Below are 144,179 nucleotides of genomic sequence, written 5' to 3'. Positions count from 1 at the left end.
TGCCTCTGTGTGAAATTGCACTAACCATTGACCAGTATATACAGAAATTTTCAACCACAGTTTCATCTTCCCAATGTTTATCTTTTGAGACTGCTGCTCTCACTGAGACCTCCTACCTAGTCTGGCTAACCTGATTCCTTATTCGGGTCTATGCAATAAACCCACGTCCTTGATTCAGACACATAAAATAAGTGCACTTCACACCTGAATTGCTCTTGGTGTGGTGATATATTATTTATGATTCATGAAAGCTTACCTGAGGGTTCAGAATGCAAAGTTAGCCACCAGTCATAGGACCAGGCAGTGGTGATACACACATTTAATTCCAACAGCACTGCTAGTTAGCCAAAGAAGCCAGGTAGTGGTTGTGCAAACCTTTAATCCCAGGACTCAGAAGGCAGAGGTAGATGGATTTCTGTTAGTTCAAAATCACCCTGGACTACATGAAATTGATCTAGTCTAAAAGAGAAACAAGTCACACAAAGGAGATCTGAGCACTTGAGATAACATACCTTTCATCCCAGCACTAATACAGGAACAGATATTCAGTCTGGGGCACTTTGGTCTTCAGTCATTTTGAGGGTTGGATTGCTTTGGCCTGGGTAGGGGAAGATCTACTGGCTGGCTCTTTGATTGTCTGACCATGAGCTTGAAATCCAATATCTATCTCTGGGTTTTTATTTTTTGTGTTAAATGTTGGTTCATTTTCATCAGAGCACATTGTCCATCTGATCCCAGCGTTTCTATACATGTGAGTCTGTATGTCTGTCTGTCCTTCATTTTTTTATCACCCAGTCAGGAAAGTGGGTGCCAGACACTCAAATGGAAGGCATCACGGCTTTGGAAGTGTGAATAATAATGTCCCTCATAGCCTCATAGGTTTTGTATTTGATTTTTTGGTTCCCAGTTGGTGGACTGTTTAAGAAGGATTAGGAGGCTCAATGGGCGTGGTGAGCTTTGAGGTTTCAAAGAAACCTGGCCTCTCTGCCTGCTTCCTGAAAATCAGATTTTATACTCTTAGCTACAGCTCTAGTAGCATGTCTGGACTAACCCTCTTGAACTGTATGCAAACCCTCAGTTAAGTGACTTTTGTATTCAAATACCTTTAGTCTGCCTATCATGAGATGACTGCTGACCTCATCTAATCAAATACTTAAGCATTTCCTTTTAAAAGCACTCCACAGGACTGTTTATTCTTCACATTCCTCAGTAGTGAATCCTTTAATTCATCTTCCATATTAATGGCAAAGTGATGGTTACTTTGCCATGTTTGAAAGTCCCATTTCCTGCTGAAAAAATGTTCAAACTTCCTGTCATAGATTTCTACCTAGACTGTGTAGATTTGTTTCTTACCTCCTCCAGCCATGTAATCTCCTTCCTTGTTTTAGCTATGCATCTATATGTTATACTAATATTCTCCAAATTAGGACAAAAGCCAGATTAAATTCCTTAGCCTTCATTCTCCCCCCTTCTCTGCTTGATTCTCCTAAAATGAGATGTACTCCTCCAATATCTGCTCACCTAGCCCCATTAACATGTGTTGGATAGGATATAGGTAGAATATAATTTGTTTATCATATTCTATGTATATATGCTTTATATATGCTTGAGACAATTCCATTTTGTTTTAAGCCTAAATCTTTTCTTTAGACTAAAAGGGGAAGTATAGGGAGAGATATTATGTATCTGTTTGAGTGTGGTCACAGGTAAGTAGAATATACAGGGGGTAAAAAAGCTGGGAGGAAGGAGATGCTCACTCTTTGGATTCCAGTTGTGTCTGTTCCAAAGAGCGGTGGACCTTTGGTTCTCGGCTTTCTTGGTTTCCCTCATAAGAGATTTCTCTTTCAATAAAATATCATAGGACATACCTATATTGTATAGCTTAATATTTCCACGATAAATGTGTAAAGTTGTAAACTTTCCATCTTCCTGGTTAAACTGTGAATTTTATTGGAGGAATGAATCTCTTCTTTCTTTCAAGCTGCCACTAGTGGAAACAGTTCTTCCAGGTGTTGTGTATGCACAGAGACAGGGCTGCGTGTTGTGAAGCCAAGGGTCAGCTACTTCCAGCTAAGAAGGAAGTTTTATGTGGGTGTTTTTCTTCTTAATCTACCTCACAAAGACAGAGGCAGAGGCAGGCAGATCTCTATGAGTTTGAGGCCAGTCAGGACTACAGAACGGGTTCCAGAAGAGGCTCTAAAGCTACAGAGAAACCCTGTCTTGAAAAAAAAACAGGAAGAAAGAGAGAAAGAAAGGAAGAAAGAAAGAAAGAAAGAGAGAAAGAAAGAAAGAAAAGGAATACAAAGCTGGGAAGAAAAAAATTCAGCCTTGGAAGATCATAGTTCCTACAGCATAAAAGCACATAAGCTCACAGAGAATGTCTTCAAATAATGAGAATTTCACTGTGAGAAGCACAACTGTTACCTGAGTGACAAAGTGTTTACTGAAAATCCAGGGTGACTATGGATTTCATATTTCAGCATAGTATTCTTGTTTTTTTTCAAAGGAGGTTGATTTCTCTGTGATTTTATTTTTGAAATTATACTACTATTATAATATTTTTTCAAGTTCCTTCCTCCTCCTAACCCTCTCATCCTTTCATATACCCTTACTCAGTCTCCTTCAAATTCATAATTTCCTTTTTGACTAATTGTTATTGCATTCACAAAACACAAACACACACACATACACACACACACACACACACACACAGGTATATTCCTGCATAATTCCTCAGCCTGTATAATGCTAGTTGTCAATGTGTTTTCAGAGTTGACTCTGTGGTACTAGGTGATCAACCAACTTATTGTTGCCAGGGAAACCACGTCTCCTATTTTTAGCTTTCTTCAGTTACCCATATCTCTTTGTGTAGTTTCAAGGTCTTGTGGGTTTTCTCCCATCCATTTTGGCATGTTCATTAGTGTTGTCCTTGTTCAGCTGCTCATGTTTGAACTGCCATGTTGGTGAGACTTCATGGGTGTAATTTGTGACCTTATGAAGAGACACAATCTCACAGCAGCTCCCTGTTCTTCTGGCTCTTAGAATTTTCCCACCCCTTCTTCCCCTATGTTCTCTGAGCTGCAGGCACAGAAGTGTTTTATAGTTGTATCTGTTGGGACTGGGCTCCACAACTCAGAAGTTTTATGGCTTGTGATTTTCTCTAATGATCTGTCTGATGCAAAGAGAAATTCCCTTGGTGAAGAAAACACATCTCTGTGGGAATAAGAACAACTATTATAGACTGTTGTTAGGATAATGCTGGTTCAGTAAACATTTGCAGATTCTCCTCTAAGAACCACGACATCTCTAGCCCCGAATTGTTAGCAGGTTTCCAGTTCCATACATGGTCTCCCTCTTGTAGAGTATGTCATAAGTTCAATTAGAAACTTGGTGGTTACCATTAAGGTATGAATGTCATTACTGTACCCTTATGGTTGTTGTGCTATGCTCATAGGCATCATAGCTGGGTATGAGGGACCCTTGGTTTTATCCCTCCTTTGGAGCCCTGCTTGTTGTCTCTGGTACCATGAATACTAGACCTCATAGAAGGGATTTGTACTTCAGTTCCTGCCCAGAGGTCTCTGGGCCCTGTTTCTGTAATGCTTTATGTCTTCAGCACCAGGGACTTACCTTTCATTTGGGGCCTTTATTAAACTAAGAGTAGAGCATGTGCCTAAATATAAACTGAAAACATTGAAAATAGTTTGCATAGAAGGTTAAAAACATTTCACTCAGGAGGCAGAGGCAAACAGATCTCCATAACTTTGAGGTCAACCTGGTCTTCAAAGCAAGTTTCAGGACAGTCATATCTGTTATATGAAGAAAAAAGGAAATCTAGGAATAAATCATGGTACAGGGAAGTTACACTGTTCTGAGACTAACCTATAATGATTTGCTTAATTTTTGGATATTATTTGAGTGACTGTTATTACATTAACATTATTTAAAAACAAATTATTTTGTGACCCTGGTAGCATAAGACTATAATACTAAATACTTGGTGAACTGACACAGAATTATCTCAAATTCAAAGTCTGTCTGGGTTATACAGTAAGATTAAGGCAAACTTGAACAATGTAATGATCAATATACAGACTGAACAGTTTATATTTAGGAATATAAATTTATGCATGTATAGCCATTATTGAAACAAAAGACCATTGATTTGAAGGAGAGTGGGAGCAAAGGGAAGAGGAAATATAATTAAATTATCATTTCAAAAAATGCAAGAAGGGATAGGAATGTTGTTTAGCATTAGGTCAATTGCTTAGAGTGAATTTGGCCTTGAGTTTGATCCCCAGTATAGAAATCAAATCAAGAAGTTCTTTAAATTGATAATGAAATGACACAAGAAGTTAAAGGCCTGGGAACATATTAGATGTGTTTTAAGGTACATATTACAAAACAAATTGAAATTCATATACCCATCCACCCATCAACTATCTGTATCTGAATTTTTTTAAGGTTTGCTCATTCCTTATCCTAAACAGACAAGCTCAACATAATAAATAAATAAATCTCTGTCAGGATATGGGCATTGTGTGTTCTAAGGTGCATTTGTTCAGAGAACACTCCCAGCCTGGTGCTTGTATAAAGTATCACTGATAAACACCAAGAATTGAACTGTGTCCTCCAAAATTTGTGAACTGAAGCTTGAGTTTCTTTCTTTTATTCTTTCTTTCTTTTTCTTTGTTGGTATGTTTTTTTGAGACAATGTTTCTCTGTGTAGCAACCCTTCATGTTCTGGAACTCTCTTTGTAGCTCAGGCTAGTCTTCACCTCACAGCAATCTGTCTGCCATTGCCTCCTGAGTACTAGGATTAAAGGTGCATGCTGCTACACCTGACTGAATTTATATTTTCATAGCTCTTAGAAATGAGACTTTTGGGTGGTAGGAAGGATTAGCCAGCTGAGACAGCAGAGTTTATAACTTGTGACAATACCTTTGTGAGTGAAGGGAATGAAAATACAAGCTCTCCCCACTCCCTCCTCTTTCCTCTCCAAGTGAGGACACAACAGTATATCTGTGGAGTCTACAAACAAGACAAAAGCACTCACAAGGGAGCTGAAGTCTCTCACAACTTGATGTTGAACTTTATGGCTCTAGAATTACATGAAAAGAATCCTTACTGCTTAAGGTATCCACTCTGTTTTATTTTGTCATGGCAGTACAGGCTAATACAAAGAGAGATTGTTAGTTGAAGTATGGTTTCAGATAGCTCCAAACCCACAGTGTGACAAAGTGGCTGATGACAAGAGCACACATTGTTTGTCTCCAGGATCAGGCAGCTGGCATGCTCCCTCTTGGTGCATGGGGAAGTATGTGATCTCTCCTAACTTTGTTGCTCTCAGCCACACTCCACACTGTTAGCCTGGCAACCCCATCACTCCTCAGCCTCCTTCAGCCCAAGATGATCTTGCGTGTCTCTCAGTGTGTCAGCCTCCTTCCTATACAGACTCTGGCCATTTAATTTAGGGCTCTTCCTAATAAAATAGAACCCAATTCTAACTTAATTGAATCTACAAATTTATATTTCTAAATAAGACCAAATTCTCAGATTCTGGGTGTACATGAAATTTGGTTGAATACAAGTTAATCTATTGCTACTCATAATTGTGTTTCAAATTTCAGTAAAAATAACATACATATAAGAATTATAGTTGTGGGTTTTCTAAGGAATAAAAGATGATACTCATATTTGTTTTATGTCACATCTTTAACTTCTTTTTTGTCATTTAGTTGAATTTGCATTTCACTATTTTCTGCTCATTCAGAAGTGTGTGGCTTAAACATGGCAAAGGACAAGGTCTCCATTAGGAGGACCCTTTAGGGACTGCTTATATGCTCGTTCTCATGTATTTGATGGTCAAATACAGTCATGAACTAAAATAAATAAAAACATTAATTTTTTCCTAGTAAGTATAATTATGTGAACATCAGTCAAAATGTCCTGAAGATGAGGAATGTTGCTATAAATATAAAGGACATTTATAAAAAAAATAAAATGGTCAGTTCATCAGAATGGTATACGTTAAATGTACATGTATTAAACAAAAGAATCTCATATCAGTTAACAAACAAGATACATAAAATCCCCAATCATTTGAGTTTTAATATGTGACATGCAGTAACAGATGCACATCAATACAAAATCTTAACATACAGACAATATGACTAGCAATACCAATGCATTTTCCTCAAATATCGGAATATTCTAGCTAACACTGTAGTACATTCTTTTATTAAGTACACCAAGTAAGACATATCTACCAGAATAAGCAGTGGGTAGAGGACATCATGGGAACATGGTCCACTGAAGAAACTGTGCTACACACACATGGCCTTACAGAGACTGAAGCAGCAAGCATGGGGCCTGCATGGCTCTGTTCTAGGTCCTCTGTATAAATGCTATGCAAAGTGGGTGGTTCTCTGACTCCTTTGCTTGCTCTTGAGACTCCTTTCCTCCTATTGGGTCACCTTTTCCAGTTTTGATATGAGGGCCTTTATTGTATACTGTTTTGTCCTTTTTAGCTATCATTTCTCGGTGACCTGCTCTTTTCTGAAGAGAGAACAGAGGATGAATGTATATGGGGAACTTGAGAGGTATGTGCGTGCATAGGAGGGGACTGGGAAGAGTAGAGGGAGGAGAAACTGTGTTTAGGGTGTATTATATGACAGAAGAATATATTTTCAAAAGAAATTGTTCCCACTGAATTTATAACAATAAAACAAACATTTTATTTCTTCAACCATGGCAGAATTATATTAGAGGTTAGTGCAATTATACATCACTTCTAAATCTTTTGGTTAGAGGAATATCTCATGACAACTTTAAAAATGGCAACAGACATCTTATTAAATACAGTGAATTTGAGAGAAGTAAAGGAAAAAAACTACAAAGTTCAAGAAATTTAATCTCAAGAACAATTTAATCTTTAAAAATTTTATTTTACATGGGACTCTTTAAATTTTTATTATATATTGTGTTGATCAGTGATTGTCAAGACAAAGGATCAAAAGAGCTATACAATCAGTGATATTATTCCTCCCAGATAACCTATGTTTATTCATGTCATTTCCCTGTAGTAGTTTTTATGGTTCTATTTTAAAGATCCTCTACCATCTCAGTCTTACTGACATGTGAGTGGGATTGCCAACATTCCTGACAAAGAAAAATAAATACTTCTTCAAATATGTTAGTGACATTGTTTCCTGACCATTTTACTCAGTTCCAATGTAATTGGGGTCATCCTGAAGGCAGGATAAGCTCAGATTCTGTCAATATATGACCTTTAAAATAGCCAGACTGCTCTATGCTCCTGGCTGTTGAACAACCTAGATCTTTGTTGTGGTGTTGCTATTGTTGAAATTCAATCAGGAGAAGAGGTGCCATTCCTTGTTGAAAACTTTTTGGGGAAAAACAAGTCTCCTACTGCAGACATGGTGTTTCAAGAATCAGACAAAATATATTTCATGAAAAATCTATTTTGAGCTCGACATTCATTTGAAAAGCTAAAACTGGCATCCGGATAAAAAAAGGAAGGGATGAAACATCAAACTGAAAATATCTTCCTATATTGTGACATTTTAGCAAATGTAAATGAAACCACCTTTAAGGCTGTCGCAAGTAAAGAAACCTAACTGGGGTCCTGATGACTGAAGGGGTGTTAAAGAGTCTCTCATCAGCAGACCACAAAGAGTAAAGCAGAAGCTATCAGTTATGTGCAGATGTGATCAAGATCTGACTTCAGCACTACCCTGAATCCTGATGGAGACAAAACTGCAGATGTTTAACCTATTACAGGAACCAACTGCAAATTCTGTTTTGATTCCCTACTTTATAAGGTTTGATTTTTTTTACAAAGACACATGAATTGCACTTTGAAGAACTTCCCCCAGCCTCAGTCACTTTAAACATTTAACTGCTTATGATTAGATGCAGGGTTTCTGGATAAAGTGACATGTAATTTACTCCCTGGGTGTGGGCAGTGAAACCGGCAGAGGAAAGGCATGTTTAAGCATCTTGCAGGTGGTGGCAGGAGATTTATTGTTGTGCAGTAATGGAACTCAAGATGTGAGATAAAGACCCAGGCAATGATGTAAGAACAAACCTACTTTAAATCTGCTTAAGTCCTGGCAACCCCTAAGAACCTAGAGATTCTGAAATGTGTTCCTCAGAGTGGAACACATTTGAAGACATGAAGACAACACTTCTGCCCAGTCATCTATTCTAAGTTACAGAATGAAATTTTAGTTAATTATTTATGTTTTCAAGTGGAACTGTTTTCTTTTAATGACCCTTGTTGATGGAATTCTTTGTGGGTGACTTCTAGGTCTTATATTTCTAAGAGCAGCCAACTATGAAAACATGAAAAGATGAACCATTTAAATGTACCCAATTTCCAGTACAATTTTGTTTTCAGGAAGTATCTCAGGAATGTGTTCCATTCAGATGTGGCTCTGTCCCTGTCCCTAAGTGGACATCAGCAGTTGATCACATTGATGCTATCTCCTGCCAGTACAGACTTTCTCTACTCTGCCCATTTTGGTTCCCACAAAGGACAGCTTTTATTTCCCCCTAGGGAGCCAGCACAGGCTGGCACTTCAATACCTTTATGCCAACAAGGCAATACTAGATAGATTCCATAGAATGAAAACCCAGAATAAAAGTAGAGAAATGAGAAAATAGGTAAGTTCCTTGAAGATTACCCTAATAGGTTGATTTCTTAGAGATGAAAAGATGAATCATGCCTCTTTCTGTGTGGTTATGACAGAGCCTGATATTGAAAAAAGATAAAAAAAATCATGGACACACCATACTGGCATGAAAACAGGCTTAACAGATAGACTCAAGAACAGTTCTAGAAAATGAATTAACACCTATTGCACTTTCCAAGGGAAAGAGACTGCTGAGACAAAAAATATCAGTATTATATACATATATTCCCCTACTATGAAGACAAGATCACTCTAATTTAATGACTTTAAAGCAAAACAAACCAAAACCAAAATGATTCTTGGTTTCACAGCATATTTAACCATTGCTATAAGCATGTAACGAAGCAGGGAGTGAACACAGGTTACCTTCAAAAGTTGGTTTAATTTTCTCTGTATAGTCCTAGTTCCTAGATCAATGCCTGGGACATCAACATTGCTCAGCCACCAAACAAGAGCAAAGTACTTATGCTGAATAGTAGATACAGAAAAGATGAAGCTATTTATGTAGTCTAACATTCTCTTTCTTAAGTACTGTGCAATCTTTTAAAAGGAATTGTCATGTACTTTTCATGCCAGAGTGGAAAACTACAGAGGAAATGAAAACAGTCTTTAGTACGAGATAGTTCCAACTTTTGCCACGATGTGACCAGCCGAAAAACTCACAATACCTTGAAGAGATGCTATCTGCCACAGGGATTACCACAATACTTGTAGGATCAAAGAAAATTCCACAGTTTACCCTGGTGATTAGCTGTAATTAAATAAAGTAAGTCTTTTTAAACTTCATTAGCAGCAAGGCTCTTGCTACAGCAGAGTGGGCACAAATCATCCATTCTTAATTAAAAGATAATCCACAGGATGGCCATAATCTTCTAAAAATACACCATTTCCCCCTGAAAGATTTTCTCATCAAATAAGGATAAATAACAGTTTCTGTGAGTGTAAATCGTGAAGGAAGGGATGCTCTTCAGGGTTGCTTGAGTGAGTGCATAGTGTGGCTGAGAGCGTCACTTTGGCACACTATTATCTAAAATGGTAGAATACCTCACTTCAACAAAGTCTGACATAAATCTTTGAAAACAAAGACGTTGCATATGTATGAGCTGAAATAGATATGACAGTGTTGGCGCATTAATATTCCTGTCACTAGGGGGTTTGAAACTTTTAAGGTAAAGATGGGAATGAATTCAGTCTGTAGCTGGTGAAATAGGCTAACAAATAGTAGGACAATTAAGTGTCAGTGGCGATAAGATACATGCACAAGAAAAGGTTCCCTGCTTCCTGCTATTGGAAGGACATGGCTATAGAATCATCTCAGGGGATGCCAAGAATAATTAATTTATCTTAGAGTTGGAATGCCTGTTCTAAGCATACTAATAATATTTCATAGAGACCAATCCCAATAAGTAGAAGAGAGGGCTGTTTTTTTTTCCCTTGTAGCCTCTGTGGTGTCTCATCAGTAACAGATGTTTCCTCTTATTTCACAACAACCCTCGTTAAAAGTAACTGGGGGGCCTAATTGAATAGTTCTCCACATAGCCAAATCTGTGCAGAAAGTAGTTCTATTATTGCATGTTCCACAATTGTTTCTTTTCCCGTCTTTTGCTTCTAGATATAAATTCTCCTGAAAATATTTTTTACATATTTTCTAGAAGTAAACACAAACACATACACAACACACACACAAAACTTTCACTTTCTACACATCTATACAGACTTACTCTGTGTTGCAAAGAACCTACTTAGAAATACCACCAATCCTGACATAGCCTTATAAATAATCACACCACCACTTGCTAAGAAAGATGTCATAACCATTGAATTAGATTATATTCTTCATGTGAGTGGACTTCTTTTAAAATAATAGAACATTTATTTGGAGATGTGTTGATCCCATGAATAAGTCATAAACGACTGCTTTACAGCCTTTACCAAAAAGTGTTGTGGGCACACTGCACCCTGGGTAGCTTGGTCTGACCTGACAGTAGGGTGAAAATAAAAAGTCTTCAGACTTCTCTCTCTCTTTTTCTGTTCCCACATACTTTAAATTAGTTTTATTTTCAAAACTAATGCAGAAACTTTAAAATTAAATAGAGAAACCCCAACCTTTGCCTTCTCTGGAGAACACATATTAAAAGGCCATTAATTTTGTCATTTTACAAAGTGAACTTTGTTTTTATTAGATTGTACCCCATTTAGAGATAGGTATTTTTTTCAGTTAAACAAACCTCAGAGTTTTCAGTAAACTGTAATACATTAATAAGTATAACAATAGGTAGGAGGCTAACAGAAATTATTATTATTATTATTATTATTATTATTATTGATTTTTCCAGACAGGGTTTCTCTGTATTGCTTTCGAGATTGTCCTGGAACTCACTCTGTAGACCAGGCTGGCCTCGAACTCACGCAGATCTGCCTACCTTTGCTTCCCGAGTGCTGTGATTAAAGGCAGATGCCATCAGTGCCCAACAGAAAATATTATTTTATTAACATTTAATTTCACTTATACATGTATATGTATTCTTCAGTGTCTTATTGCTGAACAATACCTTTGTTTTGAGAATGAATGCTGTTCCTCTGTACATATGCTTGTTATCTTTGGTATATGTTCATATACTTTACAGAAATAAATTCTTTACATAAAAATGAGTAGAGAATCTCTGTGTCAAATTGAATTTATAAATCTTGTCATTCCAGCCAGACAGTGGTGGCATACACCTTTAATCCCAGCACTCAGGAGGCAGAGGCAGGCAGATCTCTGTGAGTGGGAGACCACCATAGTCCAGATTGTTCCAGGATAGCCTCCAAAATGATACAGAGAAACCTTGTCTTGAACTCCCCCCAAAATATCTTGTCAGTCCATTACATTCTTGACTTAGAATTCTTTTGTTCCCTTTTTTAATAACATTAAATAAGAAATCAGCTTGTTTTACATGTCAATCCCAGTTCCCTCTCCTCCCATCCTCCTCTGTTGCCCCCGCCGACACCCATCCCCTGCCCTTTCTGCTCTCCAGGGAGGGTGAGGCCTTCCATGGGGGAATCTTCAAAGTCTGTCACATCATTTGGAGCAGGCCCTCGGACCTCCCCCATGTGTCTAGGCTAAGAGAATATCCCTCTCTGTGGAATGGGCTCCCAAAGTCTATCCATATACTAGGGATAAATACTAAACCACTGCCAGATGTCCCATAGGTTGCTCAGGCCTCTTAACTGACATGTTCAAGGGTTTCTCAGTCAGTCCTATGCTGGTTTCCCAACTATCAGTCTGGGGTCCATGAGCTCTCCCATGTTCAGGTCAACTGTTTCTCTGGGTTTCTCCACCCTGGCCTTTGCTCATCACTCCTCCCTCTCTGCAACTGGATTCCAGAAGTTCAGCTCAGTGCTTAGCTGTGGGTGTCTGCTTCTGCTTCCATTAGCCATTGGATGAAGGCTCTATAATGTCATGTAAGTAAGTCATTGATCTCACTATCGGGGAAGGTCATTTAAGGTAGTCCCTCCACTATTGCTTAGATTGTTATTTGGGGTCATCCATATAGATCTCTGGATGTTTCTCTAGTGCCAGGTTTCTCTTTAAACCTATAATGGCTTCCTCTATTACGGTATCTCTTTTCTTGTTCTCCTCTATTCATTCCCCAGGTTCTCTTTTATCAGAGATAGGAAATACCTAATGCAGGCAATCTCAAGTAAACATGATGGCAAACAGGAACATGCAATTATATGTTATAATATGGCAGCACATCTCACTTACAGATTTTTGCTTATTACATATCATAGAATGTGCTTATATCAGTATTTTAAAAAACAATTTAATATATGACCATAGTTTTGTTGCATTTATCTCATTTATTATACTAATAACATTTGCCATTTCATGCATGTGTCAGCATTATGTTTGAAAGAGGGGAAATAGAGCCTGGGGATAAACCAAGTATGAAGAAGGCCTCTGTGACTTTCCACATATGACTCTGTTTTATAAAGAAAGAAATGTTCTAATGACATGAGTGGGCTACAAGGCACTTGAATACAATTGGCATCTGTAACACGGAGTCAAATGTTGATAAGAAAACACATTAAATTAAATAATACTGACATAAAAACAACAAAATAGAGAAAGTTTGAGTCGTATTGTTCTATGCTTTCATTTCATACACTGTCAATGTATTATCTTGATCTTGGAGAACATATCAGTGAAAGATTTGTACAAGGGTGTCCAACAGTTTCATTTAAGTCCTGAAATATTCACTTTGTTTTATTGTTATAATTTTATGTCACAAATTTATGTGTAGACAGTCAATTTTCAAGCCATCTTACAAGTAGATATCATTAAAATGATACAATTCAATTAAAGCCAGATTAAAACCAGGATGAATAAAAAATAAGATATACAAATAAGTATAACATAATTTTTCTTGAAAAGTCTTCCTTTTTATTTTGTAAGAGTAAATTTACTACTAGTTTAAGATATTGTATATGTGAAGCAACATGCTGCTAATATTGATACTGATAAAAATTCAACTGGAAGCAAGGCCACTTAGACTTTTTAAATGTTCTCTTTTATGTTGATTTACAGCTGAAAATGATGAATTACAGCCTTTTCTTCTGCTGGCATGTCTAGGATAGTTTGAATGTTTTTGAAATGGCTGAAAGATTTTTCTACCCACCACCCAAGATAAAATGTTTCCAAGAGGGGAAGAAAAAAAAACATTCATTATTTTGCTGTGGTCATTTTTTTTGTCTCATACAATACTTGGCAGTATAGTGCTATATTGTTTAAAATAGTTCAGTCATATTAAAGTGTATTAAATTTACATTAGAAAGTATTTGATAAGAAACAAACAAGATATTTACTGCATTATTTTACTGCAGGAATACTGTAAGTTCTAATACCTATGTTTGATAATCAAGCAGTCTCCGAAGTGGCCACAGAAAAAAAACAGTATTCAAGCCATGTCTACAAATCAGATATAATTAAAAACAGGAATAAAGAGATCAGTATTTCCTCAACTTCATTCATACACAGAACTTTTTTGATTTATAATATCATTGTTTTCGACAAGCTCTTTCGTCCTGTCAGTTCAGATGCTTTTTGATTCACCTATGTATCTAAAATTTGTGGTTTCAACCACAAAACACACCATGTTGAATGAATGCCTCACTCTTTAGGAAATAATTTCCATTTCTTTTCTGAGTTGAAAAAATTGTTGCATGTGGAAGTATCATGATGAACCCTCTCATAATTAAAGCTAGTATGCCCTAATAAATATGGTCATGGGCTTCATTTAAATGCAGTTAAAACAATGAGAATAGTTATTTAAACGAAATTCATATCATAAATATCTACAAAGAAATGTGACTTTGAGAACAGCAGTGAAAAAGTTGCCCCAAAACATTGCTGCCATTGAACCATCCAGGCTTCAGCATTTCATTTAACAAAACAAGCCCTCCATCTTCTGCTACTATTTCATGCAAAATTAAAAAGAAAAATCCTTTCTTATCTTTCCATTGCTTATTTTACTTCCTCATAAAACAGTTATGTTTCATAAAGCAGTTGTGGTTACATTAAGATGTATGCCTGCTTCTCTTCAGAAGACAGATGAGGGAGCTTCAGCTGCCACTGAAGTTGTCGTCTTCGTAACAAAATGTAATGCTGCATATATAAAAATGCAAAGTGTAATGTAGAGTCAAATGTCTCTCAGCACAAGAGTTGTTCGTTTTAGCACCCATTTTGTTGGTATTTATCAACTTACTAATTATAGGCAAATTGCTTCCAACACGAAAACTGTGATGATTAGCAGTTTTTTCTGCTAACTCTGGTCTACTGTAGTTCCGGTAAAAGAATGTCAATAATCTAAATTCCTTTCTTTTTCCTGGCTTAGAATACATAAAAATAAATTCATCAGGCTAGCATTTCTCAACTTTTCTGAAATGTGGTTTGGAAGGCTGGGACTGGGTATCAGGCAGGGATGGCTGTCATAATCAAGAAGGTCTACCTGTCACCTCCTGTAAACTGGAAAATCTTGAAGATACACTGGAGGTTGATCTGCCACCAAATGGAATTAGATAATTCTGATTTTGCTAACAGAGTAACTGCACTTAAGCACTGGAAGAGAAGTCCATCAGTTGATAGAACCGAGCATAAAATCTCTTTATTAAAGCGGGGAACAAGCAGGTGAAGGACTAGCTTATATACCATCGCTGATGGCTCTAAATATCAAACATATATCGTCTTAAACCTCTATGTAACCATGAAGCAGAACAGCATGATAGTGCTTGGTCAGATGTAAAATAGTTTGTAATCTTCAGTCCTCCATCACAATCCTTTAAAGGGAGCTCAGATGAAAATGAGAGCAATATGCCAATCTTGAAAACGTTTTCATTGCATGCAATACAATAAAAAGCTTGGAGTTTTCTACCACCATTTCTAATTTCACCCATTTGTTTCTCATTACAATAAGTAAACAAGATTAAATGGAAAATCTTACAGTTTACAGAGCACATTACACAGCAGAAATGTCTGCAGCAAATACTGACTCAGTGTCTTAACCAACTTACATGGCACTGTGTGAGTATATCTTCCTGCTATGAAGTTTCTACATTTCTAAAGTTATATTGGCAGGTTCCAGTCAGCAATGATGTCTGAAATGGCCTTCTTTTGCCAATACATTGCTTTTAGTCTAATTGCTTATTTGCAGTCTCAGCAAGCAGAGAGAAGAATTTTATCCTCTTTGCCTTGTCTCTGAATACTAACTAGCTGGCCCAGCCAAGGCTCTCTAAAGAGAGAAACTGCATGAGACACACACTGCATTTGACACAGTCAAGAGGTAAAAGAGAGAACAAAACAAAAGTCTATTCAGAACTGAATTCTCTGATATCCCCCTCCCCCAACCCCTTTAAAAATAAAGTGTGTGGGGGGAGGCATAAGTCCATGCCTGGATGCCAGAAGTTGTCACTTAATAAAGGACAGTGAATGACAGGTGACTGTCAGCCTAGTTTTTAGTCTCCAGGTTTTCAGTTTTTGGCATTGTTGAACAAGGGAAGTGTATACATGACAAGGAAATATGTCATCATTTCTTTCTAAATGCATGGACCGGTTCCCTGTCAGAGAATCAACTGAATATTTCCATATAGGCACATGGATTTATCTCCAGAACTAAGTGCTTTTCTGCAGAAATTCTCAAAATATTGGTTGCAACATTTTTTTTTAAATGCTGGAGTTTTATGAAGTGTTTACTCCCCACTTCCCTTTTAAAACCAGGAACTATGATGTGATTTATAAAACTTCTTTTGCATGTTGGATAAGAAGAGCAAAATAAATAGCCAGTGATTTTTCTGTTTGATTTGATTTTTCAAAAAGGCTCCTCTCAAACTATTTTCCCCAAGACCTCTTTATCCTTTCTTTATCCCTTTATCTTTTTAGAAAGTCTTAATCTTCCTGTCTTTGTTGTTTTCATGTCTGATCAGTTTGTTTTCAAGTTGCCTTTATACCATATTTGCTAGAACTGAAACTTGTCTTAAGGCACTTTAGTTATAAATCTCTACAAACACACAAACATCACAGAGAAATGTGAAGCATTTTGAAGTAGGGAAGGTTTGCTAGTCATTTCCATAATGTACATTGTTATTTGCATGACTACAGGTACAGAGAGATAATAAATTTTAAATGATGGAGCAATTTGTAATTAAAATAAGTTTGGCCTCTTCTCAGATTCCTGGCACTCTCATCTGTTGACCATCTGTAGTGGAAGGACAGATTCTATTCTAAGTTTCATTGGGCTGGGTAGGAGAAACAGCTCCTAACAACCCCGAGTTTCCATGTCTTGCTGTGGTAGGCACAGAGACAGGTCACTACAGCCAAGCTGCTGCTGCCAAGTGTGAACATCTTGATCTGAACATGGCAAATGCTTGCACAGAAGCCATGAGGTAGAGCTTTACTGCTCCTCCTACTCAAGCAAGTAGTACCTACTAGACATGGATATCCTTGAGAAATATGGATTAAGGAGAAGGAATCAACTCAAGCAAAATAAGAAAGACAAGAAGGAGGTTTATATAATGATACTCTGGTCACATCTCTTTTCTCTTCCACTTCAACAAGGACAAACACCAAAAAATTCTTTAAATGATCAATTAGGAAGAATGCTGCATGTTTCATTATTTAACATTGTCAAAATGTTGCTTCATTTCTAGCTTGGAAATTAGAAAGTACTTGATAGAAAACATTGTCATATACCAGCTTAATTCAGCCTTCAAGAAATTACTTTGTACATGTTTTGACATACTGATCATAAGAAAACCTCTTTGGTTTCATATAAAACTTATTTTGGCATGGAAAAGTAAATGCTCTAGCTAGTGTCTATTTTTTGTTTATCTGTACACAGGACATTAAGTGGCAAGATCTGAGTGTCTGTTCTAGAAACTCATGCAGAAATGATCATAGCTAAAGCACAAAAAATGTTTTCATATTTTATTAGCAGCACCAATTAACTCTACACTTAGTTTTGATGGTCCTCATAAAAATTCTTGGGGAAAACAATAATTATATTGAAAGGCTCATTCATTTTAAAGTTGGGCGCACAGAACTACTTTAAAATTCAAGAATAAAATCTAGTACATTTCATAATTTATTGTACATGAAAGTTATGAAGGACAGTGCTATGAGAAAAAGATGCAATTGGAGAGAATCCTGATTAACTTTCAGGAAATGAAATAAAATCTGTTCAAATACACAAACATTTCTTCCTGGGAGTGGTGTTTAAGTGACCAAAATTTACAGTTTATTCTTTAACATTTGCATGAATTATTTTCTTTGTAATAATAGAATGAATCGTACTAAAAAGGATTATCTATAAAATATATATGTATAAGTAACTCTGTGTTTGTGTGTGTATGTGTGTGTACATGTCTATATGTGCATATACGTGTGTGTGTGATAGTGAAAAAATAAGATTTATATTGGCAATAATAAATGCTTCATATGGGAGATTTCTCAAAATAAAGATATGCAATTCTGCATTTCATTTATATTTAATAAGATACTCACTATACAGTTGAAGGAATTCCAATTATTTTGAAAAATAATGACCTATGGGTCAGTCATAGCTTGACAACTTCTAGTGAGAGTTCAAGGAAAATCTCAAGGTCTAAAGAGTATAAAAATCTAAATAAATAACCATCATCGGGAAATGACAGGTTTATATATTTTCTGTGGAAGATGATTATTTTTTGAGCTAGTTATATCTACAAAGACTGATAATATCTTTCTACATCACAAAAGAACAAGGTATCAGGAGCCTGTATGTAATACTCAGCCCATTCTTGTTCTTAAATAGTAGGTGGGAAATGATTTTCTTCTGAAAGGCAATTAAGCCCAGACACATTAGTAACTATGTATCAGCCAACATTTGTCCTGTAGGTTGTATTAATTCAGTGCCAGAGCTGAGATTTGGAGCAAACTGTTCCTGTGACCCAGATAGTCAGGGAGGAAACATGGCTGACTGGGGCTGACCCCTCTCACCCGACGGAACAGAAGTAGGAATTGAGTAGGGAGAGCACAAAAACCTCCTAGAGAAGGAATAAGATGACCAGAGACACAAGAGTGAGGAAAATATAGCGAACCATAGATAGATGGATGGACAGATAAATATATGATAGCTATGAATACTGGATGAAGAACCTCATGATAGAATGTGAAATATTTCAACACTATTTTAGAAAAGTCTATGCTTCCCTTTGGCATTTAAATTTAATGAGAGGTTTTATCTTATAACAAGTAGTGAGGAATAGGGAAAGATTTGAAAACCTCACAATTTAAAATTTATCAGATTTGTGACTGAAAGTGAAAATTCAGATAATGCACACATGCAGCAGCTAAAATGACTCTCACATACCCTGCTTCCCACTGAGCATCAATTTTCAAAGGACGTGAAGTATAACAATGATGTCCACAATGCTAGCTGAATATAAACTGACATTTATTTCCTGAAAAAAATGAAAAGGTGGTCAACAAACCACAAAAAACATGTGTAATATTTTAGTTCTAACGCTTTGAGTTCATCCAAAATACACTGATAACACAGAGAAGCAAAATGGAGTATATATAGTTCATTTACATGTGAGCTATATAGATTGACCAAATAAAGCTTGCTATATCAAGAAAGCCACTGTCAGAATGGCTAAAATCAAAAACACCAATGACAATTTATGCTGGAGAGGATGTGGTGAAAGGGGAACACTCCTCCATTGCTGGTGGGAGTGCCAACTGGTTCAGCCACTTTGGAAATCAGTATGGAGATTCCTCAGAAAAATGGGAATAAACCTACCACAAGACCCAGCAACTCCACTCTTAGGCATATGTCCAAAAGATGCCCATTCATACAACAAAGATGTCTGTTCCACTATGTTCATAGCAGCTTTATTTGTAATAGCCAGAACTTGGAAGCAACCTAGATGTCCCTCACCCAAAGAGTGGATAGAGAAAATGTGGTACATCTACACAATGGAGTACTATTCAGCAGAAAAAAATAATGGAATCATGAGATTCGCAGGCAAATGGATGACACTAGAAGAAACCATCCTGAGTGAGGTAACCCAGTCACAAAAAGAGAAACATGGCATGTACTCTCTCATATATGGATTTTAGACATAGATCTGGGGAGTTCCAGCCTACAATCCTATGGCCAGAGAGTCTGGGAAACAGAAACTTCATTTAGCGGCTGGTTAAGTACTGAGCTGAACTCAAGAAAGCCAGTAACTCAAGAAAGCCAGTAACAGAGAGGGAGGACTGATGATCAAAGGGATTAAGACTGGGCTGGTTTAACCCCCAGAAACAGCTGACCAGACAAAGGTTAACTCTTGAATCCCAGGCATCAGCCTGGGAATCCAGCATGGGACTGATCAATACCCCCTGAATTTGGGTGTCAGTGAGGAGGCCTAGGGAACCTATTGAGCCTTGGGCAGCAGAGCAGTACCCATCCCAAGTATACACACGGACTTTGGACTCCCATAGAACAATGTGAGGTACACTCTCACCCTGAACTATTAGGGAAGGGTCTAGGCCCTGCCCTATATGAAATGACAGACTATGGACACCCCCATGGAGGGCCTCACCCTCCCGGGGGGAATGAGGGGATAATGGGGGGGTTGGGGGGAGGGGAGGGAATGGGAGAGGGACCTGGAACTGACTTGTGAAGCAACCTCGTTTCTAATCTAAATTTAAACTGGAAAAAAGGAAGTTATTTGAATGCATGTTAAACATTAATGTAATTTTTGAAAGGTTATCTCTGATTTTTTTTTACCAAAATAAATCTGGCGAATAAAAAAAATAAAATATAAAAAAAAAGCAGAGTGAAATGGGAGAACTACAAGCTTGCTGCAGTTGCAGAATTTTAAGCAATTTATTTAAGATTCTCTGGGAATAAATCTAAAATATTCATATAAAAAAAAAGAAAGAAAGCCACTGTTGGCCAAGCGGTGGTGGCGCACACCTTTAATCCCAGCACTCGGGAGGCAGAGGCAGGCGGATCTCTGTGAGTTCGAGGCCAGGCTGGACCGACAGCCTCCAAAACAATACAGAGAAACCCTGTCTGGAAAAAACAAAACAAAACAAACAAACAAAAAAAGAAAGCCACTGTTGCCTAATTCCAACCATGAAGAAATAAGGACCATTCAGGAAGAAAGAAGAGTGCGTGGCTTACTAAGCCATAATCTTTGGCTCATACATGTGCAATACATCTGGATAGTAGATATTTAATATTGACAAGACAGTTAAACTAGTTATTAAGGTTTGTACATGTGATTTTGCATATTTTTAAAAATGCTAATATGTTGAAAACTTTGTAACCATATAGTAAATCCAATGATTGAGAAATGACTTATCATGGGGACTATGAAATTAGAAACGTACTAATCCAGTGATGGATTCATATTTGGTGTCAGTGTATGGAGGTGATGGCTACTTGTGAAAGTGGGGAGTAGTTAGGTGAACTAAATCACTAAGGACATGTGTTTGCTTTTCAGATTACAATTTAGTTATAACAATTCCTCCTTTCCTTTCTTCCTTCCAAACCCTCTCATATACCTCTTTCCACTCTTGCAAATTCATGGCCTTTTTTGGTGATAATATACACAATTTGTATACACATACTCCTAATATAACCATGTTGAGTCCATATAATGCTAGTTGTATGTATTTTCAAGGTTGACCTTTTGGCATAGGTCAACTAACTAGTGTGCTATTCCTTGGGGAGGATACCTATTTTTGGTCTATATTTTGTATAGTTTTTCTCCATACTGCCATACCTCCTGACTGCCACGAATGAAAACATCTTCTCCACATGCTCTTGTCACCACAGTGTGACTTCAGGGAAAGGATCAGCTGACAATGGACTAGAATTTACAATCAGAGAGACCAAACAAGCATTCCTCTACTTAAATGGTTTCACTCAGTGTTACAAAGTAACTAAGAGTGATCAAAGCTCATGTATATCCTCCTTGAACACGCCAATCAGGAAGTCTGTTCAGTCATGCCGCATTCAATTATTTGTCACCCACATTTCTTCAGTGAGAATGTTCACTTTGGTTGTGGTTTAGGAATTCTACATATAAGTACTATATCAATGATAGAAAAGAATTAGACATAATGTATATACATTTTTAATGTGATTTCTTTTCTGCTGGCTGCCCTAGTCCCGCTGCTGTCTCTGACCCCAAATAAAATGAGACATTATATCAATTATGAGGCTGTTGGCCTTTTGCTATGGTTTCTTAATGGCTATCTCTGACTTAATTATTAACCCATGATTACTAATATATATTTTTATAAAGTCTTATCTTACTGAGAATGCCAGACTTGTGCCCGCTTCTTCTGGGATCACATGGTGACTCCGTACTCTTGAGTACATATCCCAGAATCCTCCTCGACTCCTAGTCCCACCTATCTTCCTTCCCTATTGGCCAACAGTGCTTTATTTGTCAATTAATCAGACAAATGTATACACAGAAGGACTTCCCCCATCATGCCTTCAATCCTGGCACTTGGGAGGGAAGCTCAAGTATGGGACAAACACAAGTTCAAGTCTAGTAAGGACAGGGCTGCATAATAAGTCAGCAAATCTTCTCCAACTCACACACAGAGCAAGATATCCTATAGAAATCATCTTTGCTTTATCAATGTCCTGTAGAAAACCAACAAAAATAAAACAAAACAAAGTAACTCCAGCAAAAATCTATAAGAAAGAAATGGTGTTGTGCATGAAGATGATTTTCAGAGAAGTATGTAATTACAATTGTAAAATTAAGTTTCCCCTCACTTATAGGTTACATTTTTTGAAACGAATGCCTTTACACTTATTGCAAGTGTTAAAGTGAGAATCAATTGAAGCTAGAAATTCTCACAATTTTCATGGAGTGCTACCCTTGAAGGTTTCAACGTCTGCTCACTAGAATTTTAACTGCGTTATTTAAATCTAGCATTATTTTGTCTTTTCTACCTGTAAACAATGAATGACTGACACCAAAATTTCCTTGAGAAGGTGCTGCCTCCTTACCACACAGATTTGGGACAGTGGTGAAGAATCTTTTGTCAACACACTACATGTGTGTTCCCTTCCCTTTGAAAGGGTTTGTGTTTCCAGAAACAGACACCTGACTATGTTGCCTTACATCTTCTCACAGTGCCTAGGACAAGACACTGCCCAAATGTCTGTGGCATTTATAATGTTCTGGGTTGATTGGCTTTATCTCAACACATGGTAATTTCATTTATTTGTCAGCCTCTTTTCCCTGCCTAGAAGGTGTTCATACTGAAACACCACATTCCTCTCCTTCTTAGGTATCACAGTCACCAGTGTCCCCTCCTTATTAGTTGAAAGCATCACTTCCTGATCATCTAAATCCTTTGAAATGTTTATATGCATCACTTTGGATATTACTTGTGCCCTCTCGAGAGCTGTTCTTTCTTCCACAATGCATCCTTTTGTATCATTTGTGTTTTTTATTTCTTGCTCATAGTACAGATATACTTTGGCTAACAGAAGGAAAAGAGAACTTATTGTGAGGGCATCACGGGAAGTGGGAACCAGTATTAAGAAGAAGCTGGTACACTTGTTTTTAGATCATGATCTTATAAAATTCGGAACAGAGAACATGTGTAAAGTTGGAATCACAGTAATGTTACAGCACTAAAGTAGGACAATCAGAGAATCACCATGGTAATGGCTATTCTTGAGTCACTCACGTCCCTCCCACTGTCTTAGAAGCAGGGACCAAATGGCAGATTTAAGTCACATACAATATGTAGGAGATGATGTAGAGGATTAGGAGGAGAGTGTAAGAGAAAGAGAGTCAGAGAGAAAGAGAGAGGGTATTCTATGTATTTATGAAATGGAAAGGATAGTTCTTCTATTACTTTTTTGCTAAAATGATCCAGTGCCACAGACATGCAGAAGAACAGGTGATAGCTGAAGTGAAAGTGTGTGAAAAGATATCAAAGTGGACTACACACTTCCCTCCTTCATGATCCCAAACCCAGAAAGCAGCATTCACTCTAATGGCTGCCTACAGATATTTGAATCCTTGTGTGCTGAGACTATATGGGCTCTACTGTCACAGTTTGATAGGGAACACAGACTACGCTCTGGATACAGCACAGAGTGAAAGGTAGTCAGCTAAGGGTAGCAATTGTCCATAGCCATTTACCAGATTAGCACTCCTCCACTAGTGCTGTATGAGAGCCTGCCTTTGCCTTTTCCCAATTCTCCCTTTCTTAATCATCTAGATTGCCAATAGTCCCTCAGCAGATAGCAAAAGCCCTGTGTTCAACATGTCTCCATTTTAATACGGTAAGCATCATTGGTTATCTTGAGCGAATATTTGTATCAGATGGGCTAAGATATATATTAGTACCACTTTATAATTACACAGTATATGTCTCTCCAGCTGCTGTTTGGAAAAATTAAACAAAATGAATTTACGATGACAAAACTAACAATAATGTGCCAAATGCAGGAAGTCTGGTGGAAGTAGAGTTCCTTACCAGACCCATAACAAAAGGAATATTTTAAATGGTCTGAGTTTACTTAGTTATTTCCTCATTTCAGAGTTAAGCTAAATAAATATAAAGATGACAGTGCCATGAAGCATGTTTTCCTGCCCTCTTACATGACTATACCTGCTGACAAGATGCCCATTCGTGTTGAAGGCCAGCAGTCACCTGTGGCAGATGTACTTTATTGTGGTAAATATTCAGATGCTGGAAATGGTTCTGCTTGCAGATCCTTTATGTTTTAAATAAGGAGCAGAAATATGAAGGAGCTTCTCTGCTGGGAACCCTATTTCATATTTGAGTGCAATTAACCAGCTGATCAACAGGCCTTTGTTTTCCGTTTGAATGGCCAATGGCCATTCATTTGGGATACTATTTTGTCAAATGAGCAACAATAACAATAAAGTTTATGTATCTTGGCTCCTCTCTGGTTAGAAGTCCTAACTAAATTTCTGTGCTGGAATCAAGAACCTGAATTGAGCATAGAAAATAATTACCTTTCAGAATCTACCTGATGGCCATGACATGGAAGATTATCTTGGTGTGAACTGCAGATAAGGACTAGTGCTTCCTTTTTATTTTATGCCTTTTTATTTTAGTAAAATCAGGAAACATTTATAAGCCTTTGCATTCTGGATTCTACCCAGGTACCTAGATCAAAAGTGAGGGAAACACACTATGTATCAAAGGAGGCTCTGTTTTACAAATCTTGCAGAAATTTTCACTTTGCATGCATCGATTACTTATAATAGTGAAGATATTTGTCATCACTTAATATTTGACCCAAACTATAAAGATTACTTTTTCTTTTATTTACCCTCTTATCTATTTATTTACCAGTGTTTCTTTTAAAAGCAATTCTGAATAATAAGATTGTAAGTGATATTTTTGGTTGATTATAGAAGTTTGATAAATAAATATGACATTATTTCACTGGCTTTTTCCTGCCCAGAGTGATGAGTGATCATAAAAGCCACCTACACCCTCTTACTTAGTTTCCCATGAAAAAAATGATCAAAATGAACTGTGGAGTATGTCACCATGAATCAGGTTTCCTCCATTATGCTCACAACTTTGGCAAAAGAATTCCTACCAGATAACTCATAGTAAATTTGAGAAACAACAAAAATTCCATTAACTGCTACACATTTTATCTGACAGTACTGCATCCATGCAGGAAAGCAGATCAATGTAGCTTTTTATTCATTTTCCCAGAAGGAATTTACTGAGCACTAGGTTATTTTATTTATCTTGGGGTATACCTAAAACAATGTGGTTTAACTCCTCAATAATTTTAATTAAGTATAACAAATGCTGACGGTAGTAATTATAATAGATGTTCCTGGAGTTTTTCTTGTTCTGCCAGGACCTGCTGCCCTTGAACCACAAATAAGCACACAAAGACTTATATTAATTATAAAACTGTTGGCCGATTGACTAGGGTTTCACATTGACTGTCTCTGTCTTAAATATCAATCCATTTCTGTTAATCCATGTGTTTTCTCATGGTCTTGGCTTACAGCAGAATACAGGTACCTTTTTCTTCTTTGGTGGCTACATGGTGTCCCTTTGCTGTTCCTCTCTGCCTACCTTTCCCACACTTCATTTCCTAGTCCTGCCTATCTTTCTGCCTCTATTGGCCAAACAGTGTTTTATTTATCAACCAATAAGAGAAACATATATACAGAAGGATGTCCCCTATCAGATAGACATGTTAATGGCTTTGGTTTGTTTGATGGAAGGCAGGGGTATGGCTCAGATCTGGTTCTGGACTAGCTTGAGTGATGTAGCAAGACTGTTTTACCCCTTCGCCCAATCAAAACTAGTGCACATGGAGAGCACAATATGTTTAACTTCATTTTATTGATAACTTAGCATTTTTCTACAGCCAAGTAATTGGAATATATTTTATTTATGTTGAAATCATGACAATGAAGAAAAATGCTGTAGTCATGATTTCCAGTAATAATTGCTTTTATAGTACTAAGAATTCTTGATTTTTCATGTTTATCATTACTGCAGTTTACTTGATAACTAAATTTGATAAACAGTTACTTCCAACTGAGGTTTATCTGTTGACTTTATACAGTAGTGTAGGGGTTGTCCTTGCTAATGTCTCAGTGTACATGAGAAATATAAAACAGATCCTGATTTGGGATCCTCCTTGCTCTATTTTCAGTCTCTTGCTGTTACGTATACTATGACCCAAACCAACTTAATAGTGGAAAGGTTTATTTGGCTTAAGCATCCAGGTGGTAGTTTGCCATTAGAAGAACTCAGGGAAGAAACTCAAGCAAGCACTTGAAGGTAGAAGCCATGGAGGAACTTTGCTTGCCGACTTGCTTACTCAGGGGCTCATAGTAACCCAAGTTTCTTATATAGCTCAGGAGCCTCTGTCTAGGGACCATGACACCCACTACAACTCAATTCAATTAATGATCAAGACAACCCTCTCTGCAACTAGTCTCATAGGACAATCTGATGCAGGCAACACCTCAGTCAAGGCTTTACTCTCAGATGACTGGAGTCTCTGCCCTATTATAAGTAAAAATAAGCTAGGACACTACTCTAATACTGTTACTAACTCATTCTTGGTCAATACATTTTAAAATAAAATTAGTTATAATATGGAAAGATGTGCTGTTGCTAAGACAAAAACATAATTTATACTTAAGGACTTCTTGAGACATTTAGGAGAAATACACAGCAAACAAAACTCCTGCTTCTGGTATGCATCTTTGGGGCTTTAAAACCTGCATACTTCCACCCCAAATTTCAAAGTCTTTATAGGGATTGAGAAAGGAAGTCACTGCTGTTCATATTAGGCAGTGTTAGTCCAGACCATTGGATTTCTTTCATATGATTACATGACACTGGGCTAAAATATTGTCGATATATACATTTTTGGTGAATATCAGTCACTGGACACTGAGTTAAGTGTTAATGATAGCCCATCTCTGAGTTTTGAACTTGAGACAAGAATGAAAAATAAATGGTCCATGCTTTTCTCATGCCTCCTCTTACCTATAATATCACACTGTAGCAAAGGTAAGAGAAGGCATTCTTTATCCTATATGACCCTGTAAGCTGCTCCTAAGTGCAGTTTTTCTACTGCTTTGACAGATTCTGTATTATATACTAAGAGACTTTGGCGTAAAAGAATGCACGCTTATGTTCTCTAAGGGATTCTCCAGGCATTATTCTAGAATGACAATCCTTTTGATTGATCTATAACTAATATGCTACATAATTTCTAGGGTTAGTCTTTGGTCTGCTCACCAAGCAGGAGGTATTCTCCAGTAAACCCCATATTTTTCTTAATGTCTTCAAACAATCCTTTCTGTGGAAGGCAGATGCTCAACCCTGAAAGGCATTACTGCATAAAAACATAATGATTTGTGTGGTGTGTGAAATGTATTTGTTTAGGAAGGTACATTCTTATTAACAGATAACAGAAGACTGAATTTTCAAACCTGAATACAAAGAGAAGGTGTCTGGATACCTATTTAGTATACTGATCAGACAAGAAAAAATAATTATGTATTTTCTCCACAATATTCTAAGTCTATAATGCTGTGTTGTGTTTTAGAAACTCATGACTATTGGTACATTTTAAGTAGAGTAATCTCATGTAAAGAGAGGCTACAATATAGAACCCCTCAAAAGTAGTGTTGGAATCTGGAGAGATGGCTTAGTTGGTATAACATTTGCCATTCAGTCATGATGACCTGAGTTAGAGCTCCCATCACCCATATTAAAAACCATATATGACATTGAATGCCAATAGGAGACAGAGAAAGAATGAACTCTGTGGCTTGCTGATCACTGAGTCTACAAGTAATGGCAAGTTACAAATTTAGCCAAAGATCCTATCTCAAAATGTAAGGCATAGAGCAATTGAAGAAGGCATCAGATGTTAATCTCTGGCTTCACACACAAATGTTATTCCCATATATTTACCTGTAAACACATGTGAACACAAAATAAACACACACATACACACACATGTTTTCCCTTATATTCATATAAAAGACAAACAAGAATACAATAGGGAATTTTTATATTCATCAGTGTTGGATCATTTGTGATAAGGGTCACAGCACTGGCAGTTCTCCACTAGATGACCTGTAACCCAGAAGGGCATCTCTTGACAGATAAACACACTCCCTAGTAATTTTCAATTTCCTGGGCGAGTAAAGAAACTGCAGTGCTTTACCATTTTATTTACAGTGAATATAAACTAGGAGTTCAGGTAAACAAATGAAATTTGTAGTGGAGCCATTGAAACCTGTTCCAGGTCTCATTATTTATACATACATATTTAATTATGTATCCATAGTATAATGAAATAAACAGACTGAAATGAAAACGTTTGGTCAAAGTTGATCCTTTAAGACAGAACATTTTATGTAGCTTGCATAATTTAATGAATTTTTGAAAAGAATATAGATGTAATGTACCATTTTATCATGATTTTGATTCAGTATAGACTACATCTAATACACTCCTCACAGATACATCTTCAGTGGTAAATATAAAGAATAACCTAGCAATTGTGTTCGATTATGAAACGTCAAGGAACAATGTTATTGTGTGCGGCATGTTATGTATTAAGATAGCATTTGTGGTTAAATATCTAGAAAGATGTTTAAAAGGAGGCCTGGTACCTTTATCAATGCTTTCTGACGAGTCAAAGTTGTCCTTAGGTATGGAACATGAATCAATCCTACAAGCATACATACTAAACTACAAAGAAGACTTGATTTAACATTTAAATATTCCTTGATTGCCACAGCTGCTGAGCTCTGTGCTAGGATTTGAACATATTCAAAACTTTTCAGGATTTATAAATTAACATTATTAATCTTGTTCCTGTGTCAGTTTTCTATATAAGGTACAACTTGCTTATTCAGTAATTGTGACTGTTAATTAATGTTTCATATTACTACCACTGATAAATTTACAGTTCCATATTTCCTAATCTTATATGCTTTTCACCAAAATTGCTAGACACAATTAAAATTATACCACAAAGGAAAAGTGGAGTCACATACATTACTCAAAGTACTAGGCCTATACATTTTCTACATATATTTTTTTCAAGACTCATAGTTAATCCACAAATACAGTGATCATGTAGGATAAAGGAATTTAAAATAGTCACACTAAACCTCAGAATAATAATATATTATTATTATATTATATTATCAATTATTAATTATATTAATCAATTAAAAATCTTAATAAACCCCAAAAATGTTTTACTTTTTTCTATTACAAAATTTTTGGAAGAAAGTATAGATATATTTATGATTTCAGTTGACTAAGTTTTATATGTCTTATTGAGAAATCAAATGACTAAAATCAAGCCCTAGATAAAATAAGTGATTTAGCCTAATGCATTTCCCAGCATAATATAAATAATGATTTTAGGCATCCAGCTGTCCCATTCATTCTTTAGCATATTAAAATGACTATTTTACTCATTTCAATTATTATGTCAACTTCCACAACGTCTATTCCAGGGTCTTCATAACAACAAAGAAAAATTCTCTAACATGCTTGATTCTTAAATTGTGTTTGCTTCCAAAGAATTATTATATGTCTAACTTATGTGCTTTGAGGAATATCAATTAAGTCCAAATTATTTTATGACAGATTTTTTTCATTTTTACATTCAGGATAAGTGGAGTGGAAAAAAATGGAAATCAAATGAGAAAGAACAAAATCAAGTTTGAGATTAACCTTCTAATTGTTTATCTTTCAATTAAGCATGGGTATACCACCTATAGGCAGTCCTTATTTGCAGATGCCTATCAAAATCAGCTATTTTCTTTTCCTGATAGTACACAATTCACTCTTTTTATATAGCACATGTGTATAACATGAGTGGGCTGTTATCTCTGGCATCTGGTACTGACAAGGAATCAGTGTGTGTGGCCAGCTTTCTAACAGTCCATTGATTTCACTGAATTTTCTGAATTTTAGAAAGAAACCAATCAATTCTTTATTCACCATGGCAAAGCAATTCTTAATTTTTGTCAGTTCCTTCTCTGCAGTCATCTTAAGAAGAAAACATATTCTGTCATTGCATTGGAGGATCACTGACTCCCATAACACCAAGAACATTTTAAAGCTTTATTCTGTCTGTTATTTAAAATGAAAACTGCTCTCCCTACAGACACTGGCCCTCTGCCATTTGCCTCCAGAACATTTCATAGTTCACTGTCAGGACTGCAGCTTTTTCTAGAAGAACATATGGGAGTTTTTCAGACATTTTCTGTAACATTAAAGTGCAGAACATATACCTATTTACATTTACTTACCAATAAACATATTTTCTAGAATTCTAAAAATACTACAGCTTCCTTAGAACTCTCTGGGAAGTGGTTGAAGACTAATGACAGAAGCAGCTTATAATTTGGAAGTAGAAAGGATGGTATTTAATTGGAAAAGTGTTTATTACCAGTAGAATGTTATCTCTATTTCAGTGATACTATTTTATCTGACTGAAATGGATTTCCTCCTTTTGCTTCAGTGATTTCAAAAAGTCACTATAAAAAAAATTGAAAGTGAGGAGAAAAATTCTCCTGCACTCTGTGATGTTGATAAATAAGTCAGGGGCATGTAGTAGGAGCTAGCACAAACTTGTGGATAATTGTGGCATTAAAATTGCATCTTGTCGACCTGGGAATACCTTACTTGAATTGCTGTGTAAACACTCTTCTCACTGAAACACCTGTTTGGTCTGATTGTCAACATTTTTGGTCATATAACTCAAACAGATGAATTTAAAACAAGCAATTAAAATTAGAGTGTGAGTCCATCCTGAAGAGTGGGGCAACAGTAAAGGTGGGTTTTGTTTTCTGTCTGTTTGTTCTTGCAGGAGCGCTAACCTATGGTGGTACAAGGGAAATGGGGAGTGAAACTGAAACAACAGAGAAACTTTCATTTTCTAAATTGGACCACTGTTGGTTCAGCCTAGGAAATCTTCTGCGTATAGAAGTCTAGCATCATTCAAGAGTCTGAGGAGACGAAGACTTACACAGAAGGAAAGGAACAGTGCTGGACAGAGAAAGGGGAGAATGGTGTTAGAAATAGACAATGCATCAAGTCAGAGAATGCGCCCTTTGTAGAAAACCAAGGAAAAGTCTCTACAGGCCCACACTTGACAGCATTTGGTTCCTACCCATGCTAAAAATATCTTATCTGGGCGTAATCTTGATGAGAAAAGGGGACTCCTAGGAAGGATTCCAACAGACAAAAATGTGTATGATCAACAAGATTGTGTCTTCCTAGGCCACATAGATCATGTGGTTGGGCCTTCTCTCCCACAGTCCAAGAACAGGTAACTGAAGCAAAAGAGGAGACTAGTTTTCCCTCTCATACAATTTGGAAGAAAAAAGCATTTGAGAAGGTCTCAAAGGTATTTGCTTTCTCTTCTAATAGACTCCAATGTAATTATTTATGTGTGATATATTTTGCAGAAAGACTTTCTTTCAGATTAGTGTTTTCCATCTCATATTTAATGAAAGAGCATATAAACATCTCTATTAAACCCAGCATAAATCCAACCTAAAATGTCATTCAGGAGGACAGGTACATGTTGCAGACTTTTGACATAATTGCCAATGTTATCTCCACAATTTCTACATTCATTTTTATTTACCTACAAACATAATTTAAAGCAGAATTTAAGTATTTGGTGAGGACTCCTGGAAGCATTTTCCAGGTACAGGTAATGAAATATTTCCATTCCAGATTTAGACCATTGAACCCTGTTTGTTTACCTCCTGTGTTCACATTGTTGCACACTAAACAAACATTTATGAGTCTTCACATGTTTACAAAATACCACTGAACGAATTCTAAATCCTTCCAATCACCCAGCTCAGGAAGGTGATTTAAGATCCCTTATTGTAGCACTCAACCCCCATGCAAGCAAATGCTCCTCAGAGTGTGTGCTTCTCTGGGTGACTGGCTTTGCTCTAGTCAAGCTTATAATAACAAACCAGTATCTTCAAAATTGTTGTAAAATTCATTTGTCCCTTTCCCTTAATCCTTGATACAGTGAAGTCTTATCTAGGAAATGATCCTCTTTGTTTAATAATTTTATATCTAGAAGTAATGGCTTTGATGATATCAAATTATTTATCAGCCCTCTTTTCATCATTAGCCCTTTGTGTTCAGCGTGTTTATACAAATTCTAAATTGAAGGGTACGTTATGAGTCACTGGAATTTATTCTTAAATTTATGTAAATGATGATTTTTTTGTATATCTAGTTAAAGTACACGGTAGTTACAAGATATTCACAAATGAGTTTTTTTAGTGTGTGTGTGTGTGTGCGTGTGTGTAAATGATATAAAGGGAGGTTTTTCTCCTACTTGCAAATTCCTGAGTAAATGTTCTGGGTCTTAATATTTATTATAATTGTTTGGCCTATGGTTTGGGCATATTACTGACTAGCTTTCATGATTAAATTAGCCTATTTTTATTAATCTGTTTATATAATATACATTCAAGCAATACAGGCAGCAGCAGTTCCTTACCCAAATGTCTAGTCTTGTCATATTGAAAGAAAACTCCATGAGGAGCTTCTTGGAGGTCTATCATCCTCTTGATGTAATTGGTGTTGCCAGGAGCATCTGTGTCTCACTGTTGGGCAAAGTCTAAGTTCTTAAGACATTTTAAATGCCATATTCTGTTGGTCTTTTAAGTGTTTGAAGATTATCTATCCATCTGAAATATATCTCTGTATATCTGGGAAACCTAACATGACTGTAAGTTTGAGAATAACAGATGGCTATTAATTTGTATTTCTTAACTATACATTGCATTTTGAAATTATCTTAAATTTGTATCTATAAACCAAAATCCATACCAAGGTAAAGTATTTTGTTTTGGATTAGAGTAGGCCTAATAATCCACCTTTTTCACCATTTTTATGTCACACTCCCTTTTTTCTTTAGAAAGGGATTGACTATGACCAATAACAATTTTTAATCAAAACCCCTAAACAAATAAAACATCCATAATAGATAGTTTAGGAAAGTTGGCTTAGTTTCCTAGGCTAATTCCCACTGGTTAGGGGCACTGGTAATCTTTGGGGGATCCTTAGAAAATTTAGGGTGTGGTCAAGTCCTGACTGGAGTATTCTGTGAGGCTGGATATCCACATCCAGTTGCCTTGAAGCTGTTCTGGATGTAGAACACAGAGAAAACTGCAACTAAGTTTTTCTTAGACATAGGGTCATCTGGGCCATCTGTTCCTATCAGAGATTTTTCAGGAGATCTTCCTCTGATAAACCTGATTTTTTTCTTATTCTAGAATTAATCCGCAGCCTTTCATTTCCTATGAAAATAAAAGAATCTATTTTCCAAAGCAGAATATTTTTAGATCCAAATTTTAAAGTCAGATACATTTAAAAAATATATGTTGGTTTAGCTTAGCAGCCCCCATACTCAACTTCCTTTCTGTTGTTAGTACATTATTAGGCGAAAAGTTCAAAGGAAACACAACAGTACACAATATCCAGCTTCTGTGTGTTTTCCATCTTTACATAGTTGATCATAATTTTTTATATTTCTGCTTCATGGGTCTCAGTTTATTATTCTTAAATTATTCTTTTTATCTATGATTCTGTCTATTCTCTGTCCTCTCTCTCCCAAGCCTATGCATATTTATCAAACTGTGACATGTTTAGAAGCTTTTTTGTCTGAATCTGTCCTTATTGTATATCTGTAATTATCTTTTGACCAGGAGAGTTTTAAAATGTTAAGCAGGCATGGTAGAACCATCAGAGGTAGTTTTCGTGTCTGGGTCTGCCTCTGCTCTGTGTGATCTTCCAACATGGTGCAGGTGTGTTTACCTCCAACTCTGGAATCCATGTTTACCTTCCCAAACTCTGGGAAGCTGTAGGTCCATGCTGCTTCTCACAAACCCCATTTAAGTGCTCCTGTAGCAGAACCTTCCCCCAAAGAGCTGGTTTTTAAATCAGGAACCAGTAAGATGGCTCTGAAAGGAATGTTGCATCTGCTCACAGCAAGCAGACAGAGACTATATAAAAAAAGGCGGCTACTAAAAAGCTGCTGTTGATTCCCGTTTTTGTTGGTCTAGAAGCCCTCTTTTTTTAAAAGCATTCTTAGGCTTTATGTGGATATTTGTGTCCCACAATGGATGCCATATATAAAAGGAGGTGTCTCTCCAACTCATCAGTTCCTGAATAAACAGGCTTAGCATTAGTTATAATTATTTGGCCAATGACTCAGGCATATTACTGACTAGCTCTCACAAATAAATTAACCCATTTCTATTAATTTGCATATTGCCATGAGACTTGTGGATTGTTCTTGTTACCTCACATCTTTCATCTCCTCGACTCTGCCTTTCTTCTCTTCATATCACTGTTTGGATTTCCAATCAACATATGTGTTGCCTTGCCACAGATCAAAACAGCTTTATTCATCAACCAATGAAAGCAACACATATTTACAGCATACAGCCACATTTTGTCAGTATGTGTGTGTGTGTGAGTGTGTGAGTGTGTGTGTGTCTGTGACTGTGTGTGTGTGTGTCTTAATAGGCTCTGAGACTTCCACATGATATGCCAGCATTTCCACAAATCAAGTTTTATTTTGTTTTGTTTGTTTTTAAAATTTGTTTTGAGACAGGTTTTTCTCTATCTTTGTGAGACTGGGTCTTGACCTAGTAATTTTCCTATCACATCCATTTGAGTAGTTAATGTAACAATGAACACCCAAGGTACACAGTTACTTTTATGAAACTTGACTGTTGTAACATAGATGATATTTTCTATCCTTCTGTGATTTGTGGAGTTAGAATCACTTCTAGGTTGGTACCATTTGTTTTAGTTAGGTGCACATATATGCACACTAAGCTATAGGAGGAGATGACCTGGAGTTCTGTATCATCAAGAAGCTCATTTTCTTACTACTGTGAAAATATTATGACTTCCAAGGTCATTGGTGGAGATTAAACAAAGACCAAGCATGTATGCTTCATGTTATTTTACTTAGATATCATCACTAGCTATAATTCTTCTGTCTTTAAACAATAGCTAATAATTTAACAGGACACTACTATCACTTGTTATGAATTCTGACCACAGCACAACAAAGCTCTATGTTAATATTATGACTTTAGCATTTTCTTCACTTAGAAATGAATCTCTCTTTTCAGAACTGCACACTAAATGTCAGCTTAAATTGAAACATCTGGTCAGAGTGGCAAGTAGGGGAGTTCCATATCTACCTTTCATCTACATCTTTGTCATAATATTTTAGCAAGTGCAGTTGTAATTTTTATTGTTTAGTTGGTAGGAGCTTTGAAAATAAATTAATCCTCAGTATTTCATAAGGCATTTGACTTCTATACTAAAAATCACATGGAGGATATTTTCAATGGCTCAAGTAGCTTCCTCTTTGACATGCTTAGGAGAGACCCCAACTTTGACTTTTTATGCTTTCAAAGGCACTATGAATCATTCTGCCAAATTCCTGCCCTTCATGTGAGTGATATATTTTATTTACACTCTAAGGAAAAATCCATGCATGGCTATTATTAATCACTCATACCTTTAAGAATGATCTTACCATTTAGCTATTCATCAAGATTGCTATCCTTCCTGTTAGAAAGAGACACATCATAACTGATGTACAATCAAACTGTAGATGGGCCTAAATACATAGCTATTTCCAGAATAGATGTCTCTTCATGTTAGAATTATGAGTACCCATGTGCACATGCATGTATGTACACACACAGACACAAACACACACACATGCACACACACACACACACACACACACACACACACTCACAAAGCCCCTGTAGGTTACATCCATTCTGGGAGTTTTCTTTAAAGTATCAAAATGCTAAGGCAACGTCAGCTTTATAGGTAATATATCAGTATGTTTCTGAAAAGCAGCCTACAGCTTCAAAAAGATATTCTAACCCCTGACAAGGCCAGCAAGACACTAGATGTTTGGAATGAGCAAAGATTAATAAAATACAGTATTAGTTAATCTAGTAAAATGACATGGAAAAGAGGACATGGTTTGGATTTTATTACATAAAAGTTGTTTTCGAGTATGTATAACTTGTTTAGCCAGTAAGTGTACATCACTAAAGTAATGTATCAGGAGAGAGACTTTTAAAATGAAATAAACAGCACTTTAAAACTGTGACACAGTGAAAACTTCAGCAAATTCTTACAGCTTTAATCCTTGGAATCCTAAGGATTCTAAATTCATTCTCTTCATCAGGGTGTTTATCTCCCTCTGTATTCACTAGAAAACAACCGGTAGAGGAAAATGTTGGCAGAAATAAAGCTGCTTACAATTTTTGGTGCATCTCAACAAAGTATGGTGAAAGGAAAACTACTGTATTCATAAGAGTTACTTTTTAAAAAATTTTTCATTGATGGCATTAAAAGTCTTCTAAATAGGAAACTGATTCTTTTAAGTTTTATTAATATATTTTTAAAATTAGAAACAAGCTTGCTTCAATGTCAATCTAAGCTCACACTACCTCTCCTCCTCCCCCATCACCACATCCCCAAGTCCCCACCCCATCACCCCTCTGCTGCCCTGGGGGGTGACAACTTCCATGGGGGATCTCCAAAGACTCTCATATCATTTCGGGCAGGGCCTAAGCCCTCCCCCATATGTCCTGGCTGAGAGTGCATCCCTCCATATGGAACAAGTGCCCAAAGACCATTTGTATGGCAGGGATAAACACTGATCTACCCAAGTCCCCATAGATTGTTGAGGCCTCCTCAGTTACATCCAAGCTCAGGGTGTCTGAATCAGTCCCATGCTGGCCTCTCAGTCCAGTCTGGGATCCATGAGCTCCCCATTGTTCAGGTCAGCTGCTTCCGTGGGTTTCACCAGCCGGGTCTTGACTATTTTGCTCATCAATCCTCTCTCTCTGCAAATGGGTTTCAGGAGTTCAATTCAGGGTTTAGTTGTGGGTGTCAGTTGTTGCTCCCATCAGCCACTGGATGAAGGATTTAGGATGGCATTTAAGGTAGTCATTAATCTCATTATCCATTTGGAGAGGGCATTTAAGATAGCCTCTCCACTATTCCTTAGATGTCAGTTGATGTCATCCTTGTATATCTCTAAAAATCTCACTAGTGCCAGATCTCTCCTTAAACCTATAATGACTCCCCCTATTATGATATCTCTTATCCTGCTCTCCTCTATTCTTCCCCCAACTCAACCTTCCTGCTCTCCCATATCCTCCTCTCCCCTCATATTCTCCCCCTCTCTTTCTCCAAGCTCCCTCTCTCCTCCACTCCCCTCATGCTCCCAATCCCCTCAGGAGATCCTGTCCCTTCCCCCTTCTCAGAGATAGCATGCATATCTTTCTTAGGGTTCTCCCAGTTTCCCAGACTCTCTGGCATTGGGATTGTGGGCTGGCAATCCCTTGCTCCATGTCTAAAATACATATATGAGGGAGTACATGCCATGCTTGTATTTTTGTGGCTGGGTCATCTCACTCAGGATGGTTTCTTCTAGTGCCATCCATTTGTCTGCAAATTTCAAGTTTCCATTTTTTCTCAATGAGTAGTACCACATTGTGTAAGTGTACCACATTTTCTCCATTCATTCTTCAGTTGAGGGACATCTAGGTTGCTTCTAGGTTCTGGATATTAAAAATAATGCGGTTATGAACATAGCTGAACAGAAGTCCTTATTGCATGAATGTGCATCGTTTGGGTCTATGCCTAAGAGTGGGATTGCTGGATTTTGTGGTAAACTTTTTTCCAGGAAACTGATTCTTTTAGTGATCGTTTTCTTACTCGTTTGTTTGCTTTGTGGAAGATGATCTATGTTTAAGACATAAGACTGAATTGTAATTTACGTGTTTATGTGCAATGCAATGATAGGCAGCTCTAAGAGAGAAGTGATTTTAGGTGACAGGGATATCAACACACATACATACACAGACACACACACACACACACATCTCTCTTAAGCATAGCATGGCATTCTGTTGAGTGCAGCCTTCCTGCCAGCCTGGTTCCTGAGCCCCATCAGTCCCAAATAAACACACAGGAGGATATATTAATTCTGCAGCTGTTGGACATTTGCTTGGTTTCTTACTGGCTATCTCTGACTTAAGTATTTACCCCATAATTGTTTTTTCTTTTTTCTTTTTTTTGGTTTTATGAGACAGGGTTTCTCTGTATTGTTTTGGAGGCGGTTGGTCCAGCCTGGCCTCAAACTCACAGAGATCCGCCTACCTCTGCCTCCCAAGTGCTGTGATTAAAGGCATGTGCCACCACCGCCCGGCTACCTCATAATTGTTAATCTAAGTATTTCTCTTACCGTAGAAAAGGGTCCGGACTTCTTACTTCTATGGAGGCTACATGATGTCTCTCTGTGTCTCCCTTTCCCTGAATCCTCCTCTACTCCTAGTGCCACCTATCTTGCTTCCCTATTGGTCAACAGTGCTTTATTGACATAACAGAACTTCCCCCATCATCTTCTCTTTTCTGTCTAAATAAAAAGAAAGGTTTCAACTTTAATATAGTCAAATTATATATAACAGAACAGTTATCAAGTAAGAACATAGTTACAATATTTTTTCCATTAACGTTTAGTAAGATTTAAAGAAAGTATCATCTATCCCATCTTAATGAGTCTAAAGTCTCATATGTAGCTTATCTTTTATCATAACTAAGGAAAACTACAACTATCTGTCTTCAACTCCATCAAAGACCACAGAAGGTTAATATATAAACACTAGAATAGACAGAGACTTCCTGCTTCCTGGACAGTCACCCAAAGTTCCTCTGTAACGTTGGGGCATCCATCTTCAGCCTATAAGGCCACAATGTGTCCAGTCTGTCATTCATTTATCTGTGTCCTGCATAAAGTCTTGTAGATTCTTACATGAGTCAGGAACCCTTAAGGACTGTTTGAGTTGAGCAGTCACATTCCCGTGGGTCCTCCATATCCAGTTTATACAGCAACATGATGGTTGTGTGGCAGGAGCAGTCTAGGCAAGAACAGTTTCTTGCCCAAATGGCTAATCTTGACATGTTGAAAGCAAACTCCATAATGAGTTTCTTCAGTGCCCATCTTCCTCTCAGATGTAATTGGTGCTGCCAGGAGCAGACATTTCTTATTGTCAAGAAAAACCCTAAACCATTTTTAAATGCCATTTTCTGAAGGTCTTTAAAAGGTTTCAAGAATAACTATCTCAAATATATCTCTGTAATCTAGAAAATCTAAGTTACCTAACTATAAGTTCTGACTATTATAAGTATCTATCTAAGCCGGGCGGTGATGGCGCACGCCTTTAATCCCAGCACTCAGGAGGCAGAGGCAGGCGGATCTCTGTGAGTTCGAGGCCGGGCTGGACCGATAGCCTTCTAAACAATACAGAGAAACCCTGTCTTGTAAAAACCAAAAAAAAAAGTATCTATCTATAGTCTGTATTTAATTATGCATTACATTTTAAAAGAACACTATAAACACAATACTTAAACAAGAGGAGAAATACACATATCACAAAATTGACCTTGAGTTTGTATCCATAAATGAAAAACCATACCAATACAAAGCATTAATTTCCATACCACAATACCCCCTTTTACCATTAAAAAGAGATTGGCTATGATCATTAACCAATTATAAGCAATCTCATTCAAATGAAAATAAATATTTATAAACAATATGGGAATTTGGACGTCGCTCATTCCAAACAGCTTCCTGCTGAATGGGGGCGCTGTTCATACCATGGGGATCATGACAAAACTCAGAAACCTTGTCCTTGTTTTTTGTAGTCCTTAAGGCTGAATCATCTCAGCTGTTTCAGATGCTGAATCACCTGGTCCACTGCTTCCGGGGGGTCTTTGTTCATCAAACCATATTAGTCTGGAAGGAATCCACAGCTTTCCATTTTCTGTGGAAACACAAACGAAAACTCTTTTCCCAAGTAACCGGTCCTTACGTTTAAAGTTAGAAGTCAACGCACTTTTGAAATATATAAGTTGGATTAATTCAGCAGCATTTATAATCAAGTATATTTTAGCAGTTGACCTTCCTTAGCCATTGAACAACTGAAAAACACAACAGTATATAGTATCCAGACTTTCTGTGTATTTTCCATCTTTACCTGGCTTATATTACTCTATTTTTGACTTTTATTTATTTTTTATCTATCTATCTATCTACTTATTTATTCCTCTGAGACAGGATTTCTCTGGAAATCTTCCTGCCCTCTCCTCTGGAGCAAATCCTACCGGCATGTGCCACCACAGCTGGCTTCTCTGTTTATTTACCACCATGTCGTTTCTTTTTCTCTCTCAATCCTATGTATATTTTTAAACACACTGTAAACCTTTAGAGGTTTTTCTTCATCTGAATCTGACTTTACTGTAAATCTTTATGTTTTTCTGGCCACATGTCTTATCTGCTAAAAACCATGGCTGTTTAAACTGAAGTTTTTCCAAAATGGCAGGCATAAGTTTGACTCCAGCCCATCGCCCCAGTCTATGGTGACATCCAGAAAAATCTGCCATCTTGGAGATGTGGTCACTTCTACTTCCAGCTGTATGTATACACCTTTCAATTGTTAGCAGAGTCTCATAAAAGAACCTTGCTGGTTTATTTATTTATTTATTTATTTTGCTTATGTTGAGTCAGATAGAGTCCCTTAAGTAAGCTGCTTGAATCTCTGCTTGTCTCTGGCAAAACAGAGCCCACCTGAGAAAAATGCTGCTACCAAGAAGCTGTGCTTCTCTCCCTTCTTTTGTTTTTAAAATTTCTTTTAAGTTCTTGTCATTCTATGTAGAAATTCAATCCCACTCCTGACGACCATATGTAAAGTCTTTCTGTCAGCCTGGTTCCAGAGCCACATCAGTCACAAATGAACACACAGGAGGCTATATTAATTCTGAAGCTGTTGGCCATTTGCTTGATTTCTAACTGGCTATCGCTGACTTAAGTATTTACCCCATAATTGTTAATCTAATTATTTTTCTTACCGGAAAAAAGGGTAGGGACCTCTTACTTCTATGGCAGCTACATGATTTCTCTATGTGTCTCTCTTTCCCTGAATCCTTCTCAACTCCTGGTGCCACCTATCTTGCTTCCCTATTGGCCAACAGTGCTTTATTGACATACACAGGCATTCCCCATCAACATTCCATGATTTTCATGCTACATTGAGGAAATGCTTGCAGTGTGCCTGGCATTGGGTGGGATGTTGTGATCCTGAGGGAGGGTGAAATAAAAATGATCACACTGGAAACAAAGTTAATTGGTGGAGCAGACTGCCCTGCTGCCTCTCAAAATACAGAGTGGCAGTTTTCCAAGGATACAGGTGTATTTAACATGATGGTTGTGTGGCAGGAGCTGTCTTTGGGCTGAGACTGGGTTAGATGTCTTTCCTGATGTATCTGACAGTTGGGGGGTGGTAACTTATGATAGTGGTTTTCTTGATAAACATAAATCTGCCTTGCCAGATTCCCTAGGAATGCTGATTTTAGGGTTCTGATTACCCTATTAGAGTCCAGCCTGGCTTACGTCCAGCCCATCATTTTAGGACAATGTATTCAGCACTGCCATTTTTGAGGCATGCTTTGGGCCTAACAGCAATGAACAGAGATGTGGCAAATTAGAGTTCCATTTTCATGAGTATAAGACTAGTTGATGAGGGATTTGTGAAAATAGTATCATTATGATATGCCATTTGACACAGATAATTCCATAGAAACAATTTCATTCAGATTCATACTTGTATATTTTGAACACATCAGGGGAAGTATTTTTAAAACACCTTCCCAGGAACTATGTAATTGGGTGATATACAGTGGACAGCTTGTTTTTCCTTTTCTGCATTTTTGTATTTATCTAGTTTGGTTATAGGCTTCAGTTTACCCTCCCTTCTCTCCTCTCATTCACTCCTGCCATCTTCTCTCAGCCCTTACCTTAGTCCATCCCTCTTTTGTTTCTTTTCAGAAAGAGGCAGGCCTCCCATGGGCATCAACAAAGTATGGCACTTATAGTTGCAATAAGATTAAGCACCTCACATTGTATTTAGGCTGGGCAAGGGAATCCAATATGAGTAGTAGGGTCCCAAAAGCCATCCAAAGCTTTAGAACAAGTCCTGATTCCATTTTTAGGAATCCCACAATGGACAAATCTACAAAAAATATCACATATATGAAGAGGGCCTTGGTGGGTTCGCTGTAGGCTCCTGGGTTGTTGGTTCAGACCCTGAGTTCCTATGAGGGACTCTGTGAGTTCCTATAAGGAAAGGGAAGAAAATGAAAGGGAAGGGAAGGGAAAGAAGGGGAGGGGAGTGGAGGGGAGGGGAGGGAAGGGAAGGGAGGAAGGAAGGGAAGGGAAGGGAAGAGAAGGGAGGGAAAGGGGAGGGAAGGGAAGGGGAGTGGATGGGGATGGAAAGGGGAGGGGAGGGAAGGTGAGTGGATGGGGACAGGAAGGGGAGGGGAGGGAAGGCAAGGGAAGAGAAGTAACAGAAAGGAACGGACATGGAAGGAAAGAAAAGGTATTCTTTTTTAATTTGATTATTTGGATTTTTGTGTGTGTGTGATGCCTTATCCCTCTGGCTTCTACAATCCTTCATCATTCTCTTCAGCAGGATTCTCTGAGCTAGGCCTAATATTTGACTCCATCTCTTACCATCATTTACTAGATGAAGCCTGATGAAAATTGAGAGAGTCACCAATCTGATGACAGGAGATCGTCAGTTCAGGCTACACAGCCACTACAATTTAAATAGATATATAATTCCTATGGGAAAAGTATCACTTGATATATGTCTCCAAACCAGAGAGAGAGAGAGAGAGAGAGAGAGAGAGAGAGAGAGAGAGAGAGAGAGAGAGCAGAGACAGAGACAGAGACAGAGACAGAGACAGAGACAGAGAGAGAAGGATGGAGGGAGGGAGGGAGGGAGGGAGGGGGACGGAGGGAGGGAGGGAGAGAAGGGGGATACTCAGGAATAGATGTTTTCAGTGCACAGCATAATTCTACCAGATTTTCAAAGAAGAGATAATGTCAACACTCCTTATAATGTTTTACATAGTAGAAACTGAAGGAACATTGCCAAAATCTTTTTATGAGGTCATTAGTTACGCTGATACCCAAACTATCCAGATACCCAACAAAGAAAGATAATTATCAGTTTCCACAGTGAACATTGATTAAAAACCAATCAATATAATACAGGCAAACTGAATCCAAGAACACATCAAAAATATTATCCACCATGATCAGGTAGGCTTCCTCCTAGAGATGCATGGATGCTTCAACATATAAAAATGTGCCAATGTAATCCACCACATAAACAAACTGAAATATGAAACCCCACATAATCATCTCCTTAGATGCTAAAAACTATTTTGAAAAATCCAACACCCCTTCGTGATAAAAGTCTTGGAGAGATCAGTGACAGAAGGAACATACCCAAATATAATAAAAGTAACATAGAGTAAGCTGACAGCCAAGATCCGATTAAGTGGAGAGAAACTCCAACAATTCTACTAAAGTTAGGAACAAGACAAGGCTGTCCATATTCTCCATATCTATTCAATATAGTATTTGAATTTTTATCCAGAGCAATAAGACAACAAAAGGAGTTCAAGGGAATACAAATTGGAAACGAAGTCAGAGTATCACTATTTTCAGATGATATGATGGTATACAGAAAGACACCCAAAATTCTACCAGGGAACACCTGCTGGTGACAAACAACTTCAGTGAAGTGGTTCTATACAGTGTTCTTCTCTAAAAATAACTTTCTATTTTTTTTATAACTAACTATTCTCCTTCAGTAAGATGCTCCTGGAGACATAATGAATCTAGAACAGACACAATCATTGTCTCTAGTTTCAGGGTATTAGGGGCATTGGCAAAAGAATGATACGTCTTTAAGATCTGGATCACATTTGTGTCTTGTATCTCAGTTATCGGATTGGCCCAAGATGCACCCAGATTACTCAACCATGCATTATACATTACATTTTTCTTATTTGCGGTAACTTGGTACAGCCAGCATGTCCTCTTTGGTCACTTCTTATATGTAGCATTTAGAATAGCATTCTCTGGGATCCAGCAGTACATAACCACCACGAGAGCTAAAATATTCAGATAGGAATAAAATAACTCCCCAGAATGTTGCTAGTATCCATGTTTTCTTTGGAGAATAATTACAGAAGTCAGTTTAAAAGCTTATGTAAGGGACTGTGAAATATCACATGCAACTTCACAGAAATGCTAATGGTTACTTGCATTATATTCTCAAAATATACGTTTCAAAAACCTCTCTTTACTGGCTTATAGTATTATAATTAGTGTACATGGTGAAAGTTTCTCAGAGTAAACTGAGATTTGTGATATACTAAGGAGGTGTTCCTATATGCCTTCTAGGGTAGCCAGTTTTATCCTTGGAAGTATAGCATCTCTAATCCTGTTATTTTATAATCTATTATTATAATATTCAGGTGAATTGAATGTACTACACTCTTTATCTCAATTCATTATCATGTATTTCCTGCAATGCTGATTTTGACAACCCCCACAATCAATTTTACTTATTTCACCTATCTATCTATCTATTTATCTATCTATCTATCTATCTATCTATCTATCTATCTATATGTCATCTACATATATGAATGATCCAAGTGTAATACATCTATAGAAGCACAAAGTGCTCTGTCACATATGATGCCCCAAGATACAGCTAGTGCTAGTGATGGAATTTCTAAACACCCAGTTCATGATTTCTTTCCTTTTATTAACCTAACTTACACCAGGAATTGTGGTTTTCACTCTCTACAGATTCAGCACACACATATTCCCAGTAATGTGTGTGTTTATATGTGTGTAAAATAACTACACAATGAGTTATTGAGTTGTATATAGAAAAATGCTAGACAACTGCAAATTACAAGGATATAATACCATCAAGGGATTTAATGGTGACATCATAAATCACAAGAGCAAAGTGTAAATGAACTGTGCTTTCCTACACTCTAAGATAATGCTAGAGCTATGATTTTAAAAGTCTTAACACTCCCTGACTATCACTCCCTGGTACATGGTTATTTGTGTTATAATTTTGATCTTCTCTAGTCCTTTCTGCTCTGCCTCACCACCTTCAAACCTTTAAAAACCAAGAAGGAAGCTGCCCACCAGAGCTATATTTAAATATATCACCTGACTGCCCCAAGTTGAAACCTAACAATTCTGAAAATCTTGCCATTCTTGGCTGTGTGTCACATTTCTGCAGGATGACAGACAGGTGACAACACACCCAAGAATTAAGAGATTTTCTCCTCTTGGATAACAGTATACTTCATGCACCTATTACTTTTACCTCTGAGAGTAGGAAATCTAATTACCTATACTACCCTCATTATGAATGCAGAAGAAATTATTTTACCGTTTTTGCTTTTTATTCTTATCTGAAGCTCAGTGAGTCAAAGGAATATTCCAATTTATTTATTGTGTCCTAAATGATTCACTTTTCTCTCTGATGCTGTCGCACAGAAGAATATATTAACATAAAATAATAACTCGCCCCAACTTTTGTCCAAATTTAAATATGTCCTAGCAAAGAGAGTCCTTTTATAATTGCTTTTATGTGTCACTTTAAGGCTAAGAGATCCAAGCTCCTGGCAGCTTTGCTTTGGGTCTTAATTAGCCACTTAGCTGCAAATTGGTTGGCACCCTAGCTCTTTCATCAGTTATTACCCAAATAGCATCACCGAGTTAGGATAAAGGAAAGAAAGATCCCACATGTAGTAGGTATTTCCATCATTATTGCCCTTTAATACAAAGGAGGGAATCCCAACTCTAATTAAGGCTACATCCCTAATAGGCAACTGATATCTTATTTCACTCCCTCTTGGTGAGGCATCATAAAGGGAAAACAATCACAGTGATCTGAATTACAAAAGTCACAAAATATTTTCATCAATTTTATTGCCTCTATTTATCTATGTATTAGTTTAACCATATATTTATCAGTGTTTTTGTATTGGTTACCATGACCTAAAATTTTGTTCATTATTCCATATGACAGCATATACTCTGTCACAAAACTCAGCCAGTCACAAACATCTGAAAGGAGTTAGCATTTTTATCTTTTTGTCACACTTTTAGAAAATTAGCAGGCTGATGTTGTATTATTTGGACAGTGACTGTTTGGCAAGAGAGGACAAATGAGGGACAAAAACAAAAATATTACCACCTGCAAAAAAGACTTTTGTCAGTTACAAAACTGATCTATATATTAAAGAAATAACAAAAGAAGTTTTATTCTGTGAAAGCAAAAGAAAACACATATGGGAGAAAGAAACTACATATAGAAACATGATCTTAAAGTTTGCTAAAAGAAGGCAAAAATTACAATGGAATTTCAATTGTTAAGTTTCATACAATGTATTTTAATAGCATTTTTGTTGCTACTAGAGAAAAAGTATATAATTATGGTGTCTTTTTAATAATCAACAGTGTGTGTGTGTGTGATATGTATGTGCATGCAGGTATATATTTAGCTTAACAGTCTAGTTCCTTTAGTTTTTCCTACAGTATATTTTGTGAATTTATTTTCTATTATGTTCTATAGATTTGTAATTAAAGACTTTATTTGTAAACTAAACATCAGCATCCATTCGGTCTTCCATTATGGCATTATGCTGACAGAAAACAAACAAGTAACAGGCCAATTTCTTTCTTTCTCACAACCTTGATTTTGTCTCAGATGTAAATCACATGATAAAGCTTTTCTGTTTTCCTTGTTAGTTAGTCCATTTGGATCAACATGCATAGTAGCTGGTGAAGCTCACCAACTCATAATTATAACACTTCAAATCTCTTGAAGTTGAAAATTTGTAACTACATACACCTGTTATTAAATTGAAAACAAGCAAAGTTGACCAATTCTTCAAGGACCTGGAAAGAACATTAATCAACTTTATATGGAAAAACAAAAGGCCCAGAATAGCCAAAACATCCCTATACAATAAAGGAACTTCAGGAGGCATCACCATACCTGACTTCAAGCTCTATTATAGAGCTATAGTCCTGAAAACAGCTTGGTATTGGCACAAAAATAGGCAGGTAGACCAATGGAACCGAATCGAAAGCCCTAATTTTAACGCACACACCTATGAACACCTGATTTTTGACAAAGAAGCTAAAACTGTACAGTGGAAAAAAGAAAGCATCTTCAACAAATGGTGCTGGAATAACTGGGTACTGGTATGCAGAAGACTGCAGATAGATCCATGTTTATCGCCTTGTACAAAACTTAAGTCCAAATGGATCAAAGATCTCAACATACATCCAGCCACACTGAAACTTTAAGAAGAGAAAGTGGGAGATACTCTTCAACGAGTTGGTACAGGAGACCACTTCCTAAACATAACACCAGTGGCACAGGCACTGAGATCGACAATTAACAAATGGGACCTTTTGAAACTAAAAAGCTTCTGTAAGGCAAAGGACACAGTCAAAAAGACACAAAGGCAGGCCACAGAATGGGAAAAGATATTCACTAACCCTACATCTGACAGAGGGCTAATCTCCAAAATTTACAAAGAACTCAAGAAACAAGTCTCCAAAACACCAAAGGATCCACTTGAAAGGTGGGGTACAGAGCTAAATAGAGAATTCTCAGTAGAGGAGGCTAAAATGGCCAAGAGACACTTAAGAAATTGCTCAACATCCTTAGCCATCAGGGAAATGCAAATCAAAACAACTCTGAGATACCATCTTACTCCTGTCAGAATGGCTAGAATCAAAAACACTGAAGACAATTTATGCTGGAGAGGATGTGGAGAGAAAGGAACACTCCTCCACTGCTGGTGGGAATGCCGACTCATACAGCCTCTTTGGAAATCAGTATGGAGATTCCTCAGGAAAATGGGAATTAATCTACCCCTAGACCCAGCAATTCCACTCTTAGGCATTTATCCAAATGAGGCAGGTTCATACAACAAGGGCATCTGCTCCACTATGTTCATAGCAGCATTGTTTGTAATAGCCAGAACCTGGAAGCAACCTAGATGCCCCTCAACTGAAGAGTGGATAGAGAAAATGTGGTACATTTACACAATGGAGTATTACTCGGCAGAAAAAAACAATGGAATCTTGAAATTTGCAGGGAAATGGATAGCACTGCAAGAAACCATCCTGAGTGAGGTAACCCAGTCGCAAAAAGACAAACATGGTATGTACTCACTTATATATGGATTTTAGACATGGATCAGGATAGTGCCAGTCTGCACTTCCACAGATAGAGAGTCTGGGAAACAGGAAAGAACCTAAAAGATATGCATATATGCATAGTACCCAAGAGAAGAGGATGGAGACAAGATCCTCTGAATGGATGGGGAACACGGCAAGGGGAGGGGGGGAGTGGGACCTGGGAAGAATAGAGGGGGTAAAGAGGAAGGGAGTTGGTCATGGGGGAACAGGAAGTTGAGGGGGTGGGGGTAGAGTAGGGGAAATGGGAATCATAGGATCGAAGACAGATCAGGCACCAGAGTGACCTCGAGTGATCTAAAGGTATAACATCAATTGGCAAGCTAAGCAATAGTGGAGAGACCACCTCGAATGCCCATTCCTGATAATGAACTTGATGTCTATAACCATCCGGGAGCCTTCATCCTGTGACTGATGGAAGCAGAGGCAAACACACAACTAATCACTGAACTGAACCCAAGGAACCCAGTGACAGAGAGGAGTGATGAGCAAATTGGCAAAGAATGGGCTGGCAAAACCAGCAGAGACAGCTGATCTGAACAGGGGAGTGCCCTTGGACCCCAGACCAACAGTGGGGAGGCCAGCATGGGACTGATCTGGACCCCCCAAATGTGAGTGTCAGCGAGAAGGCCTGGGCAACCTATGGGGCCCTGAGCTGTGGATCAGTGTCTATCCCTGGTATACAAACTGTCTTCATGTGCCTATAGCACAAAGAGAGATGCTCTCTCAGCCTGGACTCTTAGGGGAGTGCCTTGACCCTACCAAGAGTAAAATGACAGACTCTAGATATCCCCTATGTGGAAAGATTTGGCAATAGGGTGGGAGGGAGGGGGGGAAGGGGAGTGCGGGAAGAGGGGAGGGAGAGGGAACTGGGATTGACATGTAAAACAAGCTATTTAAAATTAAAATGAAAAATGAAAAAAAAGAACAAAAACAAAAACAAAAACAAAAAACAAAACAAAATTGCACAAAACATGAAACATCAATAGGTCAAGAACACAGAAATGTAAATCTCTAAGTCATTCTCTACACGACATGTTCCATGTATCAGGGACCATAAATGAATACACAACTGTGTACAACAAGGGAGGGAGGATTTTGAATGGTTTATCGAGGGAGCATTTAGTCCAGGTCATAAAATTACTGCGTGCTTCCCTATCATTCTTTACTAGCACCATTTTCTTCATTGTTCTTAATTGTCTGGCCACTGAAGACACCTGGTTTTCTGATGCATGTACTATATAAACTTGTGATATAACTTTGACAAACTCAGTTTATATGAAATTTCTAATTTAATACTTTTAACATTTCTTAGAATAAATGGACTATTTGAGCCTTGATAACATGAATTCAACAAAGTTTAAGTAATTCATTTGAATTAATTTGCCTTCAAATTATGAAATTTCATGAAACCAATAACTTCAAAGTTTTCAGTACATTATGCCAGTTTCCAATATGTTTTTAAATTTATTTTAATGGAAGTATGAATATAAATGACTAAAGACAAGAATTGAAAAGTAAACAAAGGTTCATACCTCAAAATCTTGATGAAATTCATTTTCAAATTCAGAAAGTTTTGTAATTATATTAAAAATGCATTTAATAGCTCCCCCGAACTAGAGCATTAATGACCTGGAGCAGTCAAGTACACAGATTATATACAACCATAACAGACCTTCCTTCTTGGTCCATTGGGTGAAAGCCCACTCTGATGTCTTTGTTTACACTGCTGCTAGTTCCTTACAACATTGAACTTTAATCAGATTCTATGTGGATATATTATGATTCTGAAAACACACACTTTCTTTTCTGATTATTTATCAAAGCAAAGGAACCTCCACTACCATCCATCAACAAATATGCCCTAGTATACTGAAGCAAAATTAAGAGCAAAAAGTTTAGGTGAGCATTAATGAAATCAGAACAGGTCATGAAATGAACAGTGAGACTGCGGACAGTTGAGACAGAGAGAAAATGAAGCCAAGGAAGAAAGTTTCTGATGGATAGTCTAAGATTTTTTTTATAGTTCTTAACTTCATGGAGTTATAAAACATTTGTGGATATTATAATATGAAACATGATACTATCAACAATGGGTGTGTTAGCTATAGCTATTCTGAGACATTCTGGGAAATGTGCTTTTAGAAATTTTTAACTGGGAAGAAATTAAATGAAAATGGTTTTAAGAAATTGGAATCGATGCTAAAGAGGTGGCATTTTGGCATTTAGGAGAAAACAAATTCAAGAAATGCAATAAAACTAGTGAGGGGTACCTGAGAAGAGAGGTGGGTAAAGGTCGAGGAAACAGCATTCTGACCGTTTTGAAGCATAATATAAATCTGTGCATGGCTTGAAATCACTGGGAAGACCAGAGGCACATATAGAAAGTAGAGAAATTTTTAAAGCTCTTTTTTCCCGGAGGATTAATTTTGCAGTGGTTCTTATGACATGCAAGTGCAAGCTGTTGCAGTAAGAGCTGTGAACTTCAAATCTAGTGATAGGTGTTTTAGGTCTTTTTGCCACCTTGATTATTTTTTCCTTAGCTGAAAATGTTAGAGATGGAAAAGAAGATATCCAAGTCTCTTTGAGTTCCAACTTTTATGTCATAATATCATATATTATGACAAGTGGATTCTGAGAATACTCAAGACATGAAACCCCAAAGCCTGACAAAAGATGAAAACATGCAGTGAGGGAAATCCTACATAAAACATAATGTGTGTACAAGTCATAAGTTAGTTAAACAAGCAGCAAATAATGGGGAGTAATAGTTTTCTTCAGTAGTGCACCAAGCTAGAATGTTAGGTACTTTCCTTTTAATGTTATCTTTTTAGGTATATCAATGAGTCATTCCACTTGAGAGGTATGAAACTATGGTGAATGGGGAATGAGGGAAATGAAGAATATTTTGTAGATGTTTGTATGGGGTATCCAGGCCATGTGAACAGATAAAGCTGTTTAACATGTTAATCTGATATAACATAACATATATGTTAATTAGTACCCCTATATCCAAGGTTCAGGAAACACCGCAGAAGAGGGAAAGGAGTGATTCTAAGAGACAGAGGATCAGATAATCTGCTGCTGGATGGTGTCTTCTAGACATGGCAGACATGCCGCACCTGTGAAATCTCAGCAATGTGCCTGCCTTTACATAACCCACATAATGACAATAGTCGACATGACAATATGAATGGAGGAAATTTCCCTGGATCCCATCCCCAAATGTAGAGCTATAGGCAATCAATAACTATTGAGAGAGGGAGAATTTGTCTTCTAGGGACAGGCTCCTGAATAGTTATCCTATCCAAATCCACTGGTCAAGCCTAAACACACACACACACACACACACACACACACACACACACACACGAGCAACACTAAGTGAAATCAGCATGTTGTGTTCATATAGCATAATACACACCATACATACACACAATAATAAAGAATGCTCATGAATTTTAATTTGAGAAAGGGAGGTATGGACATAATGTAAACATACTGATGTATGAAATTCTCAGATGAATTTAATTTAAAAATGTTAAATAAAGTATCGATGTAGTAGTATCACACGAAATTTCTGGGCAGGTAAGTTATAAGATGTATATTGAAAAAAATCAGAGTTTGTTGCTATTAATAGCAAAAACTAACCAAAACATGAATAACCTATAACATTGCAGAGACTTCTTTCTGATGAGAAGCTGCAAGGTGAAAGCATGGTTAAAATGAGATTTTCATTAGTGCCACACAGCATGACAGGAAGTTAATTAGGTAGCTTTTAATGCAATAGTTCATTGTGTCAAGTTATTTTGGCAAACTAAAGTTCTGATTTCCTTATTTCCCAAACTTATGTGATTTGGGGTGGAGGCACTCTGACTATAATCATTAAACTCACCTAAATGTGGCCACAATAAATCTCCCTATGGCTAATAGAACCACGTGTCCTTTACAAAATAGCACCCCTTCCTTCCTTCCTTCCTTTCTTCCTTCCTTCCTTTCTTCTTTCCTTCCTTTCTTTCTTCCTTCCTTCCTCTTTTCCTCCCTCCCTCCATCCCTCCTTCCCTCTCTCTCTTTCCTTCATTCTTTCTTTGTGATGCTCTTATTGTGATTGTGTGAACAATATGGTATTTATGCACATGCTGAGCCCGAGCTGTGCTGAATCAGAGAAGAGTTCAAGTGCTTTTTTTGTTCAAATGATATCACTGAGGACAAGCCAGATGACCCCAGAACACAGATAGTTTGAATTGTAGTGAGGTAAGTTGGATTTCATCATAAACAACTTCTATTTGAAGAATTTCCTTAATGAGTACAGCAAAAGATAACAAATATAGTCAGCTTTTCTTTTGATAATTTGTTTGCTTTTTCAAAATATAAAGCACAAGCCTTTACTTCATTGTTACAGTCCTGATATACATTCTCCATCGCAAATGTTAAGGTGAACGATACAAATGTACCCCTATACTATAAAACTATAATTTTGTTCATCTGGATCAACATCCATACCTCTATATTCCATTTGGGAAATTATGAATAGAACACAAGTATGATTTTTATTAAGTTTTTAAAATTTATAGAAATAAAACAGTAACTGTTAACTAATTTGTTGATCACTTCAACAAAATAATTTGGCAGTCATTCAACTAAATACACTTGAGTGTACAATTAAATTCTGGATATATTTATATCTAGATATGTTGTCCTTTATATATAAAAATCCTTAAAATTATCTGATGTTTTTATCTGGCTCTTTTCTTCCTGCCAGTGTGTCAATTATAAATTGTTTCCAATGTTACAATGTTTAGATACTTAATCTCATGTCAAACTGAAGGTTAGCTTGACCCATATTTAAGAAGGGTAGAAAAATAAAAAAGAAGACATTGGTGATAAACAGTGTTTAATTCCACTTTGGAGAAACAATCAACCCTCTTTCTGTAGGATATAGCTGAAAATGGCAAAATCTCACACAAATATACAATGTGTATCATTCTTGGGTTAATAAAAACAATTTGTATGCAGGATGGAGAGCAAGAGGAGAGTTATGGAAAACATTTCTCAGGCAAGGACAGTGAACCAGATGTCCTAAGACTTATTGGAGCAATCAGAGGGGACCAAGCCCCTGTGGCAGGCCTTATTAAGTTAGACTGTGACCCAGCACCTTCCACTTATTAAGTTGTCCAGAACTGCAGTGATTAAAACCAAAGAAAGGTCAGCCACAAACTTTTAGATTGTCCCTGCACTGGATTTTTTCTCATAGGCATTAAAACCTTGTGGAGACTATTTTCTTGATCCAATGTTCCTAAATATTATATATGTGAATTGGATTTACCCAGAATTTGAGGATAATTAACAGATGATTATACCATAAATTTTTCTCATACTGGTGTTCAAAATATTTTTGTTTGAAAGTCTCATATATGTATATAATGTGTTATGAAAAACATCAACTTCGTATCCTCCATACCACTTTTGCATGGTAACTTCATGTACTCTCCTTTAAAAACCTACTGAGTGATTGCCCTGCTCTCTGTACATGCATGGGTATAGGACTTCCTCCATCATCCATGCTATGATTATTACTGGCTTGCTTTTACACAAGTATCATATATCAAGTCATAGCTATTATGAGTTCATGTGCACAATATTCTGGCAATGTCTGAAAAACATTGCTTTGCTGTAGATATCTACAACCTCTCCCTCATATACCTTTCTCTTTCTTTTTTTTTCCAGGTGATCACTGAGAGGGCTGTGGTACAGAGCTAACCTATCCAGACTCTTTGCAAATGAATCAGTTGTGGATCTTGGCGTAGTCAAGAAGCCTCTAAGATGAGTGTTAAGCGACATATTAATCTTTGGGTATGATGACAGGAACTTAGGATTCAGTTTAATACTGTGTCAATTTAGCAAACTAAGAATATTAAGCTCCCCGCCCCCAAGCCATTCATAGACAACATTGAAATCTGACAGAGATAATAGTATTTGTCATGATTCCCATCTTATCGGTCAGGACTGAAATGTAATCAGTAAGTAGTTGGCTACTATTGCACTATACTTGCCACTATGGTACGGGTGGAAAAGTCTTACCAGACCAGTAATTATTATATCTTGCAGAGTGCACAACTGGATAAGACTATTGATTTTCTCTCCCAACTAAGATTATGGAATATTTTTATCCCCCAGTACTATAATAGCTAGACAACACAGAATGTCTGTGGCAGTTTGATTGCATCATATTCATCATAGTCTATGACTTACATGCTTGGTGTCTTCAGGAATGGAGTCTGACTACCATGTTTTACAGGGTAACTGTCCTGTTTGGGACACAAGTTTAGAATTACTTCAGAAGAGGTAACAACAACTGGAAAAAAAGTGGTCCATGAAATTAGTCTGTGGGACATGTCTGCTGTGCGTTTTCTCAAATAGTGATCAGTATGGGAGGATCCAGCCCATTGTGAGTAGGATCATGCCTGAGCACATAGTCCTGGATGGTAAAAGAACATCTGGTAGAGTAAGCCATGAGGAGCTAACTAGTAAGCAATATTATTCTGCTACCTCTGAATCAGTTCCTGGCTTCAGGTTATACATCATAGTGCATAATCCCTCAATTATGCACTATGATGTGTAGTGTAGGCTGAAATAAACCCTTTTCCCCAAGTTGCTTTTGGTATGGTGTTATATCACAATCATAGAAACCCTAGCTATGACGGTAACCAAGAGCAATGGCAATCACCTGAAATATTTGGAGGGTATATGGTACCTTGTTGACCAATAATTAAAAGAAAATATTAACCCATATCTGGCATTCATATTTTTCTGTGATAGAGTATAGTATCTTAGAGAATCAATCTACCCCTGTTATAAGGTGAATCCACAGGTAAAGCCTATATGTATGTACATATATATATGTATATATATGTGTGTGTGTATGTATGTATGTGTATGTGAATGTGCATATGTATATATATGTATATTATGTATATTTTAGAAAGCTTCTACAGCAGTATGTTTCTGTATGACTTTTTCAAAGGACCTTGATGTCAGTTATCCCTCTGTTTGCTTGCTCCTTTATCGTCCATTCATCTGCAACTCCGTTTAGCCCTCACTGTTCCATTATTATCACTTCACCTTCACACAATGTGATTATTTTCTTTTTGCCTTGAATTCACCCCGCATTGTCCTTTTCTAGTTTTGAATTTTATGAATCCTCCAATTTAAATATACATACTTATATCCACCTATAAGAGAGAAATACAGTATTTGTCCTTCAGTGTCTGAGTTATCTCACTCAGAATTATTATTACTAGTTCATTCATTTGGCTGAAAATTTCAAAACTTCATTTGGCTTAACAACTGAATGATATTCCACTGTATATATTTTCATTATTTATTCTTTATTAGTTGGACATCAGTGCTGTTGTGAATAAAGAGGCAATGAAGATGCATGAGGAGTTAGCTCTATAATAGGATATGCAAATAGAAATATGATGGGATATATGGTACATGCCCAGAAGTGTTACAGCTGGATCCTATCGCAGACCTAGCTCCTTTTGCAGGAAACTCTTTACTGATTTTCATAAAAACCTAGCCAATTTTCAAGCTCACCAACAGTGAATAAGCTTTCTCCTTCCCATAATTCAAGCCAACATTTGTCATAAAAAATCATAGCCATTCCACTGGGGTAAGATGAAATCTCAAAATAATTTTAATTTGTACTTCACTGATTGCTGAAGATACTCAAGAAATATTTTTAAGATAGTTTCAAAGTCTTAAACAGCATATGAAAAAAGACCAAGTAAAACAAGGTAGTTTTGCATATCATCATGAAAACATTCATGGAAACACAACATGCTCAGTTAGGTCCTGATGAAAAGAGAGGTTATGGCTACAGAGAGAGAACGTATGAATACATTTTCAAAGTAATACAATCAAGTATGCACAAAGTGTTATGAATTTGATGCTTGCTGAAGTTCCACACTACACTAAATCCGATTTCAGCTGTAGACATTGTGTGAGTTTAAATACCTTTTCCTTCACTGGGCTCTTCCTCTCTCTCCACAAATGTACCATTCATTATGTTATGATGAACACATACACCAAACCCTAGAGATATTCTTTAGCAAATATAGACATATTGGATTGTCAGTCGCATGTGAATAAATACTGTATGTGTCTTTGATGACAGACAAGTACTATTTCAGTTGCCTTGCGTTTCAGGCAGAAATCTCATTTTAATATTTGGAAGTGTCTTGTTGTGCTGGGTCTGTAGCATAGGCTAAAACACTGTACAGCTAGATCTGCAGCCTTTAGCTTGCTGTTCATCTTGAGGTCAAAACTTTAAACGTTGGTTTTATTCTACAACACCTTCCTTTCTCTGATGCTTCACCTTACTTCTTATTAAGGAAAACAGTTCAAAAGAGGAACTTTGCAGTTTGAAATTTTTGAGGAGCACAGGTGGATTGGAATTTTAAAGTCACAGGTTCAAGCCACCAAAGCTTACTGAACAATCTCTGTGGCAGCACAGAAATGCCCAAAAGGCAAAGACTAAGTACCAGCTCTGACTGTGCAACAGCTACTCCAAAGGACGGTCTTTCACATGCTCTCACCAGGGCTCAGCCATGCCATGGAGTCACATGCGGCTGAGTGAAAGATACTGAGGCTGAAATGCCAGTATAAACAATGTGAGGAAGATGAGTGAGGCATGAGCTGTCCACAAGAAACATCAGGATGTGTTCTGCTCTCCCTGCCTGCCTCCCATTGCATCTTACATTTCAGTAGGCAGGCAGGAACTTAGATTTGAACGACAGAAACGTGGACTTTTGTGGGTTTGGTAAGTGCAATATGAAACTGCAACCATAAAAATGTGAACTTTGTCTAACTTTGCAGTCTAATGGTTTTACACAGGCAGTGACAACTAAGCTTGACTGCCAACTTGATTTGGTTGAGATGCTCCAATGAGATTAGCAAAGCAAGGCCTGCCTGCAAAGGGTGCTTTCAGAGGACTGACAGAGGCTGGAGTCATCCCTTTGAGTGTGGTAATAAACAAATGCAGGCTGGACAGCCTGGTCTACAAAGCGAGTTCCAAGACAGCCTCCAAAACAATACAGAGAAATCTTGTCTCAAAAAACAATAAATAAATAAATACTCCCCTAAAGTTGCTTATGCGAGGTACTTTTCTATACAGACAAAAAGTGTGACTAAGACAGCTTCACACAGGTGATTAAACAAAAACTATTTTTTAGTGAAATGCAGGGGTAGCATGCAATAACTCCCCCAACATCATATGCTTTGGTCTTGATTTCTCTTCCATGAACCACTCTCAAAGTTCAGATTAAACTGTTCTTCAAAATGCCATTTGTAATAATAAAGCATGAAATAATTCTTTTTTTTTTTTTTTGGTTTTTACAAGACAGGGTTTCTCTGTATTGTTTTGGAGGCTTTCGGGCCAGCCTGGCCTCGAACTCACAGAGATCCGCCTGCCTCTGCCTCCCGAGTGCTGGGATTAAAGGCATGTGCCACCACCGCCCTGCGAAATAATTCTTAACTAAGAGGAAAATAATGGCATACATTATAGAACATAAGTCTATTGGAGAAATATTACATTACAATTTAAATGTTTTTTGCATTTTAGCAAACAAACATGACTAGCATATGATACTGAATGAAGCAAGAACATAACAAAATTAAACACTGTAGTATTATAATTTCAAATGTTTCTTGTTATGTAAAACACATATACTTAGGTAAAATGCTGAAATGTGAAACTATTTAAAGTTGTTATAATTGGTGTTTGTGGTATTCAGTATGAATAAATCACCCTGTAGACTTAGCAGGCTTCAAATTTCAGTCCTCCTGATTCAGCCTCCTGAATATAGAAACAGTATGGGTCTACATGACCAGGCCCAGTTGAACACCTTAAATCTTACCAGTGCTTTACATTTCAAAGTGTTCTAGACTCTCCTTGCATTGCTCTTCTTATTGGAAAACATAAAACATACTGTGTTTCTTGCTATATGCAAAGTTAGTATGTCTGGAGACATTGTCATTATTGAAAATAGATCTTTCCATAATGAAATTGTCTATTTTCTAGTTCTGTAAAATAATTGAGAGTAAAAAGCAGTATATCTTCTGAATGGAAGATTATTTTTCAGACATCTAGAATTGTGTTAGAAAAGATCACTCTGCAGTCACATAAACTCATGGAGAAAGAGCTGCTGTCATTTGGTACTTGAGTATTAGTGCCTTCAAACTCATCATATTAAAGATTGTATGGCACAACAAAAAGTTATATCAAAATTGTGTTTCTCAATTAAATATATGATTTTGTATATGCTATCTGAAATTCGGTATTAAGCCAAGTTTACTCTTGAACATATTGGTGTTAAGAAATAAATTAAGTCTTAATCCCACAAGACTGGGCTCCATTTTGCCTTAAGTTACTAGTGCTTATGCCTGAAATTTTCCCTGAATTTATTAGGGAAATCGACATGAACACAATATGCTTGTACAGAGTGACCTGCACATGATATTCATTTTACCATAAAATTGTATTCAAGACAGATACTAAAAATAAGGTTTGGAAGAAAGTCCATAATTTGGTGGATCAAAGTGACTGTGTGGTATTAATATGGAGGATATATCAAATTTTGATCTGTCTAAGTAAGTCTTAAGTAATTAAATGTGCATTTAAAGCTATTTTCCTGTCATCAGTATTAGTGGTGATGAGAAAATGGCACTGTGAAAACTTATTCTGAACCTTCTAAAGGCCAAACCTCAAGCTATGACTAGTAACTGAGCAGCAGATAGATTTAGGCAACAGAAACTACTATACCTGATTATTCTGACAAAATGTAAGAACTCCAGTGAATAGCTGTATTCAGTTATCATCTTTATTTATGGATCCATTTACTATTTCCTCCAAAAGCTAAAAGTTGGTACTAGAAAAAAATGTTTTCTTTTTAACATATGAATTATTAAAGCAAGTGCCATATATTCCAATGACAGTAAAGAAAACAGTATTTAAAAACCAAATTATAGAATGGCTTCACCTAAAAAAGGTAGAATTATATATATATATATATATATATATATATATATATGTGTATATATATGAGAGAAAATTCCCTCCAAAAAAGCAGACTATGCACACCAGGCAACATTTACTCTTAACATCGGAGTTTTATTCAGAGCGGTAATTCTGTTATTTTTGTAAAGAAATGCGTTAAAATATGTTATTGACTTGAAAAATTAAAAGTCATCCTGCACAGGAGGAAAAATCAAGCCTGGTATTGAAAATCTGATGAGGAGCTCATCGGACCTAGGAGTGAACCTACTACTCTTACATTGTTACATGGATACAATATCAAGCTGTCCTCTAAAGGTACACATTTTTTATCCCTAGATAAATTAGGAATAAGTCTCCTAGTCCTTATCATAGACACTTCCATGTAAAGCGATGGCGACTGATACAGAAACTCAAAGCTGCTCAAAGTGCAGAGAGGAATGCATCGGGATGCTCACTGACAAATGGAACATCCCTTTTATGGATCCTCCCCACAAGACTCAGAGTACATCATGATGGGGGTATTCAGAGATACAGCAAGATCCAGAGGCTAGAGAAGACTGGTGAAAAGGAACTCAGACCAACGCTGCTTGATGGTGTATAACCTTCATAAAAGGCAGTCAATGTTCTTCTATGGTGGAGGGAATGGAAAAGCACTGACACATCAGTACCTGCTGAGGGAGTTGATTTTCTTTAGTTGCCCTAGTAGGTCAACTGTGCTCCAGTGGGTCACTCCACACCCATGTATATATGGGCAGCACGAACTAGACTTGATGAAGTATTCTTATAAAAAGGACATGAAGTTTGGAGTGGGACTGGAGGGCAGGAGATGGATTTGAAGGAGTTAGGGCAGTAGTGGGTATGGATATGACCAAAATGCATCATATGGATATAGGAATTTCCTGGAGTTAATAAAATATATTGATTTAAAATGATTTCTTTACTTAATTTTTATTTACTGGATTATGATTTTTAGAAGGTAGTTATTTTTTATATATTTGTTTCTTTTAAACCTCTGAGTAGATTAAGTAATGCTATCTGCTTATTTAATTAATTAACAATTCATCAAATAATCATTTGGTTTGTCCCCACATGATTTCTGTAGTTGGACAGCATCTTATTCTGATAAGTGATTTTAAATTAGTTTAATTTTATATCAAGTTACTAAAATTTAAATAGCTCTTATGATAAAACATAGAGTACAAAATGTTGTTTTTATTCCACCTCTTTTCAATTTATAGGGTGAATCCATGTTTGATTTGATGAGTAATTATATTTAGACATTTATCTGGCAAACGAATAAACCCCTCTAAGATGATAGCTCCATACACTGGTTTAAAGTAACAATATATAGCATGTAAGATATACTGTGACAGTTTCTAGCATCAGCAATAGCTAACATTTATATAGCATTTGCTATGTGCCAGGCTACGAGCTGATTCAGACTACTTGCCAGGCAATACTGACATATTTTACATATAATATTTTCCTTAATTGTCTCAATAGTATGCCTAGAGTTTTTTATTCCCATTTCATGTATGAAAAAACTGAGGCTGAGAGAATTATATTATGCACATGATAACTAGTAGAAATTGCATTAGAAAGCTGGCCTTCTGGCTTAACAGTGTGAAAGGTTTCAAAGACTTGAGGATGATAGTTAAATGAAGAAGATAACATTGGACTGCAAAGGTCCAACTGCACTGTCTTGAATCCATTGATATCAGTGTTATACTGATAGAAATTTATTGTTGCTAGTGTACTCATAGGTAATGTGTCATTAGCTCCTAACCTTCAAATATTTTGATAAGTAATGGGCACATGTTCTGTAATGACCAGACTTAACAGGAGATCCCCAAACAAGTGACACTGTCATGTCTGTGGTGTTCTTTATGCAGATGGAGGGTTTGTCAGCCAAGATCAATTAGTGTTGTGAAGAAGCACACCCCACCTGGGGTATCCTCCTTTCACACCCAGATCTCCCTGAGTCTTGGCTAGAAGAAAGGGATAACCCAAGCTGCCACCCCATCTTTTGTTCCCCGCCATCTGTCCTATGTTACCTCTTACAGAGTTACCAGTACTCAGTTTTAGGATAATATCATTGACTTTTAAAGTTGCTTTTGACTTTATATTTGAATTTAATACATGAAATGGTACAGCCTTGTCAACAATTTAGGATGTACAGTATCTCTCAGTGTGGCATAGAGATTGAAGTAAAGGAGGAAAAGTTTTGATATGCTGTAGCCAGACCCCTTTCACCTGCCAACTTTGTTTCTAGATGTTCACCAACACATTGGAATTATCTACAGGGTTGTGTTGTTTCTAAAGAGACATGTTTTCACAGTATCATATGTTTCAGAACCCTGCACTAAATGTTCACTCCATAAAAGCAACCTGCAAAGGACTGCATCTTATAAACCATCATTATTTTCCATAACTTCTTCAGTACTTTGTTCTTTTGTTATGGCTACAGCTTACATACTTAAATCACAATAAAGATGTCAAAATTGCTTAAATTTGAATATCCATTGTGAAAATTGATTATGCTCAAAGACTGATACTCTTTGAATCTCACATTTTAAAATATTATTTTGTTTTTGGTTTGAAGGTAAGATAATATAAATAGATGTGTCCACTAAAAATAGTATTTGAGTATGAAAACTATAGTAACCATTTTAATAATGGATATCATTTAATTAATATTAACACTGGAGATACATAATGACTATATACACTGCAGTAATGATGACCAAGTAATGAACATGCATTCACTGTAAGCCCTGCCAACCCTCATGGCAGCCTGTCCTGTGGATATAACAATTATACTTCAGAGACACACAGCCATCTAGCTAATAAATGCATAAGCCACTATTAAACCCTATAGCTCTCATATTGCATATAACTTTGCAAGTTTATTTGAAGTATGTTGTAGACATGTATGAAAATGTCATGATACTGCACAATCTAGAGTTTAATTAGTAAGTTCCCAAATACAGATAATCACTTTAAAATGATGAACTTTATGTCACATGGACTTCTTTTCAATATAAATTGCAGCTTAGTGTTAGATAAAGTAAACCAAAATTATGTTCCTGTCTGAGAGTCTACTATGTCATTGATCTATTAATTAAATTAGAAGGAACACCAAATTAGAGGAAAATGACAATATAAACATTTTTAGAATTTAGTGATCTCTGCAAAGTTAAAGTGAATATAAATAAAATTTTATTAGGATGACTTTAAAAATGTAACATTTTTCATAGTTGTTCAGTTAAAATTTCAACTTTATTATCATATATTATGCAAGCTTGGAAATTTGTTAAATTTTAAACCAGGTTTTGTCTTTTTGTAATTTAGAAATATTTATGGGTTGGCCTCTAAGTTATTGTCCAAATATTTTTTATGAAAAATTAAGTGTGGTATATCTGAAAAATAGTGACTATTTTGTATTGGGCATTAACTTGATTATGAATATATTAGTACTTTGTACTAATATTACTAGCAAAATATCTAAATTATTTTCTAAGCAGAAGCTAAGTTTACACAGAGGGCTGTATATTATAGCACTGAGACAGTAAAGACATCTCAGAGTAAGATATGTTTCACAAGTCACAATATATCATTGGTATTTACATTATTACCTTGGGAAATTACTTCTTTGATGGTAAGAATTATTTTTTCTAATGGCTTTGAAAAAAATGTTTCTCTTTGTTTCCCCAGAATGGAAGGGTGAAAGGAAAGGAAAAGATTCAGATTTTCTAGTACTTAAACCTCCAGTTCTTAATTCCAATCACAACCTTCACTGCATTCCCCAGAACCCTGGCTGCCTCAGCTCTCACAAAAGTGGCCCCCCAGAAGGACTCTCAGTCTTGTGCTCCATTAGCTTATAATGAGTCCCTGGCTTCACTGTGTTAGGCACAGAGCTGCAGTCCTCAAGACAGCACTGGATGTTTGCAGCAGCAGTCTTGGATGCTGTGCTTGCCAGGGAGTTATCTGTTACTAGCTGATGAAGTATCACCAATATTAAAAGGAGGGCTGGGGAACCTCTGGGACCAGGATCTGAAATAATGGCAAAATTGGCTTCCAAACACCCTGTTTCCTGTCATGCAGATTCCATTCTGATTGCAACCTGCAGATTCTGATTCATTAGAAACATATTATATTGAAAAAAGAAAACAAAACAAGATCCAAACAAAAAATATGCTACCTTGACCACCTTAAAAAAAGTACGAAGTTAATCTCCAAACTAAGGAACATGGTTTACCAGAAGGCTTAAAAAAAGTACGAAGTTAATCTCCAAACTAAGGGACATGGTTTATCAGAAGGCTTAAAAAAAGTACGAAGTTAATCTCCAAACTAAGGGACATGGTTTACCAGAAGGCTACAGCCAAGGTTAAAACAATAGAGTTGATATAAGCAGCTTCAACTTTCTGAGGATTCTGATTTGAAAACAACCTAGATGAGTAGCTTTTATCTCTTAAAAACACAGTTACTTATTAATAACTGAAATTCTGGGCCTTCTCTCTGAAACTTGAGTAAGTTCCCAGAAAGCTGCTTGTCAGTGTAATATAATTCTGATCTTGGTGTCTATGTCACCTGGCAGACTATTCTAGATACTTAGAATATAATCCTGACCCACCAACTGGCTTCATTATGTCCCTAGAATGTGATTCACACGGAAACATCCACAGGTTTCTGCTGTCTTTTCACACAGATTTCCATTTGTGCTGCTAAGTCAATAGCTGTTGTTTCGTTCCAGGTACTGAATGGCTGGCTTACCATTTGTCTAGGTTGCTAGCCATTACTCTGCACTAGCCCTCTGTCTGCAAAAGGACAGTGGAGAGAGAACCTCAAAACTTAAAAGTAGTATGCATGTATGTATGCATGCATGCATGCATGCATGTATGTATGTATGAATGCATGCATAGTTGTATGATTACATGTATGTATGTATGTATGCATGCATATAGTAAGCATGTGTGTATGTATATACATATGTATGTGTATGGGTATGTTTATTGCAACATGCTCCTCCCAACAGAACTACAGTTTAACAGAGGGTGAAATTTCTAACTTAGGACTTTAGTAAGATGTGCTACGGTTCACATTGGATCCTGTAACAATTTCTTTTGCTTATCTCTGTGTGGCCAAGTGAGTGACAACTTGATTCTCTAATCCATTCTTAAGCATGAATCATATCTTGTTTGCTACACACACTTTATCCATTTATGTGCTGATGAACATTGGGGTTGTTTCCATTTTGAAAATGTTGCAAATAGAATTACTATAAACATTTACGTACATGCTCTTGTGTCAACATATATTTTCATTTTTTGAGATAAATTTATGAGTAAAAATTGCTACAGTGTTTGATATATATTGCTTTTCATTAAATTACAAAATGTCCTGCAAATCACTTTATCTTAGATGTGTATCAACAACTGGACAAAAATTCTAGTTCTGCACATTATTTATAATACTTTGTATCTGCTCCTTTTTCTCCTTTGGGAACTTTATTACATATAACTTGAATGATAATCTATAATTTCTTTTTATGTTTTAAATTTTGATGTTGAGGTAGGTTTTCGTATCTTCTTTTCTCATTAAGATTTTGAACATACAAGATTCTATTTTTATAAGTGGTTTTAAAAGTCATTGCTGATTTTTAACATCCATGTCAGCTTTTGGATCTTATTTTTATGTTTATACATAATACTTTTTATGAGAAGATGACAGATACTTTTAGCTTCTGTGTTGGGTGGGTTTTTTGTATTATACACAAATAATCTCCTACATTATTTTGTGATCTGTTAAGTTGCTTAGAACTTGTGTGATTCCTTTGGATCTCATCTTAAGATTTGTTAAACAGAATACAAACAATACATAGTCTTAGGAACCCAGCGATTGAGACACAATCTTTCATATTCTTCTACTGGAGGCCTTGTGAACACAAAGGCTTTAACACTGTGGTCCTGAAGAGATATTGGGCATCATTACAGCTAGTTCAAGGATTTTGTGTGGTTTCCAAAATTATTTGTGTTATATTGTAGTGAATGCTTGAGGAAATCTGTGAAGATCTCCAGGGCTCAGGCCCACCTTTATGACATGATTACAGTGGACTTTAGCTAACTTCATTGTTTTAGATTCTCTACTCCATCTTCTTAACTCAATCTGTCTAATGTGTTTCTCCCAGGCTCCCTCTCACTGTGCCACAAGCCAGAAACTCTCTTGTGACATTGAACTGAGACAATCAAAGGGCTGGTCTCATTTGTTTCTTATGTCTCAGAAACATCACTATTACTTTCGTACCTGATATCCAATGTCTTACAAATGTGTTTTGTTTTGGGTTATTTGTTATGATTTGATAAATCAGTTCTCCTAACTGTCATATGAGAAAGGGGAATTTAATAATGAAAAATACCTGTTTTTTCATATTTAATTCATGAAGTATTAAAAATAATAGAACAACTATTTTTCTAAGATGCAGAAAACAACGAGTTGAAGAATCAGGTGCAGCCTTTTTGATATTCTTAGTATTTGTTCTCAAAACATTTGTAATAATGTGTAAAATGTATTCAAGAAGTACTTAAATAATAATCAATAAGAATCTAGTTTATTCATATAACATTTATTATTGAGTTATCAATTAGTCTAAATGATGTTATACTTTTCAACGTATTTTGATGAACTCACTAGTTTTCACTTTCGAAGATCTGTCTGCTTTGCTATTTACTAAGTTGAGTGTTGTATGTTTTCTATTTCTATAAATATATCTGTTCCTCACTTTGTGATACAGTTAAATTAGCAATAGTTTGTTTACATTAAACATTAGCTATGAGGATTGATTTTTAGAAACATCATGTACGTATAGTCCAGATAAATACAATGAACCGGTTTATGTGTGACTCTTCACATCTCTGAGACCATCTGGATAAACTTTATGGGTGGCACTGTTGTAGTTAGGATACTTTAGGTGAATAACTTAGCATATTCAAATTACAACTATTCTGCTTCATAATATTGTGATTTGGGTAGGTTACCTAGCTTCTCCTTGGCTCGGGTACTTATATACAAATGATTACAAACAATAAAAGAAGACTTCTAAGAGAAGTACCTGAAAAATAATAACTCTAAGATATTTATTTAAACATGCCACTGGTGGATATATTGATAACTGAACAAAATCTGAGTTGATGCAAAGATAATAACAATGGGTTTTCTGAGGTTTAGTAGCATAGGAAGCCTGTAGTTTGCTTTCTAGAGAACGTCTAGAGTATCTGAAAGACAGATGAAGGGGCTTCTACATAAATGAGATCAGCAATGGAGGATGTTGTGAGAAGAAGGTGTGAGACAATACTTAGGTTTCTTTCAGTCCTAAGCAGTATGAGAGCATTTAGTAAACTCCCCTTTCCTCTCCCTTTCAGGAATCCCTGTGACATGCCAAAAGCTGGGCTACATCTAGTAGTTACCAGATGAAGTGTGTGGCTGCAAGTTAAGGAAGAACTGCAGGGTCAAGAAGTGAATACTGGGGGTTCCAAGTCCAGGCTGGCAAAACCACATCTTCAAGGAGTGCTTGTAGGTACCAGTAAACACCAGATGAATGGTTAAAATAGAGGAGTACTGCCTTAGAGAGGAAAACAAAAGAATAAAGGACATCTTTTGTGGAATATTAGACGAAGACGCATTACAGTTCTTTATGCTGTGAAATGTTTGTATGTTGATGCAAAGATACATGTGTTGCATTCTTTTAAGTTGCATTTGTTTTACTCTAAGCAGCCATGTTACTTTGCCTGTCTAAAACACCTGACTTGTCTAATAAAGAGCTGAGTGGCCACTAGGTAGGCCTCAGAAAGGATAGGCGGAATTGGCAGTCACAGAAAATAAATAGGAGGAGAAATATGGGAAAGAGAGGTTATAGAAGTGGAAGGAGGAAGAGAGGAGGATTCTAGAGGCCAGCCACCTACCTGCACAGCAAGATACAGTGTAAGAAATAAAAAGGGGGTTAGAAATGTAAAAGCCTAGAGGCAAATGATAGACAGAACACTTTTTTAAAAAGCTGGCAAGAAACAGGCCTAGCTAAATCCAGAGATTCATGGGAATTGGGTGGTAGACTATGCAAAGACCAAAGAGAGAAAAAAAACCAGAAAAAACAAAGTACAGACATCTACTTAAGATGAACTTTGAATAACACAGAATTGTACTGCAATTTACAGATTTGTAATCTTAAGCAGAATTAGTTGTTTAATTTTTTTGTTAGCTTTACGAATATTTTCATTTTTATTTTTTTGTGGTTAAGGCTTTATTTCATTTGATTCAAATATAATTGGACATAACACACACACACACACATGCAAAAATCAGGAATAAATCTATTTCCAGTCACCACCGTCCTGATATTACAGATATGTAAAAGATTGGGTATTTGGGGAAACATGAAAGTTGACTTATGTGCAAAAACTTACACATATAAGAATTAAAATTCTTCAAAAATGGTTTTGAACTTTGAACTATTCAATAAATTATATTTCAAAGTGAGTATGAAAATACATCTGTTACTGCCAATTTCACAAGAGTTTGATTCTCTTAAAATATTTTGTTTGTAAAAGTATTTTCATGTTTTTTATTCCTTCTGCGTTTTTTAAATTTAAGTTAGAAACAAGCTTGCTTCACATGTCAATCTCAGCTCCCTTTCCCTCTCTTCCTCCATTGCCTCCCCACAAGGTCTCCAGTCCCCCACCCAATCTCCACTCCGATGCCCAGGGAGGGTGAGGCCCTCCATGGTGGATCTCCAGAGTCTGTCATTTTATCCAAGGCAGGGCCTAGACCCTCCCCAAAGGGCCCAGGCTGAGAGAGCATCCCTCAGTGTGGGATGGGCAGACAAAGTCCATTTGTATGCCAGGGATAAATACTAGCCAAAGCCCCATAAATTACCTAGGCCTCCTCACTGATACCCACATTCAGGAGGTCCAAATCAGCCCCATGCTCTCCACCCAGCCATCAGTCTGGTCTGGGGTCCAAGAGCACCCCCTTGTTCAGAGCAACTGATTCTGTGGATTAAACTAGACCAGTCTTGATCCCTATGCTCATCAGTCCTCCCTTTCTATCACTAGGCTCCTTGAGTTCAGCTCAGTTTTAGCTGTGGGTGTCTGCCTCTGCTTCCATCAGTTGCTGGATGAAGCTTCTGTTTCCCAGACACTCTGGGACTGTTTGCTGGCACTCCCCCCTGATCCATGTATAAAATCCATATATGAGTGAGTACATACCATGATTTTTTTTTGTGACTGGGTTGCCACATTCAGGATGGTTTCTTCTAGTGCCTTTGATTTGCCTGCAAATTTCAAGCTTCCAATGTTTTTTTTATTCTGCTGAATAGTACTCCATTGTGTAAATGTACCAAAATTCTTCTATCCACTCTTCAGTTGAGGGGCATCTAGGTTGCTTCCAGGTTCTGGATATTACAAATTATGCTGCTATGAAAGTAGTAGAACAGATGTCCTTGTATGGATGTGCATATTTTGGGTATATACCCAAGAGTGGAATTGCTGGGTCTTGTTTTAGGCTGATTCCCATTTTCTTGAGGAATCTCCATACTGATTTCCAAAGTGCTGTATGAATCAGCACTCCTACCAGCAGTGACAGAGTGTTCCCCTTAATCTGCATCCTCTCCTGCATAATCTGTCATTGGTGTTTTTGATTTTAGCCATTCTAACAGGAGTAAGATGGTATCTCAGAGTTATTTTGATTTGCATATCCCTGATGGCTAAGGATGTTGAGCCTTTTCTTAAGTGTCTCTAATCCATTTTAGACTCCTCTACTGAGAATTCTCTATTTAGTTCTGTACCCCAATTTTTAATTGGATCCTTTAGTGTTTTGCTGACTTATTTCTTGAGTTCATTATAAAATTTGGTGATCAGTCCTCTGTCAGATGTGGGGTTAATGAATATCTTCTCCCAATCTGTGGGTTGTCTTTTTGTCTTGTTGACTGTGTCCTGTGCCTTACGGAAGCTTTTCAGTTTCAGGAGGTCTCATTTATTAATTGTTGATCTTATAGTATGTGCTACTAGAGTTATGTTCAGGAAGCAGTCTCCTGTACCAATTTGTTCAAGGTTACCTCCCACTTTCTCGTCTAACAGGTTCAGTGTGGCTGGATTTATATTGAGGTCTTCTGTAGTCTTCTACATGTCATCATCCAATTATGCCATTTGTTGAAGATGCTTTCTTTTTTCCATTGTGTAATTTTAGCTTCTTTGTCAAAGATCAGGTGTTCATAAGTGTATGGCTTAATGTTGGGGTGTTCATTTGATTCCATTGGTTTATCTGTCTATTTTTGTGCCAATACCAAGCTGTTTTCAGGACTGTAGCTTTATAATAGAGCTTGAAGTCAGGGATGGTGATACCTCCAGACGTTGCCTTGTTGAACAGGGTTGTTTTGGCTATCCTGGGTCTGTTGCTTTTCTGTATAAAGTTGAGAATTGTTCTTTCAAGGTCTGTGAAAAATTGTGCTGGAATTTTAATGGGGATTGCATTAAATCTGTAGATTGCTTTCGGTAAGATTGCCATTTTTACTACATTGATCTTACCTATCCAAGAGCATGGGGGATCTTTCCATTTTCTTCTGTCTTCTTTAATTTCTTTCTTTAAAGACTCAAAGTTCTTGCACTACAGGTCTTTCACTTGTTTGGTTATCATTACCCCAGGGTATTTTATGTTATTTGTGGCTATTGTAAAGGGTGATGTTTCTCTGATTTCTTTCTCAGCCTTTTTGTTGTCTGTATAAAGTAGGGCTACTGACATTCTTGAGTTAATCTTTTATCCTCCCACTTTGCTGAAGGAGTTCCCTGGTAGAGTTTTTTTTATGTCACTTATGTTAACTGTCATATCATCTGCAAATAGTGCAAGTTTGACCTCTTCCTTTCCAAATTGTATCCCCTTGATCTCTTTTTGTTGTTGTATTGCAATAGATAGAACTTCAAGGATGATATTGAAAAGGTTCTGTCCATCTTGAGCAAGTTGTACTTCATCCAGCAAATGGGTAATACTTGAACTTCTAAACAACCTGTATTGGTGTATCTTTCTATCTTCACAGCTTCTTAATAACATTCACAACTAGGCAATTTTACTCTGGAAAAGTAGAAGTAATCAAGACATCTCATTAGCCTCAATCTCACATTACAAATGAAAAGTTAGTAGAAAGCACATGCCTTGCTATAGGCTGTGTCAAAGATATTGAGACTGAGATTGGGATTCGGGTCTGTTAAATGATGTTGACTATGGAAGCATATAGTTGGCTTATTTATTCATATACACAATATATTTTTAAAAAACATAGGTAGAAACAAATTATATCAGTCCAAATATCTAGACTATGTTATATCTCATCTTTGGATGAAGAATATCTTAGATGCAGACCCACAATTGATGTTTAATTTATTAGACTGTTCTGCTCTGGATTTACTCTGATACTTCTCAGTTTGATTGTAATGGTAAGTAAGGTCCTAGCATATGTTTTAAGAGCAAGTTTAGTTTCTATCAGTCTTCCTCTTCCAATGAGAAAATGGAGCTGTTTGCACTGGATGTCAAATAAGGTAGCGCTTAATTAAGCAGAAAAACTCACTATGATGAAGATTACTCCTTGGCATAGACCCTTATGGGAGAACACAGCATTATTAATAGGTCCAAAATACATCCTATTCCTGAGATATTAGGCTGATTCATTTGGGGTATTAGAGAAATTCTCTCTTCCTGAATTTCATTTGTGATGTAACCTTAAAATGAAATGTATTAGGGGATTGAGAGATCCTAGCCCTTTTAGGCTCATTTTGATGGCTGAGGAGGAGAAGTTCATGCTTGCTTTGTAGACTATGCACGTTTTTAATTTTTTGTTTTCTTGATTTCTATTATACTTTGTAATAGTAAACTAACTAACTTAGCCTTAAACACACACCCGGAAGATGCGAAAAAAGTGTAAAGTCACTCAAGCTGAGGGAGGAAATACTTTGATTCAAAAATTAAAAGAAGAGATATTTTTCTAGAGAGCTTATAGAATTTGACCTTAGGTGCTTACCATGATTTTGGTTTTTTTTTTCTCATCAAGCATCACTCTTTCTGACTGGACTGTGAATGATGGTCTCTATCCATGAAGGAGGTCCAAGTGCCCTTTTTATCTCTGCTCCATTTCATTTAGTATGCGTGGTGGGCATGGTGCCACTCTGACTTTTAACCCTAATGGAGAGAGAACACAAGTTGACTGGGAACCTCTAGGGAAACAAGAGCTTTAATGACAATTTGAGTGTAAAATCTGGTCTCTGGAAGAAAGGTCACCACATCTGCATAGCCCCTGGAGTCAGGCTTAGAGCCCTGTCTGCCTTCAAATAAAGAAGCATTTTGCAATATCTTAAGGCAGCTTTAGCTTGAGGTAAAGAAGCACATGACAGAATCAGGGGAACTGAGTGATGTTTGTGCATGTTTGACTGCACTCTGCATCCTAAAAGAAGGCTGTGGAGAAACCCAATCAATACTACAAGCATGTCCCAGACAGCAGCAATGCTGTCTTCATTCTGTTACAATAATGAATTGAAGTCTCCCAACAGCAGGTATAATAAGCACTACTCAACCCTTGCTATTCCATCACCTTTAACTGGTTATATCTATCTAAAATTCACTGTTAACTGTGGTTTTACAATGCCCCATTGGCAACCTTTTATAGCTCTCTCTGCACAAAAATGCAAAAACATCAAAAATGCCTCTCAGTGTCATATGCTCAGCGCTTCCCTGTATTTGCTAAAATGTTTTCCATTTTTTTATTTGAAGTCCAGTGGAAGACATCCAGACACTGTGCACAAAATGAAGTGGTTTTCCCTTCCGTTTGAAATTATTTTTACCATTACTGTTAGCCCAGTGTTCTTATCTTCATTGTTTCTGGATGAGAAGTGACTTCATGCTGTCTGGATGCCCCAAAGCAAGCTAATCTTTTACAAATAAAAAATGAAGAAATTATTACTTTTTTCATAAAACCATGTTTTTTGCATTTTTATTGTTTGAGTATTTTTGTTCAGGATGAAAGTGTGATTAAAGCTACAGTGTATGTATAGTGGGAACCAGCAAATGATTCTTATTTATTCACATAAATGAGAGAAGTAAGGAAACATTCATGAAGAATACAGGAAGATTTGGGTCTTGGAAAGTATCCATATTTAGAACTCTCAGTCTAAAAATGAAAAATCACTTTTACATAAGTGTTTCATTTAGTTTTAATTTAATTTTAGATGCCAAAGATTTAGTATTTCAGGGCTAATTCAACACATAAAACAAAAACATCCAATTGATCTGTTTCAAGTCCACACCAAATGAATATTGCTCACTATAAGATTTTAATTTGATCAATCCACAGCTTTCTATATACTTGAATAAATATTACTAAAAGTCAGATTTGGGGCAAACTCCACTAGTGATTTATGACTTACTGACAAAAATTGTTTCATAGTCATTGCATTTTTATTACCATTTTGGCCCATAAGCTTTGTTGAAAATTTTAGTTGACCCTTTGAAGCTTTCCTTTAATTATGTTAGATGCAGAGTAGACAATTGTCACAATGGCCCAAATTTTCTGTAATGATATAAAAATATGATTTTTATTTCATTTTAATATTCAGTACCAATGAAAGTGTAAGAGAAAAGTAACATTCTGTAAGTGTGGTAATGTGGAAATTGATACTGTGATAAAGTTTCTAAATTTCAACATTCTGGAAAATGCTAGTGTGTGCATAGTTTAATGATATGATAAATGTTTTATACATGGATTTGCTTTACAATGTTATAGCTTGAATTCATAGTAAGCTTACTTCTGTTTCTGAACAAATGAAAACTAAAGGTTCCATGTAAGTAGGGGTGAAAAAAACTAAGCTTAAATTTCATAATGAAAATAGTGTCAAATTCAATTTCCCTTTCTACTACCAAGTAATTCTAAAATGTTTTGAAGTAAGACTAGGCTGCAGAGCAATGCAATCTGCAAAATATCACCAATATTTTCAAACATGTGGTAATGATTTTCCTCACACTTAAAAGTGGCCCTGATTCTAACAATAAGCATGGTTGCTTCATAAACATGTTAACTTTTGACAGGTTTGCAAACCAATTTTTATTAAATGTAATTAATTAAATGTAATTAAGTGTTTTCTGACTTTTCCTAACTCTCTAAAAGATCACACCATTTTGGTCGAGAAATAACAATGGTCAATGAAATCCTTATTGTCTACTGGGCTAATATGCTAATAAATTAGGCTATTTATCTTTGATATATTTATACTTTTAACAAGTGTCATTTCTAAAACTGGTGACTCATCATCTCTGAGGCATATTCTTTAAAAAAACAACCTATTATCACAATATTTAAAACATAAAATGTATGCTTTAATGTATAGACATAAACAAAATTATGAGCATACAATACTGAAAAGCACTGTAGAGATTTGGAAATGTTTACTAATCTTTGAAATTTATAAAAGGAGTTTAACTACTATAATAATCTTTACAGTCCAAAAATATAAGGACTACAGAGAGGAAGCTTCAAGTTCACTTTCATGGCCAAGTTCTACAGTTTCTTGTGATAGAAACAAAAATATCATGTTTTATATAAGAAATCAAGAACTAAAAGAAAATTTAAGTTGTGAACAATTTCATTTTTTGATGACAAATATTTATCATTTTGTATTCGTAGTACCAAGTAAAACTATTTGAAATTCATGCACTGTGAAAAAACATTCATAGACATAACACAGACATAGTTTTATAAGTGAAGAACCTATCTGTACTTAGTCTATAACTGGTAGTAATGGATTGTTGGCTCGATTTTATACCACTTGACATCAGATTACAATACACTGAATAAATGTTAACCTATAATCCCTTTAGTAAAAGTGAGCATTGTTTGTCTTCCTTTGTAGAGAAAGCATTGATTTTCTTTTATTGGATGCTCAGCCATTGCACCTTGGATTGATTACTTGGAATTAAAAGTGCAGGGAACATTTTTATTATTCTAAAACAGCAATCTTAACATTAAGGAGATGCACTTTCTCCCCACCCCTCTGTGCTGCAGAATGTATATTCAGCAATGTCATTTGGATTTCTTTAGTTTCCCCATTCGGTTTCAGGGCTGCTGTGATGCTGACCCTGACTCTGCCCCTATGACCCTTGACCCAGACGCATCTGACCAGTCAAGGCTCTGGGGGTGGCAAATTAATAGAAACCCTGCTTGTTAATTGCATAAAAGAAAAGCCGAAGAATTCATCACCTCAGTCATGGCCAATGCTTCCCTTTGACCCCCTTCTCCCACAAGGCTTTTGTTGGTGGTCACATCTGTGGTTTTGCTACAACCTACATATTTGCCATATAATTATTCAGCATCAAACCTTATTAATCAAATCGATGCTGTGTTTTAAATGGAAATTGCAGGATTAATACAAGCATTCATTTCATCCTGAAAATCTTGATGGCTTTAGCACATGGAATCCAATTGGAATATAAAAGAAGAGATGTAAAGACCTGATTGAATTAGGGGAGGCATGGTGCACATTAAATTACATATGCCAGCAGGGTTCCATGCTTTTGTAATAAAATACTGCTTTAGAGTCCATACGTCATATACCTCTTGTGATTTTCTGTTACTCACTAGCACTCTCATGACAAGAAGTACATAAAAGGATCCCATATTTTTAAAATATATTTTAAAAAATATTCGATGTTTTAAATAAAAAATGCCATCACAACTATCTCATTGGATATAAGAGGCTTTGTCTAGAAGATACAGCTGAAATTATTTTATTTCTAATAATTTATATATGACATTTCTTCATGTAATGAGAGAGGACAAGTATGTAAAATCAACCTTCAACAATCCCTTTATAAACTCTAAATACCTTCATATGAATTCAAAAAGTAGTAATTGCATTAAGAAATTAAAACATTTTATATACAGCCTTGGAAGGTGTTTACATTGGTTTTATTATACTTACTAGAGAAAACACCAGGACTGAAACTTGGAAACCAGAGGTACACAGCCAGACTGATATTGACAAGAGTCACTAAGATATTAGCCAAGCTCAATAGCTTTTTCTTTGGGGTTAACCCTGACCTAGTGTGAGATTAGCATTCATACATCAATAACTCAAGGAAACAAGGTTAAATTATGGAGGTTACTACTTCAATTTGAAAAATTAGAAAAGTCTAGAAATTTTCTTCTTCTACAAAGACTTTCTAACTGTAGTTTTGTTTCCAAACTTTGTAAATACGAAGAAATGTATTTACAAATGTCTGTGATTAGTGTTGTGGGCATGAATACACTATACTTAGAGGTATAAGGGACACTCAAGAGCTATCTAAATATTATGATATGATTTACAATAGGTGTAAAAACACAAATAGCTGCAAAACCAGTAATCTGGTTAAGTTATGGACATCTTATCATTATTCAGAAATTAAGTATCCTTAACAATTTTTAAAATCTAGCTTTTTGTAATTCAAATGCCACATTTTATCTCATGTCGATAAAATAAACTCCCTTTTAGATTGATTGGATATGATTTCTTGTTCTGTGTTATCATTTTGAGAAAGAGTTGGGTACTGTCCCCATGCTGCCTGGGCCCATATGGAACTTCCAAGATCAAAAAGATCCTCCATCCTCAGCTTGCAGAGTATCTGACAGTACAAGCATGTGTCACTGCACCCAGCTTATTTTCTTTTGTTTTAAAAATATGAAACAAAAATCTTTCCACAAAGGCCTCTGATGCCCACATGTATGAGTGTTTGAACTGTACACAGCCACAGCCTTCACATGGAGAATCTCCTGTCTATGTGATTTGGTGAGGTTTTATTTATCCAGCATAAGAAAAGAAATGTCTTGCTAGTGGCATTGGTACCCCATATCCACTCACAGTCCTGGTTAGATGTCTGTACTGTACAAAATTTCTACTACTATGTGACACCCAGCTCCTTATAGATATACAAAGTTGTATGCAGATACTTGCTTGTTTTCCATCCTTTACTGACAGGCCACATTTACTGTGTTTCTAAAAATAACTTCAACTGGAATGAAATTTAGGAACACAATATGGGGAAAGTTCTGATAAAGGAGAATTACTTTGTGGATCACATCCAAATGCTCAGCCTATGCCACCTTCAACTTGAGAATAGTCTGAGAACAGAAGAGTGCTCCCACACTCGGCTGCTTATGGTCTCTGTCGAAAAGCATGCTTTCCAAAGAGTAGCTCCCGTTAGCTAGTCCTGTCCTAGCATGAGTTTAGGCATCTCTCCCAGCCTTACACACAATGCTGACATTTTGAAAGATGCATGATTTTGAAATTATTTATTTATTTTTGGGGGTTTTTCTAGACAGGGTTTCTCTGTGGCTTTGGAGACTGTTCTTGAACTAGCTCTTGTAGCTGGGATTAAAGGCATGCACCACCACATCTCTGAGAGATTATCTTTAATATAAGAAAGAAGTTACTCAGAGTATCTTAATGATAACAAATTTGTGAAACTGCATTTGACAGTCATAAAAAGAGACTGTTATAGTAATTTTACAATACAAATATATCATTTTAGTATATCCATTACCATATTAACTTTATTTATCCAGCACTACATATATGTACACACACACACATACATACTTAAATACATACACTTTATGCATGGTTATAAAAGACAATTAGCTGAAAATATGTCAACTTAGCATCCACACAGATAATTTTAATAATAACTTGATATACAATACTTTCAGGGGCTGTTGGTTAGAAATGTATAACAACCCAGATCACCACTATAATTACGATTATTCAACATTTATTTATGACTAATATTTTGGAATAAACTCATAGTTTATATTTTTTCCACCAGGTATCTAAGAGGAGTTAGATTAAAATGAAAATATTCCAAGTGAATGAAATTACCAACCCTACAAATAACCATTTTGATCATGTTATGATATTGTGTAAGAGTAAAAATGGGGATGATGGGCATATCTGTGAGTGAGAAGACTCCTGAAGACTGAGAGAAAAGCAGTAGTAGTGGGTGGAAACAATGAGCATTCTCCCCGGAGTTCTGCCAATATAAAAGGGAAAATTCTGTACTGTCCCCCTTTACTGGGAAAACGTGTGTTTACTCTAACGAATGTGATTAATAGTGAAAGAAAAGCTGTGAAGTGCATATGTTGTGCAATATAAATAATTTTAGGATCAGTCAGTAAAGAAATGCACATATGAAACACTTACTGCTTGAGATAATTTTTTTCTTCTATCCCAAACTTGAAAACGAGTTTGCTGTATTTCAGGGGATCCCAACCATTTGAATCTTGTTAGAAATGCGTGGCAGCTTTTCTGGAAAGAATGAAACTGAATTTCTCTGTGACTGTAGTAAAGTAATTATCTTGTGTGCAAACGAGGAGGACAAGCACAGACAAGGAAACAGCTGACTCTTCCCCCTATTGCATGCAGTGCTGATGCTTGGCTATGAAGGGATCTGTGAAAAGGCTGGTATATCAGGTTTTCGGGCACTAGCAGGGAGTGCTGCTTCCACAGGTACTGAAAATTTTAGGAGATGGAGCATAGCTAAAGGAAATAGGTCACAGAAGTGGATTGTCCTGGAAAATGTGTCTCTGGCCCCTTACTGTTTTGTCTCCCTCCCTCTCTTTCTCGTCCATTGTTCAGATGGAGAATATTCCCAGTCATGGACAAAACCATCTAAAACTACCAGGTAAAATAAATCACTTATCCTTCAACTTCTCTCCGGTATTTTGGGTACAGTGATGATAAAGCTAACACAGTTAGAATCTCAAGAAAAATAATGCCTGCCTGTTTCAGTCACAAAGTAGGAAGTTCAAAGCAATGATTCTTAGCCACACACACACACACACACACACACACACACACACACTCACACATTGCTCTTTGTGTACAATGTTGTATGCTGTTAAGAACTGAACCCAAGTCTCCCAGATTGCACCAGAAGCACTTTACCAATGAGATAAGCACCAAGCTTTCTAAGATGCCGTTTGCTTTTGTTGAGAGATGTGAATAAAATAGGTAGGAAAAGTTTCTGTGGGAAAAGGAACTGCTTTCTGGACAAGAACATTCTCAACAAACCATAATTAGAGACACAATGGAAGCATGGGATAATTGGACTATTTCTCGAAGCCTTAGGGTCATCTGTGATTTAATTCTGAGAATAATTATGTCATAGAAAATAAATAAATAATAAGTGGAGCCAATGTATGGGGAAAACCTTTCTAACAAGAGTTAATATATAAATAATGAAACATTAATATTTATTTACTTTGCAAATATATCTTGTTGAAAGAAAGGAGAAACAACTAATATCATCTTAACCTAGATTATTTTCACTAAACAGTTTTTTACATCTTTATTGCTATGTGGGGAAATAACCTCTTAACATTTACACAAAAATTAAGAGGTAGAGAAATAACCTAAGGAATTGGTGCCTATAGTAATTTTCCCTCTGAAGTTAATTTTAAAAGCAAAGGATAGGATTCTTCAACTTGTCAAATGATGCTATTCTTTGAAGTTATTCTATTTAGTTCTTGTCCCAAGATTGCACAACAATAGTTTAACTTGATCTCTTGGGATATAAGTTAAAAACTGCATTTGTACATGTGCTTATATATTTTTTTCTGGATGACATCCCCCTGGGCTACGGAAAGTGCTGAATTATAATATGGAATACAGATTTCAAGAAGACGTTCTTCGCTGTGACAGAAAAATAAATCCTTATTTGCTAGTTTCCTTTATAAAGCAAACTCCTTTAGTTTGTTAAGGAAGTAGTAGTATATGGAAGTAAATAATGCATATATTAGTCTCTTAGCAAGTCTCTCGTTTAAAGGTACTATAAAATAAATAACAGATAAAGAATATGGTCTTTTTCCTTAACAATAGAGCGTGTTGATAATGAAAAGCATGTTCAAAGAACTCTGTCTCCAGATAACAAGCTACAAACATGGAGTGATTCAGTGAAATCATTTTCAAACAAAAACCTGATAAAAGACAGGCATTTTTCACAGAGTACACTTCCAATATTCAGACAATGCTTTATGCTTAACAGTATCCTTTGCAAAAGTATGAGTGATGTATTTGCTCAAATTGTACATAGTTGCCTGTCTCAGAGTACAATGTGCAAACTGACCAGCAAACGTACTCCTTTCAGTTAGAAGCTTTGACGAGCCACCACTGTTGGGAAAAAACAGGGGTGAGGGTTTTATTTTAGTTTAGGACTTAAAATCAAATTCTAAAATGTTTAAGGAAAAAAATTAAATGTGAATCCACTCATTCTGTAATCTCTTCCTAAAATCTGCCTGTAAACAGGAGTCAGACATTCTTTAATGAAGGTCTGCCACACTAATAATGTACTCTGTGCTTTTATAGACCAAATAATGCCATAAAATAAGATTCAGTCTGGGATGATATCCAGCCTTGCACCAGCTCCTCAGATAGCCCAGGACATCTCAACAAACACTTGAAATGCTACCAAACCCAAGCCGCCACTTCACATGATTTATGATGTCATTAATGTCAAGCTATCAGTGGACAAGAGTAAAAGAGACAACAGCAAAGCTGACTAAAAACAAATAGTTTTGATTAAACTCAAGGACATTCAGTACAGCTTTCAGCAAAAAGGCATTCATCATTTCCGAAGCTGACCTTGTATTTTTTTCTTTTCCCTAACTGGATTTTTTAAAATCCTAAATGCAAACACAGTGCACATTGGTATGCTTGCAGACACTGAGCTCTCTTCTATCTGTGTCTACTCCTTCGGTGAAAATGACGTCACAGCTCTAGCACCCTTTACTTGGGGTGTTAGGGTTACTAACTGACTCTTTTCCTTGAATTCTCCCTTTTTCTAACCTTGTACTTCACAGAAGAATTTTGGCATTGTGTTTATTGATCATTCTAAGGGATTTAAATCCATTCTACCCACTTTTTAAAAAGTTTATTTCACATTAAAATAAAAATATGAAAATTAGAAAAGGTAGGAGCATGGAATAAATGAGAGAAGCAAGCTGTTTTCATGTAGTAGTTGAGTGCAGACAGTTCAGGCTACAATCCATGTTTTCTGAAAACAGATTATCCCTCCAAAATCAGTGTGTCAATTCCTGTAATACACAGACATAATGTTCCTCCAGAATGACACAGGTTCCACTCCGCACATGCCTATTCTCACTGAAGCAAGCATTAAGATATAAAAATATGGAGCAAAAGAAATGATATTATGGAGATTTTGTGTTTTGTGCAAACATTCAGTTAAACCAAGCCACCTGAAATCTTATTTCATTTCCTTTTAAAAGCATCACTAACTCATCCAAACTGGAGGGAACTACCAGTTATGGCTTATGGCTATATTTGTAAGACATCCACTAAACCCATGCTCTTTTATTTTAAGATTTTCCAGTGTGGTTCAAGTTTAAACAGTAGTAGTGTGTTCTTGACATATTTCTAAAGTCATTGCAAGCATCTTGATTTTCATTCAGTCAGTGCACACATAATTTTATTTGACTAATAATAGGAACATCAAACCAAAAAGCTCTGTCAGCTGGTAAGGGGTCCATTGGCATTAAATAAATTAAATTATATCTCAATAGCAAAATAAAATCATTTAATGCAGCTTTTAAATTATATATTTTCATTTTGCAAGTTTCCTTTTATTCAGTATCTCACAATGCTATGGTATTTATAAACAACTGGCACGTCCTCTGAAGTGTGTCCATTTTTAGCTGGCATCAATTGTTCCTAAATACTTAAAACAGTCTCTCCAGAAAGAGGTATATTTAATCAGATTAGCAAAACTTTCTGTTGAGATTTTTTTATGGGAAATAAGACAGGCTGTTTTATAAGCATTAACTGTGCATGAGAACATTTGTAATATCACCCTTAGAGAATAATAAACAGATACTAGAGATTGAAATTCTGACATAGTTTACAGAACAATAATCCAAACATCTGTTATAATGACAAGGGATTTAAGGAGAATGGAGCGTACATGGGAAAGCTATGCTACTTTTAGTAGAGTTATAATGTTAAATCAAAGCATTGCAGTCAAGGCAGCTTGCAGCTAATATAAACAGTTTTCTCCATATTCCTGGGCCACAAGCCAGGTCTCAGTATTCAGTTACAAGCACAAGGTCAAGAGGGAATCAACAGTATGAAATTACTGCCTATGAATCAAAGGAATAAATGGAAAATTAAATACAAAAACAAATTAGAAGGTATACTCCCATTTAACTCATCAAATGAATTTGTCAAGCAACTTTATGTATGGAATCTTTGTGCTGGAGCAGGATCAGTGGACGATTTAATGTAGTTATTGATTAAGCTTGAGCTTTTAGCATTTTCCCTGAGTCAGGCTTACCATATCATCTTTCCCTATGTGCATGTTTGAGTCCCTAAGAAAATCTAATATCTAATTATAATCATGAAGATAGATCTCTCATTATTATTTTCTCTATGGAAGGAAAGAAATCACTCTGAAAAAAGGATAGTAAATACAGAGAGTGGTTTGCTTATGCCTGAACGGCTGAGCAACACAGTGTTAAGTGGAGAGACTAGCTTTCTGGATATTTAATGATAAAAATCTAAATCCACTGTCTGAGATTAAAATATATCTGAATATATTCACACAAGGCATTAACTGGATTAAATGTACTATTTAAATATACAAATAAAGGTGATGACTTCAATCTTTCAAATTAAAGTGTTTACTTTCCAAGTTTAATAGTATGTGATATTGAAGATGAATAAAGACAGTAAAATACATACTTGGCAGATGAAATTAATATGATTTCCCTTTTATATTCGTGTAAGGTATGTTCTACATTAATTTGTTTATTGTCTATCTATGATCATACAACCATGAATGAAACTGATATCTGATCTTAGAGGCTAAAGTCAGTGCTCAAGAAGGAGAGGGGAAAACACACCAGACTTTCATCTTCATGAATGCTGTCAGCAAAGCTTGAATAAGAATTATTTTAGAATACTGGAAAGTAGCTATCATCAGAGGGAAAGGAAGGAAACCAGAATTGCAACTTTGCAATTTTGAAATTGTATCTCTTTTTACTCTTAGCTTGCTTGTGATGCAGTCCTGACTTGGAAATGGGCACAGTAGTTCAGACACAAGGTTGACAGGGAGTTGCTCTCCACTCTGCGGTAAATGAAAGGAGACTTGTAAAATCCAAGGGTGGGAGTGGAAATCTCTTTTTGCTTTCTTGTCCATGTTCTCCACCCTATGTCACTTTATACATACTCAAGAAACCTGAAGTCAGATGTCTAAGAGAGGAGAAACTTTCACTTGCCTCAGGTAGGAACAGCATTGGTTAAGACTGTCTCCTAAATATTTTGAGGTGTTTTTGTTTTTCCTGAAGGGATAGCAATCTTAGAAGAATACAATTATCGAAGAGCGAATGAAAGGTAAAACCAAGTGGGTTAGAGAGTACCATTGAAACTTTAAAGAGACACAGCTAGGGGAAGCTACAGTTGGCTTAGATTTCACAGTTTGCCCCTAATACACTCAGACCTGAACCGTTACCTCATTAGCATACTACAGACTCTGAGGGTGGGAATGTGTTCAGGCAGCAGGTTCATCACTGAATTGTGCATAGGCAAGACAGAAAAAAAATAGGGCTGCAACAGTGGTAGAGACTAAACTGACTCCAAAGCCATAGCTTCCAGAAAAATAAAAATAGTTGTTAACAGGAATAAACGTTTTTAGATACATTATTCAAATAACAAAAATTTAGACAAAAAAAACCTCTTAGTACATGAAGAACTGTGAAAATTGAACCTTACACGAGAAGATGAAAAAGAAAAGACTGCCTTGACAAAGGCTGAGTAAACTAGTAAGTACTTGGAAGACGTCAAGGTATGTTCCAGTTGGCAATGGAAAACATTCTTAAATCAAATATTGAAAAATAAAGTGTTAGCAACTAAAAGTCATATGCAAGCAAACTCCTCAATCTAACTTCAGTGCATCTAAATATATGAAAATAGTTGCCACTTCTATTATCAATCAGGTTTTAACCCCATATTTGACTCTCAAGATTTATTAATAATAAAAAATTTAGATAGTCATCACAAACGGCATCCAAGGCAGAGACTCAAATATCTAAACACAGCACCTGAGAAAGCAAGAAAAGTTCTGAACAAGGAGCCAGAAACAACTTCCTAATTCCACAGTGTCTTGGGTGGACAGGTGCTTAGGTATACAGACTACCTTGTAGTCTGTCATGGACCATAGGAGAGCAGACAGAGCCACCAGTGCCGCTCAAACAAGGTAGTCTGGCAGTGTAAGGCTTGGTTCACAGGGTCATAGAACACTGAAGGCACTCAGAAAGTCACATCCAGCCCCCAAAACATCTATAAAGGTAAAGTATGCTTAAAAAAGTTCTTAGACATTGAAGAAAGAAAATAAAATGGGTATAGACAGTTATAGAAAATAACTTGTTTAAAAATGATAAAGTCATTAAAAATTAAATAATGAAAAAGTAATAAACCTCATAGAATACACAGGATGTCTGGATTCCATATAGTGTTTTTTATTTTAATATTTTAAAATACTAATAAACAAAAAACAGTATCTGCTGAGAGACAATCGATTATGTAAACTTCTAAATTAAACCAGGGTATGTATTTTTAAACTGTCTTAACTCCAAAATGGAAGTTGGACTTGAAGAAGAGTTTGTGCTTGTGTTTCCATAGGAGGCAAAATCTATGGATTCCTTCAAGATTAATAACAATCATATATGACCAGGGAAGACCTCCTGAGGATCTTGGGTACAGACATGAGGGAGGAAGCCAGAAAAGACTATAGGCAAGTTGAAATGTGTACTGACCCTCTGTATAGGAACAGACTGGATAAGCCATGGTGAATCTTGTTGGCTATAGAGACCCTCATAACTTGCCATGCCCTGATATGGCATGGGTAGAGATTATTACTGTAATTTGGCTATACAGTCTAAACAGACTTAAAAGGTGACAGATGCCTGCTACCTGTTCAAACATAGAACAAAAATATCTCTAACTGATTTGTCCACACCACACCTACACATTCCATACTTGTGTTAATGTCTCTCCTTTAAACGTTTGTGCATTTTCAGAAAGAAATAAAAGAAGACCAAGCACCAATGTCTCCGTTGCAGTTTTCTCAAGATTCTACGATCAAAAAAGTCTCCAAAGCTGCTGAGTTGGTTCAGTTTCACAGACTACTCCAACAAGGCCTTCAGACAATGTCTATACTTTCCCATCACACTGAGTCTAAACAAAAAATTGATACAGCTAGCTCTCCCATGACTTGACCATTATCACAATTTTCTCAGTCACCTAAAGATTCCATCACCCCAAGACAACAGGAAACAGTCTAGAGAACATGATGCCCATATTCCCAAGAGGTGGGGTGGGTTGCTTCTGGTGATTGGGTGGTTGTTTGTCAACATGTAGGGTGTCTAGTTGCAAGTTGTTATTGGTCATGGTCAGGAAGTAAAGGGTATAGAAATGATAGGGTAGGTATTAAATTTACTTTTACACTAAAAAGAGCTATTCATCTCAGATATTTTACTTGGTATAGAATTTTGTATATGGATACAAATTTAAGGTTATTGTTTTTTATGTATACAGTATATATGTTTCTACTCTTATTTAAGTATTGTACTTATGTAGCTCACTTAAAATTGGAATGTAAACTTCTCATCCTTAAAGGCTATTATTAAAATCTCTTTAAGATGATTTTAAAAATGTAGGTTTGAAGGGTGCCATGAATCTCAGTGTCAGAGGAAGGTCCCAGCCTTAGACCTGAGATCAGCTTCAGAGGTAGGTTTGAGCTACAGGTCCTGAAAAGTGTCAGTGAGAGGCTCAATTTCTAGCCCAGAACAGTGACAAGGGAGCCGTGAACCTCAGAACAGGGAGCAAAGTCAAAGGGAGGCTCTAGCCTTAGCCCCAGGAGAAAGGATTGATCACCAGCTGAAGCAACATCTTACAGAAACTATTGCAAAAAGTCCCTTTTGGAAAGAGCACCTGTGTTCCAGTCAGCATCCAGTGCCATTTCTTGGTGGGAATTGCACCAACTACATCAATTCAGCCCCATCTATACCTGCAATGGGAGGAGTGTGCACCAGAGTTGTAGCCCTACCTGCACCTCAAGGAGTGACCACCTGAGCATTGGGTCAACTTTCACAAGGAGGAATATTTACCAGAAACTCTGCTCCAATTGTGCCTGAAGGAGCAATCAACAGAGCCACAGCCCCCAACTATACCAAATGGAGAGAGAACCCCTGAAGCACAACCTCCACCTACACCATTTAGAGGAAGAGATGGGTATACAACAAGGTAAGAACACACTTAACAACATAAAGAGCAATAAGGCACCACTGGGAACTAGAAGTGCTACAACAGCAATACTTGAACATCCTAACACAGATGAAGTGCAAGAAAAAGACTTGAAATAGCTTTATGGGGATGATTGAAACCTTTAAAGAGGAAATGAAAAATTCTATTAAAGAAATGGAGGAAAAGACAAACAAAAAATTGGAAGGTATTAACAAATCCCTTAAAGAAAACCAAGAAAAAACAATCAAAAGTGAAGGAAATGATTCCTGACATGAAATATGAAATACAAGTAATAAAGGTGGATGGATTCTGGAAATGGAAGATTTGGGTAAATGATCACAAACCACAAATGCAAACATAAACAACTGAATACAAGATATGTAAGAAAGAATCTCAGGCATTGAAGACAACTTAGAGGAAATAGATTTATTGGTCAAAGGAAATTTTAAATCCACCAAATCCTTAACACAAAATATGCAGGAAATCTGAGACACCATGAAAAGCCTAAACCTAAGAATGATAGGGATAGAAGAAAGACAAGAAGTCCAACTCAAATGCACAGAAAAATTATTCAAGAAAATCATAGAAGAAACGTTCCCCAACCTAAAGAAAGACATGACTATGAAGACACAAGAGGCGTAGAGAACACCAAATAGACTGGACCAAAAAAATTTCCCTCAACACATAATAATCAAAACAATAAACATTCATAATAAAGAAAGATTATTAAGAGCTGCAAATGAGAAAGGTTAGAAAACATAAATGCAGACCTATCAGAATTTCACCTGACTTCTCAACAGAAACAGTGAAAGCCAGAAAGTCTTGGTCAGAGGATATGCAGATGCTAAGGGAACAGAGATGCCGGTCCAGACTACTTTAACCAGCAAAGCCTAAAATAACCATAGATGGAGAAAACAAGATATTCCATGATAAAATAAAATTTAAACAGTACATATCTACAAACCCAGTGCTACAGAAATTACTAAAAGAAAATTGCCAACCCAGGAAAATCAATGAGGCCAACAAGAACAGAGGAAATAGATGAGCTTATAGCATCAAAACCTAAAGAATGGAATTGAACACACAATGCCATTACCAACAACAAAAGTAAAAGTAATAGGAATTAGCAATCACTGGTCATTAATATCCAATAATATAAATGGTCTCAATTCACCTATAAAAAGACACAGGCTAACAGATTTGATACAAAACCAGAATCCATCCTTCTGCTGCATATAAGAACCACACCTCAAACTTACAGACAGATGTTACCTCAAAGTAAATAGTTGAGAAAAAATTTTCCAATCAAATGGATCTAAGAAACAAGCTTGTATAGCTATCCTAATATCTAGCAAAATAGACTTCAAACTAAAATCAATAAAAAAGATAAAAAAGGGCATTTCATTCATCACAGGAAAAATCCATCAAGAGGATATCTCAATTCTGAATATCTGTGCCCCAAACACAAGGGTTCCTGCATTTGTAAAGAAACATTACTAAAGCTTAAATCACAAATCAAGCTCCACACAGTAACAGTGAAAAACTTCAACACTCCACTCTCAACAATAGACAGATCTGACAGACAGAAGCTTAACAGAGAAATAAGTGAACTAAGAGGCTATGACCCAAATTGACTTAGCAGACATCTATAGAACATTTCACCCAAATGCAAAAGAATATACATTTTTTTCAGCACCTAATGGAACCTTCTAAAAAATCGAACACATAATCGGTAACAAACCTGAACAGATTTAAAAAATGGAATAAACACCTGTACCCTGTCAGATCACCACAGATTAAAGTTAGAATTCAACAGCAACATTAAATTCAGAAAGCCCACAAACATATGGAAATTGAACAATGATCAACTGAGCCACCACTGGGTCAAGGAAGAAATAGACTTCCTACAATTTACTGAAAATAATATCACAACATACCCAAACATAGGGGACACAATGAAAGCAGTGCTAAAAGTTCATATCACTAAATACCTAAATAAGCTGGAAAAATCACACACTAGTGAATTAACAGAATAACTGAAAGAACAAAAAGAAGCAAACTCACCCAGAAGGAGTTGACAGCACGGAAAAGTCAAATTGAGGTCTGAAATCAATAAAATAGAAGCGAAGAAAAATGCAAAGAATCAATGAGACAAAGATTTGGTTTATTGAAAAATTAAGCAAATAGACAAACCTTTATCCAAGCTAACCCAAAGGCAGAGAGAGACTATCCCATTTAACAAAATCAGAAACAAAAATGGGGACATAACAACTAAAACTGAGGAGATCCAGAGAATCACCGGGTCATCCTTCAAAACCCAGTAAGTACTCCAGAAAACTCGAAAACTATAAAGAAATAGATAATTTTCTAGGTACGTACCATATACCAAAATTAAATCAAGAACAAATAAACAACTTAAATATATCTTTTACCCCTAGGGAAATAGTCCCTCAAAAAAGCCAAAAGCCCAGAAGGATTCAGTGCAGAATTCTACCAGATGTTCAAAGAGTATGTAATACCATTACTCCTCAAATTATTCCACACAACAGAAACGGAAGGAACATTGCCAAACTCTTTTCATGAGGCTACAATTACACCGATATCCAAACCACACAAAGATACAACTAAGAAAGAGAATTAGAGACCAATTTTCCTTATGAACATAGATGTAAAAATAATAAAATGCTGACAAACTGAATTCAAGAACACATCAGAAAAATCATCCACGAAGACCAAGTAGCATTCATTCCAGTCATGCGGGGACGGTTCAACATATGAAAATCCATCAATGTAATCCACCATATAATCAAACTGAAGAAAAAAATGTGATTCTTTCACTAGATGCTGAAAAAGCTGAAAATTTCCCTAGTGCCAGGTTCCTTAGTAAGCCCACAATGGCTCCCTCTATTACAGTATCTCTTTCCTTCCTCTCCTTCTCTGTTCTTCTTCCAATTTGAACTTACTGATGCCTGATGATCTCCTTATCTTCCCCCCTTCTCCCCTCATCTTTCTCCTAGCTTCCTCTCCCTTCTCTATGCTACCTATTTACTCGGGAGTTCTTGTCCCTTTTCCCTCCTTCGGGAGTCCGTATATGTCTCTCTTGGCATCTTCCTTATTTACCAGCTTCTCTGGGGTTGTAGATTCTAGGCTGACTATCCTTTTCTCTATGTCTAATATCCACTTATACCATGTTTGTATTTGTGTCTGGGTTACCTCACTCAGAATGGTTTCTTCCAGCTCCATTCATTTGCCTATGAATTTCAAGATGACATTGTTATTTACCACTGAGTAGTACTCCATTGTGTAAATGTACCACCCATTTTTTAAAATCCATTTTTGATTGAGGGGCATCTAGGTTGTTTCCATGTTTTGACAATTGCAAATAATGATGCTATGAACATAGTGAAACAGATGTCCTTTTGGTATGAATGTGCATCCTTTGAGTATATGCCTAAGAGTAAAATTGTTGGGTCTTGAGGTAGATTGATTCCCATTTCTTTGAGAAACTGCCATACTGATTTCCAAAGTGGCTGTACAAGTCTGAATTCCCACTAGTAATGAAGGAATGTTCCACTTTCTCCACTTTCTCTCCAGCATAAATTATCTATACTTATGAATGTTCTTACTAACTAATTAATATAGAAACAAAATTTTATCAGTGGTAGTTGTCTAGGATTAGAGTGAAAAGGAGTAAATTAATATTAGTTATCCATACTAATAGATTCAAGGTTGTTTGAGAGGTGATAAATATAAAAAACAATGTATATTTATGTTTACCCAATTGCAATAATCTAACAAAATGTTTAATTTTACACTGTATTAATGAATGCTTCTTATACACATGTTTGTGTATCCATTTCAGATTAATAGAGATATCTACCAACAAGAAGACTTCCTTTTCATTGTCTCATTTATAAATGCACTTATTACTCATATATCCTGCTGTATTGCTTGAACATATGATACTTATTATTGGGAAATAATACCCCATTGGATGCAGTTTCAAAATACCTTATTCACTGATACACTAGAGTCAAATTTGTTTTTTTTTCCAGTTCTTAGAAATGATGAATTGAATGGCTATAAATATAATGGGCTTGATTTTGAGGTAGAATGATTCACATTTTCCTGAGAAACCACCATACCGATTTCCAAAGCTGCTGTGTTCCACCAGTGTTCCCCTTTCTCTACATCCTCTCTATCATGAACTGTCTTTGGTATTTTTGATTTAAGCCATTTTGATGGGAGTATGATGGTATCTCAGAGATGTTTTGATTATATTCCCCTGATGGCTAAGAAAGTTGAGCATTTACTTAAGTGTCTTTCAACAGTGTTTGATTTCTCTATTGAGAATTCTCTGTTTAGTTCTGTACCCCACTTTTTTCCTTCTGGGGAATAAATTTTGTATTTTAATTTTAAATAACTTGTTTTACATGTCAATCCCAGTTCCCTCTCCCTCCCCTCCTCCAGCACCCTCCCACGATCCCCCCATTCTCCCACCCTATTGCCAATTCCTTCCGCAAAGGGGATATCTAGAGTCTATCATTTCATTCATGGTAGGGTCCAGGCACTTCCCTAAGAGTCCAAGCAGAGAGAGCAACCCTCTTTGTGTTATGGACACACGATGTCTGTTATTATTCGAGGGATAAACACTGATCCACTGCTCAGGACCCCACTTTTTATTTGGATTATTTAGTGTTTTGGTAATGAGTTTCTTGAGTATTTATATATTTTGGGAATCAGACCTCTGTCATATGTTGGGGTGGTGAAGATATTTTCCCACTCTGTGGGCTGCCGTTTTGTCTTGTTTACTAAGATCCAGCAATTCCACTCTTACACGTATACCCAAAGGATGTACATTCATACAATAAGGACATATTCAACTATGTTCATAGCAGCATTATTTGTCATAGACAGAACCTGGAAGTGATCTAGATGCCCCTCAAACAAATAATGGATAAAGAAAATGTAGTAATTTACACAATGGAGTACTACTCATTGGAAAAAAAACATGGAAGGAACTAGAAGAAACTATCCTGAGTGAGGTAACCTAGTGTCTGAAAGATAAACATGTTATGTACTTTATGTACTTACTTATATATGAATATTAAACCTAGAGCCAAGGATTACCACCTACAATCCACACCTTCAGAGAAGCTAGTAATCAAGGGATATCCTAAGAGAGACATACATTGTCCCCCAGAGAAGGTGAAAGGGACAAGAGCTCCTGAACAAATTAGGGGCAAGGGATGGGGGGTGGTAGGATAAAGAGGAGGGAAGAAGAGGGGATAGAGTATGAGAGATCAGGAAGACTAAGTCAGGGGAAGAATAGAGGAGAGCAAGTAAAGATATTTCTTAATAGAAGGAGCCATTATAAGTTTAAAGAGAAATCTGGCACTAGGGAAATGTCCAGAGATCCACAAGGATGACTCCAAATAAGAATATAAGCAGTAGAGGAAAGGCTACTTTAAATACCTTTCCTGTACAATGAGATTGATGAATACCTTATATGCCATCCTAGAGTCTTCATCCAGTAGATGATAGAAGTAGTTGCAGACACCCACAGCTAAGCACTGAGCCATACTCCTGGAATCTCTAATGTTTCATAGAGAGGGAGGAGGGAGGAGCAAAGGGGTCAAGACTGTGCTGGAAAAACCCACAGAAACAGATGACCTTGTCAAGGGAAAGTACTGGGACCCCAGTTGTAAGGAGCCTAAGCCCGCCCCCAAATGCTGCCACAGACTTTGATGATGTCCCATGCAAGACCTCACTGTCCCTAGGGAGTGACTGAGTGGTGCAATGGGGCAATCAATCGGTGGAGGGTATGGCAGCATGGGAGGGAGAAGGAACTGGGATTAATATGTAAAATAAGATTGTTTCTAAATTAAATGAATAAATTAAAAAATAATCCCCACCAATAATCCCACACCAATATCCCCAACCACCCCAGGGCCACCCAGGAGATATGTTCTATTTCCCTATCAACAGGAGATACATGTGTCCCACATTGAAACCTCCTTGTTACCTAGTCTTTCTCAGTCTGTGGGTTTCAGCATGGTTGTCCTTTATATTATAGTTATTATCCACTTAAACATGAGTATATACCATTTTTATGATTTGGTATTACTCATACTATAAAAAAGACTGTTTGATCAGTGGTTGTTTAAGTAACAAACATTTCTAGGATAATTGATTGTAGGAATATTAACAAGTTCTCGTTTGATTAAAAAATTAGTTGTTTCTTTGAATACATTATTATAAAGTATATGAAAACAAAATTTTGATTTAAATTAAAAGAAATTATACCATTAATAAGTTTATTTGGGAGCTGGAGAGATGACTCAGCCATTAAAGCCTAGGCTCACAACCAAAAATATAAGAAGTTTATTTTTATTAGGTAAAAAGAAACAAGAATTTGAATGCTACCAGTTCACAAGTAGGTACTAAGTATTTATAAGTTCTTAGCATTATCTTTATATACATTTGCCTTTGGTTTGTATATATGTGAAATTAATCTTAATTAAATAATAATGTAATTGATTATAAACACTGCTAATTTGCTTTATATTACATATTTACTTTTATGAGTAATTTCAACATAAATTTATTTCCTCTGGATGAATATTTTAATAATTTAATTTCCAATGACTACCCCTCTGTTGGTTCATATTAATACATTAAATCAGTTTGCATGTATTTACCTTGAGCTCTCAATCAGCTTACAAATGTTAGAATTTTCCATTTGAATTATCTTTCAATTATTCTTATAACATTATATCAGTAGGGTAAAACAATCAGTTTAGAAATAGTTAGGGCAGTTTTGGTTTTTGGGAATTCAGATTAAGTGTTTGGGCTCATTTTATTATTATTTTAGGTGGTAAAGACTTTCAGCAACTGACTCCAGTAGTACATGCATCTTAAAACATCAAAGTGAGATTTGGTATCTGGCATTGGTCAATGTTAGACAAGGTGTTTGAGACATTAGTACAGAACTCTCCAAAAAAAGAATTTTAACTATGCACCCAAGATTCCATTTTCATCTAAAAAGTGTTTAACAGAATTTCCTCATTTTAGTTGCACATGAAATATGGTAACTATCTGTTGTCCCCGTGTGAAAACCTGATACTTACTATAATTTTGTAGTTTTATGAATTAAATTAATTCACGTTATTGGTAACATTGTCAAAATAGACCTGCAATCTAAAAGCAGTATGAGTGTCTTTTGTTGAAGAACAGTAGTGGAGCACAGCAAAGTACAATAGGATGTTTAGAGTGTTTGTATTTGAATCAAATCCAGGAATACTTCAGAACTTCCATTATTTTATCTCACAGGATACTTCAGTGTAATTGTTTCACTTAGTGCCCTTGCTAGTCTTCTATACTATGCCTTTTGCATTTCCTTGGGCTTGCATTTAATACTAGAGAGTAAGTCTGGAGTTAATAAGATCTAATTTCATTTTCAAAGATGTTGTAATGCAATGATATATATTAAAGTTAAACTGACTTGTGAAGCAACCTTGTTTCTTATCTAAATTTAAACTGAAAAAAAAGTTCATGTAAGAGTAAACTTAGAAGTTTTGATTATAAGAGTTAAAACTAAACTAACTCTCCTGGGTTGTTCAGGGACAGGCCAAGCATTCTTTCTCTCTCTTGTTTTTCTTTGTGTTGTTATCATGGAGGTATGAATTCTATTCCATCCAGTATTAAATTATTAATTGTGCATGTCAAAACAAACGTTTATTCCTGGAATGGACGTTATACCAAAAGAGCCACATTGGAGGAAACTGAAGCATGAACTCCAAAAACTTTAGTTAGCTAAATGAATAATTGACTGGCTAATACTGCCATAATGAAGTAAGCTTTATAGGATCTCAAGCCATGTGTACACAGAGTCTGTACCAGTGTGTTACCATATCTTAAAGAACCAGAGTTTTACTCTGTTAAGTTGATCAGGCTGATCCAAAAAGTATCTCTATATTCCTGTAAATTCTACCAGATATGCAAGAATTAGAAGATCATTAAGTAAGTTGTTATCTTCACTATAGAACATACTTCATGGTGGTTGATTTTCCATAATTTAAATATAAACTATTCCACTAGCTGTTGAATGAACAACCTATGGAAAGTACATCATTGAATATTTAAATCCTCAAACCAGCATAATCAATATCACTATATAATATTCACCTAATAGTAGTTTATGGTTACATCATATAACAGTTTCACAAAATGAATTACTATTTACTATATTCTAAAGTCCATAGTAACATTTTGCAATGGATATATACATATATATATGTATATATATATACGTGTGTGTGTGTTTGTGTGTATGTGTGGTGTGTATTTTCCTTCCCACATGTGAAATAATGAAGTTCAGAGAGTTTACCAAAAGAGACATTGGTTTCTTAAGTAGATAGACAGGATGTGCCACAAAAAAATTGTCTTGCACTTCCTTTCTCTCTTAGGTATAATATTCTATATTCCCAGAAAAGGGCTAAAAGCAGAGGGAGTTAATAAGAAACTTGAATCAAACCCATCTAGGCTCAGTACCCTAACCCTGTTTGTTGTTTATGTATAGGTGTGGCACGGTTGTTAAATTAGCAACTTCATAAAGGCATCCTTGCTCTTCTGGTTAGACTTCTGACACTTTGCATTTCATGACCAAAACAATGTTGCGAATGTGACTAAAGGAAGAATTTTTGGTGGCCTTGTACTCAGAGATTGTGGGAGCAGGCAAGAGAGAGAACCCTAGAGCAAAAAGGAGAATTGAACACACACTGTCATCTCTTACCCAGAAACTGATCCACTTGCAAAGAAAAGCTTAATTTTCTACAAAATCTTATCACTAGAAAAACAAACCGCTTTTAAGGGTAGGTCCCATGCTCACCAAACTCAATTTTTTCCTTAGAGGTTCTATTTCTCATGTTAATTCTGAGTGTTTGTTTGCCTATTGGTTGCATTTTCTTTGTTTGCATGTTTGTTTGTTATTTTGTTTCAAATCTCTACCTTATAGGTACTTTATGTGTATTTTGAAATTACTGGTTCTGGGTTTCTGTAGAACTCCTGAATGTTTGGACTTGTGTGTCTCTGAGTCTATATGTGTACCTTGTGATTTTTCTTTGGCTGCACCTCTTTTATTTTTATTTTTTGGCTGTATTTCTTGTTTGGTGGTTTTGTTATAGTTTGTTTTTTATTTATTGTAATTTATTGTTATTCTTTAGATGCCTATGGATTTGATAATGAAAAATAGAAGAGATAGATTGGTTGATCAAGGATGGGGGAATGATTATGAAGAATAGGGTGACAAGAAACTGTAATAAAATATATTATATGGGCAGCCCCCAGCAGTTGGAAGAACAGAAGAGTGACTGTCCTCCCATCTGATCTACCCCAATCCTGAGACTGCATTCCCTAGGAATCAACTCCAAGATGTATACTAATCACAAATACAGATGCCTAAATGCCAGTGTAAGAACATCCTCTGTAACAGAAAGGAGTTCATTCCACCACTAGAACTCAACAAGACATCAAGAATTGAACAAGCCATTGCAGCTGAAACACAAGAAAATGGCTTCAAAATTACTTCATGAAGATCATAGAGGTCCTTAAATAAGAAATGAAATGAACCTTTAATGAACCTAACAGATATCTACAGAACATTTACACAAACAAAGAAGAAAATACCCTCCTCTCAACACCTCATGAATGCTGTTCAAAAATTGACCACATACTCAGTCATAACAGAAGAAAAAATTGGAGTAAACCCATCTATGTTTTCAGGTCACCAGAAATTTAAGTGGGAGTTCATTTACAACACAAACCGCAGAAACTGAACAATTATCAGTGGGTCAATGAAGAAATAAATAAAAAATCAAAGACTTCCTAGAACTCAATGAAAATGAAGGACCAACATATCCAAATTTATGGGACATATTAAATCAGAGCTAAGAGAAAAGTTCATACCACTAAGTGCTTGCATAAAGAGTTTGGAGGAAGCGTACACTAGCAGTTAACAACATACCTGAAAGCTCTATGACAAAAAGAAAGAAGAATACCTAAGAGGAATAGACAGAGCATAAAATAATCAAACTGATAGCTGAAATCAATACAATAGAGACAGAGAACAATTCAATGAATCAATGAAACAAAGAGTTCTTTCAGAAAATAACAAAGATAGAACTTTACCCAAACCAACTAAAAGGCAGAGAGAGAGAGAGAGAGAAAGAGAGAGAATAAATGAACAAAATCAGAAATGCAAAGGGGAGAATAGCAACAGACACTGAGGAAATCCAGACAATTTTTAGGTCATGTTCAAAGGACCAGTTCACTAAACTGGAAATTCTTAAAGAAATAGACAAATTTCTTGATAGATATGAAAAACCAAAATAAATGTAGATCAGGTAGACAATGTAAATGGACCTATAACCCCCAAAGAAATAGAAGCAGTAAATATAATTCTCCTAACCAAAAAATAAAAGAAGTACTCAGGGCCTGTAAAGTGTAGTTTTCCTCTGCCAGTCGCTTTGGTTTTTCCCTGCCAGTCTACTGGGCTCTGCAGCGATGTAGTCCCCAAATAAACACACAGGAGGCTATATTAATTATGAAGCTGTTGGCCTTCTTTGTTTCTTACTGGCTAGCTCTGACTTAAGTATTTATCCCATAATTGTTAATCTAAGTATTTCTCTTACCAGAGAAGTTTCCAGCTTCTTATCCCTATGGGGGTTACATCTTGACTTCCTGTGTTTCTCCTAGCCAGAGTCCTCCTGGACTCCTAGTCACATCTATCTTGCTTCCTTATTGGCCAACAGTGCTTTATTGACATATACACAGGACTTCCCCAACAAGGGCCAAATGATTTTAATGGAGAATTCTGCCAGACTTTGAAAGAAGAGCTCATACAAACAGTCTTCAAATTATTCCACAAAACTGAAACAGAAGGAACATTGTCAAATTCCAAGAGGCCATAGTCACCCTTATAGCAAAACCACACAAAGACTCACCGAAGAAAGAGAACTAGAGAACAATTTCACTCATGAGCATTGACGCAAAAATAGTCAATAAAATACTTGCAAATCAAATCCAAGAACACATCAAAAAGATCATTCACCATGATCAAAGAGGCTTCATCCCAGATATGAAGGGAGGAATTAATCCCCCATATAAATAATCTCAAAGAGGAAAAAAACCCAGGATCATCTAATTAACTGTTGAAAAGCCTTTGACAAACTCTAATATCCCTTCATTATAAAAGTCTTGGAGAGACCAGGAACACAACAATATTTCTAAACATATTAAAAGCAATATATCGAAAACTAACAGACTGCAGCTAGCATCAAATTAAAAGGAGAAAAACTCAAAGCAATTCCACTAAAATCAGGAAAAAGAGAAGGCTGTCCACTTTCCATATCAATTCAAAACGGTACTTGATGTTCTAGTTAAAGCAATAAGACAAAAAATGATCAACAGGATGTTATTTGAAAGGAAGAAATCAATGTATCTCCATTAACAGATGATATGATAGTATATATAAGCAACCCCAAAAATTCTACCATGGAACTCCTACAGCTGATAAACACCTTCAGTGATGTGGATAGATACAAGATTAACTCAAAAAATCAGTAGCTCTCTTATATAAAAATAATAAATTGGATAAGAAAAAAATAGAGAAGTAATGCCCTTCACAATAGCCACAAATAATATAAAGTATCTTGGATTAAATATAACCAAACAAGTGAAAGATATGTATGACAAGAAATGTAAGTCTTTGAAGATATCAGAAAATGTAAAGATCTCCCATGCTCATGGGTCAGCAGGATTAACAGTGAAAATGGCTATCTTACAAAATGTAATATACAGACTTAATGCAATTTCTATCAAATTTGTAACACAATTATTTACAGGCCTTGAAAGAACAATTCTCATCTTCATATGGAAAAAAAAAATCAAAAAAACCTCAGGATAGCTAGAACAATCCTATATTATAAAAGCGAGAACCTGGAAACAACCTAGATGCTCCTCAACTGAAGAATGGATAAAGAAAATGTGGTACATTTATACAATACAGTATTATTTGGTGGTTAAAAACAATAATATGAAATTTGAAGGAAAGTGTATGGAACTTAAGCAAATCATGCTAAGTGAGGTATCTGAGATCCAGAAAGACAAACATGGCATATACTCACTTGTAAAAGTATACCTGCAAAGTAAAGGATAATCATGCTACAAACCACAGACCCAGAGAAGCTAGGTAACAAGGATGGCTAAGGCAGGATACATGGATCTCTCAGGGAAGGGGAAATAGAAGATATCGAGTGTATAGACTCTGACCAGAGTAGATGGGAACATGAGTGATTAGGTTGAGGGGTATATGGAGGGGGAGAGTACTGGAAGAGATGGCAGGAAAAGGTAGATTTTGTTGTCAGTTAGAAATATGGCACATGGGAAATTCACAGGAATCAACAAGGATGGCTCCAGCTAAGACTGTATCCTGAACTGGACATTTCCTCTGACCAGAGAAGTTTTTCAGTGGAGGGATTGGGACCCCAACCCAGCCACACAACTTTTGACCTATAGTCTCTCTTGTCTATGGAATGTGCAGGGAAGGGGCTGGTAGGGCTGGCATGGAGATTTTCAGAGTGGCCAACCAATGACTAGTCTAGCCTCAGAACCATGCTACAAGAGTGAGCCTACCCCTGATACTGCCTAGAGTTGGGAGACCTGATAGGTAAATGTACCAGAGACCTAAACCCAAACATGTTTGGGGAAAAATGTCAATGTAGTGATGGCTAATGACATTCTGCCATATTCATAGATTGTTGTCCACCCCAATTGTCATCAGAGAGCTTTCATCCAGTAACTGATAGAAAAAGATGCAGAGATCCAAAGCCAAACATTGTGTGGAGTTTGAGGAATCCTGCCAAAGAGAGGAATGAAGGATTGCAGGTGCCAGAGGGGTCAGGAACATGATAAGAAAATGCACAGAATCAATTAATCTGGGCTCGTAGAAACTCAGAGTCTGGACCAACAGCCAGTGAGCCAGCATGGGACTGATCTTGGCAATCAACATATGTGTGGTCTACTTATAGGATTCCTAATAATAGGAGCAGGCATTATCCCCAACACTTTGTCTTGGTTTTGGAAAACTATTTCTCAGGCAATGGCAGGTACTTATTCCTACTGCAACTTGATATAACATGTTTTGTTGATACCCATGAGAGACCTGCCTCTTTCTAAACAGAGACAGAGGAGTGGATTGGTGCAGCAGAGGTGGGGGAAGTGGAGATATAAGATAAATGAATAAATTTAATTAATATATATACATACTATATGAAAAATTAATTTTATTTTTTAAATGAAACAATATATAATAAGACAAAACAAAAAGTAACACATTGGAGTTGGACAAAGCAAATAACAGAAAGAAAAGAGTTCAAGAGAAGGTACACTTTTCAGATACTGGCTTGTTCACTCAGGAATCCTGTCAAAATCCTAAGCTGGAACACTTAATATACACATAAATGATTAATGCAGGCCACTCAGACCCTGTGGATGCTGCCTCAGTCTGTGTGACTTCACATGAGTTAGATCATGTGATTCAGGGAGCCTTGTTCTCTTGGTGTCCTACATCTCCTGTGGCTCTTATACTATTTCCTCCTCCTCTTCCAGTGTTCACTGAATCACGAGGGCAGGTATCTGATGGAGATATCCCATTAGGGGATGAATTTTTCAAGATCTCTCATTCATTGCATAACTGGCTATGGGTCTCTGTATTTGTTCCTGTCTGCTTTAGAATGAAGCTTCTCTAATGATGGCTGTGCAAGACACTGATCTTTGAGTATAACATTATAGCAGAATTTTATTAAAAGTCATTTTATTGCCTCCTCCTCCTCCTCCTTGTCCTCATCATCCTCCTTCTTAGAACAGTAGTATTTGGTTGTAGGCTAGGTTCCGGACCTATCTATTCTCGGGTTCTTTTTTCTCAGATTCTTTTTATTTATACATCACACTTCTGAATCCCACTCATCTCCCAGTCCATTCACATCCATCATGTGTAGGAAGAAATTTTATGTGTCCATAGCACTGACTACAGAAGCTTGAGTAGGAGAGGTAATTTCTAAAAGTTTGAAGAAGCACCAGGATGCCAAATGCCTTAACTGTGACGAGATAGAAACTTGGACAAAAGAAGCAATCTCCAGAAGTTTAAAGAGACATCAGAATACCAGATTTAACTGTGGTAGAATAGGACATCTAAGTAGGGATAATAGGCAAAACATTCCTAGAAATAATGTTCTTCCGAGGAATGATTCAAACAGAAGGCCTCAGTATTTTGGATTATGTAGGAGATGTGGCAAAGCTGGCACTGAACCAAAGAATGTAGGTTGACTACAGACAAATAAGGTAACCCTACACAACGGGGAAACTCCTCAGGAGCCTCTAGAAGGCCCCCATGTCAAAAGTGGTCCAGTTATTCCCAGTCACTTTTGAGGACAATTTCTCCCAGGACAATTAGAATATCCACTGCCCATTGTAAAAAATAATAGTGCTCTGGGTAATAGATTAGCTACTAAGGATGAACCAATCATAACTGGAGGAAACAAAAAACGTATATTTTGGTAGACTTCTTTAAATGATAAAAGACCAAAATTAAGAGCACAGATAAATCACATTATTCTAATCAGCTTGGTGGATATAGGGTCAGATGTTACTATTATAACTCAAAATCTTGTACTACAAAATGGCCCCTACAAGAAGTAAGTGTTCAATTTTGAGGAATTGGAAACCTATATCAAGTAATACAAAGAACCAGATGGGTTGACTAAATAGGCCCCAAAGACAAAGACCAAAGCCATATGTCACAGACATTTCTATAAATCTCTGGGGATGTGATTTATTGCAACAATGGAATACCCAGATTAACATTCCTCCTGTATCAGATATGAAACATAAACAAGCTCTTAGTGGTAGCAAAATATTGAAAGGAACTACAGAAAACAGATGCCAAACATACAGGCAGTACAGAAAGAGGATGCTAGTGTTAACCCTACAGAGGAACCAAAACACTACCTTTATAATGGTAAAAGTTCAACTTGTCTGGGTAGGGCAATGGCCTATGACCTCTGAGAAACTAGAGGCTCTAGAAAATCTGGTTCAGGAACAGCTAAATTCTGGACATATTAAAGAATCTACGAGTCCATGGAATTCTCCTGTATTTGTTATCAAAAAGTCTAGCAAATGGAGGATGCTTACTGACCTGAGAACCATCAATAAAGTAATTCACCCTATGGGCTCTCTACAGCCTGGGATGCTATTACCTTCTCTGATACCTAAAGGATGGCTAATTATACTAATTGATCTAAAAGATTGCTTCTTTCTTATACCTTTACAAGAAAAATATAGGGAAAAATTTGCCTTCACAGTGCCTACCTGTAGCAATTTTTAACCAGTTAGAAGATTTCAGTGGAAGGTTTTGCCACAGGGAATGTTAAACAGCCCTACTTTATACCAGTATTTTGTGCAAAAACCTTTAGAAATAATTCACAAACAATCCCCACAATCCATAATTTACCATTAAATGAATGACATACTGCTGACTGATTTGAAAGAAGGAACTTGGAAAAGATGTTTGAGTCAGTAAAGGAAATTTTACCTCACTGGGGATTACAGATTGTCCCTGAAAAAATACAAAGAAAAGATTCTATTAATTATTTATGTTATAAAATAGATCTACAAAAATTAGATCTCAGAATGTACAGATCAGTAGAGATCATTACCATACTCACAATGATCTTTAAAACTACTAGGAGAGGTTTTTCAACTACAATTATTGGAGTAGAAGGGCATGATTTAAAACACCTAAAAATGGTGTTAAATGGAGCCAAGGACTTAAGTAGTCCATGAATATTATCAACTGAGCCTGAAAAATAATTTGAATTGGTAGAAAAGACTATTAGAAGCACATGTGGATCATGTGGATCCAAAACTGAACTACATTCTGGTTATTTTACCATCTAGAGAATACCCCTCTCAGGGATTTTGATACAGAGGGAAGATATCTTATTAGAATTGGGTTTTTCTGCCATAAACAGAATAAAAAACTGAAGACACATATAGGAAAGACCTCTGATTTGATTTTCAAAGGTAAATTAAGGCTTTGTCAACTAACTGGAAGGGGCTCAAAAGAAATTATTGTACCTTTTACTAATGAAGAAATTTCCTCTTTATGAAAGGATAATGAATATTGGCAAATGGCTTGCAGTAACTTTTTGGGATCGATCAGTAACAATTATACCAAAACAGAGAGAATCAACTTCATAAAGAAAACAATTTGGATCCTTCCACATATTGTAAGAAAAATGCCAATCTCTTGAATTTTTACATTCCACACTGATGCAAGTAAGTCAGGAAAGGCAGGTTATAAATCAGCAAATATATGTAAAGTAGCCCAAAGCCCTTACAACTCTGTACAAAAGGCGGAGCTGTACGCCATTCTCATGGTACTTACAGATTTTACAGAGCCTCTCAACATAGTTACTGACTCTCAATATGTAGAGATAGTCGTCTTACATATTGAGATCACTGAATTTATTCCTGATGATATAGAAATAACTTTATTGTTTATATAATTGCAGGAAACTGAAAAATAGATCTCATCCTGTATAAAACACATCAGATACCATACGGGTCTGCCAGGTCCTCTCGCACAAGGTAATGATGAGAGTGATCATTTATTAAAAGTAAATGTGCTGAAAGCTTCAGCATTTCATCAAAAAACACCATGTTAATAGCAAAGGCTTAAAGAAGAATTTTTCTATCACTTGGCAACAAGCCAAGAAAATAGTAAGAAATGACCCCACCTGTTCATTCTATAATCAAACTCCATTACCAGCAGGCAGCAATCCCAAAGTTATTTGTAGAAATGAAATTTGACAAATGGATGTGTTTTATTTTCCAGAATTTGGAATTTAAAATATGTGCATCATACCATAGATACATTATCAGGATTCCAATGGGCTACCGCTCTGAGCTCTGAAAAGAGAGATTCTGTTATCACACACCTCTTACAGGTGATGGCCCTTATGGGTATACCTGAAAAAATAAAAAGTGACAATGCTGCAGCATATGTCTCCAGCAAATTGGAACAGTTTTTCAAATATTACAACATTAAACACATAATTGTTATACAATACAATACAACAAGACAAGCAGTTGTTGAGAGATCTAACTCTACTTTAAAACAAATGCTCCATAAACAGCCAGGGGGAACAAAGACCCTCAAACACAGATTACATAATGCTTTACTAACATTAAAATTTCTTAATGCTAATGAGAAAGGACAAACATCTGCAGAAAGACACCTAACTACAGAAAAAAAACATATGAACTAAATCAACTAGTGTATTTCAAGGATGTATGACCTCTATTTGGAAACCAGAATATATGTTAGATTGGGAAAGGAGTTTTGCCTTTGTTTCCGCAATTGAAGAAAAGCTTTGGATTCCATCAAAATTGATCAAGATTCAATCCGAACAGGAGAAACCTTGGGAAAAGGAAAGATGACGGCTCATCCACAAAGTCATATTCTAGGAGGTATAAGGAGACCTCACAAAAGGAAAGGGAAGTGCTTTGTTTTTGTCTTCACAGGAAAACACACCTCCAAACAGCAAGAAGATACTGAATGTGTGGAAACCTAAAGAATAGATGTTTGGTATAAATGTCTAATTCTCTTAGCTTTATCTTTATAATATCTATTTCCTTTTACTTCCTAATACTTTTTTGGTCCCAATTCACTTAAACCAGCACTGGCTTTGGAGTTGGATTTGTTTCTCCTCCTCCAATTCCAAGCATGTTGTTAAAATAAAATTCAGTTTCTGTATTATATCAATTGATTTAAGACAGAAGAACAAAAGCCTGGGGACTGTCATCTGTTTATACTTGGTTCTTCTCTGAAACTCTAATTTCTCTCACATTTACCATCTTCCTTATTGTTGCCTTTCCTGGCATGCATACATATAAAAGTTGAAATTTCTTTGTTGACATTAATGTTTGAGTTTTCCACAGAGAACAAAGAATTTTCTAATAGCAATCTTCAAACACCTCTGAAAGAAAATGTGGCCCCACTTCATAGACTCTACCTGATCCGACTTGATGCATCTGAACTGACAGGTACCACACTGAAACTGGTTTGGGACTACATCGTTCTATACACCTCCAGACTAATTAACTGATATGGTGCACCTTCTACACTCAGGTCAGAGCCTCAGAAAAGAGCTTCAATCAAGATTAGAACTTCAATAAAGAACTTCAATCAAGAATCTCCTGCCAAACAGAGACTGGGTACAAACATTCTATCCACTCAGGATGTTCACTACACTATCATTTTATCTCTACAGGATCCCATGAGATTCTGATCATCCCATTTCATCAAGAAGTAATTCTGAGAATACTATGCCCCCTTTACCTACTGTTGACATTACACCTGTTAGAGTTAGTTTTCAATTATTTAGGGTTGGGATTGGAAGGTGGTGTTCAGACTTGGGCATCTCTTTTAGATAAGTTTAGGGTTTAGATGGGATAGACATGCTTAGGATAGGATATAGGTAGATTATAATTTGTTTATCATCTTCTATGTATGTATGTTTTATATATATTTGATACAATTTACTTTTGTTTAAATCTAAATCTTTTCTTTAGACTAAAAGGGGAATTGTAGGGAGAAATTTTACGTACCAGTAGGGCTGACCACACCTAAACAAGTACATAGAACGTATGGGGGATAAAAGAGCTAAGGGGAGGAGACTCTTTCTCTTTGGGTTTCAGTTTCAGCCTGGAGAGCAGTGTGAGGATCTTTGGTTCTTGACTTTCTTGGCTTCTCATATGATTTCTTCCTCAATAAAATATCATAGGGCATGCTGTGTAGCAAGTACCAAGTACCAATTCTTCTGCCTTCATTTCCTCTGGCTCACACCTATACCGCCAGGGACAGCTCTACGGTGTTTCCTAATCAAGATGTAGTCAAGAGATCACTCTGCTAGTCTTATAACTGGCAAGAGGCAGGGCCAGCTCTCCCACTCTTGTGACTTCAGGGATGGCTCACCAACTCACCACAGGTCTCATGGGGCATGAGGAAGCCTCGCTCTCTTGCTCACACTGACATATATTATGTGAGAGGCAAGGCTCAGTCTTTCACACTCCTATTCTCAGGGAGGGACCCCACATCTCCATCAATGAGGTCTGCTCTACCACATTTCCAAGGCTAGGTAAAGGGCCCACTCTCTCTGGTTTTGTATCTGGTGAAGGACAGGTTCAGCTGTCTCATGTGCCATAGGTGTCAATGAGTGAAAAGGGAGGACATCTTCCCCTCTCTGTCACCAACACATGACAGACAAGTGGTGCAGGGCCAGTTCTCCCACTCTTATAACCCAATGGCAGGCTCCCCTGTGCCCTTACCAGCAGGAGCAGCACTACTTTGGTACCCAGGAGAGGTGCAGGGCCTGCTTCCCTGAGTGCTGCTGCTGGTGAGATGTTGGGCCAGTTCACAGTTTATCCTGACCTCAGGACCAGCTCTCGATCAGCCACAAGTGGTGAGTAGTGGAGGAAGGGCAGACATCTCCACCTTGTTCACCCCATCACGTGAGGGACAGGGTCAGATCTCACAGGCTCCCAATCTCGGTGTCACCTCACAGGCAGCCCTGTCAACAGGGTCGGTTCCACTCTGCCGGTTAGGTGAGGTATAGGGCTTTCTCTTCTAGTGCTGCAGTTGGTAAGGGGCTACGTCAGGTCTTCCAATTGCCACCAGCAGGGAGGGACAAGGGGGCGTCTTTCTCTCTCACCACCAGATATTAGACAATGGGGGAGGCGGGAACAGCCCTTCTACTCTTGTGCTCTAAGGGCCAGCTTGCCCACAGCTGCAGCAACAGGGTGAGCTCTGTCAAGCTGCCCAAGTGAGGAGCAGGCCCATTAGGTCTTTCTAGTGCTGCAGCTGATGAGGGGTTGGCCAGATTCTCCCTAGTTTTGCACCAGTGAGGGGAGAATCCAACTCTCTGAGGGCCGATCCTCTAGTGACCTTCAGTGGTAACAGGAGCCAAGGACATCAACACAGACCACAGCTGTAGTAGGGCCACTGGTATGGATATGGACATCGGCCTCAGCTTAAGTAGGCCTGAGCAACACTGTAGCCCCATGTGGCAAGTAGGCCCCACACCTCAGCCCATGCTCCTTACCTCTTTGGATGTGCCTCTCTCCACAGGGTATGAAACATTCTCTCTCTCTCTCTCTCTCTCTCTCTCTCTCTCTCTCTCTCTCTCTCTCTCTCTCTATCTATCTATCTCTCTCTTTTCCACTCTTCCACACCCAACCATGTATTTGTTCAACATAATAGAGCCCATCAGGTGCCAGGTCTGTCCGTGTCTTCTCTTCCAGGCACAGGCTCAGAGCTGAGAACTTTGTTTCCTGCAGTCTTACTGGTGCTATGCAGGTTCCTGTCTTCTCTTCTGGGCCTCAGTATTCAGTTTCCAACAAAAGTCATTTATCCCAGATACCTGAACTGTTGAAGGGACTCTGCTGAGTGAGCACAATGTAGCCAAAGTCTGGGTATTAGAGGCACTGATGGACCACATGAGTGAATTCTTCCCTCCCCAAGTCTAGGGACAGGGAGCAGAGCAGCAGTGGTTCTGCAGAGATCGCCAAGCCTAGAAACTAGTCTGAGGTTCACAGTCAAGGAGCCATGTCAGGCATCTCATGGATGGCAAATTATGTAATAGCTGGTCACTCTCACAAGCTTTGTGCCACCTTTGCCCTAGCAAGTCTTGCAGGCAGGTCAGTATAAATTACGGTATTGGGTAGTGGCTTGGTGTTTCTGTTTCAACTTCTGTAGTATGCGGAGTATCTTTCTGTAAAAAAGGTGCTAGAACACAGGGAAAAGGGCTCTGTGTAGGTACCATGAAATTTCCAATGTTATTGTGTTGTGTAAGTGTTGTCTTCATCAATGGGGCCTTGCTGTCAGTTTCTGGAGAGCAATGTATAATTTTGGCAACTGACAAGGTTGTTTGGCGATTCCCATGGGACTCCTTTGGCCAACAATTCAATTAACTGTAACCCAATCCTGGTACTGAAAGCTTCAATCACTGACTAGAGATGGCCAATTTGGGCTCTGTTTTTCACTATTAGGTGATTTCATTTTGATCACCTTCAAATATGCATATATTTTAGTACGCTTTGGCTGTACGAGGTTTCTACACTCACATTCAAATGGCCCTCAACTTTGCTGCCTTCCATATTTCTCCATCTACCTTCTCTGTGCTCCCTCTCTGCACTTGATTCTACAGTTCAAGGTCCCACCAATCCATTTATAGCTATCTATTCTCTTTCCCATTCCTAATTTGATCTATCGGGTCCCTGCCAGTTCCTTCCTCTGTATATAACCTCTGTGTTTTTACAAATTATAGTATGTTATCATTGACTTAACAGCTAAGCAAATGCACATGTAACCAAATGCATACTATATTAATATTTTTAGGTGTGAAACACCTCATGCAGGATGATTTTTTTCTAGTTCCATCCATTTGCCTGTGAATTTCATGATTTTGCTCTTTTCGATGGCTGTAGTACTCCATTGTATACATTTACTAAAATTTTTCCATTGTGTAAATGTACCACATTTTTTATCCATTAACCTGTTGAGGGACATCTAGATTGTCTAGCTATTATGAATAGAGCAGCAATGAACATGGTTGATCAAGTGTCTCTATGGTAGAATGAAACATCCTTTGGGTATATGCACAACAGTAGTATTGCTGGATCTTGAGGTACATCAATTCCCATTTTTTCCCATGGGACTACTACATTGATTTCCATAATGACTGCAAGTTTTCACTCCCACCAGCAATGGAGGACTCCACATCCTTGCCAGCATGAGCTGTCACCTGTTTGACTGATCTTAGCCATTCTGACAGGTAAAAGATAGAATTTCAAAGTCATTTTGATTAGAATTTCCCTGATGTCTAATATTTAAGTGTTTTTCAGTCATTTCCTCTATTGAAAATTGTTTTCAGTTCTGTACCCCAATATTCTTTGGATTATACAGGGTTTGTATGATGTCATGATTTTTGTATTCTTTATGTTTTTTTTGGATATTATTCCTCTGTTGGATGTGAATTTGGCAAAGTCTTTTCCGATTTTGTAGGTTGACACTTGTGTGTTTAACAATGTCCTAAACCTTCCAAAAGCTTCTTAGCTTCATGAGGTTCCAGTTATTAATTGTTCATCTTGGTGCCAGTGCTACCATTTTGTTCTGTTCAGAATGTCTGTTCCTGTGGCAAGGCTTTTTGCCAGTTTTCTTCTAACATGTCCAGTGTCTGTTGTTTTGCTAAGGTCTACAATCCACTTGGAGTTGAGTGTTGTACAGGTCATAAATTCTTCTACCTGTGGCCACCTAGTTTGACCAGAACTACTTGTTGAAGATGCTGTCTTTTCACCCACTGACTATTTCTGGATTTTTTATAAAAATCATGTGCCCTTAGGTATGTTTATTTGTGTCTGTGTCTTCATTTTAATTCCGTTGATTAACTTATCTGTTATTGTGCCAATACCATGATGTTTCTGTTACTGGAGTTGTGTAGTGCATCTTTAAATCAGGGATGGTGAGAGCTCCAGAAGCAGTTCTTTTATTGTTCAGGATTGGTTTTATCTATTCAGGGTTTTGTGTGTTTGTATGTCTCCGTATGAAGCTGAAGGTTGTTCTTCCAAGATAAGTGAAGAATTGTATTGGAATTTTTGTTGGAATTGCATTAAATTTGAAGATTGCTCTTGACTGGAAGATCATTTTTATTATATTAATCTTTCTTTGGAAAGCACATTTTTAATTGAAATATTTTCATTTTGCATACTATCCCCCCCAACCCATCCCCACTCTTTCCTCTGATGGGGTAAGGCCTCTTATGGGGTGTCAAAAATGTCTGGTAAACCAAGTTGAGACAGGACTTTCCCCCTCCCCCTGTATCAAGACTGAGCAAGGTATCCCACCATTATAAATGGACTTCAAAAAATTTTTAAAAACATCAACATTCCTGTACCCAGAATAAATCCTGGTCCTATTGCCAGCCTCCTAACAGATGAAGCCATATAACTAACATACATATTCAGAGAGCTTAGTTAAGTCCCATGTGGGATTTCCCACTTGCCAGTCTATAGATTGTGAGCTCCCACTAGCTTAGGTCAGCTCTCTTTGTGGTTTTCCCAATCATGATCTTAACACTCCCCTCCTCCTTGATCAGAAATGAAAAGGAAGACATAACAACAGACAGTGAAGAAATCCAGAGAATCATCAGGTCATAATTTGAAAACCTGTATCCCACAAAATTAGAAAATGCAAAAGAAAGGACAATTTTCTGGAAAAATACCACATTACCAAATTTCAAGACCAGATAAACAATTTAACCTACAATCCCTAAGGAACTAGAAATAGTCTTCATAATTCTCTCTATAAAATATTTCAGGATCAGATGGTTTCAGTATAGAATTTTAATAGAATTTTAAAGAAATTCTAATACCAATGCTCCACAAATTGTTCTACACAACAGAAACAGAAGGAAAATTGCTAAGTTCTTTTTAAAAGGCTACAGTTGCCATGATACCCAAAGAACACAAAGACCAATCTACCTAGTGAACATGGATTCAAAAAGTCAATAAAATATTTGCAAATTGAATCCAAGAACATATCAAAAAATGATGCACAGTGATCAAGTAGGCTTGATACCAGAGATGCAGGGATGGTTCAATAATGCAATCCATCAATGTAATCAACAATATAAATAAATAATGAAAGAAAAAATAATCATCTCATTAGATGTCACACAAATAAAGAAAGGATGTATAGACTGATATTGGGATTCAAATTTCAAGTGGAAGGTAAGAAAAGCAAAGGAACTGGCCACTAGCTTCTTACATCGTGTCTCTCTGGGTGGTCTTGAACTCAGAGAGATCAATCTTCCTCTTAATCTTGAGTCCCAGGATTGAAGGTGTGTACCATCACCTCCTAGCTCATGGATCCTGGGATTAAAGGTGTGGACCTGGTTTCTATCACTTCGCACTCTGAATCCTCAGGCAACTTTTAATGAATCATACATAATACATCACCACAATTAGATGCTGAAAAAGCCTTTGACAGATCCAACACCCCTTAACAATAAAGGTCTTAGTGAAATCAGGGATAAACGGTACTATATTAATCTTATGTGTCAATGAGCATTGCAGATCTTTTCACTTTATAAATATCTTTAATTTCATTATTCAGTGTTTTAATATTTGTAATCACAGAAGTTTTTCATTGCTTGATTAGACTTAACCAACGACATTTAATATCTTTTGAGAATATTATGAAAGTTGTTGTTTCCCTGATTTCTTTCACTCTCTATTTATTATTTGTATGTAGGAGGACTACTGTTTTCAGCTCCTTTTCTGAAAGTTTTTATCATTTGTTTTTGGTTCCAGGTGAATACTTTACACACACACACACACACACACACACACACACACACACACAGAGACACACACCCATCATCTTATATACAAATAAAGATATTTCGATTTCTTCATTTCCAATTTGTATCTCTTTGATATCCTTCAGTTGTCTTATCACTCTATCTAGAACTTCAAATACTATATTGAATAGATATGGAGAGAGTGAACAGCCTTGTTTTATTCCTGAATTTTGTCAGATGGCTTTGTGTCTCTCACAATTAAATTGGCTTACTGTAAATTGCCTTTATCATATTGAGGTATATTCCTTCTATCCTTACTGTCTTTTATCATACACAGGTGTTGAAAACAAATGATTATTTGAGATATGGAGTTTACATTAGTCCTTTCCCATGCATCAAGTTCAGTCATGAGGGATCTTGTAAGCGGAAGACTGAGGCATCAGAGTCACAGAGTGGATGTGAGGACTCCATATGTCCTTGCTGGCTTTGAAAATGCAAGGTTTTGAGTGAAGGAATTCAAACTGTCCTGAAAAGCCAGAAAAGGCAAGGAAACAGACCCTCCTCTAAGCTTCCATAAGGAACAACCCTGGCAGCATCATGACTTCAGACCTGTGAAAGACACTTCAGAGTTCTGACTTCCAAGACTGTGAGAAGATAGACTTGTTTTAAGTCACTAAATTCTAGCAGCTAGTTACTGAAGCAAAGGGAAGTGAATATATAGTCCAAAAGCCAAAACTCACAAAAAACTTTTCTTTTCTTTCCTTTATTGTTTCCTACTGTTTTTCTTTTTTTTGGTTTGTACATTCCTGAAAATGTTTGGAATGTTTGAAGGACGTATACTCATTGAACTTTTCTGTGAGCAACTAAAGTCTAAGGCATGACTGAGATGCTAAACACAGCATGCTATCAGTGCCTCTTCCTGCTTAATATGAGTTCACTTAAGGCAAAGGATGGGCTGCATTTTATCTTCAAGATTTATTCTGTTTAACAAATAGATTTAGATTCATGTTGATGCTCTGTGGGGAGAATCGTGCTACAGGAAAAATACACACCGACGGGGGTGTTCATTTAGCATAGACAGGGAGGACTAGATGTCCACAGCTCATATCTGAGTTTGATGGGATGAAACAAATGATAACGAGCAGGGTACAGTGAGGCAGGAGTAGAGTTTCCTTGTTTGAGACATGTTCATTGGAATGAGCTGTTCAGGACATAATTTCTTGTTCAAGAATGTGTGTGTCATAGAGAATTAGAAAGCTAGCCGCTTAGCCCTCAAGAATCCTTCTATAACAACCCATACTATATGAGTCTTTCCCTTCGAGAAAATTTACAGGATGTCTAAAACCATGAGTTATTATCATAACAATTGACAAAAATACTCTCAGTGACTCTGCATAGATAGATAAATATTTCAAACTTAAAAATCGCTTTGCCAAGAAAATCTGATATTTAAATTGCACAATTATAAATGTTGAATTGTGCTTAAGGGGTCATAACTAAATACAAGATTAATTTTTCTCCTTTATTGAAGATAATATTATTCAAATAATTATTTGTAGAAACAAGTTGCCAGATGTTCCATTTTATCATCATAGCCATACTTGGCTCTGTCTACAGTAGTACACGAAAATATTCACATTTTTTTTTGCAGTTCACACTTTTTATGGGCCTGATAAAGTTGCAAAACTCATGCAGTTATTGACTATTGTGCTTTAGAATACATTTAAAGCAATAGACATTTATCTTCAGGGACTGGAGAAATGGCCCATGTTTAAGAGCACTGACTGCTTTTCAGAGAACCATTTGATTCCCAGCACTCACATGGCAGCTCATACTCTTCTATATCCACAGCTCCTGTGGATGTGATGCCCTCTTCTGACCACAGTGTGTGTTAAGCATATGAGTCATACACAGGTATACATGAAAGGTATACACAGAAAAGTAAACTGAAGTAAAAAAACACCAGCAGACATTTGTCTTTAAAGATTAAAGCATATGATTTTCTTTTAATATATATGTAATCTAGAATAAATTTATTTGAATAATTTTATTTATTTTTACAGAGATGAGTAAAACATTATTAATACCTAACTACAGAAATAAAAATAACTTTCATGTAATCATCACTTAATTTGGAATTGCTATAATCAAACAAACATGACAAAAGAAACAATTACAATAAAGCTTTTTATGTTATTGTTTATTTTAGCTTTTATGATAATGTCAGCTTATAAATTATGTGCCAGTTTAAATGTAGATATATCCTTTCATTAAAATGCTCATTTATCAATATATAAATAAGTATAAAAGTTAAAGTAAAATAAAAATAATTCCACAAATTAGTAGTTCTTGTATGATGAGTTTATAATAGATAATCTTGTTACCAACTAAATTAGTGTTTTAACAAAATTAATAATTAAAAAATCATTTTTAGAGCTTAATGTCTAATACTTTATAGCCATTTCAAAGTCAGTTTAATTGTTCATACTTAAGTCCATGTCAGACATTTGAGAGTATAAAGAACAATGCTATAGAACTGATGGTGAAGAAAGGGTTTAGCAAGAAAATTAAGACTCTTCTGAACCTACCTTACATAAAGCGTCTGACATAGGCTAAAGATGGATCACCTGTTCTCATAAATCTGGCATTTAAACTGAACTAGTTATGAGAGTTCGTACAGAAAGATTTAGCTCTGTGCTCATCCCCCAACCAGTGACAAAATAATTAGTTTTCAGTGAGTCTTCATTAGGGTTGCCATCCTCTACCTTGTCCTTTGAAAACAAGATTGAGATAGAAGGGTATGTGCAAGTTCATAGCGAGAGATATGAGCGTTGTAAGCCATTCATATGACAAAGGATCTAGGAAGAGACAGCAGAAGTTATTTCACATAATCTATAGAGCACCAATGTTAAATTGATTAAAATTTCAAAGGCAATTTCAGGGCATGGTAATGCTGATGAATAGTCCACAGACAGCAAAGGGTAAGATGGAATGCAGGCTAGCAGGATGTATTAAGCTGTCTTCCGTGTGCTCTGTACCCCTATGACACTCCTTCTCTCTGTTGCAACACATTATGGTATTTTCTCAACCATAGAGACAAGTTAACAACTACAAAGAGTTTATGATGTGAAGCAATGTATCAATAGGATTAATGTTTTGGGATTCCTTCCCATGGTTCTTTATCAGAGTAATAGAAACTGATGGAAATTTACCCTTGGAAATTCAATTCTCAGTTGTAGAAAGGGAAACATCTTTTAGGAATGGAGACTACCTAAGTTAAGAAAAAAACAGTTATAATGTGATTTATTTAATACTCATGGTTCCTAGGCAGTTTGCTCATGTTGTTTAACACTTAAAGTCTTTTTCTGTACATGATAGTTTCTCAGAGAGCAATAGTAAAGTTATACATATTAAGTATTTTGCTTAAATTAATTCCAAATCTGTGATTTTAAAAAACATTGGAAACATGATAATTAGACTCAGCAAAAGCTTTAAGATGTTTTTATTTATTTGAAGAAAATTTCAATTACTGTTTTGTCTTTTTTGGTTACTCGGAAGAAAAAGTCCTAAAAAGAGTAAAGCAAAATGAGCAAAAACAACAGAGTTTATAAGAATACAATTTTTCCCTAATGTTAAATTATTTACCTAAAATTATTTCACTAATAATCATTTAAACATTGAAAAAAACATCATCTCTATATCTGTGCAGGAACTAAGAGATTTAGGTAAAGACAAACTGTATTGTTCTTGCCTCTGATAAGAAGAAAGCATTGGACTCATCGGTAGGTCGTGGCATTGGACTTATCAACAGCTACTGTGCTTTTGTGCATTGGACTTACTGGTAGGTAGTGCACTTTCATGCTACAGACTTATTGATAGGTACTGTGCTTTAGTACACATCCACAAACAGTTCTTAGGGAAGAGCTCTGCTGGGCTTTCCATATCTGCTCACAAGGACACATGAGCTAACTTCATAGTCATTCAAAAGAAATAGAATCATTCCAGTAACATTTAGAGAATTTACCTCCTGGTCAATAACGGATTTGAGAAACTTTCATTCTAACATGTAACATCAGTCACTATTTTTGATAACTTCTAAGTATCTTATATTGTCATGAAGTGATTAATTTATTAATGGAAGATTTATACTTTGTTTTTATAAATAAAGGATTTTTCTTCCCAGACATGCATTATTTAGTTTGCTTCTCCCCCAAACACCTGTAGCAGGTAATTGATGTAAATCTAGTACCATCCAGGTTATAAACACTGGAAATAAAAGCTTTGAAAGAGAAAGTGTGATCTAGAAGTACATTTTCAAATGTTTCTGTATTATAAACTAGTAGATATTGTTCACAAAAAGGAAAAGGAAATTGTCTAATTCCTCACTTTGTATTTATGTTTTGTGTTGCACTACTGCAATTGGTTATATTGTAAACAGAATTCTGATATTTTAGGTGCACATGCCTGAAAGAAGTATAGCTTTTTCTTATTGGTGCTTCTTTTTAGATATAAAAAATACAAAATCAGCTGTAGTGTCTGTTTTACTGAGAGCAGGACAAAATCATTGCAGTCTTTTCAAAGGTCAAGTTCAGAACAGCATTCAGTCATTCATTACAGTATTTTTAGTTCTAGGAGCTGGACAGACTTAGTGGGTAAGGGTTCTCACTGCTCTTTCAGAGGGCCTGGGTTCCTTCCATCAATCCACATAAGGTGATCCACAGCCCCCTGTAATTCCAACTGCAGAGGTTAGATGCTTCTTGTCAGTCACTGAAGGTACCTGTGTGCACAGAGGGTTCATACACTTAAGCTGGCATAAGCACAGACACAAAGACTAACAAATGAATCTTGAAAAATATGACCAACTAAAAAACCCAAATTTACAATCAAGTGAGCTTTGTTCTGGCAGATCTTTAGGGACACTCTTTAAAGTGCCACTATGCCTTCCCAACCCACTGATTTCAAAACTGAATATTGTGTCATGTCTGTTTAAAAACATATTTACAAAGTTGTTCTTTACTAACATGTTGCAGAGTTTTTTTGAGCATATTGAAGAAAGTTTCAAATAAAACTTGCTTATGCTTGAAAACTACAAGCTATGTCCTGATAATGTTCTCAAACAACTAATGTGTTGGATAACCTTCCTTCAATACCGTAGTGCTCAGAGGTGTGGCCTTCTGGAGGGAGTTTATGGATTATCCAGAAGACTTCCTTGAGGTTAATCTTTCATTCTTCTGCTGTGTTTGGATACATCATTTACACTTCCTTTTGTTCTTGCCTCAGCTTTTTGCTGTAATATCAAGTGTCAGCACCTCTACCTCAGACAGTACAGCGTCACTGAGAAATGTGTGCCTGGGACCACTCTGGAATATGCTGATAAGGTTTCCTCAAACTAAAATGTTTCTTAATGAAAGTTATTTAAATAATCATATTAACTTAGTAAATTGAGCATATTTGACTGATTATGTTTTTTACCCAATTGTCCTTTAATTTTGAACAAAAAGGAAATCATCATGTATCAAAGAGACAAATATATAAAGGGCCAATGTGTTACCATTATTATTGAATTTAATTTCTAAATTTTTATTTTAATATAACTGCAAAGTGATGGGGGATGTCCTTCTCTATGCCATGAATATATGTTTCTCTTTTTGGTTGATGAATAAATCTGTTTTAGGCAGTGGACAGGCAAGATGTAGCCAGGCATGAAGCATGAAGTATTGGTGGGACTACTAGACTAGAATAATGCTGGGAAGAGGAATAGAGATTATGAATCGCAAGGAAGACAACGTGTAGCTGCTGAGGTAGGAAGAGTTCCAGGCATCACCAGCAAACCAAGACCATGTGGAGATACATGGATTAATATAAATGGGTTAATATTTAAGAGAGAGGTAGCCAATAAGAAGTCTGAGCCATTTGTAAAACAGTTTATAATTAATATAAGGCTTTGTGTGTTTATTTGCAGCTAAAGGTCTTTGGGACCAGGTGGGACAGAAACCTCTGTCAAGAGCAAAGGTTTTTGTATTGTAAGTTTCATGGTTATGTTGTTACAGAAAATAGCATTTCCAACTTCTGAGCTATTGGTGTAGACTCTTGACAGTCTCAGACATATCTCCTGTGTTAGTGAAGAAATTATAGCTATATGTAGACTCCAGACAACATGCTCTCAAAAGGTAGCATTTTCATGGATCTTCAGCAGATAGTATAATTTGCAGTAAATGAATCCTGTCAAAATTCAGCCATATCTGTATGTTTGCTTATGACAATGAGTAGGAGGCATTTTCTTAGGATTTGAATATGTTGTAATTTGTTTCTTTTCATATCCAACATTTCACAGTGAAATAGGTTACTATCATTCCAATTTTAAAGGCAAGGAAATTGAGTTTTAAAATCTCAAAAATGTCTACAGGTAATAGGTAAATGACATAACCAGACTAATTTGAAAAATATTGTTGTCAGAACTAATCAGGTCTTTTGGTCTCAAAAAGTCACCAGCTCTTTACTTACCCAGTTACAGGTCCAGCTATAAATTCATGTAACCATGTTGCTAAAAGGAGTATATCTTTAAAAATATATTAATAACAAGCAATTTAGAAATTGGGTCATATCTCTTTTGGCTTACCTTAAGTATATGCTATTAATCATATCTCAGCACCAATTTAGTGAATTAAGTGAAAATATTGCTATCAACAGGAGACCATTATTGGCTGTATTCTATGGGAAAATGGAGTACTATCCCAAACTAGATAGTAAGTTAGACTTTTACTAACAAAAAGTTGTTATAAATATGTAAGCCCTTTTCTAAATGTAACACTACTATATACCAATTTCTGATTGCCAATTATCTATGAATAAGTTATATCTACTGAAGTGTAGATTTTGGTGTAATCTGAATATTATGTATTGTGAAATTGCCTCTTCTTTTCTGACTCATACCAGATCAAAATTAGTAGATTCATCATGAAATTTACCTCACTGTGTCCTCTAGGCATCCATGAACACAATGCATGCTTTATACCTTTACACACTATGCCAAGTGTGTAACTAGGACTTCCTCAATTAAATGCCATGGATAATGTCAGCTGACAGAGCTTTCAATGATTCCTAGTTCAGTATTTCATGATTAAGTCAGATTTCCACAGCAAACAAAATAATGGTTTTCCTGAAACGTCAAATATAGAGTCCTCCAGCTGTGAAGTGACATTTATGATATAGTAATAATAAGTAGAAATGTAAACAAGCTGTTTTGTGTGGGGGAATTTGTTGATTTGGAGTATGTATTTGGCTTTCATAAAATTTTTGTAGCTGATTTGAAAACACAGCACAAAACACAGGGAAGCTAATTGAATCTTACTATGTTTTGCTATTGTTAAACTGCAATTATTCCTTCTGATAATGTCTTTGACATTGTCTCAGAGAACTGTCTATGTTTGTTCACCTTCTGGTGAGGTTTTAGGAGTGTGATTGGTTAGTATTGGTTAGTATTGCGGTACAAGAACCATAACTGAGTTTAACAAAACGCTAAAAAAAGGAAAGTATTTAAGTCAAACACTTCCTTGTTCTTGTTCAGATTGCCAATGATGAAATGAAAAACACTCTATTTCTCATTTATGCTTTTATATTCCCATAAAGTATATTATGTTAATTATTATATAATCAACAAGTAATTATATACATGCATATATATATCTTTTTGATGTTTAAACTATTTTTATTGCTTGAATAGATCTTTTATTTTTGGCATTAGTAATTTTCTTTTCATATTGTCTTCAAATATTGCTTATGATTTTAATTAAAAAGTTGTCTATTACAGATCAGGCACCAGAGTGACCTCGAGTGATCTAAAGGTATAACATCAATTGGCAAGCTAAGCAATAGTGGAGGGACCACCTCGAATGCCCATTCCTGATAATGAACTTGATGTCTATAACCATCCGGGAGTCTTCATCCTGTGACTGATGGAAGCAGAGGCAAACACACAACTAATCACTGAACTGAACCCAAGGAACCCAGTGACAGAGAGGAGTGATGAGCAAATTGGCAAAGAATGGGCTGGCAAAACCAGCAGAGACAGCTGATCTGAACAGGGGAGTGCCCTTGAACCCCAGACCAACAGTGGGGAGGCCAGCATGGGACTGATCTGGACCCCCCCAAATGTGAGTGTCAGCGAGAAGGCCTGGGCAACCTATGGGGCCCTGAGCTGTGGATCAGTGTCTATCCCTGGTATACAAACTGTCTTCATGTGCCTATAGCACAAAGAGAGATGCTCTCTCAGCCTGGACTCTTAGGGGAGTGCCTTGACCCTACCAAGAGTAAAATGACAGACTCTAGATATCCCCTATGTGGAAGGATTTGGCAATAGGGTGGGAGGGAGGGGGGGAAGGGGAGTGCGGGAAGAGGGGAGGGAGAGGGAACTGGGATTGACATGTAAAACAAGCTATTTAAAATTAAAATAAAAAATGAAAAAAAGTTGTCTATTTACTTTTATATGTGTTTCACATTTATCACATTTTATTACTGTTTTTTATATTTCCACAATACTATATAATACATAGTATTTTCTTTTAGTTTTAATTTCAAATTCAAATATATACTTTATTTTGGAATTCACAGTGTTGCAAAATACATCTTTTTTATTTCTGTTTTCTCAATTTTAATAATTACTGAAAGTTAAAAATCCTCTTAATCTCTACAGAACTTACATGTCTCATTCCATAATTGCAAATATGGAATTCAGTGAAATTAAAAACAGCACATATCTCTATTCTAAATCTCTGATATGATATTCTTGTTTGTGAAAGATGACTTTTCAACTGTTAGTTATCCACAACATCTATTAAAAACTACAGCAGAGTTTTTCCAGTTAGCAGAAAAAGAACAAAATATGTCCCTGCAGAGGCAGGTTGACATTCTATACAAACCCATTTAAATGCCTTTGTGTTTGTTATGCCTCTTAAGTTCAGTTTTATCACTGTTACCTCTATTTAACACTGCCTAGCAAGGGTATTTTAATTTGATGATTAATATACATGATTATAAAATCAATATATCATTTATGTGAATATAAAATAAAAACTTAGAATCCTATAATTTGATTTGAGCAGGTAAACTTATATGTGTTTCCAGGGTTACAAATGCATCATGGAATAGGTATTTGTTTGAAAAAAAATGATTGCAACAATTTTGAAGAAAATCCTTTCTAGGAAGAGTAGAAAGGACTCTTGTTTAGAAATAATAAATACTCATGTAACTTGCTTTTTGTTGTGGTTTTTCATAGGTACTATTCTGAATGTTTTATTAGGACTGTCATCTTTGATTCTCACTATAATTCTGAAGCCATTGGAGCACCGAAATGTAGGTATCCAGATACTCCCAATTTTATGACAGGTCCAGAAATAATTCCAAAGTCATCACCCAGTTCATGGAAGTCCTTAACACTGTGGCTTTATCCTAACATTCCAGGAACCTTCAGTTACGTTCTTCAATGTTTTTGTGCTCCCAGACTGTGAACTATTGTATAGGATCTAATTTCAAACTATAAAAATTCAAGGTAAACTGTTTACTAGTTTTCTTACAAAGTGATTATGAGAATCAAATGTAAAATGTGGACATACAACTAACAAATCAAAGTACAATGCAAAATGTTAGTTCTTCCTATCATTACAGACCAGTTTTCTATCCTGAATAATGACTCTTGAGTCTTCAATCACATGCATTTCAGAACTTCATTTATCCACCATTCAGTCAAATAAATACATAATGAAACAGTTATTATATCTTACAGTGATTAGCATGATAGCAAAAGACCAATTCTCAGGGATCCTCCTTGAAGTTTAGTATGTAAGGAAGACTCTTTTGAAAATTAGCCACAATCTCGGGAGTGAAGAATTCTGACACTGATACAACAATTTCAAACAGAGCATAACTTTCTATACTTAACACCATGAAAATGAATTTTTCTGGAGAGATATTTCACAAAATACTTTTCAGAATTAAATCTAATATATGTTAGAGGGGAGATTGACTCTTTTTATATGAAAAATTATACCTAATTATGTTTCATCTCATCACTAATGAAGAAAGTCTTATCATTTTGAAAAACTTGATTCTTTGTTTTCCCAGTGGAGTGTGTGTGTATGCATGCGTGTGTGTGTGTGTGTGTGTGTGTGTGTAGTATACTTGTTAGTAAGAATGTGTGAACATTTCATGCACTTAAATGCAGATGAAGGCTAGAAGTTGATGTTGGGTGTCTTTCTTTGTTGTCTCTGTATTTCCTTTCTCTCTCTTCCCTTCTTTCTTTCTTTCTTCCTTTCTTTCTTTCTTTTTCTCATTTTGTTGGTTATTGGGATACGCTTATACAATCTCAATCTCAAACTCCAGGAAGTGCTAAGGTTACCCATTCTTGCTGGAATTTCCCTTTTTACTTGAACACTAGAGTTTTGCCCATGGGTCTTCATACTTTCTTGGAGTGATGTTACCTACTAAGCCATCACCAAATCCTCAGTTTAACACTTCCTACAACTAAAACTCAGACTAATAACTATTTACTGGTTTTCATTTTCTTTAAGTTATCATTCAAAAGTCAACAAGACTTTGAGCCTTACGATAGATCAGAGTTAGAAGTAAACAAATAAAATTCCCAGTTCCCAGCACTTGGAGAAAGCACACAGCAGCAAATTACTAAAAAGCAAGCTAAGCACTTTGTCAATACCTGAGGACAAAATATCACATTCAAAAAAACTTGATAGTGAGGAGTCCTAGGCAGTCTATTGGGCCTTGGGTAGTAGATCAGTATTTATCCCCGGCATACAAATGGACTTTGGGTGCCCATTCAACAATGAGGGATGCTATCTCAGCCTGGATTCTTGGGGGAGGGCCTAGGCCCTGCCCTGGATGAAATGACAGATGCAGGAGATCCCCCATGGAGGGCCTTATCCTCCTTGGGGATTGGATGGGGGTTCTGGTGGGGAAGTAGGGGAGGACAGGAGGGAGAGGGAGCTGGGATTGACATGTGAAGTAAGCTTGCTTCTAATTTAAATAAAAAACAAATAAAAAACTTGATAGTTAACTAGGAAAATCAACTGATCCTGCATTAAATAAGATAAACTAAACTAATAGGATTTATAATGCTAGCAAATCTGTTTTATTATAAGGTTAATGAACAAAACATTACTATAAAGCATTTAGTTTTAGTTTACAATTGTTGCCTGGTTAGATAATGTTCTATGGTCAATAAAACAAACTAAACAAAAACTCAAAATAAACAATGACAAAAAAGAAAACTTCAGGCAAAACCAAACTCTTCCTAGTTGCACTGTAAGGTATGAGCAATTCTTGATGTAGTACTAAATTCATAAGAACTATGCTACATGATTCATCTATAGTCTTGTGGGTTTCTCTTCACAGCTTCGCTTATGTGTAATTTCTTAGCACTATCAGTACATGAAGATTAAAGTATGTATTTCTGAATTTTAACACGAAATACATTCATCTAACTAACTGAAACCATCTTGAAAACTTACCACTAGGCATTATCTGAGAGAGATTAGCTGAGTCAACTGCTTGCAAGATTTCCAATTCCTGTATATATCCATTTGATGATCTCTGATGCTCACAACTGAAATAGTTATCTCCTTAATTTGTTATGTCAGCATTTTGTGTTTTCCTGTGTATAGGCTTATCTGAATATTAGACTAAGAGACCACATGCCCACATGGTATAAATGTCATCATGTTTTTCCACTATTTCTCCAACATGCTACAGGAGGACTGGCATAGACTTGATGTTTATCAAAGTTTCATAACGGCAAAGTAATTATTAGTATTTAACATGCTTACAAAGATAATTTTGCATAACAGAACAAACTGTAGATTTTAAAAAATTAGTTTTAAAATTTTATTTGTACTGATTTCTGGTAATTTTTATAAGTTAATGTGATATATGTAGCATCATGAATGGAAGTTCTTTTATTTTAAATTTAAAAAAAGGCAACCAATATATTATTTGAAACTTAGGATTTATTGGCAGTAATTGTTATCCCTTTCTCAAAATATAAACAGTGCAAAGATGGCATTTATACTTTTCCAACATTTCAACTCTGCTTAGAGTTTGAGAAAGAAGTTTTACCTATATAGAATATGGAAAAAAGTATCGTTTTGTGTTTTAATTAAAAGGAAATCCATCTCCAAAAGATGTCCATCTGTTTCATTTCATGAGTTCTAAATTTATATGATAAAAGGCAGAAATGTAATTAATATATTTTTAAATATGAGAAAGTTTAAGTCAAGTGCGTCAGCAATCCATTGTGTAATCTTTGACACATCTAATTTTGAAATTCCTGTTAATCCTGGGAGGATGAAGAAGAAGTAAAGACCCGTAGCCTTTTGCAGTTGAGAAATTTTTAGTGCTCTGTGGCTGAAAACCATGGGAGGAGAGTTTCAGTTTTGCTCATGAACATGCATCAAGCCCTTTTGCCAAGATATAGTCTTTCCTGTCACACTTTTCACTAGTTCTAAATCAGTGAATGAGCGATGTCTTCTGGCAGCCTTGCTGCATTTGAATCTCTGCTTTCGAGTCTAATCTGCACTTGCTAAACCTGGTGATCTGCATTTCACACAAATGACATTGATAGTATTTTTATATCATTAATATTATCAGGAAGCAGGATAGATGGAATAGGACATTCTATAGTAAATGGAAACAAAGTAGGAGAAGCTTGTTGCATATTTTTGAAAGTGGGAAGACTGAGTAGGAAACAAAATCAGATTGTCAGTGTGTGAAAGTTAAATGCGTTCATTTCATTGCAGAGGTTCAGTCACAACACCACACCCATGTGACAGACACACACATAAAGAGAAAGAAGTGTGTACTGCTGAGTTACATACTGGAAACCCGAGACCTCTGAGTCATAAATACCAACTTGTCTAATAATTGTTGCATGACAAACCACTTAATTTCCGTCAAGGCTTTCCATAAAATATTATACAGACTGAATCTGCCCAGTGAAGATTCGGTTATGGGAAAGAAGTTTTAAGATCAGAGTTTACCCTGGCTCTATTTCCAATGATAATGGATGCCTATAAGTGAAAGTCCTTTGTTCTGGCCCTACTTCTCTTCGGAGTCAAGTCTAACGTGGGTACCCAAATGCTGGCAATTTCAGAAAAGGTTACTAAGATATCACTCTTAGTCATGTGGTAATACGGGTTAGTAGGAAAGATCAAACACAGGGATTGTTGTTGGAGCATGTTTGGGAAAGGAGGTGAACGACGTTGATGTCCACACATCCACTCCAGCTGCGTGCGTCAGCCACGGGAGGTTTCTCCTTGTATGACATAGAAATTACACACGTGGGCAGAGTGGCCTTCCAAGCCCAGGGAAACCTGCTTGGCCAATTCAATTAAATTAAGCAGTCAATTGAAACAATTCATATCTCATGGAAATTTGAGCCCAGTTATCAAAATCATCAAAAGTAAGGTCATTTTAAAATGTATAACAAAGCACAACAATGCCAAAGAACCACTTCGGCTATGAGTAGTCATATTGTCAAGTAACCGTTTTCAGTGGATGTTTACTAATCTGTCCTACAAATCAGAAGCCGGTTAACCTGGCACGTCCACCAGTCCCTACTTCGTCTTTTTTTTTTTTTTCATTTCTATATCATATTCCTTTTTTTCTTTTTTAATTTTTTTTTATTTTTCAGTTTAAATTTAGATTAGAAACAAGGTTGCTTCACAAGTCAGTTCCAGGTCCCTCTCCCTTTCCCTCCCCTCCTCCCGTACCCTCCCGCCAACCTCCTCCCAATATCCCCTCAATTCCCCAGGGAGGGTGAGGCCCTCCATGGGGGTGTCCATAGTCTGTCATTTCATACAGGGCAGGGCCTAGACCCTCCCCCAAGAGTTCAGGGTGAGAGTGCATCTCACATTGTTGGATGGGAGTCCAAAGTCCATGTGTATACTCAGGATAAATACTGATCTACTGCCCAAGGCTCAATAGATTACCTAGGCCTCCTCACTGACACCCACATTCAGGGGGTCTTGATCAGTCCCATGCTGGATTCCCAGGCTGATGCCTGGGATTCAAGAGTTAACCTTTGTCAGGTCAGCTGTTTCTGGGGCTTAAACCAGCCCAGTCTTAATCCCTTTGGTCATCAGTCCTCCCTCTCTGTTACTGGCTTTCTTGAGTTCAGCTCAGTACTTAACCGAGGGAGTCTGCTTCTTCTTCGATCAGCCACTAAATGAAGTTTCTGTTTCCCAGACTCTCTGGCCATGGGATTGTAGGCTGGCGCTCCCCAGGTCTATGTCTAAAATACATATATGAGAGAGTACATGCCATGTTTCTCTTTTTGTGACTGTGTTACCTCACTCAGGATGGTTTCTTCTAGTGTCATCCATTTGCCTGCGAATCTCAGGATTCAATTGTTTTTTCCTGCTGAATAGTACTCCATTGTGTAAATATACCACATTTTCTCTATCTACTCTTCGGTTGAGGGGCATCTAGGTTGCTTCCAAGTTCTGGCTATTACAAATAATGCTGCTATGAACATAGTGGAACAGACATCCTTGTTGTATGAATGGGCATCTTTTGGATATATGCCTAAGAGTGGAGTTGCTGGGTCTTGTGGTAGGTTTATTCCCATTTTTCTGAGGAATCTCCATACTGATTTCCAAAGTCAGTCCCTACTTCTTTACATTGTGATCATCTTTGGACTTGAAAATGCCAATCTCAATATTTTCCATAATTCTCCAGTAACAGGCAACATTGTAAATTAGTTTAAAAATACACTTTCTTGCCCCACATTGTATGTGATCAGGCTCTCCAAAGAGAATAATAGAAGTATGAATATTTTAAAATGACAACAAAATGATATTTACAGACATGTTTTCGAAATGGCTTTGAATCACAACCTGAACTTGCATGCTTTTGCTGTTCTGCATAGACACTTAATTTCACACATTTTATAAATTATGTTTACTGTTCTGTGTGTCTTTTGTGTTTCAATTAATACATTGTAGGGATGAGGTTAAATCAAGGACTATATAAATAATGATCATGCTGAATTCTAATCTGTCTTAAGACCCAAATTCTGAAGCATTTAAGTAATTTGTGAAACTCCCAAGATGAATGCTCTGAGCAGTCCTTGCAGTCACCATATAGTTTTCAGCAGATGGTCCAAGTGACTTGCATTTCTTTGGTTAACTAAATTATTTGGAACATTTTAAGTCATGTCAGTGATATCTCACAATTCAATAGACTTGAGTGAGCTCATGGAATATTTTATAATCTGTGTTAATCACTATCAGCCCTATCGTCAGAAGGAAATTATTTTAAAATGAGGGCTAAGAACCTTCTAGAATTTTCTTACTTGAAACTCATTTAGCATTTGATGTTATCTGCTTTATTTGAAACACTATTCCCAGAATTTTATAAAATAAGCATAAATATATGACAAGGTATAATATTAATTTTGTCAAACTATCAATAAATTTAATAATGTAAATATTTCAATGCAGAGCATATTTCTTCCAATATTTCTATAAAAACACACACCATATGGTGAAAATTATATACTAATTAAGACATTGATTGGGTAAATCAATGAACATTTGCCATTCTACTATAGTTTGGTCACTGGGCAAACAACTCATATTATCCTCTGCATCCTGGACCCCAGGACAGGATGAAGATAGCATGGTGAGTGAGGTTTAATCCAGATTTATAAAATGTTGGAGATAAGCCAAACAGAAAGTGCCTTTACAAGACTCCCAGGACTATAAACACAGCTTCAGGTACAGGAAGGCACAGCTCTGGGACAAATGTTATTATTTAATTCCCCTGGAGTAATGCTCCTGAAATGGTGCGTTCCTGTACATCACATGCTGCATACAAAAACCAAGCCTCTGGTTTTTTTTCCTTTTACTACACCAAGGAGACCCACCATGAAATTTCTAAACTCTTAAAGATTGTCTTCTACAATGCTGCAATTCACAGAGATCTCTGATGTATTTTGTTGCTCACTTTTCAAACCTGGCTTCCCAGGTGTGCAGTCTGCTTTGCATGGACGTGAGAATGATCTTGATGCCGTGACCAGCCCCCCTCTTTTTGCCGCCATGACAGGCTACCATGTGCTTGCATGACCAACCTTGCCCTTCCTGTCCTGGTCACTAGGAGATCAGATGCCCTCCTCCTGGCAAGGAGCCAATCCAAAGTTAGCTGGCAGGATTGTGCTTTACGGCTCTGGGTGTGCTTTATGTACAAGTGCACAACAGTGACGTGAAGAACACAGCAACCACCCTGGTGGGCCTATGTGCTATAACAACTAGTTGACCAATCAACACAGGGGCAGGTCACCCAATCCTGGAAGCGCACCAAAGCTGAGACTGTTTTATGCCCCTAGACACTCCCCTTATGTTGCCCTTTAAGATCCCTGCCTCAAGGTTTCTCGGGGTCTTTCCCCAGCCATCTGCCATGATGGCGGGCTGATGGGCCCCAGCAAATGGGTTTAGCTCGTTAAATAACTTTAATAAAAACAGACTCTTTGCTTTTGCATTGAAATGAACCTCTTGGTGATTTTGGGGTTCAGAATTTGGGCACAACCTTGAAATGTTCAATAACTTTTAGTCAGGGGTATTCATTCTTTGTTTTGTGTGCTAATTTTGTTAGCTGTACTAATTACCTACTCTGTCACTTCTGCATCAGATACTTGAGAACTGAGTAGGACTTCATCTTTAATTTTTAATGCAACTTTTCGAACATAAAATTCGTTTTCTTAGGGCAGATTTACTCAACTGCTATTTTGAGAGAATAATGTTGCCTGATTAGTTATCTCCATGTGCGCTTCTGTTTCCACTATGACACATCCGTAATGATGATGATGATATGGGCTATTTGTTGAGTTAGCTATTTTCACAGAATAAGCATTCCTTCATTAACATAACAACTCAGTGGCTTAGAGTTTGCTTTAATACAAAATAATAAGCAAAATCCAGTGGATTTTAAGTATAGGAAGCCAAATTGTGAATGGCACAAGACAAAGTTGTGAAGGTAAGCAAGACAAGGTGGGGATATTTGTGTTTGCTTTTCTAAAGGTAAAAAATAGTGCTATTTGATGCCGAGTAAGAATTTCATTATTAGTGATTTGGGATTTGGTATTTATTTTGTCTGAAACTGTTTCTTTTTAAAAGAAGAAGTAAACTCTCTACACATCATGATACACACCTTTGGCCTATTTACACACTAACACCTGTGTGTGTCCACATGTGCACACGGGTGTGCATGCACACACACACGCACACACGACCATTTCTATTGGTTCTGGGTTAAGGGTGTTTGGGAATTCTTTTAAATGTTCATTAAACATTATCATTAGATTACAAAGAAAAAAACAATGAATTTTATCAGATTGATGTTAATGAAAAAGGTTAAGCGATCATTTAGTCCGTTCTCCTGAACTCTTTTTTTGATGGTATGTAGACATCATATCTCTGTAAGGAGCTAAAGGGTCATTAAGTGTTCAGGTCACTCAACACATGAGAGTTATTATTATTCAATGTTACACTATTTTTCTTTTACTTCTGGACACGTATTCTTTTCCAAGAAACAAATTATATATTTGGTTATAATAACCTTGTAATAATACCAGTGTGTGTGTAGATGTGTCAAATAGGAATGATGCAGTTTCCCACCTACCAGCTTTATATGGTGATGTGAACTGACAGGAAAATTACTTTTTGAAGTTTTGGTAGAAAGATGTACTTTTGAAAGACTAATTCCAGTGCTCTCTAGGGTAATCCCATAGTACAAATTAACACTGAAGAGAGGTGTAGCTCTGATCATGTGCAAACTTTTCACAGGAGTTTTACTACAGAGAGGCAATGCCGCCTGCTTTCCAAGCAAAAACCAACTCTAATACAGTGAATATTTATAATTTATTTCTAAATTTGATCATTAAAGAGGCCCTCACTGGAAACTAAGTATACATTGGCTAGGATGCTATCTCAAATGCCAGAGGTTAGGCATTCAAACAACAGAAAATACATTTCTCAGAGTATTGAGGTTTGAGACCACAACGGTGGCAGACTTGATTTTTCTCTGAGATCTCTTCCTTGACTCCTGTGTGTCTTGTGCTCTTCATATACTTTGTTTATTACTTCCCATATTCTCTTTTCTTTCTGGTTCTCATCCTAGGGCGTTCTTCCTCTTTCCCAACAGCAGCTAAGTGCGATACTTATCTTTCTACTCTTAAAATGCTGATCACTAATTCCTACTACTTAACTGAAAATGACAAAATGTAGCTCTTATTTATGGCTGAATAAATGTCCATTGTCTCAACATACTACATTTATTTTATCTACTCATCTATTGTTGCACATTTAGGCTAACTCTACAACTTGGTTGTTTTGAATACTGAACAGTAAGCTTCATTGTACATCTCTTTCTTTCTATGCTGACAGAGTCCTAGAGGCATTTCACAGGAGTCACATAAGACCATTGGAAAACACAGATATTTACATTATGATTCATACTAGTAGCAAAATTCAAGTTAGAAAGTAGCAACAGAAATCATTTTGTGGTTGGGGGTCACCACAACATGAGACACTGTATTGATGGATTGCATTCTTAAGATTTTTGGAAACAAAATCTAATATGACTAATCTAAGCTCTTCAAGTCATTATATCTGCATTCTACATGGAGTATTATTTCTGAAAGTTATTACCTTGTATACCTTTTGCAAACTAGTGCTGCAGGCATTCCTTAGTTCTGCATATTTCTTTAAAGATAGTCTCTGAGAAGAAGGGAATACATAAGCCCTTCATGTAAGAAAAATGGTGCGTTTCTGTAACTGGAACTTGAAGTCTTTTCTAATAATCTGAATAGTACCCCAAACCACCTTTCTTTTATGTTGGATACAAAACTTCAGATAACGCTCACATGACAAAGAGCACTGAGAAATCTACATTGTAAAATTCATTCCTGTCACTCATCACACAAGGGAATAGGAATATGTTTGTTTGTTTATTTATGTATTGGTGTATTGGTTATCTCAAATTTATGATCAAAATTTTGCTGGTGTCACACCCAGTTGACATTAGATATAAAGATATCATTAGCTCCTCATAACTTAAGTTATGGGTGAATTTTACTGTTAGAAAAGATATCTAACTTTCTCAATGTTAAGATTCATAATCTACTGAATATTTCTGACAGCAAATAATGGAAACTACTTGATTTAATCTAATTTCAATCTACAATGTTTGAAAATTATTGTGATACTAACAAATCTATGCTTTCCATTTACTTTGTAGAAAATGAACTGGCTATTCTATCCAAATAGCAACACTGTTATAATTATCTTATGGTAATGACATTTATTTGATTTTATACAACCATCACACATATCTCCCCTGAAATTCAAAAGAATAAAAGAATCAAATGGGGGCGTTTGGTAAAGGATTTATGCACTTAGATGTGTGAATAGCCTGTGATCATACTGCAAACACAGATTTCAAGGAATACTTACTGGAATGTCAAGTCACTTAGTAAACCTACTGAATGCACACAGTCAGTCTGGAACAAAACTATTCTTTCTAAATCTTCAGTTGCATCTAGGGAGACTACAAATCCCACAATTTTTAAGGCTAATTTCTGTGATGATCCACAGGTTTCAGTTGCAGATATTTATGTAGAAGATGGTTGCCTGAGTATTACCCAGATTCATCATTGGTAGTATGGCTTATTGCTTTCTCTTAGATTAAATGTAAATTATATCAGGGGAAGACTACTGACTTCATTGCTTCTCAATTGCCAGTACTCTGTGAGCTTTTATATTTGTGGAATATAGTAAATATTCAGTTCATTTCTGATGGATGAGTTAATAAGTTAATGACAGAGAGTCTATGGCTTCAGGTTATATACCCTCACATGTCTCACTTTAGAATTCTAGAGGATTTCAAATGATATTGGAATTAAGGAGGCATATTTCCTGAATGTGGGATGATGTGCTGAACTACTACTACATGTAAATTTTTATTTCTGCTGCTGGTGTTAGAATTCATTCCAAGAGAAAGATAATTAAATATTATTGGTATAAAGATAATGAAACTTGTGTTTGGGTATGCATTAAGGTAAAGTAAGTATTTGGTTGGTTGGATAATAATAGGCTACCCTGATTGTGCACATTGGAACCTAGATAAAAAGATAGATTAAATAACCACAAGGTTGTTAGTCCAATTGAATTTCAGTCACTGTTCTCATTAAAACTCGTGGTCCATATTTGATACAGAAATCTATTAAAAATATCAATTCTTTTCCGAGAAATTGTGAACTTAGTTTATAAAAATTTGTATATATTTCTTCCCAAGTCATTTTTAAAGACAGAAGAGCAAACTGTATGATAGTAATAAATTTTAGTTATATGAATACACAGAGTAATTTACTTGCCATATTTCTTGACTTTTAAAATGTTTGTTTCCAATAACTTGAATGGTAGCTACCTTATTTGAAAAAAAGAACTTTACTCAGCTTTTCCAGGACAGTTTAGATATTAGGAATACAATCTTAGAGGAGGCAGATGAAGGTGCATAATAAAATTCAGTCACACAATGAGGCATTGTGAAAAACAAACAAACAAAAAACAAAACAACAGCAAAAAAACAACAAAGAAAGAAATCAAACACACTTAAGTTCAAATGAGTGATCTTTCAGCTTTTAGATGAGAAACTATTCACTTTTGTATATGAAGAAGGAAAATAAACTAGCTAATTTCATAAATATTTCAGACCTGACATTTTAAAAACAACATGCAATATGAGAACAAAGGAGGTAGAAAATTGCTGTGTGTGAGTTATATATACACTTTAATTGGTGAAAATGATTCAAATTTAATATTTTTAATATACTATCTTAACATTTTAGGATAACACCACAGGAAATATAACCTTATGTTTATAATAACATTTTAATTTATTCAAAACATAAATATTGAAGTTAATGATAAATGAAAATATTGCTCATTTACTTATTTTAACTCATAAAAGTTATTTTATATTTTTACACATACATGTGTTAATTCATGCCTTCAGCTGAAAATAACCAATTTTCAGCTTAATTCAAAATAAACCAACAACAACTAACCACTCAATTGTTAGAGTTCTGTAATATACACAAGTTACCAAATGATATTTACTTCATCATAGTAAGTGGCATTCAATTAATTTTAATAAAAATGCACATAGTCACTGATGCAGCACACACTGAGAATCTGCTATTTTAATTTATATATCATATTCTAGTGGCCAATAGTAAAGGCTTGGAAGAAGTATTTCATTTATCCTATTTCTTTTCATGTGTGTTTGTATGTTTTATTTATAAACATGGAAAGTGGAAGTTTGATACTGTTTCCATGGTTGAACCTCTTGCTGTAAGGTGTAGGACTCACTTTGTGATTTTAAGTCTTTCAGTTGTGATTTATCTAAATGTTCTGCAGAACAGAAGCTTGATCATGTCACATGTGAAATGGATTTATTCATTCAGCTATCTATCATCTGCTGTTTATCATCTATTTTTCTACTTACCTACCTACCTATCAATCTATCTTTCTATTATCTATTATTTCTTTTTCTTTGTTAAATTTAAATTAGAAACATTCATGCTTCAAATGTCAATCCCAGCTCCCCCTCCTTCTCCCTCCCAGTGCCACCCCCAGGCCTCCACCCCCAGGGTGAGGTCTTCCTTGGGGGATCTCCAGAGTCTGTCATTTCATCCAGGGTGGGACCTAGGCCCTTCCCCACGTACCAGACTGAGAGAGCATCCCTCCATGTGGAATGGGCTCCTAAAGTTCATTTGTATACCATGGTGAACAGTAATCTACTACCCAAGGCCCCAGAGATTTCTGAGGCCTCCTGACTGAAACTACATGGAGTTTGATTCAGTTCCCTGTTGGCCTCTTAGCAATCAGTCTAGGGTTCAAGAGCTCCCCCTTGTCTGGTCAGCTGTCTTTGTGGGTTTCACCAGCATGGTCTTGACTCCTTTGCTCATCACTACTCCATCTCTGTTAGTGGGTTCCAGGGGGTCAGTTCAGTGTTGAGCTGTGAGTATCTGTCTCTGTTTCCATCAGTCACTGGATGAAGGTTCTAGGATGTCATATATATGGAAGTCATCAAATTTATTATTAGGTAGGGGCTATTAATGTAGTCTCTCCGCTATTACTTAGTTTTCCATTTGGTGTTATCCTTGTAGATTTGTAGATTTCTGGAAATCTCACTGGTGTCAGCTCTCTCCTCAAAGCTATAATGAATCCAACTATTATGATATCTCTCATCCTGGTCTCCTCTATTCTTACTCTGACTCAACCTTTCTGATCCCCCATGTCTTCTTCTACCCTCCTCTTATTCTCCTCTCTTTTTCCTGGTTATCTCTTTTCCCCCCTGCATGGTCCCAGTCTGCTCAGGAGATCTTGCCTCTTTCCACTTCTCTGGGGTATAATGCATATCTCTTGGGAACATCTCTGTTTCCCAGACTCACTGGCCCTGGGATTGTAGGCTGACACTCTCCTGATCCATGTCTAAAATCCATATGCCAGTGAGTACATACCATGTTTGTCTTTTTGTGACTGGGTTACCTCATCACTCAGCATGGTTTCTTCTAGTGCCATCCATTTGCCTCCAAATTTCAGGATTCCATTGCTTGTTTTCCGCTGAATAGTATTCCATTGTGTAAATGTACCACATTTTCTCTATCTACTCTTCAGTTGTGATGCATCTTGGTTGCTTCCAGGATCAAGCTATTACAAATAATTCTGCTATGAACATAGTGGAACAGATGTCCTTGTTTGTTGTATGAATGGGCATCTTTTGGGTATATGCCTAAGAGTGGAATAGTTGGGTCATGTGGTAAACAGATTCCCATTTTCCTGAGGATTCTCTGTACTGATTTCCAAAGTGGCTGTACAAGTTTGCACTCCCACCAGCAATGGACAAGTGTTCCCCTTTCTCCAATCCTCTCCAGCATATGCTGTCATTGGTGTTTTTGATTTTAGACATTCTGACAGGAGTAAGATGACATCTCAGGGTTGTTTTGATTTGCATTTCCTTAATGGCTGAGGATGCTGAGCAATTTCTCAAGTGTCTCTCAGCCATTTTAGTCTCCTATATTGAGAATTCTCTATTTAGTTCAGTTCCCCACTTTTTAATTGGGTCCTTTGGTGTTTTGGAGAATAGCTTCTTGAGTTCTTTGTAAATTTTAGAGATCAGCCCTCTGTCAGATGTGTGGATAGTGAATATCTTTTCCCAATCTGTGGGTTGCCTTTTTGTCTTGCTGACTGTGTCCTTTGCCTTACAGAAAATACTCAGTTTCAGGAGGTCCAATTTATTAATTGTTAATCTCAGTGTTTGTGCTACTGGTGTTATATTCAGAAAGCAGTGTCCTGTACCAATTCGTTCAAGGGTACCTCCCACTTTCTCTTCTAACAGGTTCAGTGTGGCTGGATTTATGTTGAGGTCTTTGATCCATTTGGACTGAAGTTTTGAGCATGGCCATAGACATGGATCTATCAGCAGTCTTCTACATGCCAATAACCAGTTATGCCAGTACCATTTGTTGAAGATGCTGTCTTTGTTCCCATTATATAATTTTAGCTTCTTTGTCAAAAATCAACTGTTTATAGGTTTGTGGATTAATCTCTGAGTGTTTAATTTGATTCCATTAGTCTACCTGTCTATTTTTGTGCCAATACCAAGCTGTTTTCAGGACTATAGCTCTATAATAGAGCTTGAAGTCAGGGATGTTGAGGGCTCCTGAGGTTGCTTTGTTGAGCAGGGTTGTCTTGGCTATCCTGGGTTTTTTGTTTTTCCATATAAAGTTGAGAATTGTTCTTTCAAGGTCTGTGAAGAATTGTGCTGGAATTTGGAGGGTGATTGCATTGAGTCTGTAGATTGAGTTTGGCAGAATTGCCATTTTTACTACATTGATCCTACCTATCCAAGAGCATGGAAGATCTTTCCATTTCCTGGTGTATTCTTTAATTTCTTTCCTTAAAGACTCAAATTTCTTGCAATACAGGTCTTTCACTTGTTTGGTTAGCATTACCCCAAGGTATTTGACTTGTGTGTGATAATTGTAAAGGGTGATGTTTCTCTTATTTCTTTCTCAGCCCTTTTATCGTCTGTATATAGTAGGGCTACTGATTTTCTTGAGTTTATCTTGTATCCTGCCACTTTGCTGAAGGTGTTAATCAGCTGTAAGAGTTCTCTAGTAGAGTTCTTTGGGTCACTTATGTAAATTATCATATCATCTGTTTTGGTACACATAGATAAATACACAGGAATGATAAACTCTTGGGCATCTAAATTTTAGGAGATTTTATTATTTGGAGGTAAAAAGCTGCTATGTACTGATTTAATGTTAAAATTATAACTAGAGACAGATGTATGGGAATCTGGGTGAATTTACTTTTTAAAACTTTCAAGTGCCACCTTCATGCAACACAGCAACAAGACAGCATTTTTAGGAAACATTTTAATGGCTATGGAATGACTTTTCCTCCAATGATATTTGTGTGTTTTGAAATTAAATTTCATCAGAACATTTGGTGGTAGTGTCCAGAATGCTCATTTTCTCTTGTTATGTAAACAGTAAAGTTTCGAAATGACCAGGTTTGCCTCAGAGCCCTTGTATGTGTGTGAGTGTGTGTATAAATGAGTGTGAGTGTGTGTATGTTTGTGTGAGTATGTGTGTGTGAATGTGTGTCTGTGTATGTGTGAGTACGTACATGGTGTGTGTGTGTGCATGCATGTGTTTGTGTGTGTGTGTGTGTGTGTGTATCACCCTGTGTATACACATGTGGAAAGCAGAGCTTGATTTCAGATATGTTTTTTTTCTATTGCTTTTCACTTTATTTTTTGAGAAAAGTTCTCTCTGTTTGAACTCATAGGTCACTGTTTCAATCAGGCTGGCTGAAAAATGAGTCCCCCAAACCACCTGTCTCTGAGTCCTCCAACACAGGGTTGACAAGCCATGTTACAACAGCGGTGAGTCTAGATGATAACACTGTAGGTCCTGCTCCCTGTGAAGCAATGCCCATCGAGCTTATTCCTCAACCCTTTGCAAATTTTAGAAATAACAACTGCTAGGTTTTACTTTTATGTTCTGTGGTGGTATTTTAGAATTAAAGGGAAGAAAAATGCGTGCTATGATCAGTAATTTAATCCAGTACATCAATGTTTGCTTCAGGAAATATTGAAAGGCGTGACTTCTATAATTCAGCAATGGACTGAAATCATGTTCTTCTGCTGTTTCTGTCTGCTTATGTACAACAGTACTCTTGTACATGAGCTTCCACTTAAATAATTAATGTTCTCTGGAAACAAAGCCTCATAACCTTTGGTACCCTGCAGGATGGATTTACTAATGCTTGTGCTTACAGCTTCTTTTTTAAAGAACTGTATTCTTGCTAAATAAGGATTCCAGATTTAACATTCATAATTTATAGTTCTCCCTAGTACTGTGTGGTATATTTTACAGGTGATATTTGTGATGAATGTGTCTACATTCGCTTTGATATTGAAGCACGGTTCCACTTCAGCAGGAATTAACTTGGCATACAGAGTCATGTCTCACAAGTAACCTCATTTTCACTTGTAGTAGCAAAAATATTTAAATAATGTTTTCTTGGGTGCAGTACTAGTGTATACTTCCACATATTTACATAAATTCCATGAATATGAGTGTGTAAAATTTGTTTAATGCATTTTTTCATGTAATAGCTTATAAAGAAATTGTTCAACAATTATTTTTATGTAAGTGGACACTTTCAATGTTTTGGGTACTCTGCATATCTCAGTAATATTTCATGACATATATGATCCACATTAACAGAAAATGTGTAAAAATAATTTCAGCTTTAATGTTGTAGAAATAACTAAGCCAAAGCAACCTGTCTTTTATTTCCTAAATAATTTCATGTAACATTGAGGTATTCTGGGAATTTCCAGGAAAAACAGCAGTTTCTCAGAGAGCAAAACACTGACTACTGAATGGCTCTACAGTTAGCACCTACCCTACTTCTTACGACCGAGTACAACATGTTATAGGAAGCTACGTTCTGGACAAAGTACCATCATCAATGCATTGAAAACTGGACATTTAATTACATACTTTTGTTAGTAAAGCTTTAGTCTTCTCTCCCTCATGTCCACTTATCAATTTCCTCAACAATTAGTTTCTATGACTGCAAGATCTCATTTTGGGAAGAAGCTTTATTGAGTAATAAATACAAGCAAAAATTATTCTTGGTTCTATGCCTAGAAAAGTAGGCATCCTGTGGCTGGAGAGATGTCTCCACTGTTAAAAGCACTTGATGATCTCTCAGAGGAGACAGTTTCAATAAGCGTGCACATTTTATTTTACAAGCATCTGTAACTCCAGTTCTAGGGGATACATCACCCTCTTCTAGGCTCCACAGGCACGAGCCACACGAGAGTTCCATATAGAAAAAAAACACTCATCTGAATAAAAGAAAAGTTTAAGAAAAATATGCTTCTTCATAGTTCAGTAATCTTATATTTATCAAAATTTCTGAATCATCAAGATTATATGGTAATAGAGAAAGAAGAATTGAAGAAAAGGAAGAAATGATAGAGGAGAGATGGGAAGAGTGTTTGAAGTCCTAAGCAAATATCTATTATTGGAATGCTCAGAGCCATATCAAGGATGCTAATACCTTATATCTATAGCAATGGCAAGGCTTTCCTGGCTCATGATCAGGGGCAAAGCCATCCTGTGGTCCAAGTGAAGATATTGACAGAGTTTGCATAAAATATCAACAGAAACTTTCGCATCATAGGTTATTGTAGCCTGATAAGGACCCTATAGTTAGATAACCTGTATTATTGATCATATTGTGTGTAATAAATGTGGTGAGATTCCTAGTTGTTGTTGCTGTGTCTGCACCAGAGTACATGGCCCTCCCTGATTCCAGCTTTTCTCTCTCTCCCCCCTCTCTATCTCTTCCTCTCCTTTCTCTCTCTCTCTTTCTCTCTCTCTCTCTCTGCATGTGTGTGTGTGTGTGTGTGTGTGTGTGTGTGTGTGTGTCTGTGTGTCTGTGTGTCTGTGTTTCTTCATTCTCTGTTGCCCAGTCAGGTCAATATCAAAGCTGGGTATGTAATGACATAGAGGGAGAAGAAAAATAGAAGTATGAAAGACAGGAAGAAGAAAGGTGTTCCAGTAAAAGCAAGAGCCAAAATGAAAAGAGAGATGAGAAGGTGTCTTAGTTACGGTTTCTGTTGCTATAACAAAACACCATGACCAAAAAGCAAGTTGGGGAGGGAAGGTTCATTAAGCTTATACTTCAGCATTTCTGTTCAACACTGAGGGAATTCAGGACAGGAACTCGAACAGAGCATGATTCTGGAAGCAGGAACTGAGGCTGTAGAGGCATGCAGCTTACTCGCTTGATCCCCATGGCTTGCTCAACCTGCTTTCCACCCATCATGGACTGAGCCCTCCCCCAATGATCACTAAATGAGAAAATGTCTTACAGTTGGATCTCAAGGGGTCATTCCTCAGCCGAGGCTCTTTCCTCTGATGAATGCAGATGTTAGAGTTGATAGAAAACCAGTAAGTGCAGAGGGGGAAAGAGAGGAAAACAAACTGTATATATATATATTAACATCTTGTAAATTAAATGGGCCTCAGAACACATTTTTCAGTTGTCTAGTCTATTTACGTTTCAATATGCATTTCAGCTTCATACACACTGCACCAAATATTCTTACAGATATTTACACATATAAGTATTTATTGAGGATAATATTTCCTTAATGTATTTTCATTTAGAAATTAATTTATGTTAATAAGCAAACCAGATCTATGACATTTGTTACTTTGTGTTACTCTTCTTACCTTGCTCAGCAGCTTAGAGATAAAAATTCCAGTTAAGTATGATTGGTTTATTTATTAGATGGCATCTGATATTTGCTCCCATTCTCCACTTTTCTGCCTTTTCTCACATCTCTTCACTGCAATATATGCTCATCCTGCATTGACATGAAAAGAGAAGAAATGCTAAGTAATAATTAAATTAATTAAATGTTTACAAGTGTTTGGAATATTGCCTATTTCATACCCAGCATAGATTCTCTATAAGATAAACACATAGACTGGACAATATTAATATCCAGAGACACAAAACATTAGACACAAAATGACCTTTACTAAACTAGCAGCATGGCAAGGTGTACACTTAGATGCTGGTTTTGCCACTTAGCACAAGCTAGTAGCTTCTCTGAAATTTGATTTTCTCATTTTTATTTTATTTATATAATTTTTACTTCCTGACCTCAGTTTCCTCTCACTCTTTTCTTTCCAGACCCTCCCCCTACTCCCCCTACCCACCACCCACACCACCTTCATTTCTCTCCAGAACGAAGTGGGCCTCTCAAAGATGTCAACCAAGCATGGCATATCAAGTTGTTGTAAGACTCGGCACATTTCTCAGATGAAGGCTGGATGAGGCAGCCTGGTATGAGGAATAGGGTCCCAACACCAGGTAAAAGAATTAGACAGAAAGTCTGCTCCCACAGATAGAAATTCCACAAGAAGACCAATTTATAAAAATGCAACATACATGCAGAGGACCTTATTCACTCTAAAGCAGGCCCCCTGGTTGTAAGTTCAGACTATGTGGGGCCCTGGTTTTCTCCCTTTTATAGTTACCATATTAATAACATGTGAAGTTTGTAGAATTTTAGACAATCTTTTATTAACAACATTCTGTAAAAATTTCACACAATATTTAGTTTGGTTATTCTTATTAGTACTAGTGTTTTCCTATTACCCAGAGGAACCCAATTCAAGTAACATAAATGTCTAAAGGTGTTAGGGGGACTAAATGTTAGACAAGATGAGAGAGAATTGAGTTATAAGACATCACTTAACTCACACATTACAGTAATTCTTGCTCTAGTTTGTTATAGCTGGATGAGTCTTGTATGATTCTTCCTGGTATTTGGAGATGAGAACTGTAAGTAAGAAAAAACCCTGAGATGTTTACAGAGAAGGAAACAAAGTCACAGCTTACACCAATCAGAAGGCAGCCATATCTCCCTTTACAGCGACTATGCCTGAGGAAAAGCATGAATTTAAACGCTGGTTACATTTTAAGCAGTATTAGGTCACTTTAGAAGTCTAAAAGATGTTTACCCAAGGATGTGTTAACATTACCTCCACGATATTCCAAGGATTTAGATGTACTTTTGAAAAAAAATCAAAGTTCTGTTCAATACTTGATGTGTGTACTAAGAAAATATAAAAGATAAAGAGAAACCATTACACTGACATCCTTTTTCTTGTTAAGCTATTTCTTTTATATTTAAGATTACAATATAATTACATCAATTCTCCCTCCCCATTCCTCTCCCCAAGCCCTCTCATATGTTCCTGCTTGCTCTCTTTCAAATTCATTACCTTCTTCATTGCTTTTGTGTGTGTGTGTGTGTGTGTGTGTGTGTGTGTGTGTGTACATGTATATGTTATGGAAGAATCGTTTTGTACACTGTCTTTGCCAAGGAAACCACAGATTGGTTTAATAAAGAGCTGATTGTACCAAAGTTAGGCAGGAAGAGGTTACATGGGACTTGCAGGCAGAGAGAGAGAGACAGAGAGAGAGAGAGAGAGAGACAGAGACAGAGAGAGACAGAGAGAGACAGAGAGAGAGACAGAGAGAGACAGAGAGAGAGACAGAGAGAGAGACAGAGAGAGAAAGCAGAGATGAATCTAGGCATGAAAGAGACTCCAGAGGATACAGAGAGGAAACAGGAGGTGCAAGATGGAGGAGATCTAAAAGGCCATGAGACAAAACCATAAATTAACGTGAATTGGCTAAGTTATGAGTTAAAATCTGTATTAATATAATTGGGCTGTTTTAAGTTGTAAGAGCCAGAGGGACAAACCTAAGCTATAGACCAAGCTTTCATAATTAATAATAAGTCTCTGTGTCTTTATTTAGAGATGACATCCTACATGGGGGTTGGATATTCAAACATAGGGATTGAGAAAAATTTAGAAAATTTCTGAACAAGGATCTTGGTGTGGTTTTCCAGCACTGCAGTCTCTTAGGTGGGCTAGTTCTTGGCGTACAGGGTTTGTGGCCACCAGCTGCTGCTGGCAGACTGGAGCCAGCTTAGGAGCCCCACGTGCCCATGCCATGTGCAAAGCTGAGTCATGTTGCAGCTAGTATGGCAGGTTAAGAGTTGTCTCATGTGATCAGAGAATGCTGTAAGTGCTCAGTAAAGACAGATCCAGATTGGGGAAAGCACTGTAACAGGCTACAGTGTGTTTTAAAAATTATGCGTAAGCATAAAACAGAAAAAAATGTGTATACAATCATTGAAAAATAGTTTATGAATAATAAAGTCATTAAAGAGAGAATAAAGTAACATAAAAAGATAAGCCATGTAAAGTTGAATAATTCAGAGGGAGTCTGTATCCTATATGGTGTCTATATGGTGTCAGCACTATATGAGTGCTGATTGTGGTATATTGCTTTACACTGTGTGAATATATGTCGCCATGATTGGCTTAATAAACAGGCTGACTTGCCAATAGATGAACAGAATAAAGTTAGACAAGAAAGACAGAGTAGGAGAATGTTGCAAGGATGAGGATGGAGTCTGCAGCCCTGAGCAGGTGCTGAGAGAAGTAAGATAGATAGAGCCTACTGAGAAAATGTACCAAATCACATGGCAAAGCAAGATGGAAACAAGATAGGAAATATTGGTATGTGGGTTAGTGTAAATGTAAGAGTTAGCTAGCATGAAGCTTGAGCTATTGGTTTAGCATTTACAATTAATATTAATTTTCTGAGTGGCTGCTGGGATGCAGAGGAACTCCACCTATAGCTATCAATGAATGACAGCTGCTGAGAGACACTGAATTGTAAAAAAAAACTGCTGGATTAAACCAGCCTAGATATTTTTAGAACGCCTTAACTTTAAAATGGATGTCAGAAAATACATTGCTTTGGGGAAGAAGTTATGTTTTTGTTTCTACAGAAAATTATCCATTCGTGTTCGATAGAAATCGGGCTTTATTGTGGAGAAGCCCCTGAAAATCCTGGCTACAGAAATAAATAAACCTAGAAAAAATACAAGATGGGTGACATATATTTCACATGGTCAAACATAAAACAAAAAATCATCTTTAGCTATCTCTGTATAACACATAGTCTATACTTGTGTTAATGCACATACGTATGTTACCTTTGAAAGTTTGTCTGTTTTCAGAGCAAGGGGACAAGACACAAACTAAAATGGCTGGCCCAGGTGATCTATCCTTTCAGAAAGTCTCTGTTGCAGTTTCCCCAGAGTTCTATATCCAGAACAGCTTCAAGATTGCTGGCTAATATGGTCCAGCCACACATCCCAGCATAGCCAGGACTGCAGATAAAACTTGAATTTTCCCATTGCACAGAGACTAAACAAAAAAATAAATACAGCTACCTCTCCTAGGATTTGACCATTCTAATTTTCTCAGGGTCTGCCAAAAATTCCATTACCCACAGACAATGGGAAGCAGTATAGAGAACCCAATACCCACATTTCCAAGAGATGGGGTGCTTGGTTTAGGGCTATTTGGTGGGTTATGGATGTTTGTTATCGTTTAGAAGGGAGGGTCACAAGATGTTATTGGTCGTCCTCAGGGAAGATGCTATGGAGAGGAAATTAGATTCAGGATCTTGTTTGGAAAAGGAAAAAGGGGGATACAGAAATGATAGGATAAATATATTTTAGGCCAATAGTTTGAAGATGGAAGCCTCAGAATTTCAGAGAAAAGGTTGGGTCACTATTCAGATAGCCGCTATTTCTGTCATTGCTATAGTTTTGGAAGCTCTTCGCTTGAAATTTCTGTTTTTTCAGGTAATATTATATCTTTCTCAGGTCTCTGATGGAGTTGAAGACCAGAACAGTTACAATTTTCCTTGTTACCAAACTGAAAAAAAATTCAAAGAAGAGGTATGAAACATATAAGATTGAGTGGTGTAAAAGCTTAAATTATTTGTCTAAAAGTGTTTTGAGGTCTAAAAAGTAGTTTAGAGTTGGTAGAACAACTTAGCATAGAAAGTAAATTAGATAGTTTGCCAAATGCAAATGGACTGAGCATTTTCAATATATTTCTTACCTTATAATTTTTCTTATTGTGCATAGTTTTACTGTGTCATAGTCAAACCTTCCCTTTTTTGTTTTTTATTTCCTGGTTTTTTGAGCCAGGATTCCTCTGTATTGTTTTGGAGGCTGTCCTGAAATTTGCTCTGTAGACCAGGCTGGCCTCGAACTCACAGAGATCTGCCTGCCACTGCCTCCTGCCTCAGCTTCTGAATACTGGGATTACTTGACTGCATTATCATTCCAATTGCTAATGTTAATCTCACATTAGATCAGTTATTTAAGTATTATTTCTGTTGTTTTCATTTCAATGGATTGATAATTTAATTTTACTATGTAACAAATTTTAGTTATTGTCATTCCCTTAGCTGTCATCCGGTGTGGGTGTCCTTGCAAGCATCATGACTGGCAGGGAAATGATCCACGTGAGTTAATGAAACTTTGGTCAGCACCACTTACAGGTGCTGGGTCAAAACTTCTGGAGTCTGACTAGAGGTGGCTTATTTTAGAGATATTTAAGTGCAGTATAATTTTGAAAAACAGTTTCCTGATAATTACCATACGATATACTTAATGTGTAACCATGAAGATGGAATTTACAGATTAAGGATCTAGGGTCAGTTTTGATCTCTTACCAAGCTAGTGTAGAAGTCAGCAGGCTATAAAGTACATAGGAAATCTCTCTTAAGGGTGGGGTCTATTGACTGAGAAAAAGAGATAGAGGGGGAATCTGAATAAACATTCTAGGGGATGTGGGTGACAGCTGGGTCTGCAGATATATAGGCAGCAAACGTCTCCAGGTTGTTTACATCCTCTCATAGTCTTCTGGGTGGAAAACAGGTATCAATTTCTTCCATTGAAGAAAAAAAGCCTGCATGTTTAAAAATCCTGGTTTCTCTAGTGTTTATCTTCAAGCACATAGAACTCTTGCCCTCTACAGTTCATTTCCTGCTCTCACTAAACACTTTTCACCAGACATCCCTTCCCACTCTTCTACCTTCTTCTTTTGTAACCAATGAGAATAAAACTTTTTTAGTACGTTTCTTTGTGGGCTGTGTGTGTGTGTGTGTGTGTGTGTGTGTGTGTGTGTGTGTGTGTGTGTGTGTGTACACTTGGGGAATGATCAAAGATTGTCAGACTTGACACATGGTGCTGTTACTCACTGATCCATTTTTCTGGATCCCACCAAGTTTAATTAGTTGTTTAAAGCTCTCTTTACTATAATTCTTTCCTTATTTAAATTATTAAACTCTCCACTTCAAGTAAGTTAGCTGTTTGTTTGACAGCTCTGAGACTCTTTTATAGTCAGTTGCTGTAGTCACTTCCAAGATACGGATCTGGAGTGAAGGGTATAAGTCCAAGTCAGACAGAGGAGGAGTATAAATTGAAATTGTTATTGTTTCTCTATAGCATTCACTGTGATAATACAGTGAAAGGCATTGCTAATGCTCCTGATAGACCTATGAGTTGCAGGCAACTGCAAATTTAGTTAACCTAAGCCAAAGAGCTTGAAACAGCCATCAAGTTTTCTTCAGCGGTAAATGTCCTCAGTTAGTATGGGAGGGGCACATCTCCTGCCCATGACAGCTGAAATAGAGAAGTCAGACGTCGTGATTAAGCAAAAGTTTGTGGCTGAGAGACAAGTAGCTATACATGTATGCTGAAGCTTTGTCAATAGCCTTTTGCCAACCCTCACATCAAGTTGGGAAACTTAATAGAACATATGGCGTAACTGTGATGGAATGAGGCAGAGACAGACAAGGCAGAAGGTAGGGCAGGAAGGTAGTAAACCAAGATATCTAAAATGAGATGGAAAATCGATACCATACAGTGACTATGGAGAGTAGAATCTAGTGATTCCCCGTGCTATAGAAATCCTAAGCTACAATATACTAGGCTCTAAGGGCTGGTTTAATGGTTTCATCGCTTTCTGTGTCCTTAATCCTTGGGAGAGAGGAATGAGTTGATAATGGAGCAGTGGATATCTCTTAAGGCTGCCAGCTCCCAGCATACCCAACACCAACTAGACAGTGACTAAAGGGTTTCAGGAAAGTGTTTGATTATCTAAAAAGATGCTCAGCTCCTAGGT

This window comes from Mesocricetus auratus, unplaced genomic scaffold (genome assembly GCF_017639785.1).
Source record: "Mesocricetus auratus isolate SY011 unplaced genomic scaffold, BCM_Maur_2.0 Super-Scaffold_100020, whole genome shotgun sequence".
In the NCBI taxonomy this organism is placed as follows: Eukaryota; Metazoa; Chordata; class Mammalia; order Rodentia; family Cricetidae; genus Mesocricetus; species Mesocricetus auratus.
The sequence above is the reverse complement of the archived record's forward strand: the minus strand, read 5'-3'. Positions refer to the sequence as shown.